Genomic DNA, 121,896 nt, shown 5'->3' on the forward strand with positions numbered 1-121,896 from the left:
GACCCTGGGATAATGACCTGATCGGAAGGCAGAGGCTTAGTTGGCTGAGGCAGCCCAGGTGCCCCAGCTACACTGGATTTAAAAGAAAATAATCAATCAATCAATCAATCAATCAGGGTAGCCTGGGTGGTTCAGTGGTTTACCACAGCCTCCAGCCCAGGGTCTGGTCCCAGAGATCCGGGATCGAGTTCCACGTCAGGCTCCCTACATGGAGCCTGCTTCTCCCTCTGCCTATGTCTCTGCATCTCTCTCTCTCTCTTTCTCTCTCTCTCTCTGTGTCTCTCATGAATAAATAAAAATTTAAAAAAATCGATTAATCAATCCTTCCTGCTGAAGTGCAAGACATATTAAAAACCATAAAACACTGCTGAAGAAAATTAAACAAGACTTAAATAAAATGGAAAGATATTTCATGTTCATTGGTTGAAAGAGTTAATATTGTTAAGCCAGCAATACTTCTCAAATTGATGTACAGCTTCAGTACAACCCCAGTCAAAACTCTATTGGCCTTTTTTACAGAAATGAACAAGCTCATTCTAAAATTCATATGGAAATGCAAGGAACCCAGAATAACCAAAATGATTTTGAAATGGAAAAACAGGGGGCTCCTGGGTGGCTCAGTCTATTGAGTATTGACTCTTGGTTTCAGCTCAGGTCATGATTCCCCAGTAGGGAGACCAAGGCCCACATTAAGTTCTCCACTAATTGGGGTATCTGCTTCCCCTCTGCCCTCCCCTCTGCTTGCCCTCTCTCTTTCTCTTCTCTCAAATAAATAAATAAATCTTAAAAAAAAAGAAAAAAGAAAAAATCAAAGTTGGACAACAAACACTTCATGATTCCAGAACTCCCTACAAAACTAACAATTAGGGATCCCTGGGTGGCTCAGAGGTTTAGCACCTGCCTTCAGCCCAAGGCATGGTCCTGGAGTCCGAGGTTCAAGTCCCACATCGGGTTTCCTGCATGGAGCCTGCTTCTCCCTCTGCCTGTGTCTCTGCCTCTCTCTCTCTCTCTCTGGGTCTCTCATAAATAAATAAATAGATAAATAAATAAATAAATAAATAAATAAATAAATAATTTTAAAAAAAACTAACAATTAAAGCAATGTGGTATTGACAAAGGATAGACAGGTCTATCAATGGAATAGAACTGACAGTCCAGAAATAAACTATATGATCAGTTGATTTTTTAAAAATTTTATTTATTTATTTATTTATTTATTTATTTATTTATTTATTTATTTATGAGAGAGAGAGAGAGAGAATGAGGCAGAGACACAGGCAGAGGGAGAAGCAGGCTCCATGCAGAGAGCCTGACGCGGGACTTGATCCTGGGTTTCCAGGATCATGCCCTGGGTTGAAGGCGGCACTAAATCACTGAGCCACCCGGACTGCCCAGATTAGTTGATTTTCGATAAGGTTGTCAAAACCATTCAATGAGGTAGAAATAGTCTTTACAACAAATGGTGCTGGGACAACTGGATATCCACATGCAAAATAATAAAGTTGAATTTCTATGTCACACTATATTAAAAAGTTAACTCAAACTAGATCAAAGATTTAAATGTAATAGGTAAAATTATAAAACTCTTGGATATAAATGTGACCTTAGATTATGTAGCAGTTTCTTTTTTTAAAGTTTATTAAGAAAGATTTATTTATTTATTGTGTGAGAGACAGAGCAAGTGGGAGGAGGCACAGAAGGAGAGGGAGAGAGAGACTCCCAAGCAGACTCCTCACTGAGTAGGGAACCCAACATGGAGCTTGATCCTATGCCCCTGAAATCATGACCTGAGCTGACAAGAGCCAGAGGCTCAACTGATTGAGCCACCCAAGCACTCCCACATAGTGGTTTCTTAATTATGATACTAAAAACACAAGCAACCAAGGGGGAAAAAATAAATTAGATTATTATGCATCAAAAGATACTATCAAAATAGTGAAATTAGAACCCACAGAATAGGATAAAGCATTTACAAGTCATGTATCTAGGAAAGGCCTACTATCTAGAATATAGAAAAAACACAACTCAACAATAAAAAGACAAACAGTCCAATTTAAATTTAAAAATGGGCAAAGATTTGAATAGATATTTCTCTTTAAAAAGATACAAACATGGTTAATGTCAAAATCATTAAAGAAATGATAAGATATCACATCAATGAAAAATCACAATGAGATATCACTTCACACACACTCCTATGACTATAATAAGAAATGGGAAATAACAAGATGCCTCCTATATTTCTATTGGGAGTATAAAAGGGTGCAGCCATTTTGAAAAGCAGTCTGGCAGTTCCTCAAGAAGTTAAACAGAGTTACCATATGAACTGCCAATTCTACTCCTAGGTATATCTAACCCAAGAGAATTGAAAAGACATGTTCACATGAAACTGGTTATGAATGTTCATAGTGGCATTATTTGTAATAACCAAAAAATGGAAACAACCCGAGCATCCATCAACTGATGAATGGATAAACAAAATGTGGTATATCCATACAATAGAATATCATCCACCAATAAAAATGAATGAACTACTAATACATGATACACATGGATAGACCTTGAAAATATTATGCTAAGTGAAAAAAAAAAACCAGACACAAAAGGCCACAGATCATGTTATTTCATTTCTATAAAATATCAAGAATAAGCTAATACATACAAACTGAAAGTAGAAGTGGTTATACAGAGGATTGGGGGAAGAGGGAATTGGGAAGCATGTGGTTTCTTTTTAGGATAATAAAAATGTTCTGGAATTAGTGGTGATGGTTGCACAATGTTGTGAATGTAGTAAAAACCACTGAATTATAAGCTTTAAAATGGTTAAAATGGTGAGTTTTATGTTACATGGAATTTATCTCAATATAAAAATTGTTTTAAAGTAAATTGATTGAAAAAAATCTTCCCACAAAGAAAACTCCAGGTTCAGGTGGCTTCGGTAGTAAATCCTAATATTTAAGGAAGAAAGAAGTTCAATTCTACACAAACTTCTTCAGGCAATGGGAGAAAAATGTCCACTTTCCAGTTCATATTTTAAGGCCAGTACTAACCTGATATCCAAATCAAACAAAAGATTTATTTAATTTTTTTAAAATTTTTATTTATTTATGATAGTGCATGGTGCATGGAGCCTGCTTCTCTGTAGAGAGAGACAGAGAGAGGCAGAGACATAGGCAGAGGGAGAAGCAGGCTCCATGCACCGGGAGCCCGATGTGGGATTCGATCCCGGGTCTCCAGGATCGCGCCCTGGGCCAAAGGCAGGCGCCAAACCGCTGTGCCACCCAGGGATCCCAAACAAAAGATTTAATTAGAAGATTACAAGAAAAGAAATGAATCCCTAATAAACATAGACCCTTAACAAAATTTACCAAATCAAATCTAACAATAGATAGAAAGGGAAATGAGGCATGTCCAAATCACGTTTATCCCAGGAATAAAATGTTTGTTTACCATTAGAAAATTAATCAATGTAATTCCCCATACTAGCACAATTAAAAAAGAAACTACGTGATCACGTGATCATCTCATTAGAGTCATAAAAAATTTGACAAAATTCAAAAGCCATTCAGTAAAAAAGAAATAGAAGGGAATTCTCTTAACTTGATAAAAACATCCTTTCTTTTCTTTCCCTTTTCTTTTTTCTTTTCAGGTGGGCATGGAGGCCAACACAGCGCTTGAATTTAGCACCCTGAGATGAAGACCTGAGCTTAGATCAAGAGTCAGATGCTCAACAAATTGAGCTACCCAACTGCCCTAATAAAGACATCTTTTAAAACTCTTTAGCTAGGGGTGCCTGGGTGGTTCAGTTGGTTAAGTGTTTGACTCTTGGTTTTGGCTCAAGTCATGAATCTCATGGTCATGATTTCATGGTTATGAGATTGAGACCCACTACCTCCAATATAATGTGAAAAAAAAGTGGTGAAGCAAACATGTTTGCCATTTACCCAATCTTTGGAGAAGAGCATTCAGTCTTTCACCATTAAGTATTATGTTAGCTGAAGATTTTTATTTTTTTTCTTTTCTTTTTGTTTTTAAGAAGATGTATTTGAGAGAGAGTGCAAGTGTGAGTGAGGGAAGGGGCAGAAGGAGAAAAACCTTTAAGTAGACACCCTGCTGGGGGTGTAGCCTGACACAAGGCTCAACTCAGGGCTAGATCCTAGGACCCATGAGATCACAACCTGAGCTGAAACCAAGAGTTGGATGCTCAATTGACTGAGCCATCCAGGTGCCCCTTACTGTGAAATTTTTAAGAACACCCAATAAAATGGACAGATATACCATGTTTATGGATTGCTAGACACAATATTATTAAGATATCAACTCTCCTCAGGACACCTGGGTGGCTCAGTGGCTAAGCATCTGCCTTTGGCTCAGGTTGTGATCCTGGAGTCCTAGGATCAAGTACCGCATCAAGCTCCCATAGGAAGTGTGCTTCTCCCTCTGCCTATGTCTCTGCCTCTCTCTGTGTCTCTCATGAATAAATAAATAAAGTCTTTAAAATATATATATCAATTCTCCTCAAATTAAGCTATTTGTTCAAAGCAATCCCAATAAAAATTTCAGTTGGTTTTGTTTGTTTGGAGAAATTGACAAGGTGACTCTAAAATGTACATGGAAATAGAAAGTATGTAGAATATTCAAAACAGTTTTATGGAAGAAGAACAAATTTAGAGGAGTTGTCACTTGTTACTTCCCTCGGGTGGCAACAACACCAGAACTCTAGCTGGGGACCCAGGAGCCTCCCTGATGTCTACTGGAACACAGCTTGAGTCACAACATGGTACTTTATATATTCGTTAACTTATTTGTCATCTTTCTGTGTCACGATTTCTAGGGAGGCAGGGATCCTCAAAGCAAGCAAGTGACCCCAGTTTTCATGTTATGAGCAATCTCGCAAGCCCCCTTTCTTCCCCTTAACCCTGTGAGTACCCTGGGATTCCTGAGGAGGAAGTCAAAGTGGAGGGCCAGATGCTGAGGCACACAGGTGGTTCAGGCTCTGGGAAAATACTTGAGCAGGGGGTGATTCAGAAGTCTCATCCCACACAGTGAAACTGGAGACTAGGTTGCATATTCTTTTTTCATGTAGCTCTCAGGACTGCAGTATAGGGTAGGCTATTGTTATTTCCCAGATGAGGAAGACCCAGCTCAGAGTTTAGGTAACTTCTCCAAGGTCCCATAGCTAATAGATTGCAAAGCTGCTTCTCTCCTGCACCCAGTGTCTTTCCATGTTCATGCACACCTTCCAGGACACTTGGCAGGCTGAGCTTTAGAATGTGGTTTGTGGCAGTCAGGTTTCTTCAGGACATTGGGGTGGGATGGTCAAGGTGAACTCTGATAGGTGTTCCTGTTAGACACCAGGAATCCTTGGATAGGAGAGGGGCCTGGGTTAGAGCCTGCTACACATGTAGGCAGCCACCTTGCCCTAGAAACACTGCTACTCTGAGGATCACATAAGAGCTGGCCAAAGGCAACAGACACAAGAGCAAATCCAGGCAAATGGAGGGAGGATCTTGTGACAAAGGGAATCATTGGCCAAAGACCTAGCTTGGAGCACCTCTGAACTCATAGGGAGGATGGCACACCTAGTAAGTCATCAAATATAAAGCACTTGGTGTTGCGGCTGACTCATAGTAGGTGCTCAATCTTTGGTTGCTGTTATTATAATAATGACTTAATTTCCTTATGCAAAAATTGAATTGGAAGCTGAATTTCCTTCTGAGCTGAGACCCAGAGAGCTCTTCAGGGCGAGGGCTATGGAAACCAGATAAAATTTGTCCCTAATGGGGGTTCTGTGGAAGCTCAGCAAATAGTTCTATCAAATTAGCAGGCCCAATGGACACAAAGGAACAGATTTCTTCCTGAGCCTGGGCCCTGCTATCCCTCGTCCCTTGGAAATCAGATTATCAGGAGGGCAGGGCCAAGGAGGAATTGAACTAACATAATTATGAGCCCTGGCTTGTCCACCTCAGCCTGGGAATAGGGCAGGGAGGAGGGGATGCAGAGGGGAGACAGAGCCTCTCTCAGAAAGCTGCAAATCCAAGAAAGTAGATAGGATCAGCCTGTTCCTGCTGCAGAGCCCCATCTCCACCATCCCATCTTGGGATTAGTTGTCTCATCACCACGCTGTTCCCATGTATGTCAACAACAGAGGCTTCTGTCCTCCCTTGGAGAGCAGTGTGGTCATTCCTTTTACAACTTTGATACCATCTAGTCTTGGCTTGAATCTCTCTACTGATGGGGTTTTTGTTACCCATTAAGGCCTTCTACTCCACTATTGATTCAAAAGCAGCCAACTCTAGGCAAGACCATTGATATCTGGTCTTATATTTGTCACAAACCAGACACACAAATTTTGGTCCCAATTTTCCCATCTACAAATGAAATATGTGGTTTTGTGGTAGGCATTGTGTTCATGTTCTCAATGTCCTTCCAGCCTCTCCCATTGTGAAGCAAGTTGTGATGTTCTAGGTGAACTCTGACTTATCAAAATACATCAGCCCAGCACCATGCCTTAGGAGTTATTATGGCCATTGTGGTCCAAAGAGAGAAACTGAGACTTACAGAAGTGGCATTTTAAAGTCACACAACTGGGGCACCTGGGTGGCTCAGTCAGTTAAGGGTCTGACTTCAGCTCGGGTTGTGATCCTGGAATCCTGGTATTGAGCCCTGCATTGGGAGTCTGTTTCTCCCTCTGCCCTTCCTCCACCTAATGCTCTGTCCTTCACTTTTCTCTCTCAAATAAATAAATAAAAATAAATAAAGTCACACAACTGGGGTATCTGGCTGGCTCAGTCAGTGAAGAGTGCAACTCTTGATCTCAGGGTTGTAGGTTCAAGCCCAACATTGGGTGTAAAGATTACTTAAAAAAAAAAAATTCTGGGCAGCCCTGGTGGCCCAGAGGTTTAGCACTGCCTTCAGCCCCGGGGTGTGATCCTGGAGACCCGGGATCGAGTCCCACATGAGGCTCCCTGCATGCAGCCTGCTTCTCCCTCAGCCTGTGTCTCTGCCTCTCTCTCTCTGTGAGTCTGTCATGAATAAATAAATAAAATCTTAAAAAAAAAAAAAAAAAAGTCACACAACTATTGCTGGCAAAGCCAGGAAGGAAAAACCTGTCTTCTTAGAATCACACTGTTGACTAATGACAAACTATGTTGGTTAACTGACGTGAAGGCCCTGAATATGTCCCTTCTAACTTCCTTTAAAAAAAAAAAAAAAAAGATTTATTTATTTATCTATTCATGAGAGACACACAAAGAGAAACAGAGACTTAGGCACAGGAAGAAGCAGACCCCCCCCATAGGGAGCCTGACATGGGACTTGATCCCAGGATCATGCCTGAGCCAAAGGCAGATGCTCAATAGCTGAGCCACCCAGGCATCTCCCTTCTAACTTCCATTGTGAGAAAACCCTCCATTTTAGTCTGGCTGTGAGCCGCTTTAGGCAGAGGAGGAAGGCAGTGAAGCCAGTCAGTCCTGCCCTGGAATCAGCTTCAAATCAGATGTAGGGAGCCCTTGGCCAGTGTTGGGTTTTCAGGCCAGAAGGTCAGAGGCATGTGTGCAGCACTTTAGGGCAGTGGCCCTTGGGCAGGGTTAACATAGGTGAACCTCACCCAATTCCAGTATGAAACCAGAAGCACAAAGGGGAAGGACCTAAGGACAACCATGTGACCATATTTTCCCTTCTGTTCTTTCTTTCTTTCTTTTTCTTTCTTTCTTTCTTTCTTTCTTTCTTTCTTTCTTTCTTTCTTTCTTTCTTTCTTTCTTTTTTTTTCTTTCTTTTTTTTTCTTTCCTTCTTTCTTCTTTCTTCTCTTTTTTTAAAGACTTTATTTATTTGAGAGAGAGAGAGAGAGAGAGCTGGGGGAAGGGAAGAAGGAAAGGGACTCCCAAGCAGACTCTGAGCTAAGTGCAGGGTCTAACAGGGAGCTCCATCTCACGACCCTGAGATCATGACCTGTGCTGAAATCAAGAGTCAGGGGCTTCACGGACTGAGCCCTCCAGGTACTCCGTTTTTCTTTTTAAATATCTTTATTGAGGGGTGCCTGGCAGGCTCAGTAGGTGGAGTGTGTAGCTCTTGATCTCCAGGTTAGGTTCAAGCCTGATGTTGGGTGTAGAGATTACTTAAAAATAAAATCTTAGGGCAGCCTAGGTGGCTCAGTGGTTTAGCGCCACCTTCAGTCCAAGGCATGATCCTGGAGACCCAGGATCGAGTCCCACGTTGGGCTCCCTGCGTGGAGCCTGTTTCTCTCTCTGCCTCTCTCTCTCTCTGTCTCTCATGAGTAAATAAATAAAATCTTAAAAAAATAAAATAAAATCTTAAAAAAAACCCTTGAGAAAAAACAAACAAACAAAAAAAACCCTTGAGATAAAATTTGCATACCATGAAACTCACCCATTTAAAGTGTACAATGACTTTTAGTATATTTACTGAGTTGTACTGTCACTACAATCTAAGTTTAGAACATTTTGATCACCCCTAGCCCTAGGTAACCTTAACTCACTTACCTTCTTTAGATTTGTCTATCCTAGATATTTCACATTAATGGAATCATACAATATGTGGGGTCTTTGGTGACAGGCTTCTTTCACTTAGCATGATGTTTTAAAAAATCATCCATGTTGTACGTAGCACGCATTTGTACATCATTCCTGTTTATGGCCAAATAGTACTGAATTTTATAGATATACCACAGTTTATTCATCCATTCACCAGTTGGTGGACATTTGGGTTGTTTTCACTTTCTGGGTATTAGGCATAATTCTGCTATGAACACTCATCTACACATTTTTAAAAAAAATTTTATTTATTTATGATAGTCACACAGAGAGAAAGAGAGGCAGAGACACAGGCAGAGGGAGAAGCAGGCTCCATGCACCGGGAGCCCGACGTGGGACTCGATCCCGGGTCTCCAGGATCGCGCCCTGGGCCAAAGGCAGGCGCCAAACCGCTGTGCCACCCAGGGATCCCCTTTCCAGTGTATTTAATGTGTATCTTTTGTTTTATGTGTTGATGATAAGTGTGTGTTCCTCTTGTGTGCATGCATTTTTAATTTGCACGGTATACTGTTACAGTTCTTATTCTGTTTCACTTTCTTCCCTCAGAGTTGTGTTTTTAGGATCTATGTTGCCATGAGTAGTACAACCTGATCCATTACTGCCAACTACTGTGTGACCCTCAGGCATGGCTGCTACCACATTTTGCAAACCTACTCTCACAGGGACAAGTACTTCCCTGGCACCACACATGAACTCACAATGGACACCCTGATACAGGTGCCCTTCAAGACCTTGGTGAGAATGTCTAGCACATATGTCCAGGAATGGACTGCCAGACATAGAATACACGCATACTTACTTTGAGTAGTGCCAGCAGGGAACAAGATCGGGGACAGAAGGAGGAGACGGAATTACTTTCATCCATTTTTCCAAAGAGAAATAAGAGCCAAGACATACATTTGCCATCCAGCCTTGCAAAACCTCAGGACACCATGTCTACTGAAGGATAGAGATAGACCTTCATTTCTCATATCTTTTTCTTTCATGTCTCAAAGTTTCTAACTCCACTTAAATGTTCTGGTCTCATAAAGCAGGGTTGTTCTTTATCCTCGTGGGTTAAAATTCTGTCAGAAAACTACTATTCTAAAGACTTTTCTTGTGGTACAAAGATCTTTGACCCTATAAAGACATTTTCTCATTTTGTAACTGGGGAGAAGGTGCTGGCAGGGAATCAGGTCCTGAAACCCTGGCCAGCACTCAAGAGCTCCAAGGAACGGGAAGAAAAGGGAGGATCCAGGTGATCCACTGGGAATTTTCAGCTCTGATTTCAGTGACTTCCTAAAGAAAGAGATTAAAATCCTTATGGGCAAGGATGCCTGGGTGGCTCAGGGGTTGAGTGCCTCCCTTCGGCCCAGGGCGTGATCCTGGAGTCCTGGGATTGAGTCCCATATCGGGCCCCTTGCATGGAGCCTGCTTCTCCTTCTGCCTATGTCTCTGCCTCTCTCTGTGTCTCTCATGAATAAATAAAATCTTAAAAAAAAAAAAAAATCCCCATGGACATGGAACCTGAGAAATTCCTTCCATGGGGGAAATTCCTACATTTTGGGACAAACAATCATTCCGGCAAAGTTCAGGGTTAACAGATCACTGACAGTCTACTGAAGAGGAGTGGTTTCTTGGCAAAGTACTCACTCTGAGCTTACCTTACATGCCTGCACCCAAGGGTGCCTCTTTTTACACAGCAGATGGGCGTCATCAAAAGCCTTTTGCAACGAATCCATTTGTATGTAATGTGAATCCCTTTGTCCTCATTTTGGTTTCCTAAGTTTGGATTTCTCCTGATTGGCTTTTCTGAAAGTGAAGGCCATACTCCTGCTGGACAGTCCCAGCAAGCCCCTAGGAGGGCCTGGTAGGCAGCTGGGAAGGGATGTAGTGGCTTTGAGTGCCACTGCTTCCTTGGCCTGCTGCTGCTTCTTTCCCCTCGTGAGCTATTGCCTTTCAAACTCTACCTCTGTGGGGCGGCTTTTGTGGCTGGCTCTACTCGGAAATATTTCAGACAAAAAGAGAACCCAGCATTTCCCAACACTGAGCTTTATCTTCAGTGTTGAGTTCTCATAAATGCCGAGAGGGAATAGATAGAAGGAGGTGACACCTTTGGAGAAGTCACCAGGACTCCCTACTTCTACTTGTCTTCAACATCGTGCTTAACACCAGCGTCATGGACATGGGGTCAATGGTCAGCAGGTCACTGGACTTGAAAGAAGACATGATTATGATGACAAGTAGCTGCTGCCCTTATCCAAAGCCTCCTGCACGCTGGACAAGAGCTTTACGTGTACTTTCACGAGTCCACACGATAGCATTGCAAGGCAGTCCTTAGCTCAACTTTGTTAAGTGACCTGGTCCATGTCACAAAGCAGAGTTTACTGAAGTCTTTCTGTCTTTACTTTCTACTTCCCTGGGCTACCTTGGACCCCCACTTTCTACCCCACCCGGGCCGTCATCTCTTCCTGACTCACTACTTCTGCTATTCTAAAGTGACTGGGCTCTGACTCAGAGCATGAGAGAAGGAGGTTTCTTGGCACCAGGAAGGGACATAGGGCTCAGGAGACAGTTTACAGATGGAATAAAGCTTGTTAGTTCCCTTTCTGCTGGAACTGAGGGGGAGCAACGGCTAGAGAGAAATACCCAGAAGTGGGCAGGGAGGGGCAAAAAAGGGTCTGGTCACAAAAAAGCAGGACTGATACAGAAGCCCTCTGACCCCGCTGCCCCTGCCAAAGCAGGCTCCACTGTGTGCCCTGGAGGGAGGCGGACTGAACAGCAGAAGCAGCCTAGGAAACTGGGCAGCAGAGCCTTTCCTAGGCTTTGAAATCACACCGGGGACCAATAGGAAGAAAGTCACTGTGACTGTGAGGCTCAGCAGGTGTCACAGATTTGTGCTGGGCTCAAGTTTTCCCTCCCGTTCCCCCTTCCACCCCACCCACTAGGGCAATGACATGGGCTCCCAAGCCTGGCTGGCCATGGGGCTGGCTGCCCTATCAGGAAAGGGGAAAGGAAGAAAGACCGGGTAGAGGAATGTGCAAAGCTTCGAGGAGAGAGCCCACAGTGCACTGGGCATGATGGCAGGGAGAGAATAAAGCAGAAGGGAGGGGCTCAGGTGGCTTCCTTTCTGGACCAGGAGCTCCAGCTGATGGAGCCTGCAGGAATGTGGTGTATAGGTGAGAGGTAGTGCCTCCCACAATTCAGGGAGGTATTATTCATGTAGACCACACTGGAGGGCAGCCCTCAGGGATAGGCACACCACAGGCATAGGCAGAAGCATAGGAGGGGTCTTGCCCTCGAGTGCTTAGTGATCATCTTAAGAGGCTTCCCATCATTCCAGATCCTGGGCACCCTGGAGCTTGAGTACCGTCCAGGAATTGAAGAGGTCATCACTTATTGTGAAGTCAGGTGTCTCCAGCAAAGGCCTGGACTGAGAAAGATCCCCTCCCCCCACTTTATTTTTTTTTAAAGAATTTACTTTTAAGTAATCTCTACACTCAACATAGGGCTTGAACCCACAACCCTGAGATCAAGAGTCACATGCTCTACCAATTGAGCCAGCCTGGCGTTCCCAGAGATCCCTTTCCTAACTGCCAAGGCCTTGTCCCTGGCCCACAGGCAACTAAGTCTGATGTCACAGAGTCTTTGATCTATCAGTAATCACAAGAGCCAATCTCAATTAAAAACAAAATCTAAATGATCTTGCTGGACACAAGCAAGCTGACCATCTTGAATGAAGACAGAGTTTGGTCTCTTGGGCCTGCTACCCCAACTGCTCCAGTGTATCTCATAAATACGACTTTTTCTGAAGGACACCCCAGAGGCACATTCACCTTGGTCTTCAGCCTTTTGAGGCTCCCATTTGTCCTCCGGGCTCCCCCTTGCCCCTGTCCAGGGTACCAATATCAGTATCAGACCAGCTAACCCTCGTCTTCCCTCCCTTCCCAGAGGAATCCAAGGATTTACCGCCCTCCACCCCCCTCTGCCCCCCGCCCAGCCCAAGTTCTTCATTTGAAACATTAACATGAGGAATGAAGAGGCAAAAGCAGTGTAGGTGTTTAGCAGGCAGGAGGTCCAAACCCCATTCCTCAGGGCTATCTCTAGCATATCTGCTGGTCTTAGGGGGAAGGAAGGTTGCTGCCTGGACCCTGAACCAGGGCAGGAGGGAGAAGTGAGTGGGTCTGCTGTAGCTGCCGACTAGACTCAATGGGCCTCACAAGCAATACCCTAGTTCAACAGGAGCCATGCTCCTTGGGACATCTCCATGGGTCTCTCCATAGAAGCACAAACTGGGGGAGCTGTAGGATTTGTACACGGCCTGAGCAGGAGTGCATGCTTGCCTTTATGCCATCCCTTGCCCCGCAGTCAGACAGACTTGGAATGAAGCAGAGTCTCCACCAGCCTTCCCCAGGAAGGCTAAGCTTGGGAGCTCCTGTTCAGGAAGTTCCAATCTGCTGTTGAGGAACTAAATGCAGGAATTTCCTTTGGCCAGGAAAGTTTAAAACAGGAATAAAGATAAAGGGATCTGAGCTGTAAGCTGCTTCTCCCAGTTCATTTCGGAAAAGGATCTCACCAGGATCTGACAGGTAATAAGAGCACGGTGATTTGAACCCGTCTTCCTGGGCCTGAAGCTGGACAGACACTATTTAGAATGTGTTCCATCCTCTTTTGGTCCTGGGGTGCTTAAAACTTGAAGGGGTCTGCTTCTATTCTTAAGTCCCTGCATACCTCAGACCTTACCACCTCAGCTCCCACCCTCTGGTTCCTTTTATATTTCCCTCCAGTTACCCAGCAAGTTATTACTTCTCTGTCAAAGTCTTCCAAGGGATTTACTGACATTTCCAGGGGTTGAAACATGAGGGTGGCCATTCAGCAATCTGTAGCTCAGGTGGGGGTGGGGTGGAGGGTGGGGAGGGGTCAAGGATGCTGAATGGTGCCGGGACAGGTGACGTTACTCTGAATCTAAGGGACCTTGTGTTGATTTTCTGGGGGTGAGGGTGGTCTGGGTTAGGCCGACCTGGTTTTTCCTTTGGACAAGGCTTTCCTCTTCTCACTGTGCCTTCTTGCCAGCCATTTTCAATCCCTGCTGGTGCTGCAGAGTATATTATAATGAGTTTGGAGTCACGCTGGGTGAGGGTGAGGAGATCAAGGTAGCTCCTCCACCCAACTAAAAACCACATTAAGAGCAGCAAGATGTCAGGGGAGTCCTAACCTCAGATGCCAGGCCAAGCCATTTTCTCTCTCACATGAGGGGACTGAAATAGATGATGCAGCTAACCACCCTCCTACCTCCTTCAGGACAAGGTCAAAAGTGCTAATTTAGACCTGAACACTTCCAGGCCCTCCCAGTCTCCCCGATCCTTGCTCTGGCTTCTCTTCTGGCAAATGTGTTCATTTTGAAAAGCTTTTTCCCCCAAGTATAATTCCACTGCCTCTTTCCACCAGCAATTCAAAACCCTCCTGTCTCATGTTTCTCTGCTTGTCCTTTCCAAGTGCCACGAGTGTGCTTAGATCCCTATTCCAGATCTGTCCTGGGGCTTTAGTGGGGTGGGGCCCAACTCTGACCCCTTTACCCCTTGGCCTCATCAGACCACTGTGGGCTTTGTTATGGCTTAGCTTCTCCTTGAATCAGATGTTACAGAATATTACACACACACACACACACACACCCCAATCCCGCATGGAAAACTCTGGTCAAAACTTTTCCTTGGCACAAACACTGAGCATTTCCATGGCTTGCCACTTTCCTGATTCTCCAGGGCTGATCCAATACCAGATTGGGGAATTTTAGCTCTGAAGGCCCGAGACAAGTTTGCTGTCCCAGCTCCTGAGGTCTGGGTCATTTCCAGCACCACCATACTAAGACTAGAGTTTAGTGAAATCTGCCACTCCTTCCTATCCCCTGCAGACTTACTGTCGTAAGCAAGGAGATGAGGCCCCAGTCAGCCAGGCCTGTCCCCCACTTCTGCTTTTTTTTAAAAGCTCCCAGCTTACAGGCATAGCCCTTAGATAGCTGGCTTCCCAAATTGGAGGTATGTCCAAGCCCCCTAGACTCCACCTTAGGCAGGTCTATTTTAATGTGGATAATGTATTCTTTTCTTAGTTTCAGATTAATAAACAGTAAATTCTTTCTCTGAGAAACTTACTTTCTATACTCCTTGGCAGACCCCATTTAAGAAAGCCTCTACATGGTGTACACATTGTTAGCAATAAGCAATGAGAGCAAAAAAGAGAAGATGTGTTAATTTTAGCAAACATTTTAGTGCTTTCTATAAATCTGGCACTGTTCTGAGCTATATTTATATATGCTCATTGAATCCTCTATCAATGTGCTCAGACAGCACTCTCCCCATTTTACAGATGAGGAGCTTGTTGAGCAGTTGTACAGCTGCCAAAGATCTTGGTTCACCGACTGTTTCTGGTAGACACTATAGGGATGTCTCAGGAATGAGAACTCCACAGGATGGGACCTAGAGAGCCCATGGAATTGAAGGAATCCAGTTTCAGAGTTGAGAGGGACCTTCATTTCACAGTTCCCAAGAGTTTGAATGACTTGCCCAAGGTTCATGCAGCTACTCTATTGAAGAACTAGTATAGAATCCACTACTTTTGCTAGTTCAATGCCATTTCCAGGCAACGCACAGGTCTCTCTTTGGAGGAAAGGAAAATAAGTTAGCCTTAAGGATTTAAGATAGGGTCCTGGAGAAACTAGAAATGTTAGCAAACATTGACATGAAAAGAAAGTAAGGGATGGCAGTAGGGGTGGGTCCTGAATATCATCACTAACCAGTCTAGGACTAGTCAAGATGTTTGTTATCCTTTGAAAGCCTATGCAATCTCCAAAAGCCACACACTCATCTGGTTTTTGTGCATGCTTAAGTGTGCTGGTGTTCAGATCATTACACTATTTCAAGGAATTTATGCATTCTTGCAGAGAAAATTTCTCTCAAACCAATCCTGCATGTTCTGACCTCCATTTACACTCTTATTTCTTAAGATTTTTAAGTAATCGCTACACCCAACATGGGGCTCAAACTGACAACTCTGAGATCAAGAGCTGCATTCTACCAACTGAGAAAGCCAGGTGCCCCTTGACTTCCATTACAAATTTAGGATTTTACTTGGGGATTTTGGAGAATCTTGGTGACCAAGTGTTTTAGAGGCCAGTCCATGGCATGTTCAGTGCTAGTTCTGTGGATCTGGAAAGCTGCTGAACTCACCTAGAGTTTCATTTCTTCCATCACAGTCTTCTCTCCTAATGTCTTCCCTAGAACCGCTAAAACATCTCTTGAGCCTGAAGATCCTGGGTTGGCATCCAGTTATCTCAGGGGTTTATTGCCTTTCTCCAGCCTTGCTGGGGGGTACTAACAAGACCAGATGAGGGAGACTTGTAAGCTAGCATTCTGTACTTCAACTGGAATATTCCATTAGCTCATGGCTTTGGGTTCCAGAAAGGAGCTCATTTCCCAACTTCAGTAATTTGAAATACTAGCTATCTTATTTCCTTACATGTGACAGTCTTGTCAACAAGCACTGCAGGACCCTTCTGCACAGCTCAAGTAAACTCTGTCGAGTGGAATGGAGTAACTCCTCCTGCTTGTCCCTGGCCATGTTAGTGCTGGCTCCAGGGAAGTCTCCCTTTGCCTCTGAGCCTCTGTTCTGAGATCCATCTTATCACCTTCACCTTCACAATGAAATGCAATTAGTGTGCAAATGGCTCAGATTTCTTTTCATTTTCTTCTGTTGCATGTGAAAAAATTCAAAATTACTTCCAAGCCACTTGAATTCATGTGCTTTCATTCCAGTATGAGCGCTCAAAGCACAAATGAGCACTTCGCCTGAAATATGCCATCTGAGAGAACCGAACACATCATCCACATCCAAAGCCTCTGTGGTAGGCAAGTCTGGACTCACCGAACCTTACTTCACCTTAATGCTTCAACTCTGGCCCATTGCCTTGCTTAGGTCATAAGGGGTAGATGGCCTTCCTTTAGAAGTGTCTATTTTCCTCATGAGAGTCTTGGTTGGCAAGAATTTTTCAGTTAATTGAAAGAGGCAGCTTTACAGGCAGGATAGAGAAGGTCTTTTTTCCTTTCCTTTTATTTTTTTTTTTAGGAAAGCTTTTGCAAAGCATGCTTGGAACAGGGCAAAAAAAGCAACTGGATATTTGGAACCATCAAAAACTGTCTTTGGGGGCTATTTGTAATGTTGCTTCACCGTATCACTCCCTCAGTTCCAACTAATAAAAGGGTCAATTCTAGGGTCTCACTGTGCTGAGTTCACATAAGCCTGGTAAAGGAGACCAGGTAGATACCTTCTCCAACCCTCAGTTTTGTTGTCTATGTGTGACCTTTGTTTCAAACCTAGAAGAGCCAGTGACTACTGGCATGGATATGGAATACCAGTTTGTCTTCAGAGTGGTTTTGAATCAAGTTTCAACTAGGCAAGAATTAAAACAGGAAAGAAATTAAAGATAGGGGGGAGGTGTCTAAGCAACCAAGTCTTCCCTGGAAGAGAAGAGGAAGCCATGAGAAGTGAGTAATAGGTTTATTTGCATATACACAAGAGAAGAGCTAGTGTTGCTGGGAGTAACAAGAGGAGGGGCTTGTGAGGAGATAAGGCTTCAGCAGAGGAAGGCACCTTGACAAACAAGGGACTCCTGGCTTAGTAAATCAAGCACAGTTGCAACCTTCTTTTGCCCCAAGCCAACTACTTATTTAACTCATTTACTGCTGTCCTAGAGACACAGGAGTCACTTACAAAACCAGGCAGAAAATAAAGTGGAGAGAAACAGTTGTACCTATCTGGACCAGCCACTTTAAAATTTATGTACAGGATGCAGGAAAAAAAAAAAAAAAACACAAACAAACCATAAGAGGCACTTTCAAATAGTTCTTAATGTAATCAGTGCCATCTGTCCTGCTAGTAAAAATACCATCACAGAAGAATTGGGGGATCAAACGTGCCTCCAAAGTTGGGGCCTCAATTCACAAGGATTTTGGCAAAGGGACTCTAGAAGTGGTTCTTGCTGCTAGGTTTGCAGGTCCATGATCACAAGACAGGAGATTTCTGGAAATGAGAAAGGAGTGGCTAACACAGACAAACAGTTCTCAGCCTGCTCCAGTGAGTATTTTATGGGCTTATCTCCTGGGAAGTTGAACATGGGGTGCTGGGGAGAGTCTCTTGTTGCTAAAAAATGATCTTTCTTGAACACTAAAATTGAACCAGAATGAACTTTGACTTCTCTTTGGAGTACCCAAATGGGATTAAGGCTTTTAACATGAAAAGACCGAGTTCTGCATTTGGAAACAGTAATCAAGTGGCCAGCTCCCAAGGGAACTTAACTTCTTTTTCTCTAGGAAAAGTGGATTGTCCTTAGAGAAATCAGAAAAGGGTAGCTACTGATTAGATTAAATAAAGCCAGACAGAGATGAGGTAGGCTGACTAGGAGGGGGAAGAGAAACAGACACTGAGTGATTATATCTGTTTTTTTGTATATAAATGATTAAAAAAGTCCAATTTAATAAATTTTGGAAAAGCAAATGTAAAATGACTTGGGCTTATAAAACCAGAATTTACAATTATCTGTGAATAGCCAGAGACAAATCATAGAGCCATTGTGATTACAAATCCAAACTCATTCTAATAGTTACAGAATCACTCTCCCACTCCCCCCTGTGAGATTACAGTTGTTAAATCGTAAGCATCCCCACTGCTACTCACACTCCTTCATCTCTTAAGACAGTGTTTTCACACCCAAGTCACATCAACATACCAGCCACGTCTTTCCTTCCACAAAGCTTAGCCAGATGATGTCTCCTTTTGGCTTAGATCAACAACCTTCCTTTTATAAATAATCCCTCTTCCTCCAGTGCCTAAATTCATCCAAGTCTTCATCCTCCACATGGTCCCAGGCCCAGTAGGACAGGTCCTTCCCTAAAAGGAAGGCTGAGTTGGAGAGGCCACACCATTCACAAATTCGGTTCTCTCTATGCCAATGCTAGCTGCACACCAAGTGGTCTAGCACCTTTGCACACAAGAAAGTTAGTGTGTGCTTCTCTTCTCTCTCTCCCTCTCTTCCTTGTTTCTTGTATTTTGCCTTTTCATGACATCTATGATGATGGGATATCTGGTCACCTCTAGGTCTTCCTGTCTTGTGTAACCCTTCATTCATGACCAAGCGACTCTAACGACCACTGTGATGCTGAAAATCTCTTGGTCTTCCCCCGCTCAGGGAAATAGAGTCTCTTCTAGGAGCCAGAAGTCTTAAACCAGAGACTCCTCTCGGCCTCTTGACACCCCAACTCAACAGGAATCTGTTACTTCAAGATGGCCACCACTCTGCAAAATCTAGTCAGGACACCACAGCCTCTGCTAATTGCAAGTCTGAGGAATGATGCCAGTTCCTTCAATTTTGACCCATAATTTTGGGTTGAATTAAATGAATATAGTACCACATTCTGCTCTTCACTACACTTTTTCATTAACATACCTAGAACATCCACTTAAATAGTTTTGAGCACAAAGCTCTTGAGGGCCATCTTTTCCCCCTCCTTTCATCACATGGGGGCAAAGAGGTGCCCACTGGCCTTTAGAGGGCCTCTCAGGAACTAGCACCTAACTGGTGAAAGGGTGCCCCACAACCAGTCATATTTTATGGCCTCCATAGGCCTCCATGCTGCAGCACAGCTCCATTTGCCATGGGCAAAATTTGTCAGGAACCAGTGTTCTCTGGAATCTGATCTTAGGTGCTAACCTCTTATTGGCATTAAAAACACTTCACTTTTAGTATGTCCACGTTAAATGCTCAATTAAGAAGTACTACTGAGAGAAAACATGGAAGATTTCTTTAAGAAAGAAACCATGCTTTCCCTCCCAGCACAGCCGATGGGCTGAAGGCCTGTTTCATTCTCCCCTTCATTCTTTCAGCACAGCACAGCCGGATTCAGCAGGCACTCACCGTTAACACCTACAGCATGTAAACAAGGTGAGATGGCAAAAGATACCGATCCATAGATCCCTTCTCATGGAGAACGGAAAGAAAAGCCTTGGAGACAATGAGCTCACACGTGCCGGTGAACACACACAAGAACAAGTCAAACGTCTCAACAAGGATTTACTTTAACAAAACGCACAGGTACGCGATGCTCAAGTCTTACTAGAAAGGAGTCACTTGGATCTTTTTTTCCCTTTCCTTACACAGCACAAGCCAACGGCCAGCTAAACATTCAGACCCATTACTGAACAGAAGGGAGCAGCATCAGACACAAAATTTCAGGCCCTGGTTTTATGTGCCTTTAATACTTTTTTTTTCCTTTCCTCTGTGTTCACTAAACAGGATTAAAAAAATTTTTTGTAAAGCTACTTTTCATAGCTTTTTGTTTTCCCTTTGTATTTATCATGTTTTTAATTTCTTCTCTGAGGAGGAATTCTCTGAATCTGTATCTTCCAATTCGACTCGGTGCCTTTTGAGGCCACTATGGCCATGAACAGCCCTGCTGCTGTCTGTGTCTGGGGTGTCAGTGGGGTCCTCTCTTGTTCCAGCATTGGGGGTCTCACAGGCCATTTCAGACCCACAACAATCTTTGTGTAGGAGTGTCCCTGTCAGGGACAAGTTATCATGGTCAGTGTCCGAATGTCCTGGAGAAGAGCAGGCTACTGCCTCCAGCTCTCCAAAGTTCTGCCCATTGTTGTGGGGATGAGGGGGGCGGGGGTGTAAGCGTCCATTGTTGTGGTTGGCACAGATGGTTTCGAGGCTCCTCTCCTCACTGTCATCAGACTGGGTCCTGGGACAGCTGCCAGACCCACTGCTCAGAGTGGAGCCAGATGCCTTGGGGACAGGAGGAGAGGGCGGCTCCTCGGCCCGGCTGCTTAGGGCCTTGCTCAGGGCCTTCCCATTGAGCTTCTTGGTTTCAAAAGAGTGTTCTACAGAGCCACCATTGTTAGTGTCCTGTGAGGGGTCCTCTGGTGCCTCTGCCCAAGGGTGGCTGCTGTGCTCCTGGCCTGGGCCATTGCTGGGATTTCTAGCAGAAGTCCCTTCTTTAAAAGCATCCTTGTTGCGACCTTCAGGGGGCAGGTCCTGGTTCCTCTGGGCTATAGTCATGCTGAGACAGGCTTCCTTACTAGAAGAAGGGGCTGGGTTGTCCTTGTGGCTGGTTCCCGCTCTCCCTTCATCTGCCTCCCCAGACACGAGGGAGCTCTCTCCATCTTTGTTATTTGAGTAGGAGATATAGGAATAGCGGAGCCACTTGTAAGCCTTATAAATCTTTCGCTCCACTGACTCTATGTCGGAAGTTGGAGATGCCCGGTTGGGCTGAATCTCCAGTGTGGAAGTGCTGCGCTCAGGGGAGGAGGGAGAGGAAGAGGAGAGGTCATCCACTTTGATCTGGGGGTAATCATAGTTGTCTTCTCCAATGTAGGTATTGGCGGGCTTGCTTGGGGGGGTGGGCCTCTCTTCTCGGGGGGTCTTCTGCCGTCGCCGCATGGTATTCCGCTGCCGTGTGGCTGCTCGACGCTCATTCAGCTCCTCCTCATCTTCAGAGCTGCTGGAGCTGCTGGAACTGCTGGACTCATCTTCAGGGCTGGGAGATCGTGGTCGGGGGAAAAGATCTGTGTCCAGTTCAACCTCACAGGCGTTCTCTTCGGAATCGGACTCGTTGGAAAGGGCCAGGAGGCGTTTGTCCTGGTAGCGCCGCAGGGCAGATAGGCGCTGCTGGCGAGAGGCTGCATCCTCACACGTGGGCGGTGGTGGTGGTGATGCCACTGTGTTGGCTGTGGTGACCCGTAGGGGCCCCAGGTGGAAGGCGCTGTCGGCATTCTCATCCACTGTGGGTGGAGGGGAGCGGGGCAGAGAGGCCGAAGACTCTGAGTCAGTATAGCCCGAGCGCTCGCTGACCCCTGCGTGCAGCTGGAGGATCGTGCTCTCACTGAGATCGCTGTCTGAGTCAGAGCTCCAGCCCTCGATCTCACGACGTACCAGGGAGTCAAAGAAGGCCATCATCCTGGGGTCTTCCTGCACAGACTGGTTGGCGTAGTCATGTGACAGGCCACTCCCACTGTTCAGCACGAGGCTGATGTACTCTTCGTGGGTATAGAGGCAGCGGGAATCATCCTCAATCCGACCGTCTAGGTCTCCTGTACATCCTGGCTGCTTGTATGGACTCCAGATCTGCACAGAAGGCAAAAACAAAACCAAGGAGGCCTGATTGGAAAGTACTCTAAAGCTAGTGGTGATAAAGAACACTAAGGCAGAGCTTCTCCAGATCCTTCCTGTCATTTAGCCAGGACTTGCTAACCAGCTTTAAAAATACATTCTTTACGAAACTGGATTATGTGGGTCACATAAGCAAACAGAGGCTTCTAGAGTCAGCTGTTGGAAAAAGCATTGTCTAGGACTTAGCATTAGCTTAGTGTCAAGAAATCAAAGTTTTATCTCTTGCCCCAGGATAGTCATATATTATCTCCCCTATGAGCCCTCACCCCTTTAGTGTTCTCTGTTAGTAGCTTGGAAATTACAATAACCCCCTTCGTAATTGTGAAGAATAGGGGATGACTTGAAGATTGGCCAATGTGTTCAAAACTCTCAAAAGACTGAAGCTGTGCACAGAGAGGTACCACTTTTCGAAAGTGAAAACAGACCCAGCAGTCAGTCTTCTGTGGTAGTTAATATTTTAGCCTATAACTCCACTTCTCCCCAACTGCAACATTTCTATTTTTAACTAATGGGAATTGCTTACTGGAGCTTGATAAGAATAGCCAACTGCCTACACTGCAGTTCCTCTTGGACATGCAGGCATCAGTTACCCAGGAAACTGGGTTCTCTTAACCAGGTTGCTGCTGGCCTGCTCCCCAACTCTCCTGTTAGCTGCAGAAATAGGCAAGACACACACCCCCAAGACCGTGGCCCCATCCCTTAACATTCCTTCACTCTATCATCAGACACATGGGCCGATAGCCAAAGGAACTTGGCAGAGCTGGGACTCAAACTCAGGTCTACGTGACTGCAAAGGCCCAACTTTGCGAGTGGAATAAGTTATGCAAAATTCAAGTTCAAGGTAATTAAGCTGTCACTGCAGTTGAGAACAATTAGCTTCACCTGACTACCAGACTGGTCCACAGAGCAGCACACAGAAGCTCAGTTACATCAGCCGGTAGCCATGGCAACTCAGATGAAATTCCAGGCGATTTTCTTGCCTGACAGGCTGGTGTCTATCTTTAGATGGCACCCAACCCAGAAAACAGGGCTCCTCATTCTCTATCCTCTATCAAGACAATGGCTTTGCTTCCCCAAAGCTATCCAAGGACACATTCACCTCCCTGTGAGCACCTTCATGAGGCCCCTTCCCTCCTATGCTCTACTTGCAACTTCTGGAAGGTAGCACCTTTTTGGAGGAGCTCTAGTTCAAAAGGGGCTGGAAAAACCTAGGTTAGCTCTCTTAATCAATTCCCAACTCAGATTCCTTTCTCCTTTGACTCTGTTCCCTACCCACAACTCCTCAGGTGTTCTTCTCTCTCCATCCTCACTACATGACTGGGGGGAGCGGGGGGATTTAGGCAGTGGTTCTCCCACTTGGAGGTGCGCAGGAGTCACCTGAAGAGTCCTAACAGTGCTGACTCCTGAGCCCCACACTTTGAGGTTCAGATTCACTAAGTCACCAGCAGGTACCAGGGCTCTGCGGTTTTCACAAGGGGGAAGAACAACTTTTTAAGAATATAGTTAGAAAATAAAGAGAAAAAAAAAAAAAAGAAAATAAAGAGCAGAAAATAAAGGATTTGTCTGAAGAGATTCTCAAGTTCTTTGTGAGACCCTATGTTTGGGAAGCATTTTATTTTATTTACTTTTTATTTTTATTATCTTTTAAAGATTTTATTTATTTATTCATGAGAGACACAGAAAGAGTGAGAGAGAGGCAGAGACACAGGCAGAGGGAGAAGCAGACTCCATGCAGAGAACCCGATGCGGGACTCGATCCCGGGACTCTAGGATCACGCCCTGGGCCAAAGGCAGGCGCTAAACCGCTGAGCCACCCAGGGATCCCCTGGGAAGCATTTTAGACATGGCCTTAAACAACAGGATCAAGGTACAAATGACTGTCAATTCAAACAAATGTCCAAGTGGATAAAAGTCTGGTGGCTTAGAAAGGAAATTGAGGGGTCCCTCAGGACTTTTTGGGGTCTTATTCTATATTCTGGGCCAGATCTCTTACTTTCCCAGTTTAAAAATGGTAAAACGTTACCAACCATGTTGTCTAATATAAAGATAAATCTCTACATACTTTACAGAAACACAGATTTTGTTAATAGAAGTAAAGAATATTAATGGTGGGATGCTGGTCCAACTATCCAACAAGCCAGTTTCTAGGTTCTAATCTACCATCCAGACCCTTATGTCTTCCCTTCAGGAATGAAAATCATTAACATGGAAAGCCAGCTTTCATTTGGGCTCTGGAATGTATTAAGCGGAGGTAGACTTTCATTCCTGAAGTGTGGAGTAATGGAAAAAATGCTGGATCAGGAGGCAGTGGACTTGAGTATGGGTTCCCACTCAGCTCAGGTTGACCTTGGATAAAGCTCAGCTCCCCAACCTAACAGTGGATTAGATGGGTCTCATCCAATCCTAAGGTTCAGAGCAAAACAAAACCATCATCCCAGACAGCTGGTTTTCAGTCCTCAAGGGATTTGTGGCCCAGAGCTGCTAGAGCAGGCAGAACAGGTAGGAACCCCAGCCCCACTGCCACACGTGGCCCTTGGCAAATGACTTCATTCTCAAATGCGTCTTCTCATCTGTAGAAATGAGATGGATGAAAGGACATAATCTCTACCATAGCACAAAAAAGATGGGGTGCTTTCTCCTTCACTTGGCAACTGAATACCTCTACCAGGAAGTTTTAGACCCATCCTCAGAGACTTCTGAACATCAGAAGTACTGGCCGTCCCTATTATCTTAGTCCTCATCCCTAAAATACCAGTTTTGAAATATTTGTCAAATGTTTATTTCTTTACACTGAAAGCCAACAACTCAGAAATGAAGCAACAAAAACACAACTTCCCATTGCTAACATGTTAAATGCGGCTACACAAGCCTCCTCTTGGCGCAAGGTTCATGAGAAAAGGAGGAGGGACAAACAGATTTCTCTCCAAACCCAGTGAAAAGTTTAGCTCAAGAGGTTGTTGAGGAGGGACGTCTGGGCAGCTTAGTGGTTGGGTGTCACCTTCGGCTCAGGGCGTGATCCTGGAGTCCCAGGATGGAGTCCCACATGGGGCTCCCTGCAGGGAGCCTGCTTCTCCCTCTGCCTATGTCTCTGCCTCTCTGTGTGTCCCTCATGAATAAATAAATAAAATCTTAAAAAAAAAAAGAGGCTTCTGAGGAAAAAGGTGCAGTTCAATTCTTATTCAAGCACTGTTGAAATGGAAGAAATTAAATAGCAAGTGTTCTGATCTATACAGGTAACCATGACATGCTTGAATATAGCAGCTCTAAGCCCTCTCCTTTTTGTGCTATTGTACTAACTTAAGACATGTGACCGTACACTGAGAAAATCTACGCTGATAGGGACCTAACTTGCTATTTAAGGGTTCTCCGCCCTCTCTAATCTGGCTTCCGAGACCTTCTGGGCCAACCTCCTGCCCACATTCCTGCCTTGTATCTTAGTCCTCCCTTCTTGTGCTCTTCCCTTTGGCCAAACATGATCATTTTCTTAACAGGTCTTATGCCTCACTGCTTCTGAGCATTTCTTCATAAGTATGATGCCTGGAACACAGTGGATGATCAATAAATATTTATTGATTGTCTCTACTTAGAATGTTTCTCATATTTTACACCTCCCTTTAGCAGTCTTTATTTTTCAAAGTCTAGTTGAAATATTACCTGCCTGAGATTATTCCAGATGGGAAAAATCTTTCCCTCCCCTAGAGCATTCCGTTTCTATCTCTTGTGTAGCTATTGCATTGTTATCTTTATTTCTTGTCTCTCTTACTGGGGATGACCTGCATTACTTTTTTTTTGCCTTTAAGTTCCCCATAGGGCCTAGCACAAAAGGCACACACAGGTACATCATAAATACCACAAATATCATGAATAAATGAATATTGGTCTTTGAGAAAAAAGGTCTGCATTAGCCCTATCTTGCCTCTATTTATTTGTTTGTTTATTTATTTTTAAATATTTTATTTACTTATCACACACACACACACACACACACACACACAGGCAGAGACAGAGGCAGAGGCAGAGGCAGAGGCAGAGGGAGAAGCAGGCTCCATACAGAGAGTCCGATGTGGGAGTCGATTTCAGGACCCTGGGATCATGCCCTGAGCCAAAGGCAGATGCTCAGCCACTGCGCCACCCAGGTGTCCCACCTCTCCATATTTAACTATAAAACAAATCCCCTCTTTTGCTAAGTATGGACATTCAGGGGGCTAGAGACCTGTTATGGGTGAGAAGAGGGTGGCCCCAACAACCAGGATTCTTTTCCTCTGGGCTAGAACGGCAGCAATAAAGGACAAGGGAGAAGGTGGAACAAAGTGGAGAGGAAAAAAAGGTCTCAGGCTGAGTGAGAACATTATGCTCTTTGAACCACTGATCCTCAGAAATTGCAAGCAGGAAAGTGACTTATTAAAATAGTCAGAAATTGTCAGGCACAGGTAATTCACAAGGCACTTCTGGATGGCAAGTCACTGTTAACATCCTCACTTGACAGATGGGGAACAGACTTAAAGAACTGTTCAAGGGTACCAGCTATACTGACCTAAGGTTTTTTTTCTTTAAAAAAACTTTTTTTTAATTGGAGTTCAATTTGCCAACATTTAGCATAACACCCAGTGCTCATCCCACTGACCTAAGGTTTCAAACGGCTGAATGTGCCTCCTGGTGGGTCCGGGTTCAGACCCCACTGGAACCTGGAAGCAGTGAGCTCCATATTTCAGTCTGGATAATCTCCCAGAGAAAATATTTTCTTCTCTTACTCCTCTGAGAACTTGGTTAGTTTCCAAACTATGACCTTAAGGGTAAGGACTCCAGTTGACTAAACAATAATTGGGGAGACTAAGTACAGAAGCATCCCAGAGTGCACAGCCGAGCAGGAATCTCTCTTCTAAAGGAGATGGCCAAGCAGAGCTCTCTGAGAAAGAGAATGACGTCAACAGGCCTAGAGGACATCCTACCGTGCCAACCCATTACTCATAGGCCAAAGGAGAAGAGAAGGCAATTCAAGGGACAGGGCCAATTTCTCAATTGCCCACTGAAGGATGTTAGAGATGACCACCTTCAGTAGAGGCCTCTGGCTGCCTGCTGCCTTCCCACCAGCATGGGGAGTGTGATAGGCCACTGGGAACAACAAAGAACAAGGCTCTATCCTAACTTTACCACTAATTAGCTGTGTAATTAACCCCAGACGCATAGTTTATAATTGAAATCTCATCATCTTACAAAAAGAAAAAGTCAGTAAAAATGACCTAGAAGTCCTGCTCCAGCTCTGTGGGAAAATGTGTGCAATCATGAAAGTTAGCCCTAATCCACAGAACCAACAAAACTTATATAAAGGCATCTGGAATGAGAACAAATAAATATTGACCCATCCTCCAACATTACATTTCTGATAGCTTCCCTTGCCTCAGATACAACTTGGTTTAATTCTAGATGGTGAAGAAGGAGGAGGAGGGGAAGAGGAAGAAGAGGAAGCAGCAGCAGCAGTAGCAGCAGCAGCAGCAGAAGAAAATAGAAAACCACCAAATCATCACAAACCAATTTTTTACTTTTTTCCTGATACCTCCCCCATCAGGTTTTCAATGTCATTTTGGCGGGGGGGGGGGGGGGGGGGGGGGAAAGAGGACTTTTAACTTTTAGGGGAGATTATCATCTATCCTTACTTAAAAATCAAGTTATCACAGAGTTCCAAAGGATTCATCATTTACCCCAAACCTACCAAATACCCAAACCTTTTTGCAGATGTGGAAAAGGGTTACTAGCAACTAGAATGTGAGTGGCAGGCAGTGGGCCATCCTCCTGTGGACACAGGCCAGGCTGTGTCTCTTCATTGTAGGCTCTAAATACATTCCTTAGCCAGGTTAAGTTCATTCAGTTGATGTACAATTAATGCAAGCGTTTAGCCTCAATCACAACCACATGCAGTGTTTTTTGATATGTTCTGAGACAATTTAGCTATGATTCTGGCAGTCACTTAGTTATGTCTGTGCCACATTAGCACAGCAATTAATGCAAAGTACACACCAAGTAACTGAATAGATGGTGGCTTTCAGATGAAGTTTGGAAAACAGAACTCAGACTCAATATCAAAGGCTTCTGGAAATGTAGTGGCATACAAGTGGTGTCTAGTTTCAAAGCCTAGTGACTATTTTAAAAAGTGGTCTTGAAAGGAGGATTTTAAACCACGCTTTTTAATATCAATTTTTTAATATTTTGTGTTATGTCAAAATAATTGAGAAATTTTTTAAGTAATCTCAATGCCCAATGTGGGGATCAAACTCAGGACCTCAAGATCAAGAGTCTTGCTCTACTGACTGAACCATCCAGGTGCCCCATAATGATTGAGAATTTTGATAGACCTTTAGTATGTTTAGGTATGAGGTCCTATAAATATTGTTCTAGTTTCTTCCAATTATGAATTGTTAACAATTTGTCTAAAGGACATAAGGGGAAGGTACCTCACCTTGATAATCTTTTCTACACCAGAAGAGCAGATCATGTAGGTGTGAGGGTTAAATCGGACCTGGTTAACAATAGACCGATGCCCTTTCAGCACCATGAAGGCTCCGTTGACCACCCTACCAATGCCACCTGGGAAGACAGAAGGAAACAAAAATCAAATGATGAAATGAATAAAAGTAAATAGGTTCCAATAATGGCAGACAAACAGCTCTGAACTGGAGCCAAGATTTTTTATTAACTATGCCACCAGCAGAATGCTTGCTTAATCTTACAGATAAAGTTGCTATGGAAAGAGGGAAGATGAAATATTCTCTCAGCATATGTGCTCTTACCAGGAGCCTTTATTTAGCCTTTAAGCATTGCCCACGCCCACCCACTGCAATTCCATTGTCAATGAAGCCACAGCCACTTAAAACATTTCTCAAGTTTTTGATCCCCAAGATAGAACCCAAGTGTTACCTTAGAAAAGGCCAGTCATGAGCAAAATGAGACTGAACTACTTGGGAACAGTTAGGCATCTGAGCCAGGGACATGCAGAACCAAAAGCATATAATTACTTAAATGCATAAAAAATCTCTGATCCATTTGCCCTTGATTTCTATGATGAAGGTAGCAAAAAACAAAAAACAAAAAAACAAAAAAACAAAAAACCCAAACATACCAAAGCCACTGGGAAAATAATGAAGAAAAATCCTTTTGTTACCCTGATAGCAGAGAGAGCTAGGGATAAAGAAAGGAGATTTGGACCACTTTCTAATAGGGAGAGCTCAAGAACTGAGAATCTGAATTAGAGTAAGGTGCTTAAAGATACCATGTATGAATAACAAGAGGCCGCTAAAAGAAAGCTGTATTTCTTTTTCTTTAAAGACTATTTATTTATTTATTCATGAGAGACACAGAGAGAGGCAGAGACACAGGCAGAGAGAGAAGCAGGCTCCATGCGGGGAGCCTGATGTGGGACTCGATCCTGGGACTCCAGGATCATGCCCTGGGCTGAAGGCAGGCAGGTGCTCAACTGCTGGGCCACCCAGGTATCCCAGGAAGCTATATTTTAAGGACCATTGTGTAGGCTTTCTTCTTCAGTGACTGAGAAAAGCATCAGATGCCTGGAACCTACGATATGATGAAGAGGTCATCATTTATAAACTTGGAATAACCTCAAAGGTTCAACTTCCCTGGTAAGGGCATCACACAGAATATATGCACCCATGTTCTGAACAAGGTCACTTCTGAGCAACCATCTATAGCTCAGTACACATAGGCCAACCTGTGTGCCCAGCCAACTGGTAAAATATGATGCATTCAGACATAAATAAGCGTTCATTTATCTAAGCAGTGAATATCATCTATCAGGAACATGGCAACACTAGGGCACAAAGTATCAGTAGGCAGTTACTGCTCCCTGCACCCCATTGCCAACTCCACTTTGTTCAAACATTCATTCCAGACATTTCTCATTTCATTTTTTTTTAAAGAAATGGACTCTTTTTTTTAAATATTTTATTTATTCATGAGAGACAGTGAGAGAGAGAGGGAGAGGCAGAGACACAGGCAGAGAGAAGCAGGCACCATGCAGGGAGCCCAACGTGGGACTCAACCCGGGTCTCCAGGATCACACCCTGGGCCGAAGGCAGCGTTAAACCGCTGAGCCACCAAATGTCGGGCTGCCCGACATCTCTCATTTCAGTGTCTACAGGACAATGACCAGCACAGTATCCCTTCTCTAGAAATAATCTGGTTCTAGAGAAGGTGTCTTGTGCTTTTGGCCTCCTCACACAACTCCCCTTTTGGACTCAGAATATATCCCTCTTTATTGCCATGTACATGCACATCTCTGCTATGACAGCAAGAGCTTTCAGACTGAATCATATATGGATTTGCCCACTTAGCCAGTACTAAGTACTTACTCTACTTTTGTCACTTGGTCAGTGACAAAAATATTCTTTGCCTAATCTTTCCACCATATTTGACATTTTTCATTTATTTGATAGAGAGAGGGAGAGAGAAAGGAAGAGAAGAGGGAGAGAGACAAGCAGACTCCAGGCTGAGCTCAGAACCTGATGGGGGGGCTCAATCTCACGACCCTGACATCATGATCTGAGCCAAAATCAAGAATCAGCAGGAAGCATAACCAACTGAGCCACTCAGGCACCCCTGACGTTATTAGTATTTGAATTATCCAGGATGAATAATACACTTAGAACTATCCATGTCTCAACTCAACATCATCAAGTTTGCTAATAAACCATAAAGGAGAATGACTAGGCCATAGAATTGATGTGTTCTCATGGATCAGGAAATGTTAGAGACTCCTAGGTAGCTCAGTTAAGTGTCTGAATCATGACTTTGCTCGAGTCATGATCTCAGGATCCTGAGATTTAGTCCTGCATTGGTCTCCACACTGGGCATGGAGACTGCTTAAGAGTCTCTCTCTCCCTCTCTCCCTGCACCACCCCCCACCTCCACTTGTGCTCTCTAATAATAAAAAAAATCTTAAAAAGTAGCATTCCCATTCATGGGTCTCTTCTGAATTCTACATTTCCAACATCCTATTCCTACCTATATCTGTGCTGGAGTAGTCACTAGCAAAGAAACTTTGGGTTAAACCTAGTACCAACCTCTTACTTAATCCTACTGCATCCAAGAAAAGTTAATTTAAGTGACTCAGAGAATTTGAGTGACTTCTTCACAATCATACAGCTAGTAAATGGTAGAGTCAAGATTTGAACCAGTCTGTTTGGCTATCATGCCCAATATCCTTTCCACTGGAACAGTGGCCTTTATGAGATGAAAGGATTTCAATAGGGATGGAGTCTGAAATGCATAAAATATTTTGAAATCTTTCTGGCAGTTAATGAGTTGGTTTTCTTTTTAAGCCCTCAACTCAAAAATGGGAACGGGGGAGACTCTATCCAACGGTGTCCTGAGCACAAGATATAGTATCACCACAGGACATTTCATCACATTGCCAACACTAAATAGTTCATGAGAGTAAAACTGGCTCTCTTGCAACCTAGAACTGGGGGTGCAATGCCTGAACTAAAGTAAGTGTTCAGAGTAAGCACTTTTTGACTGGACAGTGTTTCAGGAGAGGCAATTCTAGAATAAGTACTACCAAAGGAGGACAGATAGAGGGGCTCATGTCTTAGAGAATCAACTATTCACAGAACTAAAGTTTATCAATCAAACTGACTTGTCAAAGGTTATCTGGAATACAATTACAGTAACTTTTGGACCTGAAGAAGGATTGAAGGGTATTAACATCTCTAAAATCAGACCACGGGAAAACGTTCTATTCTTCTTCCAGGCAGTATGACCTCATCTGGTTTCTCATCATGGCAGCAATTTACTTTATCTATTCATTCATTCAAATCATTTCAATAACCTAGTAGTGATTCAAAATGTGGAAAGGAGATTCAAACTTGTTCCCTTAAGAGGGATGCTACCATGATTGCTTCACATAAGCATCATCAAAGGCAATAATGAAACCAGATTCCAAAGAGTAAGGGTGTTAAGAAGGCTTCAAGGCACACAGGTTGAAGAACTTGGTTTTAGAAAGTCTCTGAGGGGTAGCAGAAGAGACATAGAATTTAAGGGACCCTCAGAGAACAGGGTGAGGTTGCTGGGTCTTGAGCACCAAAGTGTTTTTTGATGGTGATTGGGTGTCAAGAGTACATGTCATCTGGGGAGAACCGGGCAGGATGAGCCAAATAGGCCTGTTGTCCTACAGGGTCAAGCTTCTTCAGCATATAGACCTGGTCTCCCTGTTCACTGAGATAATATAGAGAAACACGACCATACCAAAGCCAGAAGCTCCAATTTTGTCTGCACATGGCAGCAGTTTTAATACAGGTCTTTTCTCCTCCTTCCCACTCAAACTGATACCCAGGAAATCCACAGAGCCAAGAGACTTATGGTGAAAACATGTCCAGGGAGAACTGAGGCTGCCATTTGTTTAAGGCATCCCAGGCTGCGTACACAGAATCACAACAGTGAATGGGCTCAGGGAAGTTCTCTGTAGTTTCTCTCTTGGTTTCCGAGTTTCAAATGACTAAATACAGCTGCTATTGTCACTTTAGATACAATTTTTAGAGAATAGATTTTTATCAGTCCTGGAGATTTGTGTAAATCGGACTTCTTCAATCTTAAATGGCTAAAGTCAAGATGCCAGTATCAGTAAAAACTTAGGGTCTCCCCTCTCCATTACCTAGCCAAACTGTGCCCGTCAACAGAAGGATCAAGCTGGCAGGAGTCAGGCAAGGAACACTTTTTCTAAAAACTACATAAGCTACAAAATCTCCCTTCAGGATCATCTCTAAGGCTGTGGTTAGGGGCCTGATGAGGATCAACCTCAATTCATGGTTACCAAGCTGAGTCAAGCCTAATCACTACTAATGGATACCAATGACTAAAATAGCACATACCCGGAAAGAACCACCTTACTTGTTTTTGAGCTGTCATTTGTTTATCCACGTCTGTACAAACCAATGCTCATTTCTCTGAGCCATCTGCTCTGGCTGGCCCACCAGACATGTTGGCAACACTTTGTGGAGTTTTTTTTTTTTTTTTTTGTAAGTCAAGTCCAAAATTCCTGTATCCCCATCTTTACTTTGGTGCAGATGGGATGCTAAGGAGGTGAGGAAGGCTATAAATCCCCTCACCTGTTCTATTGCAAGACCTTAAAAAAGGACTGGGCCATCTCATAAGATTCCAGTGTCAGTGACTGATTCACTACCATCGGGGGATTCTCTACAGTAGATAGGGGGCTAAGTGTAGAGTCCTCATTTCCCTCCCCTTTCTTTCCTATGCTCCTCTTTCCACAATATTCATCCACAATATTCAGCCTTAGGATTCAGAATCCCTAAGGGGACCAATGGCTAGGACACCACTCCCACTTCTTGCCAACTTCAGCTACTTCTGTTCCTTGTCAATTTTATTTACTTCAACAAAATCCTCTAAGAATGACTATGCTTTCACCTCAAAAATTAAAAGCAACCTTGTCAAGATTTCTTGATGTTTTAGTCTAAGCACAACTTATCATATTGGGAGGAGGTCCGCAATGGCACTTGGGACTATAGAAGAGGGCATTTATGTGTTTCATAAGAAAATAAATCCCAGGTCAACCTGGATAAAATGCCAGTATGAATTTTCCAGAGTTTTTGGATTTTTCCCCCCTTTCCATTAATTAATGAGTAGGACAAACACCTTTGTGAGAACGGGACAGGGAAATGGTGGGTGACACTGAGATTAGGGAGGATGAAGTATGAACATGGTAGTGAGGGACCAGCAATAGGTCCCAGATGACTGGAAAAGGCTGATGGAAGACAGATTAAAATGGCAGGAGATAAATTTGCATTTCCAAGCAATAGATATCAGCCTTCACGAAGAGGATAAAGATCCTTAATCTTCCAAGATTTATGCTAACATATCCAAGAAAGTAATAACAAAATTGGGCATATAAGAAGAAGTTAGCAAATGATTGTTAAATTGAAATTAATGGAGAACATCCCTACACCCATTGTGGGGCTCTTGACCCTAGGATCAAGAGTTGCATGCTCTTCCAACTGAGCCAGCCAGATGCCCCTGGAGAACACTGTTAAGAGTGGTGTGTGTGTGTGTGTGTATATATATATATATATATATATATAAACCCTCAACACTCAGGTAAAAATGATAGATTATCGTAAAGGAAATGATTTTAGCATTTCCTCTAGCATTCCTTTTTCATTTAGCATTTATCTGGTAGGCTCTAGGTTGGAATATCAAACTCATGCGGAATGTATTAATAGGGCAAGATGATGAACAAATACATAAAGGTGGAGAGAAATTGAAAAAGCAGGTGACAGTGGTTACTCAACTGATACAATGGAAATCAAATCTCTATAATTATGTAGTCCTTCTCTAAGCAGTAAGACTTGGGCTTCTGATACTCACCAAAGAATTAAATGGTTTAATTCAGTCCTCATCCTATTTATCTGACCTATCAGCAAGATCCAACATAGTTGCCGCCTCTTTCTTCACTGCCTTCCTAGGATCACCCTCTCTTGGTTATCCTGCTACCTCACTGGTCACTCATTTTTGCATTCCTTTTTGGCTGCTCTCTCTGACTTAACACTAGAATGCCTGAGGGAACTGAGGGATGCCTTAGTCTTTGCTTTCCTTCTCTTGATTAGCTATACTTACTTGGTGATCTCATCCAGTCTTGTGGCTTTAAATCCTACCTATATGTGACCGAAACTCAAATTTTTATCTCTAATCCAGAACTTTCTCTTGAACTCCAGAATTGCATACCTCTATATCCAAACTGTTTGTTCAACATCTATCTCTACCTGTTATTTCTTTTTTAAAAGATTTTATTTATTTATTCATGAGAGACACAGAGAGAGAGAGGCAGAGACACAGGCAGAGGGAGAAGCAGGCTCCACACAGGGAGCTCAACGTGGGACTTGATCCGAGACTCCAGGATCATGCCCTGAGCCAAAGGCAGGCACTCAACCACTGAGCCACCCAGGCGTCCCTCTACCTGTATGTTTAAGAGACATCTCAAACTCTATCTGCTCCCTCCCTTTCCCCCAGTCAAATCTATTAGGAAGGGCAGCCCGGGTGGCTCAAGAGGTTTAGCACTGCCTTCAGCCCAGGGCCTGATCCTGGAGACCTGAGATCGAGTCCCAGATTGGGCTCCCTGCATGGAGCCTGCTTCTCCCTCTGCCTGTGTCTCTGCCTCTCTCTCTCTCTCTTTCTCTCTCTGTGTGGTATTTATCTGAATAGATAAATAAAATCTTTAAAAAAAATCTATTAGGAGATCATGATCAGGATTTACCTTCAAAATACATCTAGACTGAAAAAAAATACATCTAGACTGAAACCTCTACCTTCGTTTGACCCACCGTCACTTGTCTGTACTATGGGAGACTCCTATTAGTTAGTTCTCCTCATTCCTATCTTTGGCACCCTACTTCCACCATCTATCCTCAACTCCGCAGCCAGTGTGATGCTGTTAAAATAAGTTTGATCATGTCACTCCTCTGCTCAGAAGTCCCTAATGGCTCCCTCATTTTACCCACAGTTAATAGCCTACAGGGACAACCCTGTGTTCCACTTACCCCTACTATTCCCCCCTTCCTTACTCTGCTTCAACACATTGATTTCCCTGTTTCTCAAACACACTAGGCACACTTTCACTTAAGAACTTTGTACTGGTTCTACCTAAAATTTTCTTCCCCCAGATTTTTGCATCGTTAACTCCCTTACCACTGAGCTTTTGCTCAAATGTGATCTCAAAGAGATCCATACTGAATGATCTAAAAACTTGCATTTCTCTGACCCCCCAATACCATTTCCTATCCTCCTTATTCCACTCTATTTTTTTTCCTATAGTGCTTCTAACCTTTTACATATAATTATTTGTGTCTGTTATTATTATATGCTTCTCTTAATAGAATGTAAGCTCAATGATGGCAGGGGTCTTTTGTTCCTTTGCTATATGTCCCAAGGCTCTAGAATAGTGCCTAGCATGGAGTAAGTTTTCAATAAATGTTTGATAAATGAAAAGATGTGAGAGTATCTAACTATAAAATATAAGCAGACTGGACAAAACCCAATTTCCTTCAGTGAGCTCCATCATCCAATGTGTGGATCATTCAAGTGTTTCTCCATCTTCCTTCTATCAAAATTGGATGTCTCTTTTATAGCATTTTTACTATAATAAGAGCAGAGAAATAAAGGGGCTAAAATCCTACCTACCCTTCACGGTCCTCTGAAATGCTAATTCCATGAAAACTTCACTGATCCCCAAAATCTGTTTAAGCCTTCCTTAATTATCTTTTTTCTATGGGCTCTGGAACAAACTTTTAAATTTAGCATGTGCGCACACACACACATCCTTTTCTCATCTTTCTTAGACTAGAAGTTCTTAGAGAGCAAGAAAATATTGATTCTTTCAGTCACCCATAGGACTTTGTATGTCTTTTGTTAGGATACTAAGTGAACAAATTGAAGTAAATTCCCTCATCATTTTCTCTGGACAAGGCTTGAAAGTGAAGGCGAAAGCTATTATCTACCAAAATGAGATCTGGCAGGTACCTGTTGAAGCAATTAATCTATTTCATTCCTAAAACCACTGGTAGAATTAAGGGGTTACTGCTCTGAGGGACAAGGGACTACTTATTTTCCTTACTATATCTCAAAGAGTTGTCCAAATAAACTCAGTAATTCACTGGACCAAACATTCCCTGGGTCTCTAAGTTTCAAACCGTAAGAATTAAATTAGAGTACTGATAATACAGAGAGCAGTGGCTGCCTCTTGGGGATCACATAACCACCTAAGAGTTAAAAAAAAAAAAAAAAAGTCAGATGGGGATAGCCAATGCTGTCAGTAAAGCTCAAAGAACTCCAAAGACAGCAATGCTTAACTGCACAAAAAAGTCAATTAAATCAGTTCTTCTTTCATCATCTGTACTTCACATGTGTTTGCAACCAACTACTTGTGACCAATTAAAAATAGCTGTCCTTCCAGTTACACAGGAGGACAATGTAGATGCCCAGGCCCAATCCACTGAGAGTGAAGGCATGTCTAGAAAAAGGAGGAGAGATGGAACATGCGTACACATAAGGCCTGTGAAAATGCATTTATAGTTGTTTCCAGCCTACTCCACTGGCCTGCTGGCAGTAGGGGTGGCTACAGTGACTAGGCAGTGAAACTGCATGTTTTTCCCCTCTATTCAGGGAAAAATCTGTCACAAAACTTTCCCCCTTTTAACTACTGATGAGTCAAGAGCAGCCTTCATGCAAGAACAATTCAACCAGCCATTCATGAGGACACCAGAGGAAGACAATGTCTTGGATTCTAAGGAGTTTTTCAGAGAAAAGTTAAAAGGAAGAAAGCTTTCTTCACAAAGAATAACAATTATTGTAGAGAAGCTACTGAATACCCTCAACAACATCCCTAAGAAGGTAGATATTATTAGTATGGTTCTATTGTTTATATTGCTAATGTTCTTGTTTTACAGATGAAGAAATAAGTTTGGCAAGATTAAACAATTTTTCCAAAGCCAAAACTAGAAGACAAATGGATCAGGAGTTTAATGCAGGCCTACCAACTCTATTACATTATGCTTCTTTCCATAAATAGTAAGGTCTTAGCATAGAGGCATATCTCAAGGGAAGCAACTTTATCTGTGAAAACCCTAAGCCCTTTCCAACAAGAATAGAGGAAAGGGAAGAGAAGGCAATATGAAGATTTTCCAGAGACATCCATCTCTACCAAATGCTGCCAAATACATTACTACCATACCTAAGTTCTTAGGGAACAAATGATTGGGAAATTATGGATCTGTGGATGCTGATCTTACTATACATAGCACTAATGTCTTACATTTGAAAACACGGTTTTCAGAAAGCTCCCACAACTGTTAAATCATTTCGTGATATGGGGCGTTGGGAGGGGAAGGATTTTTACAGAAGAAACTAAAGCTCAGACAATTGCTGTTATGTAACCTGCCTAGAATCACTCAATCAGCTAGTTAGTGGCAGAACTGGACTTGAATCCAGGTATGACTTTATGCCTAATGCTCTTTCCAATATACCACTGGCTCTATACATAACTGCTGGTATGTTTATTTTATCTTCAGAAGCACTACATTAAGACAGATGCTCTTCCTACATACTTCAGAGGTATAAAACGTTCTGATGGGCTTTTTCTTTGCCACAGCAAAATTCTCAGTTCAGTTTCTTTAATTTTGAGAGGTTTTCAGAAAATGAGTGATTATTTGGCATCAATTACAAAACTGAGCCTAATCTTGCTAGGTAGCAAATTTTATGGTAGGTAGTAGGTTTCACCTCTCAAAATGATTTCCTCAGCCTACTATGAAGCACTATGCAAATTACTTAGCCGATTTGTTAAGTCCATACTGTTTACAAAATAAATACATTTCATCTCTTTGGAGTTTGGAACTGGAGTTCCCCAGTGATTTTTGGGTCTTTCTGAAAAGGAGTGGAGACAAAAACGATGCCCTTGCTTTTGGCTCACACTTAGGACTGGTCTCCATCTAGTTCTCTCAGCATTTGATATGCACTGTAAAGCACACAGCAGGCATGCAATAAATGCTGATGGCTTGTCATATCATTAAGGCATATAACAGCAAGGCAGCTTCCCCATATTAGCCTGCCTTAGTGGGATCCCTGGGTGGCGCAGCGGTTTGGTGCCTGCCTTTGGCCCAGGGCGCGATCCTGGAGACCCGGGATCGAATCCCACGTCGGGCTCCCGGTGCATGGAGCCTGCTTCTCCCCCTGCCTATGTCTCTGCCTCTCTCTCTCTCTCTGTGTGACTATCATAAATAAATAAAAAAAAATTAAAAAAAAAATAGCCTGCCTTAGTATCTTCTGTTCAACTGGCATGCATAGAAAGAGTGAACTCAAACCTTACTCCATATTTTGTTTAAATAAGAGAGGAATATGTTAGAGTTGGAATTTCCCCTAAAACTTTTCATCATCTAAGCATTCAGAGCTAGAACCCAAGGGTCACCTCTAGTCCTCACGTTTGGCTTGCTAAATATTGCTGAATATTTTTAAAATTATGAATTATTTGCCAATATTTAAATATAGAAAGGTAGGGATCTCTGGGTGGCTCAGTGGTTTAGCGTCTGCCTTCGGCCTGAGGCGTGATTCTGGAGTCCCAGGATGGAGTCCCACATTGGACTCCCTGCATGGAGCCTGCTTCTCCCTCTCCCTGTGCCTCTCTCTACCTCTCTTTCTGTGTCTCTCATGAATAAATAAATAAAATCTTATATATATAGAGGGAGAGAGAGAGAGAGAGAGAGAGAGAGAGAGAGAGAGAGAGAGAGGTGTTACATATAAAAATGAGAAGTGCTAAGTATCCTCGAAGACAGGTTTAAGGGTAGGGCCCTAACCAGGAGGAATTGAAAGCCTGTATAAAGAGTAGTAATGCCATTATACTTCTCTGAACACATATGGCCCATTCTCCATATAGGCAGAAACCTAGGGGTTGCCAGCTGAAGTTGACCTAAAGAGGTTTTGGACTGGAGACACCAGGTGCAGTGGAGAATGGGACTAAACAAAAACTTGTGTACAAATCTGTGAGATTCACAGCTCTATTCCCCTATTTGGCTTTTAGAATCATGGCTCAACTGCCAGGCAAATAGCCTACAGACACTATATCAAAGAGTCCCATTCTGGAAAGGTAGCTGATCTCAAGAGGAGAAAGTCAATAGAGAATGTCCAAAATTGAAAATTCAAAAATATCATGAGTTTCAGGAAGAGAAAGGAATTGTTATATTTTTAAAAACTAAATTTTGCAATACGAATTTGATTTAAAAATTATGTACCTGTTTTATTTTGATAACAAGGAATACTTAATTATAAAAATAGTGAAGGTTATGAAAAAAGAATAAAAGGAACAAAGAAAAAGGAAACATATATGAACAAGGGAAAAGAAAAGAATGTGAGTGGGTTTTCAGAAAAGTGGCAGGAAAAAAAAAAAAGAAAAGTGGCAGGAAGGTTGAACTCCCCAAACAAGCCAAGGTTTATGAAAAATAATCCAAAAAGGTGCTTAGTTACATGCAGAACAAGATGATGATCAAGGGGACAGACTTACTGTGATAGAGTGATGATGCAATGTTGAAGGGTAATACAGAGAAAACAAACCCTTCAATTACCAGTTAGTGAATCCAACAAGAAAGATAATCACAAGGTCCTGTTCTTGTCTTGTGTACAAAGAAACCCAAGCATCAAGTAAAGAATGGGGATCCAGGACCAACCACAGCCCATGTGAAAACCATGGGGCTCCTAGCCAACTTTTAAGTATGAGCAGATCATGGGTTCTGTGGCCTCCAGAAACAGGTTATGTGATCCCGAGTGTATTTCCTGAAACACTTTGTAGCATACTTAATATCAGGGAGCCAAGATTTTCTCTGGTCTAGCCAGACTGTACTATATGTTGAGCTTATTCAGTTAATCCTTAAACAAGGGTAGAACAAACCTGGAGGAGAGAAATCAGTACAGAAAAGAAACTAACATCATTTTGTTTAGGAACTGCTAAACTGACGTGGGGGTGGTGCTATCTCTAGAGAAAAAATCTAAAAGGAGACATGAGAACTACCTTCAAATGAGCAAAAGGCTATGAAGAGGAAGAGGGGCCATTCTCAGTAAGCCAGCACTTAACTACTGGGAAACACAGTAAGACTTATGGAAGAACTTTCTAATCACTGGAGTTACCCTGGAGCAACAAGCACTTTATCATGGTGGACATCCTGGCAGAGGTTTAAGTTATTCCTTAATAAAAGTGTACTTTAGTATATGTAAGTTATAACTCAAGAAAAAAATTATTGTGGGGGTGGGTATGTGAACAGAGAATTCTACAGAACAGTGATCTGGCCAACTACCCATGTAGTATCCCTGGGATGAATGCCAGGATGTCATGTTTTCCTCTTTATTGAGTTGAGAAAATTGTATTCCTATTGTGACGTATTCTTTGACCCATAGTTAGTTATTAATTTTTCTTCTTCATTGAGAAATTTTATTTTATTTTATTTTTGAGAAATTTTAAAAAGATACAGAACTCAGCACAAAAAGTGGAGCTTAAAAATGTTTTATAAGGTGAACACCCTTGTAACTGACATCCAGGTAAAAAAATGGAATTTTTTTCTGGCCATTTTCATGCCCCCTGTGCCTCATTCCAATTTTCCTCCCTCTAAATCAACTATTATATTGATCTCTATATTAATCACCTCTCTGTGTTTTTAATAATCTTATTCATCCAAGTATGCATTCCTAAATAGTTTTGCCTGGTTTTTGTTTTAATAGGTCTTTTGCATCCTAAACAATAGGTTTCCTCTTGTCCATCCTTTCCTTTTCTCATTAGAATATATTTACTGGAGAAAATGGGCTATCTGACAGTCTGGATTTTGTGGACTATATGCTCACATGTAGTACAATATGCTCCTCTGTCCTCAGTGCTTCCTGAAAACTGAAAGCTAGAGCCTGAGGTTTTATTCAGAGTTGTTTTATTTGGCAAGCTTATTAGTAGTATTGTGTTCTTTTCATCAGGAGGTACATAATGTCTAATTGCCTTTTTAAGATGTTGGCACCTGTCACTGCTCAGTATTTAGATGCATTAATTCATTGAGGGCTGCTGAATGATTGCATTAAAATTCTATTAATTTCTTTTTAAAAAGTGTCTTTGTTAAATCTAGGTTTTTGGTAGATATCTCCCCCCGATATAGAATTCTAGGTTGGCAGGTTTTAATTCTCTAAGCACTTTAGAGATATCATTCTATTATATTCTGGTTTCCATAATTTGGCCATCACTCTTATTGTTGCTCATTTATAGGTAATTTGTATGTTTTCTCAGGCTGCTTTTGGGCTTTTTCTTATTATCTTTTGTTTCTCATCATTTGGCTTATGATGTGTCTAAGTGTATTGTATTTATCCTGTTTGTGGTTACTGAGTTTCTTGAATCTGAGAATTAGTCTAGTTCATTTGTTTTAGAAAATTCTTTAGCTGTTATCTCTTCATATATTGCTTTTGCTTCATTTTCTCATCCTTCTGGGACTTCAATTTCATATACACTAGATCATGTGTTAAACTTGACTCACACCATTCTGCTCTTTCCATTCTTTGTTTTTATTGTTCTTTGATATCTTTTATTGACCTGCCTTCTACACACCAAGCTGTTGGCTGTAGGTTAAACCCATCCAGTAAATTCTTAGTTTTAGATACAGTTTTCAGGTTTACTTATTTATTAAAAGATTTTATTTAATTTTTCATGAGAGACATAGAGAGAGCCAGAGATATAGGCAGAGGGAGAAGCAGGCTCCCCAAGGGGAGCCCGATGTGGGACTCGATCCCAGGACCCTAGGATCACTCCCTGAGCCAAAGGCAGAGGTTCAATTGCTGATCCACCCAGGCGTCCCTAGTTTTCAGTTTTAGAATGTCTACATGATTGTTTTCTTTTTTTTTTTTCAATATTTAATTTATTTATTTATTCATGAGAGACACAGAGAGAGAGAGACAGAGGGAAAAGCAGGCTCCATTTTAGGGAGCCTGACGTGGGACTCGATCCCAGGTCTCCAGGATCAGGCCCTGGGCTGAAGGCAGCGCTAAACTGCTGAGCCACCAGGGCTGCCCCATGATTGTTTTCTAAATAGATTCCAATTCCCCACTGAAATTCTCTACATTTTTTTTTCTATTTTCTTTATTATATTTATAATATTTAAAGTCCTTATCTGTTAACTTCAATATATGGATAATATTGTGGGTTGGCTTCTATTGATTATCTTTTCCCCTCTTGATTACTGGCCACAGTTTCATGCTTCATTATATTTTACCATATGCTAGACATGGAGTATAAAAGAACCATAGAGAGACTGCTATGGACTGAATTGTCTCCCTCAAGTACATATGTTGAAGCCCTAATTCCCAATGTGACTATATTTGGAGATAGGGCCTTTAAAGAAGTAATTAAGTTTAAATGAAGTTATAAGGGTAGAACTCTAATCCACTAAGACTGGTATTGTCCTCAGAAGGGACACCAATGATGTGTGTGCACAGAGAAAAGGCCATGTGAGAACACAGTGAGAAGGTGGTCATTTGCAGGCCAAGGATAAAGGCCTTAGGAGAAATCAAACTTGCCAGCACTTTGCTCTTGTCTGTTTAGCCTCCAGAATGTGAGAAAATACATTTTTGTTGTTTAAGTGACCCATTTTGTGGGATTTTGCTATCGCAGCCCTAGCAGACTAACTAACACAGAGACTAATGCTGATTTCCTCCATATGGCATTTACCCATTGTACTCTTGAGAAAATAAGGTAAGGGGTTGATCATCCGCAATCTAATCATGAGGAACTAGGTCAGCACTGGGTTGCTTCGCTAGTAGGAATACACATCTACCTCTGGTTTTAGATGTCTCAAAGGTAAGACCTGAGGGTGGCTTGTTGCATGTGCCTTTCTCTAACTGGGGTTTGGGTCCTAAGCACAAGGAAATGACAGGATAGTTCACTTGGTCTTTCTGGTTCAGCACCATCCTTAAGTGTAAGCCTCCTGAGTTTTTTTTTTTTTTTTTAATTATTCTCTATGTCCAATGTGGGGCTCGAACTCACAACCCCAAGATCAAGAGTTGCGTACTTTACAGACTGAGCCGGCCAGGTGCCCTGTCTCTTAGGCTTTTAATGAAGAGTCTGGCAAGTCTCTGTTGTCCTCTGCTTTGAATGTTCCATCTTTTGGAGATTTTAAGCTCCACTCTATCCTCCTTTCCCTGGGCATGTTCAAAATTTGGCAAAAGATCTGTGGAGCAGGCCCCTCTCATTAAGGGGATTTTGTCTCCAAAACACTGTTTTTAGGTGGGCCTTGCATTCTGCCCCTCCAGCCCAGCACCATAGCTCCCAGGACAACGCCAGCACTCAGCAAATGTCATACCAGGAAGATGGACCATGTCATTGGGGGTATATCTATATTCTTTTTTTTTTCTTTAAGATTTTATTTATTTATTCATGAGAGAGACAGAGAGAGAAAGAGGCAGAGACATAGGCAGAGGGAGGAGCAGGCTCCATGCTGACATGGGACTTGATCCTGGGTCTCTAGGATCATGCCCTGGGCTGAAGGTGGCACTAAACCACTGAGCCACCTGGGCTGCCCGGCTGCCCGTATACCTAGATTCTAATGTCATATCAACTCACACGGCCACTGCAAATTCTGATTTCTTCTGACCCCAGCAGCCTGCCTGTGGCAGCCCTATCTACAGCCTGTGCAGACGCCCCTAGGAAAAACGACAGTCAGCACCTTCCACTGGGCTAGGAAGGCTCTCCCTCAGAACTTGAGCTCTTTTAGCACACTTTGTTGTCGCAGCTCTCTGACACCTTTATGGCTTTTGTGATGTCATTTTTGTAGTTATTGTGGCAGGAGCCACCCACTGCATCCTCTGTGGGATCTGAATTCCTTTTCTAACAGAAATTTTACATTGTTATTTTTTCCTCCTTGAAATAATATTTCCATATTACCTACCCCCTCCCTGGTTTCAGCTTAATATATTTTTGCACCTTGGAGGTTTTTACATCTCACAGCAATGCACCATGTGCTAGGGTTCAAATGGTTAGAAATCTATGGAGTATTTTTGGTTTTCTGGGTTTTTTTTTTTTTTTTTAAGTGAAAGAAGGGTAAAGGGGAACTGGGAAAGGAGAATGGGTACTTCCTTAAGAATACTGATTTTATAAAAGAATATATACAGAATTTGAGAATCTAGAACTTGATTCCTTTAAAGCAGCTTGCCTAAAAAAACTTTGGAAAGTCAAGGTATCCATTTCCCACTTTTAATATTGGAATCCTAAATCAGCTACCAGGTTCCTGCCAACCCAAAGACTGTACAGATAATCATCTATACTTGAAAAGTCAGCCCAATGTGGCCCAAACCTTAAATCAGTACAAAAATGAGCTAGGAAAAAAAGAAAAATGAGCTAGGAGAGGTAAAAAGTCTATAATACTATTGCTAATTTTTCCTTATTCTCTCTTTATACAAACATGAAAAAGATTCCAGAGAATAGCCCCAGGGAAAGAGGGTTATCCACTTACTTTTTTTTTTTTTTCTTTCTTTTATAAGTTTTATTTATTGGGATCCCTGGGTGGCGCAGCGGTTTGGCGCCTGCCTTTGGCCCAGGGCGCGATCCTGGAGACCCGGGATCGAATCCCACGTCAGGCTCCCGGTGCATGGAGCCTGCTTCTCCCTCTGCCTGTATCTCTGCCTCTCTCTCTCTCTCTCTGTGACTATCATAAATAAATAAAAATTAAAAAAAAAAAGTTTTATTTATTTATTCATGAGAGACACACAGAGAGAGGCAGAGACATAGGTAGACAGAGAAGCAGGCGCCCTGCAGGGAGCCTGATGCAGGACTCAATCCCAGGACCCTGGGACCATGACCTGAGCCAAAGGCAGAGGCTCAATCACTGAGCCACCCAGGCACCCTGGGGTTATCCATTTTCTATTTTAAAAGTCACATTGAGGGATCCCTGGGTGGCGCAGCGGTTTGGCGCCTGCCTTTGGCCCAGGGCGCGATCCTGGAGACCCAGGATCGAATCCCACATCAGGCTCCCGGTGCATGGAGCCTGCTTCTCCCTCCGCCTGTGTCTCTGCCTCTCTCTCTCTCTGTGACTATCATAAATAAATAAAAATTAAAAAAAAAAAAGTCACATTGACTTAATAATTAAAGCTTTTTAAGATCAGGTAAAAGAGATCATTAAGCCCAAAGATTATTTCTCAGATAATAAATTTAGAAGATTGGGGGAGTGGGAAAGCTAATACATAACTACCTCTCAGGGATGCCTGGGTGGCTCAGCGGTTGAGCATCTGCCTTTGGCTTAAGGCATAAACCTGGAGTCCAGGGATCAAATCCCACGTCGGCTTCCTGCATGAAGCCTGCTTTTCCCTCTGCCTGTGTCTCTGCCTCTCTCTTTCTTTCTGTGTCCCTCATGAATAAATAAATATAATCTTAAAAAAAAAAAAAAAAGAACTACCTCTCATGCTAGAATACCACTTTTGTTCAGATAGACTGCTGCTGTCCCATCTGGTTGTGCTTCACAGGTAAGCTGATTCACTTAATGCTTTCCAAATTCCAGAAGAGAAAAAAAGGCCTTTTGCAAACTGCTTAGTAACCAGACCACAGTAATAGGATAGTTATGTCAAAAGTGGGCTTCAACAGTTTTGAATATTGTTTGGGAACAATATTGTTAATTCAGTAACAAGCGAGCGAACAATTTCCCTAAACTCTGAGCACTGGGCAAATTTTATGTAATACACTTGGCATAGTCCTCTATTACTTTCCTAATGGACATTTTCCAGTTTGATGCCATGTATCACCTGGAGCAGATGGCTATATTGAGCTGTCCTGAGAATAAAAAATAGACATTTTTCTACCAGTAGGAAGCAACCAATGTAAGATTCAACTGAGCACGTGAGGACACTATTATCAAGAATGAAGAATGAGGGCAGCCCGGATGGCTCAGCGGTTTAGCGCTGCCTTCGGCCCAGGGCATGATCCTGGAGACCCAGGACCAAGTCCCAGGTCAGACTCCCTGCATGGAGCCTGCTCTCCCTCTGCCTCTCTCTCTCTCTCTCTCTCTCTCTCTGTCTCTTCATGAATAAATAAAATCTTAAAAAAAAAAAAAAAAGAATGATCCATGCTGTTTGAAAGCTCAGATGGCCTAGATCCAAATTTATGTAAAATTGCAGACAGTTTTCAGAATATATCTAGAAAAAATGCAGAAATATTTCTTCTAAATTTCTCTGATATCTGGGGTCAGCTAAAACCCAGGGAGTGAACCTGTCCATCAACAAAGTTTCCTTTTAGTTAACATCATCAGGAAGGCCAAAGGAAAGGAAGAGACCCAAAAACTCTTTGTAGAGTAATAAACAAGAATGTGCAAATGGATAAGAAAGGAAAACCAAGATAAAAATATTCTAGGTATGAAATTGGAGAGAGGAAAATGGACATAATAAAGATCTATGAAGTCTAAGAAAAGTTCTTAGGAGAAAAAATCTGAGCATCACAATGTCAATAAGGGTCTGTATGAAGGTTAATAGTGAAATCTGGCTTCTAATTTTTGTTTAAATTTCCCTTGGCCACTTTTCTGATAAACTTACTATATTAAAAGAAATATCCTGGGATCCCTGGGTGGCGCAGCGGTTTGGCGCCTGCCTTTGGCCCAGGGCATGATCCGGGAGACCCGAGATCGAATCCCACGTCAGGCTCCCGGTGCATGGAGCCTGCTTCTCCCTCTGCCTGTGTCTCTGCCTCTCTCTCTCTCTCTCTCTCTCTCTCTGTGACTATCATAAATAAATAAAAAAATTAAAAAAAATAAAAATAAAAGAAATATCCTCTATTGCTACAGATCAGTCCTTTCAGGGCACAGCATGCCAAAGGTCAATAGAGCCAACATTAGCTGTAAGTTCATAGTAGGGATATACTCACCTGCTTCTGGATCTGCAGGAATTCTCCACATGTACAGGTTAAAGTCATCAGAGCCTGAAAGGATATACTGTTGGGATAAGAAAAAAAAAAAAAAACACACACACACATTATTTATGTCTTGATTTATATATAAAGTATCTACATCTATCTACCTATCCATCTAGAGAAAGATTTTTTTTAAAAAAGATTTTGTTTCTTTATTCATGAGAGACACAGAGAGGCAGAGACATAGGCAGAGGGAGAAGCAGGCTCCCTGCAGTGAGCCTGATACAGGACTTGATCCCAGGATCCCAGGATCCGACCTGAGCCAAATGCAGATGCTCAACCAACTGAATCACCCAGGCGTCCCAGATTTTTTAAAAATAAATGAGACAAATGGGCATATATATATATTCATAAGGTACCACAAAGCAAATACCTTTTTAAAAGTATTTGCCAATTAAAAGGCTCATTGGCGGGCAGCCCTGGTGGCTCAGCGGTTTAGCGCCGCCTTCAGTCCAGGGTGTGATCCTGGAGACCTGGGATGGAGTCCCACATCAGGCTCCCTGCATGGAGCCTGCTTCTCCCTCTGCCTGTGTCTCTGCCTCTTTCTCTCTCTGTGTCTCTCATGAATAAATAAATAAAATCTTAAAAATAGTTTTTTAATAAAAAGCTTGTTGGCTAAACTTCAGCAACAAAAACCCAAAGAACCTAATTCAAAAATGTTAGGTAAAGGACTTGAACAGATATTTCTCCAAAGAAAATATATAAATGCTTAATAAGCACATGTAGAGATGCCCAGCATCACTAATTATTAGGTAAATGAAAATCAAAATCACAATGAAATACCACTTCACAGTCACTGGGATGGCTAATACCAAAAAACCCCCAACCATCCAACCAAACAAAAAAAACCCCCAGATAATAAGTATTGGCAAGGATGTGGTGAAATTGAATCCCTGTGCATTGCTGGTGGGAATTTATAATGGTGCAACCACTAGGAACACATTATGGAGGCTCCTCAAAAAGTTAAACACAGAAATACCATATGATCCAGCAATTCCACCCCTAGGTATATATGACAAAGAACTGAAAGCAGGAACTTGAGCTATCTATAAACTGATATTCATAGAAGAATACTTAGAATAGCCAAAACGTGGAAATAACCCAAATGTCCATCAGTGGATGAACAGATAAATAAAAATGTAGTATGTACATACAATGGACTATTATTCAGCCTCAAAAAGGAAATTTGATACATACTACAATATGGATGAATCTTGAATACATTATGCTAAGTGAAATAAGCTAGATACAAAAAGACAAATATCATATGGTTCAATTTATATGAGATGCCTAGTCAAATTCATAGAGACAGAAAGTAGAATGGTGTTTGCCAAGAACTAGGGAGAGGAAGGATTGGGAGCTGCTATTTAATGGGTATGGAGTTTCGGTTTGGGAGGATGAAAAAGTTCTGAAATTGGATGGTGGTGTTGGCCATACAACAATTTAAATGTAGTTAATGCCACAGAACAACACACTTAAAAATTATTATAATGTGAAGTTTTGTTATGTGTGTGTATATATGTGTATATATATTTAAGATTTTTATTACTGAAGCATAGTTGACATACAATGCTATATTAGTTTCAGGTGTACAACATAATGATTTAACAATTCTACAGATTACTCAGTGCTCACCGTAAGTGTAGTTACCATCTGTCACCATATACCATGACATTATTTTTGACTATATTCCCTATGCTATACTTTGCATCTCTCTGTGACTTATTTATAACCAGAAGTTTGTGCCTTTTAATCCCCCTCACCAGGCAGCCCTGGTGGCTCAGCAGTTTAGCGCCTGCCTTTGGCCCAGGAAGTAATCCTGGAGTCCTGGGATCGAGTCCCACATCAGGCTCCCTGCATGGCGTCTGCTCCTCCCTCTGCCTGTGTCTCTGCCTCTACTTTCCCAGTCTCTCAAGAAAAAGTAAATAAAATCTTAAAAAAAAAAAATCCCCCTCACTTATTTTACCCATCTCCTCAGTCCCCTTCCCTCTGGCAACCACCAGTTTGTTCTCTGTATTTATGAGTTCGTATCTGATTTTGGTTTTGGTTTTTAGATTACACATATAAGTGAAACCTTATGATATTTGTCTTTCTCTATCTGACTTATTTCACTTAACCTAATACCCTGTAGGTTCACGCACACTGCTGCAAATGGCAAGATCTCATTCACTTGTATGGCTGAGCAATATTCCATCTTATATATATATTACATACACCACATATATGCCACATCTTCTTAACCCATTCACCTATTGATGCACACCTGGGTTACTTCTATAGCTTGGCTACTGTAAATAATGCTGCAAAAAACACAGGGGTGCATATATCTTTTCAAATTAGTATTTTCATTTTCTTTGGGCAAATACCCAGTAGTGGAATTACTGGATCATATGGCAATTCTATTTTTAATTTTTTGAGGAGCCTCCATACAATCTCCACAGTGATTGCTATGTTATGTATATTTTATTACAATTTTTCAAAAAAACATCTAATGCAGAACAAAAAATTAGGAGCTTCCCAGAGGTCTTTTTTTAGCAAGTATAAGCATCCTTGCTGTCAACTGACATCTTTGCACAAGAAACCATCACCTACCTAGCCATGAGTTAGTGCCAAGAGCATAAGCAATCCCCTTTTATGTGGCAGCTTCGAACTACTTGATCTCAGATTTGACACTGAGCCAAACTGATTCTAATTAGGACTTATAAAAGCATCGTCTAACATTGTCTAACAGCAACAAGTCAGTAACCCTGACAGCTCATTTATTTGCAAAGATTAACAAAAGTGTACTTTAAGTTGAAGTCAGCACTACTTCCTGCCTTTTGGTGTCATCTTATTTCCCTAGAAAAAGAAAGGCCTACAGTTTTCTTTTCCCTTTTAAAAATTTTTATTTAAGAGAGGCGAGGGGACGAGGGAAAGAGAGAGAATCTTAAGTAGACTGCACACACATGTGGCTGGATCTCACAACCCTGAGATCATGGCCTAAGCCAAAATCAAGAGTCAGATGCTTAACTGACTGAGCCACCCAGGCACATCAGGGCCTACAATTTTCTAGAGAAAATAAGTAATTTTCTCTAGAAATTTTTTTTCTTAAAAATGAATTTTCTCTAGAAATTTTTTTTCTTAAAAATGACACTGTGAACAATTCCAAAAACTGTTAAGTTCAACATACACACAACTTCATACCTAATGTAAATACTTTACAATAATTAGAAATCAATTCACCAGTCTTCAAAATACTTGTAGGAACATGAGAAAGGAGCAAAGAAAGGTATGTTTAAAAGATAAAGAAAATGCTATCCACAGAGTTAGGTGATTTAGCCCAGGGCACAGTGAGAAAAGAAATGGGTCCAATTTCCTCATCTGGTTGCTCTGCTCACTGTTATTGTCTGAATGCTTATGTTCCCCACCAAATACACATGTTGAAATTCTAATGTTCAGTGATGGTATCAGGAGGTGGGGCCTTTGGAGGGTGATTAGGTCCATGAACAGAATTAGTGCTTTTTTTTTTTAAATATTTAATTTATTTATTCATGAGCGAGAGAGAGAGGCAGGCAGAGACACAGGCAGAGGGAGAGGCAGGCTCCATGCAGGGAGCCCGACCTGGGACTCGATCCTGGGTCTCCAGGATCACACCCTGGGCTAAAGGCAGGCGCTAAACCCCTGAGCCACCCGAGTGTCCCAGAATTAGTGCTCTTAAAGAAAGACCCAGCAGAGGTCCCAGATGCCTTCCACTATGTGAGGACACAGAGAGAAGTCTGCAGTCTGCAACCCGGAAGAGGGTCTTCACCAGAACCCAACCATGCTGGTACCCTCAATTTGGACTTCCAGCTTCCAGAACTGTGAGAAAGAAATTATTATATTTATAAGACACCAATCCATGCTATTTTGTTCTAGCAGCCATAATAGACTAAGACATTCTCTGAAGCTCACTTAATTCTAAGATACCATGCTTACTCTCTGAAGGAAGGGTGGAAATCAGATCAGAGCTAAAAGTATTTAAGCTGCTGGCTCATGGTTACCTGACAAATCACTACATAAATACCCTCAAGATAAGGAAACCCAAAGACAAATCCCACAGGACTTCAATTTAAAAATTTCCTTAACAACATCAAAAGCACAACTTGATTTTAGGGACGCCTGGGTGGCTCAGTGGTTGAGTGTCTGCCTTTGGCTCAGGGCATAATCCTGGGGTCCTGGGAAAATCCCACATCAGGATCTCCACAGGGACGCTGCTTCTCCCTCTGCCTATGTCTCTGCCTCTCGGCCTCTCATGAATAAATAAATTTTTAAAAACAAAAAAACCCATTTGATTTTAAAAATGGGCAAAGGACTTGAATAGACATTTCTCCAACGAAAAAAATATACAATGGTCATATACAAATGGCCAATAAACATATGAAAAGATGCTCAACATCACTAATCATTAGGGAAATGCGTATCAGAACCGCAATAAGATACTATCTCATGCTCATTAGGGTGGCTCATCCCTAAAACACCAGGAAGTAGTTCCTCAAAAAATTAATAAAGGTACCATATTATTCAGCAATTCCACTTCTAGGTAAATATTCAAAAGAACTGAAAAGAGGATCTGTATGAGATATGTGTACATCTATGTTCATAGCAGCATTATTACACTAGCCAAGAGGTGGAAGCAACACAAGTATACATAAACAGATGAATGGATTTTAAAAATGTGGTGTATACATGTAATGGAACATCATTCAGCCTTAGAAGGAAGGAAAATTCTGACCTGTCCTACAACATGGATGAATCTTGAACATTAAGTGAAATAAGCCAAGCACAAAAAGACAAATACTCTATGATTCCACTTATATGGTACCTAGAGTAGCCACATTCACAAAGACATAAAGTCGAATAGTAGTTGCCAAGGACTGAGGGGAAGAAGGAATGGGGAGCTGCTGTTTAATGGGTGTGGAGTTTCAGTCTGGGAAAATGAAAAACTTCTGGTGAAGGATGGTGGAGATGGTTTACACTATGTTGTGAATATACTTACTACAACTAAAGTATACACTTTTAAAGCTTCCTTGCTGCCCTGACTTTAGGATTCAGCTAGTAACTCCCTGTAGTTTATGACACTTTCCTCATTTTATGTTAGGAAGCTGGAATTTAGGAGCCCAAGGGCTTTCCTCTCAAACCTGTTTACAAAACCACCTACTAGTTAGGGGGCAAAATTCATTGATTGCATACTAACTGGGCACTATGTGCCACATACTCTGGGACTTATGAAGACATGTAAGGTAATACCTGGGTTTCCAAGGAACTTAAGGTAGAAAATATACATGTAGGTACACAACTACCATGCCAGGAAGTAGAAATCACTAGGTGCCATTATGACAAATAAGATGCCTGGTGATTTAAAAAAAGGCAAAGCAGAATAGATTTGCACATTGAGCTGACCTTGGGTAAAGACATGAAAAAGTGGGCACCTGGGTGGCTCAGTGGTTGAGCATATGCCTTTGGCTCAGGGCATAGTCCCAGGGTCCTGGGATCAAGTCCCACATCAGGTTTCCCATGGAAAGCCTGCTTCTCCCTCTATGTCTCTGCCTCTCTGTGTCTCTCATGAATAAATAAATACAATCTTAAAAAAAAAAAAAGATGAAGATGATGTGAAAAAGGTGAAAGGAAGGGGCAGAGAGAAAGCAATGGGTGTCGTTTCAGCAGAAAACAGGAAGCATGGCACAGCTCAGTCCTTGAGACCCCGCTCATATCCCTGGAGTATGTAAGAAGCCTTACTGCTTCATATATGCTACCTGATTTCCAACTGCCAGTATCTAAATCAAGGCCTAGGAGACCGCAGGCTGCTCTGATGAACAAACACTTCTTGGAAGCACCACCAACCAATGACTGATGGAAGTGGGTGTGTCGATATTCTAGCTTCCTTGTTCCCAGGTGGATAACTCTTGATGTGTGTGTGTTGAATATTCTCTCCTCTCAGGATCAAACTCCAGTTGCCCACAGTTGTTGCTGGCTCACTAGATCACCCTTCCTTTCCCTATCTTATTTCCTCACTCTTCTAGTATTTCTTGCACTTCTAAATTAACTGTGTGCATCTGAAACTTGAACCCAAAATAAGACACATGGGGAGACAAAACATAGGAGAACTATCCACTGATTATTTGTATATATGATACGTACCTTATTTATTATACTCAGCATCTCATTTCATGCTCTATGTTTAAATGAGGCTTAAGACTTTGTACAGAAGTCCTGCTACCCTGGCCCCCACCCAATACCTTTCTCAAACTAAAACAAAAAATAAGTATTAAAAAAAAAGTGGGGAAAAAAAAGTGAAACAAGGCTAGGTTTATCAGAGGTTTACTATTTTATAGTAAGGATCAGTGCTTTCCATTTGCTCAGCTATTCAGCAGAGAAAGTCATGAAAAGGTAAAAGGGGACTCCCAGACAGAATGCTGACTCAGAAGACTGCCTTAGAAGGAAGTAAACTCCCACAGAGTTAAGGCCTCTGGGATTTAATAGGACAGCTCCTAAAATATGTAGAAAATGCATACAATGTACAGGCTTCCCCTCAGGGATAAGGGCAACTCCTGACCCTCTCTTCCTCTTGGAACCATCACAAGGGAACAGCTTGGGATGCTTTCCAAGGCCGGGGTCTTGACCCACTGCCGTCTAGTCAGACCGTTTAAGTGTTCACACACACTGGAATCACAAAACTGCCCTGGAATTCATTTATGGCATGTCATGGTTGTCTGCTGGGTCCTTTCCAGCATTAAAAGTTGGCTGCCTGGGATACTGCTGACTGTGGGAGACTGAAATAAAAATGAGTTCATCCTTTATTCATTAAACAAATATTTATCCAATGTCTACTATGTGTTGGGCACTGCTCCAAGGAAAGAAATATAGAATTGTTCAAAAAAAGATGCTGTCCCTGCCCTCATGAAGCTTCTTACATTTTATTGGGTGAGGAGAGAAAGAAATTACGCGCACATGTAATGTGAGAAGAGAGTGGGGAGAGGGGAAAAAAAGTTAAGAATACGCACCCCGATGTGGACAGCAGCAATGTCCACAATAGCCAAACTGTGGAAGGAGCCTCGGTGTCCATCAAAAGATGAATGGATAAAGAAAATGTGGTTTATGTATACAATGGAATATTACTTAGCCATTAGAAACGACAAATACCCACCATTTGCTTTGACGGGGATGGAACTGGAGGGTATTATGCTGAGTGAAGTAAGTCAGTTGAGAAGGAAAAACATTATATGGTCTCATTCATTTGGGGAATATAAAAAATAGTGAAAGGGAATAAAGGAGAAAGGAGAAAAAATGAATGGGATATATCAGAAAGGGAGACAGAACATGAAAGACTCCTAACCCTGGGAAAACGAACTAGGGGTGGTGGAAGGGGAGGTGGGCGGGGTGTGGGGGTGACTGGGTGTGGGGGTGACTGGGTGACGGGCACTGAGGTGGGCACTTGACGGGATGAGCACTGGGTGTTATTCTATATGTTGGCAAATTGAACAACAATAAAAAATAAATTTATAAAAATTAAAAAAAAAGAATACGTATTTGTGTCTGATGGTAATAAGAGTTATAAAGGAAAATTAAACTTAAGAGGTCAGGACGTACAGAAAGTGCTGGGGGTTGGTTATTTCTGTTTTATATAGACTGGTCACAGAAGGTCTCTCTGATAACATGGCATTTTTGAGAAGAACTTAAATGAGAGAACAAGTTGTATGAGTATCTGGAAGAAGAGTCCTCCAGGAGAGGGGACAGAGTTCTGGGCTAATTTAAAATACACAGTAGCCAAAAGAGCTCTTTTGCCTTTTTTTTTTTTTTTTATAAGCTTTGCAAAAATACAGATTATTTCAGGCAGGCTGAATGCACAGTATGTTTAACATCATTAGAGCTGTTGAAAATGCTCCCCTCTTCTAAGGCTGTGTTGGAAGGGCCAATCTTCTCCCAGGCCCTGCTAATAGATAGTGTTCAAGAGGGCAATTTGGGGCACTGCTAGTCTTGATTGGCCTTCTCACAGATATTTAAATATTTGCTGTGGGATACAAGGAAAAATGAGCAAGAAAACAAAGAACAAGTAGTGTCAACACCAATCACTACCAAAAGAAACCCAAAGTGCATAATTATATTCAAATTTAGAAACACTATAATTATTTGAATTAACCAGAAAATTGAACTTCACCTCAAGTGGTGAATTGAAGGTACAGGGTTTTCTCCCTCTTTTCCTTTTCATCTTGATAGCTAATTTCAAATAGTCTCTGCATATTCTTACCCAGAGAATCTGGTGTTGAATCTGAGCTGACCTGGAGTAAAGGCTTCTGGCCTAGATAACAGAATGGTTCAGCAACAGATAACCCTTTAAAAATAGGTAAACCACAGAAACATAATAGAAAAAATGATTGCACCAAATTCTCACACTTAATATTTATGCTCCCTTTTGTGATAGAAGACTTCACAAGCAAAGTTCACATTATTTTTTTTTTAAGATTTTATCTGAGAGAGAGGGAGAGAAAGAGAGAGTACGAGGAGGGGGAGGGGCAGGTTCCCTGCTGAGCTGGGAGTCTGATGTGGGGTTTGATCCCAGGACCCTGGGATCTTGGGATCATGATCTGAGTCGAAGGCAGATGCTTAACCAACTGAGCCACACAGGCTCCATTTAAAACACTACCATGAAAAAACTTTAAGATTGTTCAATTTTTAAAAAGCAAAAACTAAAGAGGTGATATTAAGTTTATGGCCAAGTGAGGACATGAATATAAAGAATTACTTTCTCTCTTAGTTCTTTTCTTTGACTTTATTCTAAACAGTGAGGGGGTAAATGACAAATTAAAAACTCACTTCATATGAATCTTTTACTTTATATCCTAACTGAGATGAATAGGGCAGGGCTCCAAAGAAGGAGAAAAAATATTTTAGATAGTCTATTACCTAGGCAATTAAAGGTCCATTTCCCAAAATACTCTAGATTGCAGGGGGGAGGTGGGAGATCCACATGCTATTTCAGCTCAGAGAGGGGGAGATAAAGTTAATTTTAATTTGGTTTCGTAAGACGGGTGTCACCAATATAAAAATGAGCGTTAAGTTGTACGGGTTCATATCATCCATAATCCTTCCCAGCTGCCCACAAAGGTTAAAGGTTGCCTACATTCTGACCTATCTCACTGTTCATTTATTTTGTAGTCCAAAAGGACAGCCTGTTTACTGATCTTGAGGCAGCCTAGTTCTAAACAGAGCTAACCTGAGGCCAGTGCATTTTACCTAATCCTTTTATCTAATCCACTATCTCTATGGAATATTAACTTGGTCAAACAGAGGGATACAATAACTGTTCTTCTCAACAGATTTCAAGAAGAAACCACCATCAACATGAAAGAAAGATTACTGCATTAGCACTCTGTCACTGTCTCATTTGCCCACATATCCTTGTCAATCCATTAACCATTATAGAAAACAGCCATTTACCTAACACTTCCCCTCTCTAGTAGGCTGCTGCAATGTCCAGTGTCCCCTCCAGAAACTCCTGATGCTTTCATCTCTTAGCATTCTCAAATTACACAAGCTTCGAGAAAGATCTTTTTCTATTTGCAAAGGCATTTTGTTAACTGAATACCCAAAGAAGCCCATGCGCCTAAATACAGAGACCGCCTTTAGAGAGTCACCAAGTCACAGGAAATTTTAAATAACCTAAACGTTCAGAGAGGGATCTAAGCATGGCCTGACCTGTCACAGCAAACTTCTTACTAAATAGAAGCTTCTTCAAAAAAAAAAAAAAAAAAAAAAAATCGAGGAGGGGGATCCCTGGTAGTCAACAGTTTAGCATCTCCCTTTGGCCCAGGGCGTGATCCTGGAGACCGGGATCAAGTCCCATATCAGGCTTCCTGCATGGAGCCTGCTTCTCCCTCTGCCCCCACCCCCTGTCTCTCATGAATAAATAAATAAAATCTTTTAAAAAATCGAAGAAAAACAAAAGAAAACCCAAATCTATTAGTTATCTTCTAGCAAAGCAACTATTTTTTTTCACCCTAATGCTTTTATTTAAACATGTTACAGATAACCCTATTAACAGTATTCTAAGGCCTCACTGGGTTTAGAAACATAAACAAAAACTGTTCCCTCCCTCCCAGCGAAAATCCACATAAAAACAAGAAAAGGTTCTACATGGCAGGACGGATAGGCCATAACCTGATGTGCTCCAAGAATAACCCATTAATGTCTTAACAGGTCTTTTGGTAACAGAAATCTCTTTCAGCTTCGTATCTCTCTAAGTGTATGTATATGTATGTGTAAGTGTGTGCTTGTGTGTTTGCACAGCATGTAATATTCCCAAACATCTGTTGATAAAGAAAGGAACATATCAATCAGTTACCTCTCACTGAATAGTGATCAACTCACAGTTCTCTCCAAAGCTCCTCCCATAGTAATTGATTAATTATTCTCCAGTAAATGGCATGCCTGTCTAATTAACCGTATTGGATAGAAAAACCAGATGGTTCTCTCTAGCCTAGATTAGTAACAGTAGAGAAACTGCTATTTAAATCAAACACAACTCTTACTTCTCCTTGACCTTTTGCCAGAAAGGGAAAAAAAAGTGAACAAATTTTGTGATGTGCTGCTTTCTAGAAGACTATTTCCAGAAACAGGTTTGCAATTAGTATATAATATTTGTATCATTTATACCCAGTACCTGCCACAAATGCCATCCAAAGCAATCCAGGCAATTTTGCTTTGGAAATGGCCAAAGCCACAGGCTTATTTTATTTGTGGTTGGAGAAGTAGAATTCCATTGGCTCCCCAAAAAATAATACAAATATGCATACCCATAAGACTACCACTATTTTTTGCATGTAAAGTTACATGACTCTTGCTTCTTTGGACCACTTGCCATTTCAGCTCCATTAGGCTCCTGGAATTCTTTGGTTTATTAAAATAACTAACTCTTATGGGTTCTAAGTAGGATAAATTCTATTAATAAAGAAATGTTCCATAAAGAGAGCCAATAATAGTCAAATAATCAGTAGGGAAGAAATGTAAAAATGCTCTAAATCTCCAACAGCTGCTTATAACAAAGTAGTTTGCCTTACTTAAAGATGGATTTTTATTTGGCAAAACTCTTTTGGAAAACTAAGCAAGATGACAGGCAATCAACTCAATGGCCTTCAGCACTGATCTCTCCTCTGTGGCCCTCAGTTGTTATATTTGGGGCCTGAGCAGTGTAGAGATAGCATCACTTATTTCAGTCCACATTTATCACTCATTTCAGCCTGCATATGAGTATTCATACTCTTCATTCAAGCAGGGGTCTCCAAATATTCACAGGAAGAAACATTACTTTCCTTTTTCTCCAAAGTTTGAAAATACTTGAAAAAGAGGCAAAGGTACTGAAAGTAAAATCTCTAAGGAGGATAGGGCAGGTAGAGCAGGCAATATTATACTATGTTCTCTTCATGAATATCTACCAGCAATTTCCAAGTACAGCCCAGCCTCCAAGGCAGGAACTATACATTAAAAGAGAACTGTCATATGTTGTGTCACCAGATCACATCAATTCCTTTTGTTCCTAAGAAGAAATCAGCTCACCTGTGTTCCTTCTCAGCTAAACATTTATAAACTAGATCATATGTAGCAGACCTGCTATACTCCAAAACCTTTTTAGGCTTTGCAAGCTCTAAAACTGCATCAGTAAATGGACTAAAAGATCTAATCCATGGGTTAAAATCTTAGTCCAGGATTGCTAACACCCAAAACCTCTAGGTTTCAGGAATTCCCTAAACTCTTTAATTTCATATACAAAATGAGGTGCGTATGTACATTTTTCTGAAATAAGTGTTCATAGCTTTTAGATTTTCAAAGAGGCTCGGGATTTAAAAAGGGTTATACACATGGCTGATTTAATAAGTTATTTTCTTTTTTCCCCAAGATTAAATGATAATTTAAAAAAAGCGCACCACACAGTATAGAAATCAACATTCTCTCCCATAATTCTGTGCATCTGGGACTATAGAAATGTCACTGTCCCTGCCCCACATCTTCAAATTAACATTCTCAGGTCACAACAATAAGTCTTCCCAGGCAGTGTGGAGGTCGTTGGTGTCACCTGCCAGCCGCCGGCTCCTGCGCCTGCTCTTCGGCTCCCTGCCCGCTCCAACCAACCATGCTCTCCGCCCTCGCCCGCCCTGCCGGCGCCGCTCTCCGCCGCAGCTTCAGCACCTCGGCCCAGAACAATGCTAAAGTAGCTGTGCTTGGGGCTTCCGGAGGAATTGGGCAGCCCCTTGCGCTGCTTCTCAAGAACAGCCCCTTAGTGAGCCGCCTGACCCTCTACGATATTGCTCATACACCCGGAGTGGCCGCAGATCTGAGCCACATCGAGACCAGAGCAACCGTGAAAGGCTACCTCGGACCTGAGCAGCTGCCGGATTGCCTCAAAGGCTGCGATGTGGTGGTTATTCCAGCCGGAGTCCCAAGAAAACCAGGCATGACACGGGATGACCTGTTCAACACCAATGCCTCAATTGTGGCCACCCTGACTGCTGCCTGCGCCCAGCATTGCCCTGAGGCCATGATCTGCATCATTTCAAATCCGGTCAACTCCACCATCCCAATTGCAACGGAGGTTTTCAAGAAACACGGAGCTTATGACCCCAATAAAATCTTCGGGGTGACGACCCTGGACATTGTCAGGGCCAACACTTTCATTGCAGAACTAAAGGGTTTGGATCCCGCGCGAGTCAATGTTCCTGTCATTGGCGGTCATGCTGGGAAGACCATCATCCCCCTGATCTCTCAGTGCACTCCCAAGGTGGACCTTCCCCAGGACCAGCTGACAGCCATCACTGGGCGGATTCAGGAGGCCGGCACGGAGGTGGTGAAGGCCAAAGCTGGAGCAGGCTCTGCCACCCTGTCCATGGCATACGCTGGAGCTCGGTTTGTCTTCTCCCTTGTGGATGCAATGAATGGGAAGGAAGGAGTTGTCGAATGTTCCTTTGTTAAATCCCAGGAAGCAGACTGTGCCTATTTCTCCACACCATTACTGCTGGGGAAAAAGGGCATCGAGAAGAATCTAGGCATTGGCAAGATCTCCCCTTTTGAAGAGAAGATGATAGCAGAAGCCATCCCCGAGCTGAAGGCCTCCATCAAAAAGGGAGAGGAGTTTGTGAAGAACATGAAATGAAAGGGCAGTCAGCTAGCAATCCGTTTCCCTAACTTATGAAGGCATCATGTCCCTGCAAAGCCATCTCCTGCCCTCATGTTTCCGTTGCGTTAACCACCAGTGTCATGTTAACGTCACCGCCCCTTCCAATCGCAAGTCTGTCAATGTGTGCATCAATAAAAGCAGGCTTCCGTTTTCTTTTTCAAAAAAAAAAAAAAAAAATATAAGTCTTCCCAAAAGGGACCTTCCAGAAAAACAAGCTATTTCCTCAGCTCATATTTCCCTCTTTTTCTAGCATGCACCAGCAATCTATCCAAGAAGTATACACTGGGGAGTAAGAAGGGGATCCACCAGCACGCCCACAGTTGTTGACAGCCATAATATTAGAGACAAGCACAAAGGGATAATAGGTCAATATACTGGCAAAAAATCCTGTGACAGCTTGGGAATAACTCATTTCATTCATGGTAGAAACCCCACTGTCCAGTGCATACGTATTGACGAGGTAGGCCAGTGAGTTACAGAGCCACAAAGAAATGATCTCACCTAGGGGGCAAGGAATAAGACCTGCAAAAAATCCTAGGATGCCCTCTTCACGATAGATGGTTACTATGGAGTCATAAAGTCCACAATACTTGGATTCTCTGCCAATGAATTGTACCATAGATCTCAGTGTGATCACTGCAGAAGAGAGAAAAGATTTTTAAAACTACGTTGAGATATATTTTGATTGTCCGTAGAAGGGATGTGTGATGAGGGTAGCAGCAGAACTGGCCATCATTTTTCAAGTTGTCTCCTTGATAACTTGGTCGAAGGAAGCTGTGACTTCTTTCTGTACATTTCCAGAGCCTAAATCCTCAAACTTGTCACATTCCTGGTAATGCTATAAAACTTTACCATGGACCACAGTTCCAAGGACAACTGAACACAGTCTTGGGAGTTAAGCCTGTGAACAACCCATGCTTCCCATCGATGCTTGCAATGTGCTGAGCATAACAAAACGACCAGGAAGCTGACATACTTGCCACCCAAAAATATATATATATATTTTTAAGATTTTATTTATTTATTCATGAGAGACACACAGAGAGAGAAAGGTAGAGATAGAGGCAGAGGGAGAAGCAGGCTCCATCCAGGAAGCCCGACGTGGGACTTGATCCCAGGTCTCCAGGATCATGCCCTGAGCCAAAGGCAGACGCTCAACCACTGAGCCACCCAGGTGTACCACACCCAAAAAATATTTCGTCCTATTGTTGGAGGAAGAGGCTCATATCCCACCTGGATGAGCACCTTCACAAACATGAGCGGCTGGGATAGGATGCTGAGGCCGGAGCCCAGGAGCACCTGACTGGCTGCGTCCGCCATGATGGCGGACGGACAGACAGACCGAGCCACCAAGCGACCACGGACGGACAGACAGACCGAGCCACCAAGCGACCGAGCCGCTCCCAGATCACGTGCCAGGGCCGTCGGCTTCACTGGCCCTACCGCAGCACCCGCACTCGCACGCAGCGGTGGGCACCTCCCCGCCCAGGCCCTGCCCACCACCCCTAATAAGTTATTTTCATACTAACTTCTCTCTATAAAGTAAGTCTTCTAAATAATTCACCTAAGTAACATATACAACAAGGAATTTCTTTTCCTCCTTAACCCATGGAAGATGCTACTAAAACTTGCTCTGTAGGACGCAGGTGGCAGCATGTCTATGAGGAAGAGAAGAGAGTGTGATCACAGGCAAGAGACTGAGTCTCATTCTCCTTCTGTGACTGATGATATCTGCTGTTTCAAACACTCTAGGCCTCAGCTTCTCATGGGAGTGAAGTCTGTCACTGGGAGGATTCAACATGAAATGAAAGTGCTTCAGAAGCTAAAAGGCTAAAAATATACAAGATACAAAAGAAAGACGAAGAGAAGAAAATATTGCCTCAAGTCACAAAGCAAGTCAAAGGATAGACCCCAAGTGTGTACCTTTATTTCAGATAAAGAAGAACATATGGCATGCCACACCCCCAGTGAGCTTAATCAAGGCTGCACGGAGTTATAAAAAGAGCAAAGTTAGAACTTTATAGGGTGCTTCACTGGCCCAGAGCACACTTACTGGTGAATGCCTGCACCTCTGCTATACCCATATAATGTCAACACAGAAAGTTGAGTGATGATGTAATGTCTGAGGCCAGGCCACATATTCAAGGCCATTTTGTTGGACTCACAGGTTACAAGTCAGCTCTTCTCTCCAGGGGATGAGTTAGGATGATTTCGTTCTCATGATTTTGGGGACCTTGCCATCTATCAAGTTTAAAAGAAAGACCTGTGTAAGTGATCCCAGTGCTCAGACCCTCCAATGCTCAGCTCTTTCGAGAAAACTTTTTCATACTTTCCCTTTCCTTCCGCATCCCATTTTCAGCAAAAGACAGGAATTATAAGGCCAAGCCTTAGGTAAGACCAAAGCAAAAGGAGATTTAAAAATTACCACACTGTCCATTTCCAGGCCACATATACCTGTTAGCCTGAAAGACTTACTTCCTAGAAGCCTGAGCTCTGCTGGACTTTCACAATCTAGGGCAAGAACCATATAAGGAATCGTGAAAGAAAGGGAACAAAAGCCGAGTGCTGCCTTACAAGTGTGTGCCAGAAGAGCTAGCAGGTGGAAAATTGGCCTTCTTTTTTAACCCTGTTAAGAGATTGGCTCACTGAGTATGCAGAGGGGAGTTGGAAACTGGAGAGACAGAATGTACCCAGTCAGCCTTCAGGGAGACAAGGAAAAACAAAAAATCCAAGTATGATGGTGATAGCAATGAGGAGACCCCTTGGGTTCAGGCGGCCTCCAGAGGAAAGAGGGCTATTTTATTTATTTATTTTTTTAAAGATTTTATTTATTTATTCACGAGAGACACAGAGAAAGAGAGAGGCAGAGACACAGACACAGGGAAAAGCAGGCTCCATGCAGGGAGCCCAATGCGGGACTTGATCCCAGTACTCCAGGATCACACCCGGGCCGAAGACAGATGCTCAACCACTGAGCCACCCAGGCGTCCCAAGAGTGCTATCTTACTGCAAGATTCCTCAGCATACTTTAAGACTATAAGGTGGGCTGGTTTAAAAAAAAAAAATTAGCTATATTTGGGCTAATTGTTTCTGTTGATGCTCAGCCAATCTGATGTCACTTAAGCCACTTTATCTGATGACAGAAATTATTAAACTTGAATAATAAAAAGATTATACTAGAAATAAACAAACTGTATTTTTGCCCAAAAGTAGGGAAGAGAGATTGTATAGGGCTTTATATATTTTTAAGATTTTGTTTACTTATTAGAGAGAGAACACAAGCTGGGGGGGAGACAGAGGGAGAGAGAGAAGCAGACTCCCCACTGGACATAGAGCCAGACTGGATGTGGGGCTGGATCCCAGGACCCTGAAATCATGACCTGAGTCAAAGGCAGATGCTTAACCAACTGAGCCACCCAGGGACCCCATATATAGGACTTTAAATGAAAATCCTGGGGCCTCTGGCTGGCTCATTCAGAAGGATGTGTGACTCTTGATCTCAGAGTTAGGAGTTTGAACCCCACGTTGGGTATAGGGATAAATAAATTTTAAAAAATTAAATTTATTATTATTAAATTTATTTTTAAAAATAAAATTTAAAATTATTTATTATTAAATTTATTTTAAATAAATTTTAAAAATTTTTAAATAAAATTTTAAAAAAGAACTTAAAAAAAACTCAAAGAGGTTATTATCTGGCGGTCATATGTCTACCATAGCATCTGACACACAGCAGATGCTCAGTAAATATCTATTTTCTTAATTTAAAAGATAGGGGGAGGAGGAGGCATGACATAAGGGTTCAGCAGGAGACAGGAAAAAGGAACTTGTCTCCACTCACCTATGAATTAGTGACAGACCAAGAAACTAAACATGAGAGAAAAATATTATGCGGAAGCCAGTCTCTACTGCTTCTCAGTTGTCTCTACTGACAACTCAAAAATCTGGGTTCTAGTCTTGGCTCAGCTACAAACATGTATATGTCTTATGTCCCCAGTGTCTCTGAGTCTCAGTTTTCTTTCTTGTCTATAAAAGGAGGGTTATACAAAATGATCTCCAATAGCTCCATGATTAGAATTCATCTACAATGAAAAAAAAAAAAAAAAGAATTCATCTTTTTTCATCAATGACAGCGGTGAGCACAGGGGAGACACAAAGTAGGCTCAGCCTATTTCACACACTATATTCCCAGAGTCCAATTTTCTGAAATGTCAATTTCATTTTGAGGCTGAAGAAGTACCTAGTGAACCTAGGCTAGTCTAAAAGGAAGTATATGCTCTCTGGCACAGTTTCTGGGTCCATTTGTGTAGAAAGACTAATCTCACTGTAATTAAAAGCCAGAAGACTGTCTTAGTGTCTTTCTTGACCATGTTCATTCCTATTATGGAAATTCTCACATTCCTCTCTGGGATGGTTACCCAGCCTATGACTAAATGAAGAGTTCCAGAGCACAGAGCCTCCAGCTGTGGCCGTACTCTAAGTATACAAGAACAAGTGCAAATATAAAGACCAATATAAGGTAAGAGTAGGCTTTGGAATTTGAAAGCCGCAAAAAAGATCCTGTCTGGACTAGTCAAAGAATATACACGTCAGTCCTGCAGATCATACTGTAACAGTGGCAGCTGCTGCTTTAGCTCTGAGTGTGGAAAGTCAGAGCCTATAAATCATTCTGAGAGACATGTTCCAGCAATGAGACTGTAAGTTTGGCCTCCTGTGCAGCACTTAGACAGTATAAGCTCAGTAGATTAGTCTCATTGAAAATCTATTACTTAATTCATCCTTATAAAGCCCCTAGAAGTTGAGCAGGAAAAAATGGTACTTATTGATTCTGATTTATAGTTAGAGAAGCCTTAGGCCCAAAAAGCTAAAAACCACACATTGACCAAAGTATTCAAGATCTGCTTCAACAAATATTTATCGTACTCTCACTGTATGCCAGGTATTGGAGACAAGACAATGATGAATTAGCCATATTTCATTTCTTAGTCCTCAAGGAATGAACAAATAGCCTAACGTAAATCTCTGCACTTCCTGTTCCCTAGGTTATATACTTTTGATAATCTATATGGGGACTATGAACAGACTTGAAAGATTCCACTTTTGAAATGGATCCAAAGTTAGATTCAATAACTTTGCATTCTCTGTCACAGGAAACTACATAAAAAAACAAAAACAAAAAAACTATCTAGTTTATAAGAGAAGTTATAGTATCCATGGACTTCTCCCATAGGATAAAAATCACACATAAGAGGCGTCTGAATGGTTCAGTTGGAAGAGTATACCACTCTTGACGTTGGAGTCATAAGTTTGAGCCCCGTGTAGAGATTAGTTAGGATGTAGAGATTACTTACATAATTTTTTTGTAAAAACACACAATAAATTAGTCAAGTCTGAATAGAAAAATTCAAAAGCCAGCCAATGTTTTTACCATTATATATAACCTTAAAGGCAAAAATAACTACCTGATTGTACAACAGGACAACCTTCTCTGGTTCTGCCTATGGCAATACCTGTCCTAGTGTATCTGGGCAAAATGGGTTATTGTAATCTAGGACAGAGGTTCTCAATCAGGGGAAATTTCCCCCCAGAAGACACTTGACAATGTCTGGAGACATTTGTGGTGGTCTAGGGGATGACTGGGGGAAGACATTATTGGCATCTAGGGGGACAGGCCAGGGATGCTACTAACTATCCTATAATGCACAAGAAAGCCCCACAAAACATATAATTATTCAACCAAAATGTCGATAGTGCAGACGTTAAGAAACCATGGTCTGGGTGTTCTATACATTGGCTAGAGGCCTATACTCTGGGTCTTTTAAGGGCTCCATGCAGACAGGTTTTGGCTGCTAATACAGCAACTGAAAGAAAATTAACATCTATTTTCCTTTACATCTTTCACATTTCTCTCAGCCCCCATAATTCTGGTAATAAAGCCTAATAAACCATTACATTTAGAGCCTGCTTTTTATTGGTTATTGAAATAAGAATCACATGCATTAAGAGACTGACAGAAGATAGAAAATCCATGTAAAAGCAAGGAAGAAAGGCAAGAAGGAAGAAAGGAAGGGAGAAAGGGAGGGAGAGGCTTGGTTGTCATTTCCACAGCTAAATGAAACTAAATCAACCAATCTAAAGAGTAGACAATGATCTGTTCTGTTGTGAATCTGATCATGTCTAGAAACTGCTTCTTCCCACCCAAGAAAACAAACAGCCTATAAAAATTAAGTCATTCAAGCATTATGGCTTCTTTAAGGAGACATCACTTATATAACTGAGGCCACCTAGTGGTTTCCATTGTGGATCACAACTAAGTGGGCCTTAGGATTCTGCCTTCAACGTAAATTCTGATTTAGATATATATTCTCTATTTACAAAAGGGACATCCCTAGTCTAGACAACTTAAAAGATATTTTCAGTTTCTTTAACATTTAACTCAGTGCAACAAGCGTTTATTATGCTCCTATTGCATATATTAGTCTAAGCTCTGATATTGGGGAGCATATAACAATTCCAGTTGAGGAAGAAAAATCTTAGCTTCTGCCTTCAAAGAGCAGGGTCTTCACAAGTTGCCCAAGAACTGTTTTTTTAACGTCCCTCACCCACAAAAAAACTCTAAAGAGGTGAGTACAGCATGTGAGAATTACATCACAGATGATGATGAGCCTAAAGAGGACACTAAGCATCAGCAAGAGACTAAGTTCTCTCTTTCCAATCTAGATGTGAAATAGCATAAGATTTGTTCTGTTTGAAGAGAAAAAAAATCTATTTTTTTATTTGTTCAATGCTTTCTATGTTTGTCTTTACTCAGTTTGATTATTGAGACCAGTCTAACTGGTCCACTCACTGACACCCACTTCAGAACTTCTATGGCCAAGACAGACAGGTGCAAGAATGCCAAGCATGTTTTTATACTGCCAGCTCTAAGTCAACATCAGTATCTCAATTCCCAGTGAGACTGTGAAAAGACTGGAAACATAGCTGGGTTCTCCTTCCCAGTTGTGATGCTGGCAATAAAAAGAAAAAGAGTCCGCATCTGGCTTCCTCTCAAACAAAGCTGCTCAACCCATCTAATCCAAGAGAAAGATGCCATCCCAAGGGGCCATTCAGGATATATATCTCTTGGATGATACTTAGGGTGTTTCATTCATCATTGTGTTTTACTGATACACACAAAAAGTCTCTATTCTTTTGGCAGGCTGATTTTCCATGGACTCCCTCCTTTCTTTTGAAATGACACATTCTTAGAACCTTAAAGTCTATTCACAAACCTGGAAAAGTGAGGTTACTCAGAACTATACTGTGGCCAACCTTGGTTCATGGTATGTGCCTCATATTAACCAATGGCCAATAAAGTGCTAATAAAGAAACTCACTATTATGCTAGAGTGTCTAGAGACACTGTGTGCCTCAATTGTTTCTACCTGACACAATGCTAAAGAGAAATACAGAACCACATAGAAAGAGCAATCTGAAGAAAGCATGAATGTGGGATGCAGGAGACAGAGGGCACCTACCTGGTCACGATCCCCTGCAAAGCAGCAACTTTTCATGGTGCAAGAGTTGAAGTAACCCTGATTGTCAAACTGGAACACGGGCAGGCGGGAGTGGATGTCATAGAGCACAGGGGGCAGGCGACGCCTCAGGGCCAGGAGCTGGGTGCCGTTGCTGTTGAATCGCACGCTCATAGCACTCTGGAGGGATAGATTGCCACCATAGCGCAGAAGAGAACTGGAAGGCAGGAAGCATAGGGATTGGGCATGAGGCAGGCAGGACAAGTCTACAAAATGACATTTACTTCTTCCCAAAATGTGTCCAGAATCTCCTGTCAGGCTTGTACATCTGAATTTCAGCAGAGAGGTCCTAATACTATACTGTTTATTCTGGATATTTTTAAAAACAATAATCATTTTATTACTGGGGCACCTGGATGGCTCATTCGGTTAAGTGTCTGACTCCAGCTCAGGTCATGAACTTGGGGTCCTGGGATCGAGCCCTGCATCAGGGTTCCTGCTCAGTGGGGAGTCTACTTGTCTCTCTGCCCCCCCCACCCCTTCCTCATGCTTTCTCTTTCTCTCAAAATATTTTTAAAAAATCATTTTAGGGGATCCCTGGGTGGCTCAGCAGTTTGGTGCCTGCCCTCAGCCCAGGGAGGGATCCTGGGGTCGAGGATCGAGTCCCATGTCGGGCTCCCTGTGTGGGGCCTGCTTCTCCTTTGTCTGTGTCTCTGCCTCTCTCTGTGTGTGTGTGTGTGTCTCTCATGAGTAAATAAATAAAATCTTTTAAAAATAAAAAATAAAAAAATAAAAAAATCATTTTATTACTTAAGCATTTATTTTTGAATTTTTAATCTGTTCACAGGAACTTTTTATATTCTATAGAACTAGATGGTAAATATTTAAAAATTCCAATTTAAATGCAGAGCAAGTAGTATAACAATTAGAAAAGCAAGATGAAAATAAATAAATAAATAAATAAATAAATTTAAAAAAAAAAAGAAAAGCAAGATGACTTGTTTTCTTATATAATTCCCAACAAACATATGTATTTGGTTAATATATTTGGTTACTATATTTATCTAGCTTCACTAGGGAGAGTGATATGCCCTGGTTCACCTACCATTCTTCTGTAGTCTCATAATATTCCTAACCCCCCCTCCCCCACCCCCACACACAAAACTCACACGGTATGGTTCCAAATAATTTCTTTTGAGGACTCAGAAGATACTTTCAAGTTTATAGTGAACCAGGATGGCCATGAACATTAACAATTATACAGTACTAAGTAAAAAAGGCCATGTATCTGTGTGTGTATTTTATCTTTCAGTATCCTTGATTGGCTAGACTTTATTTTATTATTATGAAGGAATGAACAACTTACTGACCATATCATAACCAACTTCTTTTGTATTCTGGGCTCAATTCTTGCGAGAACTGAATTGCTGACAGTGAAGTGAGGTTAAGTATATATTGAGGGTGGTATAGAAATTCGTGTGACATGAAGACTACGAACTCATTTTGCCTCACACAGACATTGTTGTCCTGGAAAGAAAATAATCCTAGAAGTTTTAGGTAAAAACAGTTTAGAAATTCTAGGGAATCACAGAGCTGGAAAGGGCCTTGAGAGACCTAAATTAGAGCCTGGCAGATTTAACTGAACATTTTTAAGGAAGAAGTTTTAATAGCATTTTACCAAGTGAAAACTTAAAGAGCTGTATGCTACCAGAAGAGATTTAATATTGAATGAAGACAACACATTTTCTTTTTCTTTTTTTGGCATGACAGTGATGGGCAAGATGAAGGGGACAGGAAAGGAGATACCCCATGGGAAAAGGAGCCCCTGGAACCACGTGCAAAGGCAGCTGCCAACCTGGCCTAGTCATAAACACTAGCGCGGGTCAGTCCTATGTCTCCCAGAGCAGTCTTCTCACCAGAGGGAGGCATGCTCTGATACTGCAGCTCTGTGCAGAAACAGGGTTTGGGGCAAAACAGGCTTTAATCCTTTTGGATTAGAATGAACAAAAATAGAAGACTTAGGAAACAGACCCTAGTACTCCAAACATCAAGGAGAAGGCTGGTACCTCTATATGCCCCAAGTAATAATCTCCACAGAGGAATGTTCTTATAATGGTCCTAAACAGAGGCTAGCTACACTCACTCACATACAGAGAATGAATGACAGGGCTGTTACAGTCCAGGGATTTCCTTTACAGGGTGCCCTAGCTGCTGCAGGCATGTGGTGTTATCTAAACACTGAGTTCAAAAACAATGAGAGGCTTTCAATCCAAGATCAGCATGGAGTGTACAAATAAACCACCATCTGCAGGACTGAAGAGGAGTTGGGGGTGGAAACAAGACTCAACAAAAAGAAACTTGGCCAGCCCCACCCACAATAGCAGCACGGGTTTGCATCAGTTCAGGCCTCCCTGACAGGAAAGCTGGGGCCTCTGGAAAACGCCCTTTCCATGGGTTATACCCAGAATTTCCTCTGCTGATTCTAGTCAGACCTGTAGAAGTCTGCCCAAGACAGGCATCACGCCCAGCCCACCCCCATCCAAGCTTCTTGACCTATCTTTGCAATCCAGCTACTCTACAGAGGCCTGTTTGTGGGCCCCAGGAGAATCACTAACTTCTCTTGCCTGTGCTTCTGGGTAGGGAACTCCTCTCTCACACATAGGGTAGGTATGTAGGACTTGCTCCTAGAGCTAAAGAGCAGCAACTGCTAAAACTGAATACTTCATGTTTGGGCACAAAATTAAATTCCCTCCAAAGGGCAGGATGATACCTGAAATCTAGAAAGTGAGTTGTGTTAGCTATAATTTCTCAGCAGGGGTTCTATAGCTGGCTCCTTCTGATGAGAATGGTAAGAACGATAAGAAGAAAAAGCTTAGAAACAGTTTGCCCTCAGAGTCAAGATATAAAGATAATGTCAAAGATGCTGTAGTTTAAGGTTCCAAGTATAATGTACATGAGAAATCATCTAAACTTTTACAAATGTGGATTCTCTGGACCCACCCCCAAACATTCTAATTCAATCTGGGAAGTGGGCCTGGGAATCTGAATTTAACAACTCACAATTAATTCTGATGCATGTGACTTTCAAACCACCTTGAGAAACATGGTTCCGTTTTGGAATTCTGGGGGAGATGAAGCAGGAAGAGAAGAGGGAGTGGGGGCCAGGGGGAAAAGAAGGTGGAGAAAAGGCAGATTCCCAGAGGTTTAACAAAAAGCCAATCACACAATATGGCACTTTTTACAGCCCCATGTCTTTCTGCACGAAAGACTCTAATTCCTTTTTTTTTTTTTTTTAATTTTTATTTATTTATGATAGTCACAGAGAGAGAGAGAGAGAGGCAGAGACACACAGGCAGAGGGAGAAGCAGGCTCCATGCATCAGGAACCCAATGTGGGATTCGATCCCGGGTCTCCAGGATCGTGCCCTGGGCCAAAGGCAGGCGCTAAACCGCTGAGCCACCCAGGGATCCCTCTAATTTCTTTTAAAAATCAGAGTTCTTCTCTACCAACAATCAATGCCTGAAATGCCTTTTTCCTGTCATCAACACATTCTCCAAAGGAGAAGTTTCTCACTTCCTCTTGGAGAACTAAGGATAGACCGCCTCAATCTTGATTTGCTTTCTGAACTCTGATCTTGATAATGGAGATGCCACTATCCCCACTCTTCAGAGAAATGGCCACCACTACGTACCTAAACAAGATGAGCAGTATCTTGAAAAGACAAGCAGTAAGTTAAAATGAGTTCAACTCAAAATATCCCCATTTAGAAAAATAAAAGCAATAAATCTATTCCCAACCTATCTCCAGCCAATGATTTGTCATAAAATGCAACAAGACTGGGGTAAGAGGTAATCCAAGGGTCAGCATGCAAAAGATCCAGGACAAAAAGCAAGAGAACCACAGAACAACAAGAAAATATTTCTCATTAGTGTGGTCTCCTGGATTTTTCTTTTTTTGCTCCCTCTCATTCCCAGTATTCAAATGGACTTCTTTATTGTTCTGGCAGAGTAAAAAGAACATTTTTTAAGGTACTTGGCCAAGGGCCTTGGAATAGAAGAGAAATAGGCTAAGGTTGTTTCCAAGGAAAGTAACTGGGAGTATCATGTTCAATATAAAACAGGGCATTGATAAAGTTTCCAAGATTAGACACCATGAACCTGGACTTCCATTAATTCAGGACTAAGTAATTCACCTGATGGTACCAACAACATGATTTACCAAGGCCCACCAGCATGAATTTCCTTATGGTTTCTAAGTGAAAGCTTCAATAACACCTGTGAAATGCACTGTTATTCCAAATCACAGACATCAGATGGTATTGCACAACCAGAGTGGCAAAAATCAAGGTCCTTGATGGGGGGGGGGGGGGGGGGTTGATACCTCCCCCTCCCTTCTGGTTTCTGCTTTAGGAAGGGATGACCTATAAGGAATAAAGGACATTTTGTACTTGCACAACCCATAAAATATGACAAATCCAAGAGGACACTGGAATTAGATAGAAAGCAAACAAGTTCAGGGAGTCGTCACAGCCCACACCAATCCTATTAAAGTCTGTTCAGGGTCCCAATAACCCTTAACCATTTCTTTTATGTGATTTGGCAGGAGAACCTGGGCTTTCTCGTTTGTTTTTTTCTAACACAATCCTCAATTCCAAGACTGAGACTTCTCTAGAGGAAGCCAGAACTGTTAGACAACTAATATGAGAAGATACATTGTGATCTCTGTCTAAAACAAACTCACTTTCCTCAGAACATGATTCACTGCCAAACGTCTCTGGCTTGAAATATATAGATTCAATGTACCTGCTAAAATTTCCTTCCCTTCTTGAACCTCCAGAAATTTAAGTTTGACTGAAGTTGGCAGAAGGGTTTGATACATTTCTGATAGGGAGATTTTTAGATAGGGGCATCTGGCTGGCTCAGTCAGTAGAGCATGCAACCCTTGATCTCATGGTTGTGGATTCTAGTCTCAAGCTGGGTGTAGAGATTACTTTAAAAAAATCTTTTTAGGGGTACCTGCATGGCTCAGTGGTTGAGAGTCTGCCTTTGGCTTAGGTCGTGATCCTGGGGTCCTGGGACTGAGTCCCGCATCAGGCTCTCCCCATAGGGAGCCTGCTTCTCCCTCTGCCTATGTCTCTGCCTCTCTGTGTGTGTGTCTCTCATGAATAAATAAATAAAATCCTACTAAAACAAATCTTTTTAAAAAGAAGAGAGATCTTTAGATGATCAAATGGCATATCCAATCCCTACATGAAGCAAATGTGGATGGCAGGCATTGCTGTGTTTTTAATCATCATCTTCCAGAATAGGATCCACAAAGATAAAGTGATCTGGAACCTAAATTTTTGTGTTTGACCCAGAGATCTCAAAAGCCATGCAGAACTGAACAAGATCTCAAAATAAATTAAGAGGTACTGCCATAACAGATTTGTTCTAGGACACACATGAATTTCCCATAGAACTAAGGACTCAACATTTAGTCATCTCAGTTCATCAGATGGCCTGGCTTATCAGATACCCCTTCACCCCAAACTGCAGAAAATAGAGAGGAGTTTTCTGAGCAGCAATTTAATATTCACCTTACAACTAACTACTCCTGGTCCTACCTTCTGACAGATATTACATTAGCATCAGCCCTGACCTTACAGTATATAAAACTGGAAAGGGAGAGTTTAATGAACGGTGCTTGGTAAGAGGGAGAAAAAAAAACAAGAGAAGAGGGAGGTTGGGATGACAGTTGCTAAAACAACAGTAACAGTGCTGCAAGAGGGGTTGGGAATATATCCAGGTAAACAGGCAGTCCCTGATGGCAGGAGAGGAAACTGGGGTGGGTGCACTGGCTATTAGGGTGGAAGGCCACGAAGCTGAAGGAATGTGAAAGAGGAAAGAGGTAAAGTTTGGAAAAAATCCTAAGCAGAAAAGGGTCTGAAAACAAAAATCAGAATTTGTCACTGTCTATGAAGAACTCCTATGCAAACAGTTGAAAACAAGAGACAGAGGAATGCAAAGGAAAAGGAGAGAAGGCCAAACTGCTGACTGATGAGACACAACTACAGGAAGCCAGTCTGTTTCTCTAGGAGCAGCTCACTGAGAATGTATCCAAACACCAAAGTCCCCTCTAGTTGGCAGTAACAGAAGTGTCTTAGAATAATGGCTTTGAAACTTTGATAGCAACCCTTGGTAAAGTACATTTTATACTGCATCCTCGTACATCCACGTTTTTTTTTTTCCAGCATAAATTCATTAAACAGTACTTACCACTTACCATAATGCTACGCCCTGATTTTGTATTCTATATTTTTTTATTTAATAAACACTTGTGACCATCTAAGTTGATTTCATGGCCCACAGAATTATTGAAAGAGCTTTCTACCTTGGCTTCCTTGCTTCTACTCTTAGCCTATGCTTCATTTATCCTGAATAACACAGTCAGAGGGATGCTGAACCAAGAGTCAGAAACATCATTCCTTTGCTAAAGATCTTTCAGTGGCTCCCCATTTACACCAGAGTAAAAACCAAATTCTTTATGAGACCAATGAAACCCTAGACAACCACCTCCCGATCCCTGTATCTCTACCTCCTAGCACTCTTCTTACCTTACTCTACTTTAACCATATGATGCCTCCTTACTGATCCTAGAACAAGTCAAGCATGCTTCTGCTTAAGGGTCTTTACATTTGCAGATCCTGCTGTCCAGAATGTTCTCCAGATATGTCCATAGTTCATTCACTTACCTCTTTATTCAAATACCCTCCTCAATCAGGCCCTTTCTGATATCCTGTATAAAAGTTCAAGTTCCCCAATACTCTGTCTCCCTTGCATGCTTTATTTTTCCAGGTACATGAATTGCCATCCTACATACCATATATTTTTATGTATTTATTTTGTTTCTTATTTGTCCTTTCCCACTAGACTACTAACTTTTATATCCTTTCCCTATATATCCCAGTGCCAGGCATGTAATAGTCACTCAATAAATAGCCATTGAATGAATGATCTAATGGATCATGAAGCAGCAGTTTCAAAAACCCTGACTTTAAACATTAAAAAGAAAAATGGGCTCTGCCAAAGTTCACATGGGTCCTGACATTTGTCTACACGTGAAACCCAATCTGAGAGACAAGAAGCAAAGCAGCATAAAACTGGAGAAATATTAAGAGGCTTGGAGATCATCTGAGTCCAAGTCCTCTTGAACAGGCAAAGAACCAGCCCCATTTGCCAATGACCACTCAGGCAATCCCCCATCTTTGTGTGACACTACCACACATCCTTAAAATAAGTTAAATACGTCTACCTGCTAATAAGTGGCCAACAAGAAGGAAGAGATTAGCAGGTAGGCAGGTGTCTTAATTATATCTTGTATTTTTTATTTTTATTTTATTTATTTATTTATTTTTTAAAATTTATTTATGATAGTCACACACAGAGAGAGAGACAGAGAGAGGCAGAGACATAGGCAGAGGGAGAAGCAGGCTCCATGCACCGGGAGCCCGACGTGGGATTCCATCCCGCGTCTCCAGGATCACGCCCTGGGCCAAAGGCAGGTGCCAAACAGCTGTGCCACCCAGGGATCCCTATATCTTGTATTTTTTAAAGTGAGTTTTTAATACATGCAAAACAAAAATTCAAAAGGAAAATTAATAATTACATTTGGGGAAATGAAGTTTAAAAAAAAAGAAAATTCATCTGTTAGATATCAGAAAGGGGTAAATTCTACAGATTTTGAACCTATGTCCTATCCAGTGATATTTATGAATGGATAAACACTCAGATTGATGGATGTATAAAGACCAACAAGAAGATATATAAATGAGACTATAGGATTTAGGTAATTTTTACTTTTTGTGCCTTTCTGTTTTATTTTTCCAAGTTTTTCTACAATGAACATGATTTTTTTTCCTGTAATCAGAAGAAAATATGTTATTTTAAAAATACCATCTCATATACAGATACTTTTTAACTAGGGGACACAGAAAATAGCTTTGAAAAAAATATGAGAGTAGGGAATTTAAAGACCCTCTTAATGAAAACTTCAAATAATATGCTGCCCCATAGGATTCTGGTATAGATGTTAAATCTGAAATTAAATCATTACTTTAAATTCATATAATGATAGTCAAACAACTATCTGAAAACAGTGTCTCTTACCATCTTTCTCAATGAGAGCAAATAATATCCCTCCTTTGGTAGGTTTTCAAGTACTAAACAGGCCTATGTTGGTTAGTATTGAACACAGTCATCAAGTTAGGTCTAAAACTAACTCAGTTTGATTTCTTTCTGCAGATCCACCACCCTACTTCCAAAGCACCCATAAATAAATGGCAAGGTCATATTACTGGAATAAAAAATAGATTTAAGGGATCCCTGGGTGGCGCAGCGGTTTGGCGCCTGCCTTTGGCCCAGGGCACCATCCTGGAGACCCCGGATCGAATCCCACGTCGGGCTCCCTGTGCATGGAGCCTGCTTCTCCCTCTGCCTCTCTCTCTCTCTGTATGACTATCATAAATAAATAAAAATTAAAAAAAAAAAGATTTAAAATATAAAGTATTTTATGCAGAACCCAGAAACATTGGCAATGTTTTTGGAAAGTCTTCCATACATAGGTAAATTCATGAGTAAATGAAGCCAAAATGAGTAGAGTATACCCAGAAATCCCTATCTAAAATATGTGACTCACAACAGATAAAATAGAAGTGGTCATCTGTTATCACAACGTAAAAAGTTTAAACTATGAGGAATTCACTGAAGGAATAACATCACAATAGATACTCTTGAAGGAGCAAGAAGTTCATTAAATTTAGTTTACAAAATGTTTGTGTGTACACTGTATCATCTAATCTTTTTTTTTTTAATTTATTCATGAGAAACACACACAGAGAGAGAGAGAGAGAGAGAGAGAGGCAGAGACACAGGCAGAGAGAGAAGCAGACTCCATGTAAGGAGCCTGATGTGGGCCTCGATCCCAGGTCTCCAGGATCAGGCCCAGGGCTGCAGGCGGCGCTAAACCGCTGCACCACCGGGGCTGCCCTGTATCATCTAATCTTTACAATAATTCCCCTATAAGGTAGACAGTGGGGATGATATTATTCTCATTTCATACTAGAGGGAACCAAAGTCCTGAGCAGTTACATGATTTGGTCCTGAGCACACAATAGATAAGCACCAGATATAGGACCAGCAAGTTTTTTCTGCTTCTTGGCTCAACAAGGTTTCACAGAAGGGTCCCTGGGTGGTGGAAATGGTTAAGCATCCGGCTCTTGGTTTCGGCTCAGATCATGATCTCAGGGCAGTGAGATTAAGCCCTGTGTGGGGCTCCGTGCTCAGTGCAGTCTGCTTGAATATGTCTCTCCCTCTCCCTCTGCCTTCCCCCAACCCGATAAAAAAATAAATCTTAAAAATTAAAAATAAATAAAACAAATTACAAAAAAAAAAACAAAACAAAAAGAAAACAAGATTTCACAGGACACATGGTGGAAATGGGTTATTCCACTCAGCAAAGAGAGTAGTATCAGATGACAATGCATCAGGGCCAGAAGGATTTATCTAAGTTGTTCACTTCACACCCTTCTTGTAGTTTAATTAACTCATTTACTCATGCATGCATTTACTGAATAAACATTTATTGAATACCTGCTAACTATTATAGATACTGCACTAGGCCCATGGATTCAAAAATGAAATAAGATGAAGGAGACACCCTCGAGAACCAATTAGTGACAAGGAAACCAAGAGTTTCCTTCTATAGCATGAATAGTGTTGGAATAAGGGGAACATGTGTACTGAGAGACATAGGAAGAACATCTACCCTCTACCTGGGAGACAGGGGTGGGAGTGGTCACAAAAGATTTCCTAGAAGAAAAACTCAAGCTGACTCAACAGAAAGAGAGTTGACTCAAATTCTCAAGTGGCAAAAGACATGAGATAAATTCAGGTATGTTAATATATGGGTAAATTCCCAACACATACTGATGAGTAAAAGGTCAAGTTGTAAAATAATTGTACAGTGGTACATCATTTTGTGTGGAAAACACACATATGTACAGAGACAACACCGTATGTTTCCTGTGGGTACATATATAAGCACATAAAAGCAAAAAAACAAAAAGTTCTGGAAGCATATGCTATGAACTCCTATTCATTACCCCCCAAGAGAGGGGGGGCAGGGGACCTGGACTGAAAGAGGTAGTCAGAAGGGACTTCAGCTTTAATTAAAGTTTTAAAAGGAGAATGTTATTAACACAGAATTCATGTTTTTTTAACTTTTAATTGTGAAGTAATTACACATTCAGAGGAAGTTGCAAATAAATATACGAAGGTCCTTTATACCCTTTATCCAGCCTCTCCCAGTGTTACCATCTCACATAACTATAATATACTATTTGAAACCAGGAAATTTACAGTGGTACAATCTACAGAGCTTATTTTGATTTTTGTCAGTTATACATGCTCTCATATGTGTGGTATGTGTGTTTGTAGCTCTATGTAATTATATCACATCTACAGCTTCATGTAACCACCACAATTAAGATACTTATGTGTACCATCATCACAAGACTCCCTCATGCTACCCTGGTATAGCCACATTCATCCCTACTCTATCCCCATTGCTAACACCTGGCAACCACTAATCTGTTCTCCATCTCTTCACATATATTAGTTTGTGAATATCATATATATGGAAGTATGCAGTATACACCCTTTGAGATTGACTTCACACAACATATGGTAAGTTCGTTGTTAATTTTTAAAGGAACTACCAAACTATGTTCCAGAGTGGCTGTACTATTATACATTCCCACTGGTAATGTAGGAGTGATCCAGTTTCTCCACATCTTCATCAGCACTACTTGTATTTCAAAAAGCTAAACTAAGAAGTTGGTCATTATATTTTAAAACAAAAGGAAAGATAAAACTATATAATTTTAGCTTCCTTATGGATATACCTAACACCATCTATGAAATATTTTTGTAACAACAACAAAAAACCCAAAAACTAAAACTACCCACCCACAAAACTGTTCAAGTCCCTAAATCTAAAACCAATGTATAGGAAAAACTGGGGTCAGAAGGAATATGCTAAATGACAGTATAAATATGCAATCACTATATTAAAAATGTGAGAAATTCCACAAGATAATCTATTTATTAAAGAAATAATTATTATTATTTCTTTAATAAATAGATAATAATTATTATTATTATTATTTCTTTAATAAATAGATGGCAAGGAAAAAAGGGGAGAGGCAGGAATACTTGTAGATTAAAAGAGACTCAGCAGCCCTATTAACTAACTGCTTTGTATGAACCCTATATAAATCCTGATTCATTAAAAACCAATTGTAGCATTCATAGACAATTAAGGAAATTTTCTTTTTTAAGATTTTAAGTAATATCCATACTCAATGTGGGGCTCAAACCCATAACCCCGAGATCGAGAGTTACACTCTCTACCAACTAAGCCAGCCAGGTGCCTCGACAATTAAGGAAATTTAAACACTAATCAAATATATGCAATGATATTAAGAAGTTATTAAGTATGATAATGTTGGGGTTATACTTTTTTTAAAGATTTTATTTATCCATTCATGAGGGACACAGAGAGAGAGAGAGAGGCAGAGACAGAGGCAGAGGGAGAAGCAGGCTCCACGCAGGGAGCCCGATGTGGGACTCGATCCCGGGACTCCAGGAACACGCCCTGGGCCAAAGGCAGGCGCCAAACCACTGAGCCACCCAGGGATTCCCTGGGGTTATACTTTTTAAAAGAATTATCTTTTTATGGAAAGTACTCTGGCAGTTCCTCAAAAAGTTTAACATAGGATTACCATATGATCCAGCAATTCCACTCCTAGGTATATACTTGAAAAAACGGAAAACAGGTACTCAAACGCATATTCACGAATGTTAATAGTAGTGGTATTCATAATACCAAAGAGTGTAAACAATTCAAATGCACATCAATGGATGAATAAACAAAATGTTGTATATCCATACAATAGAGTATTATCCAGCCATAAAAAGGAATGAAGTAATGATACATGCTACAATGTAGATGAATCTCAAAAACATAAGTAAAAGAAGCCAGACCAAAGGTCACATAATGTATGAAATATCTGGAACAGATAAATCCATAGAGAGAAAAAGCAGATCAATTGTTAACCAGAAGCTAGCAAGAAAAAAGTACTTTGGGGAGTCATGGCATAAAGTGTGTGAGTTTTATTTTAGGATGATGAAAATGTTTTGGAACAGATAGAGGTGGTAGTTGTAAATCATTATGAATGTGGGGCGGCTCCGGTGGCTCAGCGGTTTAGCGCCACCTTCGGTCCAGGGCATGATCCTGGAGACCGAGGATCAAGTCCCACATCAGGCTCCCCGCATGGAGTCTGCTTCTCCCTCTGCCTGTGTCTCTGCCTCTCTCTCTCTCTGTGTCTCTCATGAATAAATAAATAAAATCTTTAAAAAAAAAAATCATTATGAATGTGCTAGATGATAAATTTTTCACTTTAAAATAGTTAATTTATGTTATGTGAATTTTACCTCAATTTAAAAAAATTATCTTTCAGTGATATATATTAAAATATTTAAAGAGAAATGATATGTTACATGGAAATCGATTCAAAATAATTAGGGAGGGAAGTCACAGATGAGGAATAAATGAAACAAGATTGTCCATGGATTAATTACTGAAGCTGGGTGATAGGTATGTTAGAATTTATTTTACTATTGTACTTTTATTTACATCTAAAATTTTTTTACCATAAAAAGTTTTTAAAAAGAGAAAAATCAAGATTTGATTTTAAAATAAAAAATCCACTTGATTTATTAGGGATTTGACAGTAACTCTGAATAACAATACTTGAGGAGTATTAAAGGAAGGATATAGATTGGTACATGCTTCTAGAACTTTCATCCATTCATGAAACATTCCCCAGATATTCTGGTCTCAAGTCTCTTGTTATAAAAGCCACACTTGTTGTGCTTTGTGCAAAGGAATGGACATGGGGAAGCTCTGACCCAAAGTCCAAAGACCCTAGTCAGAATGAATACAGTACTCAACACAGACCTTTTAATAACCATAGCTCCCATCTTGCAGGTTACGCAAAGTTGCTGAATTACCTGGAATATCTGTTTCAAATGGCAGATTCACAGGTCCTGCCTCAGGTCTCAACAATTCAATCTCTGGATCTGTCCTTCAGGAAGGAGTATTTTAACAAGATTTCCAGGTGATTCTGATGCCCTCTAATGCTTGAGAACCACTAGGTTAGGACAGCGGGGGCCTTAATGTCTTCCAATGGACAAACCTGATTCTAGAGCTCCACCACGTGGCCTAAAAACTAGACAGCAGCTTCAGGAGAATCCCTGGCTTCCCCACGTAACCCTAACTGAAAGGCAGTCAAAACCCAGCAAGAACTCTTACAACCTTCCCTAAGGATTTATCCCATAAAGACATGTTTTGATCCATGCCATTACACTCAAGCAATTAACAGGCCCAGAAAACATTACAGAAAGCTTGCTTTGAAAATACAGACTATTTGGAGGTAAGTATAAAACTGCATTCATTCAATATTTACTGAAGGTACATAATATTCTAAGTACTATGCTAGGCTCAAGAGATCAGAGATAAAACAAGGTCCTGTCCTTAAAAATCCATAGGAAAACATGACAAGTAATAGCACAGATTCAGACAAACACTTCTTTTCTGAGAAGCAAATCCTGGGCACTGGGAAGGAAATAAAATAATCTAATACTGATCTAGTTGGAGATAAACACTCATATTAAAAGATCATTAATGATGGCAAAAGCAGCAAATGAACCAAGCAATATGCATGCCACAGACCATAAGTACTTTACAGAGACTCTGACTAGAGAGCTCTCTTCCTGTAGAAGAGAAGGCTTCATTCATTCAGCATATATTCTGTGTCCAAACTGTGCTAGGTGTTGGGGACACACTGAGTAAAGGAAGTTTTAAGACTATGGGAGCAAGGATGCTTTTCCTGATGGGCTATCAATTTGACTGTGGACCCTGAAAGGTAACTAAAACTTGAATTGACAAAGAAAAGCAAAAAAAAAAAAAAAAAAAAAAAAAAGAGAAATTCTCCTCTATGTGTGTTGGTATACAGAAGAGAGTACAAGGGGAGAGAGAAGGAGCAGACTGTTTGCTGAAGGAGTTTTTATTTTATCCAGTAAAGTAAGTCATACATTCATTCCAAAAAACATTTTCTTAGAGCATCCCACATATAGGTTCTAGGGATAGGGCCATGCACAAAGATGACAAGAATCCACTAAAGCTCCCACGTAGGGGAAGAGCAAGAGTGATATTTAAGGATATGCGCTCTATGGCAGAAGCCAGAGGCCAAGTTAAGAAGCCGGTGTAGTCCCTTTCAGAAATAGTCTTGTGGGCCTGATAAGGAGCCGGAGCTTTGAGAACTGAAAATAATGGCCAGGCACTAACACAGAGCAAGGCTGGTTATGGCAGAGGGTCAGAGAGAAAGAAGAGAAAAATGGGACTCTGGGATTTTGGCCAGGATGATTGTGGGAGTGATGGTGACATTGATAAAAACAAACAAAAAAGCAATACAATTCTAGGAAGAAAGCAAGTGTTCATTACAGATTTCAGCATATTTCAGCTTGCTTGTATATGTGTGTAAAGATGACTGAGTGGGGGAAGAAAGAAAGGAGAGCCTAACCAGAAGCCATGTCCCCCAATTACAGCTAATCATTCTGACAACTAAACTCCAATGATCTCCAGCTTTTCTCTTGCAGTTTTTTCTACAACACCATCCAAACTGCTGGGTCTTCCTGACTCTCCTCTCTTCCTTTTTTGTCTGTTCAAATCATTCCCTAAAGCGCTGGTGATATTACTACAACCACTGGAATCACAGGGAAGGCAAATACCTATGTGAATATAATAGGGACCTTAGCCTTTTAGAATGTACTTTAAATACATTAAATATACTTTAAATACAGTAAAATGCATTAATTCTAAGTAATCTAAGTATATAGCTCAATAATTCCTTTACTAAAGTATATACCCATGAAACTACTACCCAGATATGAAACCCTGGAAGCTTCCCTCATGCCTCCCTAAGTCATCAATAAATACCCTTCCCAGAGGTCACTACTACTCTGACTTCTATGGCCTGCCTGTTCTTGAACACCATACATTTTTATATCTGTCTGGCTGCTTTCATTAAACATTATGGCTGTGAGATCCATCCATGTCAAAATGTGTATCAATAGTTCTTTCTTTTTAGTCTATGTGATACTCCATTATATGGCTATTCTGCAGTTTATTTATCCATTCTCCTTCAATGGATATTTGGGTTGTTTCTAGCCTTTGGCTATTATGAATAAAGCATCTGTGAATATTACTGTACACATCTTTGATGGAAGTCTGCACTAATTTCTCTTAGATATACCTAAGGGTGAGATTACTGGGTCATGGAGTCACATGCTGAGTTTTAACAGATGTTGACAGAGTTTTCACAAGTGGTTGTACCAATTTACTCTAACCTAAAATGTATGAGAGTTTCAGTTGCTCCATACCCTTGTCAACACTTGGTACTATTAGTCTCTTTAATTTTAACCATTCAGGATATACAGTGATACCTTATTGTGGTTTTAATTTGCACCGCCCTCAGGAGTAATGAAGCTGAATATTTTTCAAATGTTTATTGGCTATTTGGTATATCTTCTTTTGTGAAGCACCTATCCAACATGTCTGCTCATTTCAAAAATTGAGTTTTCTCTTACTTACTGATTTATAGTTCTATTACATTCTAGATAGGAATTCTTGTTCAATACATGTATTATGAGTAATTTTTTCCCAGATCACGGCTTATCTTTTGGCTCATCTTTTCACTTAAACAGTGTCTCTGATAAACAAAAGTTCTTAATTTATCATCATTTTTCTTTCATGTAGAGTGCTTTTTGGGTTGTGTTTAAGAAATCTTTGTCTAGGGAGGATGCCTGGGTGGCTCAGTGGTTGAGTGTTTGTCTTTGGCTCAGGTAGTGATCCCAGGGTCCTGGGACTGAGTTCTGCATCAGGCTTTCCCCACAGGGAGCCTGCTTCTCCCTCTACCTATGTCTCTGCCTCTCTCTCTGTGGCTCTCATGAATAAATAAATAAAATATTTTTTTTTTTAAAGAAATTTTTGTCTACCCTAATGGCCTTGCATTATGGTCTAGACAGCCCCATTCTTTAAAGTTTCAACAAACATTAGAGCATAAGTACCTTTTCCAGCCTCTGAAATTGTACCCTGAGCTCTACTTTCCCATGATAGTACAAGCAACCCTCAAAATGCAACGTGGCAGTGTCTGGTTTGCTCAGAAGGCAAAGAGTTATGCTTAATTTGGCCTCTACAGAAGCAGGATTGATAGAGGCCCCACAAAACAGACATTTAACTTTGAGGCCCTCAAAGCCAGGTCAGGTCTTAAGAGCAATTTCTTTTCAATAGTAGGAATTTGCACTCATTGCCCATTTTCAGATGTGTCATTTACACACCACGTGAAAGCACCATGTTATAAGGTTAAGTCTTTACAGGAATTCCTGGCTTGCCCTAGTTTTATTATTGAGTGGGAAAGAATCACTCTCTTTATTATCCTTGTCAAAGCAAGACATTATTACCTGTCACAGAGCTAAGAGTTTCTGACAGGAAGTGACAGAAATTAAAGATATGAGAAGGGAGAGAGGTGGTGAGTGAGCAGTCAGGTGAAACGGAATGAAAAGGATGAGACAAGCAGAGTAGTATCAGGGGAATCTTTAGTTCTCCTGAACTATCTTGAAGTTAGAGGATCACAGATCTGAAACTTGTTCAGAGGCCACTGCACCAGTCCAAGTAAGACATAACTGGGATGTTGGCAGTGACCAAGGACAGGGTAGTTGTAAAAAGACATCTCCAGAAGTAATCCAAATGAAAGGAATAACACCTAGTCCAAACATGCAATGTATATTTGTGTATGTGAAGTTTTCTCCCCTACCCATTCACCCTATGGCCCACTCATTATTACTACACTCCCTAAAGCAGACCTTTCCAACTCCAATGTCTATAGGGCCAGGCAAGTAATGTAAATGAAGGAAGCACCCCTGGATAAGACATCAAGGAGTGGTAGAACACATCTACAAGGTTTGAAGAGGAACTCATGACAGCTTTGGCAGACTGTTGCCACAGGAGAATAAATACCCAATGATACCGGATCTTTTCGCTTTTTCAAGAGGCATTAGAAATTATGATTTTTCTGTGTAACGTCCCAAACACCATTAATGATGTAGGCCAAACAAAATATCTCTGTGGGTGGAATTTGACCTATGGGCAGCTAATTTACAACCTCTGTTCTAAAGCTTTGCAGCAAACTAAATAGCATGTGCAGGTCTTCAGGATTAAAAGAGCAAGGAACTTGGAAAACCAGCACGTAGACAGGGGCTGAGACAGTGCAAAGGGCTTAACTTTCAGAGGCAGAAATGTCTAAAGGCCTCGGACTTTAGAATAGGACATATCTGTATTGGAAAAACTGGGGAGGAATTCTGAGAGTTCTACTGTAAGGAAGCATAGATGAAAGAAGACTAGAATGTATAGGGGCCTTGTTTGCTTTAAAAGAGGGGGTGGATATGATACCCTCATATACACAAGCTATTTCAACTCTCTGTGCCTTGATTTTCTTACCATTAAAATAGCAATAAGAGAACCTACTTCATAGGGCTGTCATAAGGACTAAATTAGGAATTATTTATGTAATTGTCATAATCCCTTGCAAGTAATGCTTGATAAATATTAGCTATTATTTATTATGAGCCACTGAGAGATGAAGTAACTTACTCAAGACCACATGGTTATTAAGGTATACTATCTGGATGTGAAACCAGTATAATGGCTTTAGATTCTACACTCTAAACCGCCAAGCTCTTCTGCCTCCCCTTAGCTTGCTGGGATAGTTTCTTCATCTGTGTAATGAGGAAGTCAGATCAGATGTAACTAAAGTTCCCTTTAGAGATGACATTTTATTCAACCAGCCAGCCCTCTAATTAACTTATTTCAGGACAAGAGGGGGACACACATGACCTTGCTCACATTCCTACAGACTACCAACCTAAAGGAGAGAGATACAGCTTAGGCTTGGGGTAGACCTGAGAAACCATTTCAACGTGGAACAATCTATAGGTTAAGCCAGGAAGAAAAAAAGTGTTCACTGTGAGGCCCCTTTATTACTCTATGAAGATTATATTTGTTTCTAGGAGGCCAGTAGGCTTCCTGAGTAGGCCCAGAATTCACTCACATGCCCAAGCTATTATAGGCTGAAAACTGCTTATAAGCCCGCTAAGTTCCACAGTAGGGTCTAAATCTGGAATCGTTAGAATGCTGAGCAACTTCAACCTTTTCTTCTTGGGAGTCAAAGGTCTGTATGAGAACCTAGTAAAATTGTCCCAATCCCTAGAAAAAAAATGACATGTGTGCTCAGTTGAATATACAAGTACATATAATTTTGCCTGCAATTTTAAGGGGTTCACGAATTCCCTAAAATCTTTCTGTAGACATTAAATATCCCTTGGAATAGATCTACCTTGCTTCAGGGCTGTCCTCCCAGGGGATTCAGAACTGCCTCAAGATCTAGGCTGAGGTTTCTAGACAGCCGTGTTCAGGAAACAAATCATCTACTACAACTCAGCATAATCAATCCTTCATAGAAAAGACAAAGGGCCCTCTCTTCCTCTCCCACAGCAATTTGTACTGAGAGAAATCAAACAGATAAGATCTATAATTTAATCCCAAAATACCAGCAGATGAAGACTGGGACCCCAAGATTATTTCACGCACCTTGTCTGCCTCACTCCCACAGAACCACACAGAACCTTAGAAGAGTTCAAAGAAATGGGTAAAAACATCCTAGACCATCCTTTTATTCTAAGAAAGGAATCAGTCAAGATTACCAATTAGCCTTATTAGAGGACTTTTCTCCCAGATGGGCTTTGAAAACTACAAGTTACCAAAGAAACCATATAACCTCACCCATAATGAAAGAAGTAATCAAAACAAGAAGATAATATTCCCCCCCATAAGGGAGTGTAAGTGTTGGCAAGGGTCTGGACAAATGTGTAGCCTCATGCACAATTGGTAGGCTTGTACATTAGTGCAGCCTTTGGCGGTAACAGGACAATGTGACAATTTTTATCAAGTTGATAAAAGTATACACCTTTTGATGCAGCAATTTCCTACAGATATGTTTGCAAAGATAGGCCAAAATAGATGTGCAACTGGGCTCAGTGTAGCACTGTTTATAATGGCCCAAACAGGAAATAAGAAGTCCTGGCTGTTGGACACATCATATAAATGGAATACCATATAGCCATTAAAGAATGTGCTAGGGGAGGCGCCAGGCTGGCTCAGTCAGTAGGGCATATGACTCTTGATCTCGGTGTTGTGAGTTCGAGGCCCATGGTGGGTGGCTGGATTACTTAAAAATGAGATCTTAAAAAAAAGAAAAAAGAATGTGCTGTCTCTGTAAGTGCTGATAGGAATAAAGTTCCAATGCATATTATTAATTGAAAAAAGAAGTTGAAAATAGTGGGTTATTAATACATGGTTCCTTTAGCCCAAAGTTTGTTTGTTTATGAGAGACACAGAGAGAGAGGCAGAGACACAGGCAGAGGGAGAAGCAGGCTCCATGTAGGCAGAGGGAGAAGCAGGCTCCATTGTTTGTTTGTTTGTATTTATTTATTTATTTATGAGAGACACAGAGAGAGAGGCAGAGACACAGGCAAAGGGAGAAGCAGGCTCCATGCAGGCAGAGGGAGAAACAGGCTCCATTCAGGAAGCCTGACAAGGGACTCGATTGCAGATCTCCAGGATCACACCCCGGGCTGAAGGTGGCGCTAAACCGCTAAGCCACCAGGGCTGCCCTAGCCCAAAGTTTTTAAAGTATAGATATACAGGCTAGTATGTGCATTAAATTATGTTCTGGAAAGATACATAAGTATTCATTATAGTCACTTTTGGAGAGAATGACTAGAAACCAAAAAGGAGAACCATACTGATGTACAAATATGTAGAAAATGTACCTAACAGAGATAATCTGGAGATGAAATTTTTTTTCCTTTTTTTTTTGGGGGGGGGGTTGCTTTATTATATTTCTCTGGATATAAACCTTAAATCTAAAAAAATGTTACCTTAAAAATGAAACAATCTCACTTAGATTAAAAAAAAAAAGAAAGAAAAGAAGTCATGTTTAGTGAGGAGACAAGTAGAAAAGGGAGGAAAGCCCAAATACAACACAGAGTAGGCAACTGCTAGGGGGAAATTAGGAGAATTAAAACATTCAACCTCTCCTCTACTCTCAAGACAGTGCTCATGCCATGCACTACTGAAGCTTTCCACTGGGGATGAATAGTTTAGGGCCCCACTCCAGTCGCTAGCTATTCATTACAATAGTAGGTATGGGAGGTAGAAGGTTCGGAGAAGGCTGGCATAGTTAGTCCAATTCCTGTCCTTTGTAATATGGATGAGGCCAAGCAGTTGTTCTTAAAAGACTCTCAAGCAGCAGAGAATGTTAGAGCTGAACACAGGGAAATATAGGCAGTGAATGAACCTCTCTAAGTGCACAGTGTGAAGGCACAATAAGGGTCTTGCCACTGTATGCATTTCAGTAGGGAGGAAAGGCAAGAGCTGGGGAAATCTCTGCTGCCCTGCGGAGCCTCAGGGAGCCCTGCTCAACACCAGGAGCACCCCTCTGGCCTATACCGATCTGCTGCAATAGTTCTAGATCCCTCTGACTGCCCCATGGAGAAAATTTGCTAGAACTAAAAATCACCAAGGGAGATGATCCTCTGTATTTAATTGTCCCTTTCATCTGAGGCCCGTGAAATAAATCATAACCTCACTACCTTTCCATGATATTCTTCTGCAATATTGCTTTACAAAGTAGGAAGTTACCCCCAGGCAGAATTTTCAGAAGATGCATGTAAGTCTTTTATAAAGCAAGGCTAGCTTCAAGTACAGGTGCCATAAAAAGTTGTCCCTCCACCACAGAATATAAAGAACATAAAAGAGTCTCCTACTCGCCCCTATGCACACATTTCCCTTAACGATGCCTGAAATTCTCCCATTAGTCATGTGTAGCATCAGTTGAAGATTGTCCTAAGTGTACTCTTTTAATCACGTAAACAGAAGGGAAAATAAATTAGGTGCTTAACACTATATGTGATGGCTCTTATCCTTTATTGTCTTAGCCACTGTTCCCTTTGAAAAACTGAAAAAAGCAAATAAACTCCCTTTGCAGAAAAATATACTTAGATGGATACATAATATAATTTCCACACAATTTGGGGATTCACAGTTCTCCTGAAGCCTGTGTAGTAAAACCCCTTGTGCCTGGAGTTAAGAATCCCTGGTTCAGTTGCCACAAGTTTGATAAATTCTCCACATCTATCACCCCTGCAAGAGCTCCCAGGCATCTGGAGAACCCTGGGCCTAAAGAGAGAAGGCACTACTGAAGGGAAGCTATCCTCTATTTGCCTAGAATTGATGTATGGCTCCCTCGGCAAGGAGTATGCATTTCTCACACCGTCTATCCCTTGGGGCCAGGGCTCCCTGGCTTCACAGGCACCAGTGTATGTTAGGAGATGGCCAACTGAGATCAATGACCAAAGAGGCTCTCAAAACCCTTGCCGGCTGATCACATTACCTGAGAGTTGAGGCAGGGGAAAGTTTTAACACCATATGAATAAAGGGGGCTCACCTCTGAGGTTTTCGAATATCCCAGAGTCCCACTCCTTCCTTTGAATTGGCTGTGGCCAATAACCTGGGCTCCACAGGGTTAAACATGACACTGTGAAAGGCTGACGGATAATTTGCCAGGCAGAAGGGCTCTGTGAATAGAGAAATGACAATCAGCCCCATAGCTCTTGTTGGGTGCCTCTGGGCCAGAGGCAGGCAAAGCAGGAATGTGACCCTGTAGTAACTGTTGTAGTTGCTGGAGCCCCAAAGCACTCCGTCACCCCAGGGGTCACCCCTGCCCACAAGGACTAGCACACACATCTCTGCAAACATGAACTCTAACACATATAAGCAAACTCGAAGCTATGATACTCAGCAACGCGGAGCATTCTACCTCTAGATCCTGTGACAAACGGAAACGGTCACGGTAACTGGGAAGGTAGGCTGTTTTACAATAAGATTGAATTCCACGTGAGCTGAAAAAATTTATGACCAATTACTGGTAGAATTATTGTACCTTAATCCAAATGTATTAGTTTTAGAAATTAAAAGTTTTAAAACTACACAAAGATTTAATGAAGACAAAGCAAAACAATGAGAAAACTGAAGGCAAGGAAAAACAATAGCACAGTCTTCGCTTCTCTCTAAATTGTTCCCTAAACTGAAGAGAAAATAGTCTCAGTCTAGAATTTTATGATTTCATTCCCAGTATTGGAATATTACAAAAAAAAAAAAAAAAAAAAAGGCACCTAACAAACTCTTGCATCCAGCCAGCTCCCAATCAACTTCACTTAGAAACCCTGCAGCCCTCTGCCTATATTCATGGGCCCCAGGTGAGGAAGGAATCTCTCTGCCACCCAGAAGAACATATTCCTCTGGAGACTGTTTAGAAGCAATAGACAGAAAGCACTCCCCACTCTAGGATTTCCACATGGGACACTGCACGGGCCTCTGGGCAGTCCAGACAGAGGAGAATCTCCCTGACCCAACACATGGTGACTCAACCACAGCTGCTCCTTGCAGCTACCTTATCTGGTTGCCTCTAAGAACAAGCTTCTCGTATAGCCTGAATCTCCATAATGAGACACAGCCCAGCATGTTAAAATGCTCTGAATATAGAATAATACAGAGGATCTAGATCCTGTTAGACAAGACAAGCAGGAAAGTAACTCTGTGTACACAGGTATGATCATGACAAAGATGTACTAAAGGTGGGGGCAGCGGTGACACTGAGGGTAATGCTGGAAGAAAGAGTCTTTGAAGACAGGCAGATGTATAGAGTGAACTCTCTATTCAGGAAACGAGCTGAAAAGATGCATTTCCTCAAAAACTTCAGAGAAATTCAACGAAACAATTCTTCATTTTCTATTTCAGAAGCTCCAAAAGCACATCTAGAGAAGGAACTCACCTGGACAACTGCCCTAAACAGAGGGCATTTGCCATCATTTTCAGTTTCTATATACATGTCTGAAAAGAGGACGCAAGTGCAGAATAGCCCCATTCTCTATAAATAACCAAGAATCTGTGCATGTCAGAATCACACAGAGCTAGCCTCTGGTAGCTACCTCTACAATGAAATGCTCATCTTCTATTCTTTGGGGCCACTAAACACCAAAGTATTGTGGTGTTTATGACAGGTACAGGGTTTGTGGAGGCTCACAAGTGGCTAGAGAAGGCCTGAGAAAGGCACCTCCCTTCTGGTTTAGGCATAGGATGGGACATCTAGTGACACATATCTGTGTCCCACCATGAGAGTTGCTTCTCCCTTTCTCTCTCTCCCACTCAGGTTACTCAGGACATAAACTCCCTCTGAAATGAACTTGGCATCAAACTCTTCAACACAATCCAACAGCCTTTAGACCCTACCTCCATGGGGAGACTCCCGGATATCCCAGATGAGAACCCGGCCATCATCCGAGGAGCTGGCAAAAATGTTGTCATTCACTGGGCTCACTGACAAGCCATATACCGCATCTTCATGAGCAAACACATCCAAGGTCTCGCTGCTAAGAGATAGAGAGCAGAGAGAGGCAAACAGGCACACACATGCACACAAAGTCCCAGCCCTAGAGTTCCTCATGTAGGATTCTCCCTCATTTCCAGTAGAAAGTCAATCCAGCGAAACCCAAAGAATATTGTATTTCCTTAAAAAGTAGATATTCAACTTTCAGGTAAAAAATAAAAGTTCTATTAGAAAAACTTTTTATAGATTTCATGGTGAGTTTGTTTTTTGCACTAAAATAAACATAGTTGAAAGTGACTCAACAGGTGAGCTTAGTTTTTCACTTCCTGCAGAATGCATCTGCTTCTATACAGATATGGGGGTGGTGCTTGATTTCCAAAAACAAGGGAGCACTTTAAAGCAGCCAGCTATTAGCAGGAGTAGCAGAGAGTCGATCTGGCAGTCTGGCATGTGAGCAACAGCGTGGCCCTAAGGCCAGGCAGCCTAAGTTCAGATCCTAGCACCACCTGACCTTAAATTACCTAACATCCCTACACCTTAGCTTCTTCATCCACAATGAGACCAGAATAGTATCACTTCATGAAATCATTGTGAGGGTGAAACTAATGAATACATGCAGAGCACTTAGAATAGTACCTGGCACGTAAAGATTAGCTATTACTATGTTGTTTCCTTCTCTTCCAACCTCTCCCTTTAAATTTTCACTAAAAAGTATAAGCTCATTCCAACTTTACAAATCCTTTTTTTTAATCAAAATTTTATTTCAAAATTATTACAGAAATCTGTTTCAGAAAAGGACAGCTGGCTTCATGTTATTTCCTTCAAAAAACAACAACTATTTTGGTCTAAAGAGATATTTGCCTCTCTTCATATGAAAACCAGAGTCAATCACATTCACATACCAATAATCTATTTACCTTTCGACATCGTGGAGGATAACTTGTTCATCATTTCCTGTAAAGGAGAAAAGCAGACATTTGGTAATTCCTACAAAATGCTCCCTGTCTATATTATAATATGAAATTTTAAAGTTTTCAGGAAGCATATGAACAAAGTCAATGTTAATATAAATTAGGAATATTAGTTAGAAAATAAGTTTTATAAAAATAATTTCAGAAGGGTATAAAGAATTTTTGAAAGCCCAGTAGCAACTAGGTATAAGTTTCCCAAATGAATTATTCAATGGATTATATACACATATATATGTAAAAACTACAACGAAAAACCTGTGGCCATTAAGAAAAAGAATAAAAAGAATAAATGACCATGGGCAAATTAAATTCATCCAACTTAGCTTTTTTTCCGTAAGCAAAACCTTCAACTGTGAGACTCAGAATACAGATAATCTATGCCCCAGTGTTTAATCTATAAATAGGAATAAGAATTGTACCTACTTCATAGGGTTATTGTGAGGATAAGAGTACATTTGTAAAACCATTCAGAATGGGGCTGAGTGCTTAGTAAGCCCCCAATAAATGTCTGTTCATATTCATATTGTTATCATCTCATAGCATTAAAATCCTATGACTGTGTGATTATAAATGATGGGAAAGTTTTTATCCACAATTTTTTTCTCTTGCATTTTTCTTTATTCCTTCAAGGAATCTAAAAATACTATATTCACAATATGTGTAGTCCTGCCTTCAAAGTGTTTATATAACCAAACATAAAAACCTGAATATGGAAAGACAGAAGTAAAAAAATTCCCACTCTACACTGAAAAGTACACCAAGAGTCACTTAAATAGAAAGTAATAGTAGCAGTAGAGATGTGGCCCAGGTCATCTTAAGTCCCTGGCTATAAACTCTATTGTGGGTGCATACCAAGTAAATTAAACCCATACTAACGCTTTCTACGTAACAGGCAAAGCCAAGGTGCTAGGATACAAGAAAAGTAGGATTCTGTCCAGCCCTTGAGAAACTCCCAGTCCAGCTACACAAACAACTAATAATGATGAAATGGGTTATCTTGTTGTAGTGATGTTCTCTATAATGGGGACACAGATAAAGAAGTAATTTGTTTCCTTCAGGAGCAGGCTGAAAGTACATGGCAGAAGAGAAGAATGTTTTTATGGGGAAGGAGGCATTTGAACAGAAACTCCAACAACTCAAAGCTCTTATCAACAGAAGACTTAGGAGAATTGTTGGGGACTGGACAATTAATCATGACTCATGAAGGAATAATAAGAGCAAACGATACAAGGGCACCTAAGATGGAAAGTGGTTTAGTGGGCCAGATAGAGTACAAGATGCAGGGGAGGGAGATGAGGCTAGAGAGGTAGACTGAAGTTTAGACTTTGTCCTGTGGACACTGTAGGGTCAAAGGTTCACAGGGTTAAACTTTCTTTTTAAAAGAAAACTTGTGATGAATTAGGAGGGTTAGAGACTGGTTGCAGAAATCACAAAAGCCACTGTAAAAGTCCAGATCAAAGGTAAGTACCTTAACCAGGGCAGTACGTATAGAAAGAGAGCAGAAACTAAAGGATGAATATGAGAGGCTTTCAAGTCTGTTGGTGAGTGGCAAGATATGTAACTTAAAGAAAAGAAGGTTTGAAGATGACTTTAAGATTTCTATTAGGCTGTACCATACGGAACTGTCATTTTTATAGATTTAAAAATGCTTTTGTATTAGCAGTTTCTTAAAGTTAAGGCTTATAGCTAAAATCATTATATGAATGTTGACAATAACTGAGAAAAGGAATCCAGGGAACAAGAGGAAATATTTGTGCAGGATAGGAGGACTAATAATTTTGGTTTTAGATCTGCTGCACTTATATTGCTTTTAGAACACACAGGTAGATATTCCATGGGAAAATCTGCAGTGTAGCAGATAGGTCAGGGCTAGAAATGTGGTCAGAAAGGAGTATAGTTGATGGAACACATCACTAAGAGGCCAGCTTGAGCACAAACCATCCCAATTATACCCTAATACAATGTTTTTCAAACAGGAGCCATCCACAGATTATGACATCAACATGAATCACAACCTTTAAGATCTTTAAAAATGAAATAGAATTTTTAAAAAATCAGAATGTCCCACACAGTACAGTTAAGTACTATTTTAAATATGTATGTGTGTTTCTGTATGCCAGATTGCAATGTAAAAAGTTTTCTAGGGCAGCCCAGGTGGCTCAATGGTTTAGCGCTGTCTTCAGTCCAGGGTGTGATCCTGGAGACCTGGGATTGAGTCCCATGTCAGGCTCCCTGCATGGAGCCTGCTTCTCCCTCTGCCTGTGTCTCTGCCTCTCTCTCTCTCTGTAACTGTCTAAACTGCTATAATGCAGAGAAGACAAGCTATGGGAAACCGGTAATTCTACAGCTTGGTGAAATAAAGGAAGAAAAACAAGGAGTTACTTTATCACTCCTTTATCTAAAATCTCAGCTACAGTGAACCAACCAAGGTGGAAATCGCCCTTCTTCTCACCTCCAGAGAATACTTTGGTGTTCCCACTGTTGAAAGCCAGGCAAAAAATGTTGGAATGGTGCTCTCCTTTCAGCTGTATGGGCTTGACTCTAGAGTGGATAGCTTGCTCCATGTGCCATAGCAGAACCCGACGGTCATCTCCTCCTTGAGAGGGGAATAAGAATAGAGGGTTAATATGGCTGACACTTCAAGACTGACTCTCAGTTTTGCCAGCTTTGAATCCCATCCTTCCCAAAACTGCATTTCCTTAACTCTGTAAGATGCTGATGAAGCACATAAACCCAGGACTCCACCCCACTTCATCAGTAGAGATATGGTCTCTAGGCCACACACTTTTCCTCAGGAAAATGAACAGACATATAGAAATGGAATGGGATAAACACTGATATTGAAACCCTCAAAGCCACCCTATTCCTGACTTTCCAGAGACTTGGTTGTTTAAACATTTCACTTGCTACCTAAAATCCTTCTATAATGCCCCCTCCTCACCATTTTTTGTCTAACAGAAGCTGAGTTGGTTTCTAATGCTTGCAACCAAAGAACTTAGTTGTGATACTTCTAGCATACCAGTTTTCAAAGCACTCTCCTTGATGTGATCTCACTAACAGGATGGCATACAAATAACAACTAAGAAGCTGCCTGTCATAGCACAATCTAGAAGAGCCTAGCTCTCAATGAAGCCCAGTCCAGCTCTTTCCTCTGCATAACTCACAAGAGTCTTAATTAAATGATCAGTAGTGTACTGCATGAGCCAGCTCCTAAAGAATGAGACTATGTATGTTCTAAGTATCTTTTTGTATTTGCAGATGCATTAAAAATGTCTGGAAGGATAAATAACTTCTAAGTGCTAACAGTGATTTAACAGTGGTTACTATTTTCAGGGAATAGGATTAAAAGAGAGGGAAGAACAGATTGGAGGTTTTTTACCTTCATTTGATATATTTGGCACTGACTTTTTATAACAAGCCTATATTATTCTCCTAAGAAAATTTTAAGTTACAAGGGGGCAAACTCAAGCAGCAAACCACAGCAATCTCTATACCTCTTCTCCCCTCCTCCATTCTGTACAACAGCCACAAATTATATCCATATAAGGACATAGCATGCAGCTATGAAATCAGTAAATCTATAAGAACTAATTTGGAAAGATGTCCAAAGGTCTTTGTTAAGGGAAAATGTAGGGTGTAAAACAGTTTGTGTACCAAAATACATTTTGTATAAAACAAATTTATAAAAAGCTTCATGACTGAAGGAACCTTGTCAATTTTGTACACTGTGGAGTACCCAGCACCTAAATGAGTGCCCCTAAAGAGTAGATTTTGAACTCATATGCTCATACTTGCATATCTATGCTTATATTTGCCTGTCTATATGGCTATAAAAGAAATGGTTTATAGTGGACACCACCTCCAGGCTAGAGTTGGGAAACTTTAGTGTGGCAAAATACATATAACATGAAAATTTACCAATTCTAACCATTTTTAAGTATACAATTCTGTGGCATTCACTGTATTTGCACTGTTGTGCACCGATTGCCACTGCCATCCCCAGAATCTTTACATCATTCCAAACTGAAACTCTGTACCCAAAAAACAATAACTTCGCCCATCCCCAGTAACCACCACTCTACTTTCTGCCTCTATGAATATAACTGTTCTAGGTAATTCATGTAAGTAGAACCATACAATCAACAGTTGTCTTTTTTCTTCTGCCTTATTCATTTTGCATAGTATCTTAAGTTCATCCATATTGTAGCAAGTATCAGAATTCCATTCTCTTTTAAGGCTAAACAATATTCCTTTATACATTCACACCATATTTTGTTTATCCATTCATCCACTGATGGACATCTGGGTTGTTTCCACTTTTTAGCTATTGTGAATAATGTTGCTAACAATATTGGGTGTACAGATATCTGCTCAAGTCCCTGCTTTTAATTTGTTTGAGTTTATACTATTGGGAAACTTTTATATTTTAACATTTACTTTATACCTTCATGTAGTACTTGACTTTTTGCCATAAACATATTACCTTTTATAATAATTTAAAAAAAAATCAATAGAAGATACAGTGGCCAAGTCAAATTTATTTTCCCTCCCCTAGAAAGAAGTTACCTTTGCTCCTTCAGTTTCTTCTTTCTTTCATTGTTGGTCAAAATCAAATTCTGCGTCCTCCTCCAAAGTGTTTCATTGTCTACCAAACTGATCCCTTACGTGTGGCCCAGTCTCCTTTGTTTGTGATTTCCCTATTTCAATTGCATTCTCTGGCCTGGGATGGTTATCTAAATTCTACATTTTGGGGCACCTGACTGGTTCAGTCAGTGGAACATGTGACTCTTGATTTCAGGGTTGTAAGTTTGAGCCCACGTTGAGTGTAGAAATTATTTAAAAATAAAATCTTAAAAAAAAAAATTCTATGTCTCTTTTAAGTTAGAGTCATAAAAATAAAGGCTTGGGTTTTTATTGTTTCATTTTAATGAATAGTGACACATAGGAGTTTTTTTACCCTGTGTATCTATTACTACAGAATTATTTCTTTGACCCATGTCTCATCAAAAGTGTAAAATTAAAAAATAAAGAGGCCCAACATTTCTTCTACTTATCCATGTTTCTAATCTAATCTAATCTTCCTGAGCTTGAGTTTCATTAAATATAAAATGGGGATCATAACAGCTCTACCCTCAGGGTTTTACAGATTATAAAGCCAAGCACAAGATGATTAAGTAATTTACCATGGTCATAGAGTAAGTAAAGTGGTTGAGCTAAGATTTAAAAACAAAAAGTTAAGACTCTATAGCCCCCATTCTTAACCACTACTCTAGGTTGCCTGCCTTAAAAAACCAAAAATAAACCATAAATGACAATGTAGTTCATCTAATGGACAATTGAAAGGATTCACCACCTCGGTAACATACCTCAAAAATGTGTCGGTTAGAATAAAACAAGGAAGCATAGGAGTAAAAATAGAAGCTGACTGAACTGGAATAAACTGACAGACCAGGAACAGGGAGGGAGCAGGAAAAGATGGCCTGATTCAAGCAATATACAAAACTGACAATGGTTTAGTATCCAAAATATACAAAGAATTCCTACAAATCGGGCAGCCCAGGTGGCTCAACAGTTTAGCGCCACCTTCTGCCCAGGGCCTGATTCTGGAGTCCCGGGATCGAGTAACTGCTTCTCCCTCTGCCTGTGTCTGGCCTCTCTGTGTGTGTCTCTCATGAATAAATAAATAAAATCTTTAAAAAAAAAAAAAAAAAGAATTACTACAAATCAATTTTAAAACCATTAAGAAAATAAATAAATAAATAAATAAATAAATAAATAAATAAATAAAACCATTCAGAAAAGAGGCAAATATGATAATTCACAGAAGAGGAAATCCAAATAGCCAAAAAATATTACAGGCTCTCAATCTCTATAGTAATCAGGGGCATTTAAATACATTCTTTAAAAGTGGCACAAGGAAATGTACAAGAATGAATGTTCTTGTAGAATGAAGAAGTGAAGAATGTTCACTGCATCGCTGTTTATCATAGCAAAAAGCAAACCTGTAGACAACATAAATATTCATAAATATAGTACTTAATAAGTTCTACTGGAATACAAATACAAATTAAATCTAAACCAAATAGAATACCATACAGTATTAAAATGAACGAGAGATATGTGTACCAACATGAATAAATCTTAACCCAATGGTAAGTAATAGTTTCAGAAGGATATGTAAAAGATAACATTATGTATATATTTTTAAATATACAAAATAATACCATATATTGTTTGTAGATAAACACATCTAGTAATACAGGACTTCACTTATATCTGAAAAGTTTTGTTTCTTAAAAAAAAAATACAAGCAAATTTAACAAATTGTCAACATTTTGTCAAATCCAATTACTTTTTTTTCTTTTTTAATTTCAAAATAATTAACATACAGTATTATATTAGTTTCAGGTGTGTAATATAGTGATTCAACAATTCCATACATACTCAGTGCTCATCTCTCTACTTTTATGTTTATGATATTAAGGAAGTATTGTTATGTCCCTCTTATTTTAAATAAGCCCCACGCCCAACTTGGGGCCTGAATTCATGACCCTGAAATCAAGAGTCACAGGCTTTACTGGCTGAGTCAGCCAGGCGCACCAGTATTGTTACATCTCTTAAGTATAATAATGGCATTGTGGTGCTATTAAAAGAGAAAAAAAGGCTTATCAATTAATTAGAGATGCAGACTGAAATAGGTGAAATAGTATGTCTGGAATTTCCTTTAAAATATTCTAGAAAAAAAAAGGTAGGCAGTTATAGGTGATTACTAAAATGTTGGTAATTATTATAGATGAGTATACTATACATTTGTGAATGCTTGAACATTTCCATAAAACAAAACATTTTGGATTTTTAAAAGGTTCATGATAGAGGGGCGCTTGGCTGGCTCAGACAGAAAAGCATGTGACTCTTGATCTGGGGGGTTGTGAGTTTAAGCCCCACATTAGGTACACTGGATGTAGAGATTAATTAAGCAAAAAAAAAAAATTTTTTTTAAAGTTCATGATAAAAAAAAAATGAAAATAAGACTCCCCAGGATGGGCTGGAATACTCATGGCAAAGAAAGAGAACAGATGCCTCTTTATTGATTCACTCAGATCTATGGCAGGCAGCACAACCTCTCTTGAATTGGACCAGCTTTAAAAAAAAAGTTTAATAAAAAGGAAAATAATATCTACACCTATCCACTTAAAAACACAACCATTCTTACCTAAGGGTCTTCCCCCATCATCTAGACAGCATTATCTTTTAGTGTTCATTCTAGATATTCATAGGATGATTTAGTTTTGCCAAATAAAAGCTTAGTAATATAAAATGCATGGTTATTTGTAGAACGCCTTGGGATCATTTAAAATGATGTGTCCTCAGCATCTAACACAATGATGACAGCCCATGTCCATAGGAGATTGGAATCACTGAGGTAGAAATTATGGCCATGGCAGGGCCTCCTTCTTCTACTTTGCCTTAGAGGTTAGTGTCAGAAGATGCACCGTGCACCCCCTCCTACACACACGTTTCCTTAGGCAAGGTATTGAGTTCTGTGCAAAGATAACACCTTTCAACCATGTGTTGGCAAAAACCACAGTGGGTGCAAACTAGGGCATCACCCGAAATTGCTGGGCTGCTTTTAAGCCAGTAGAGAGAGCATAACAGCTATGGCCAAATCTCTGACCCCACAAAGCAAAGGTGGGCTGGTGAAACCAGGATAAATCAGTTCAGAACCCGAAAAAAACTTGATAGTTCTCTTTCTGTGAATCATCTAGTCAAATTCAAAAAAGCAGAGATGCATTATATGCTTCCATGCAGAGAGGCTGTCAGACCTGCAAATAATACAAGTGAAGAGTTTGATCCTTTAAGCTAACTCTGTGAGCCTGGCAGTTGGGTGCTTCCAGGGGGCTGGCCCCAGTCTCTCTAGGGCTTCTCCGGAGGAGCACAGGGACCTCGAAGGAAGGCAAGGCCTTTGTGCGTGGCACCATGATGAGGCAAGTGACAATCAGAGAACAGGGCTTCTAAGTCTGGTTTCCTCATGATTAACTGCTTAGCTCCAACTCATCTGAGAATCCCAAAGGAACATAGCTACTCTGATGCTGATCATTTTGGGTTGATTTAATTCTGCACTAAACTCACCGACTCATCCCAAAATGTACTATAATCACACTGTGGCAGCAGTTTTGTAGTTACAAAAAAATCTTGATATTTAAAGAGTACTCTTTCAGGGTGCCTAGGTAGCTTAGTCGTTTAAGCATCTGACTCTATCTTGGGTCAGGTCTTGATCTCAGGATCATGAGTTCAAGCCCTGTGTTGGGCTCCACACCGGGTGTGGGGCCTAATTATAAATAAGTAAATAAGTAAGTAAAGAGTACTCTTTCTCAAAGGGTACTGAGCTATAAGCAGAAACTATAAAAGTCCTCATACCATACTATAACAAAAGTAATTTAAAATCCCTCTTATTTTATACCCCCAGAAAAGCTGAGGTTCAGAAGACAAAGAATTTGTTTTGGGCTTCCTCAGAAAGTCAGCCAAGCAGAGGATGAGACTGAGAGAGCATTCCGAAACTCAGGATCAAATACTCCTGTAGCACATTATTTGAAGAGCAAGAGACTAAACCATTTAAAAGTCCATCAATGGAAGTCTGGTTAAAATGACTGTTCAGTGAAATAAACCAAACACAAAAGGACAAATACTGTATGAATCTATTTATATGAGGCAACTAGAGTAGTCAAATTCATAGTGACATAAAAGTAGATGGTGGTTGCCAGGGGTTTGTGGGGGAAGAGGGCAATGGGAAGTTGCTGTTTCATGAGAACAGTTCTTGCAAGATGAAAAAGTCAGGGGGAATGGAGAATAATCCTCACCTCTCTGAAAAAGTCCTGGAAATGGATGGTGATGATGGTTACATAACAATGTGAATGTACTTTATGCAACTGAACTATACAACTAAAAATGGTAAATTTTGTGTTATGTATATTTTACCACAATAAAAATGCAAAAAAGTTTATTGTTCATGTATGTACTATGTGTTATGATACCAAAAAAAAGGGAGGGGCATGAGGCAGTTCTGTCTCACTGACATAGAATAATCACTAAGACAAAAAAGTGGGGGGAAAAAAGGTTTTAGTTGCTGCATTAACTATTCAAAACTCTATTTTCTTTTTAAAAATGGCAGAATGATTTAGATCCAGGATTTTGGGTCTCAGCAAAAGTGGTACAATAGAAGGGCACAGGAAACACAAGCACAAGAATAAAAGTGCCTGGATGCACCATTCATGTGTCCTTGGACAAGTTATTCTACTTCTCTAACTTCAGATTTATGACTGTAAAATGAAGAAAATGCCAACTATCTCACAGGATTGTTGTGTGTATTGATATAATATATATATGTAAAAACACTTACCCAGTGTGTCATGTATTAGTTATGCATATCCCTTAAAAAGCTCTAGTTTCTTGTACTATCATTCATAAATTTGTCCTAATCTTTCCAAGTCTTGTTTTAGGTAGCATAAGAATTTAAATAGCATGACACATTTTTTTAAAGATTTATTTTAAGGGGCGCCTGGGTGGCTCAGTTGGTTAAACATCTGCCTTTGGCTCAGGTCATGATCCCAGGGTCCTAGAATCGAGCCCCACACTGGGTTCCCTGCTCTGCAGAGTGACTGCTTCTCCCCTCTCCCTCTTCCTCTCTCTCTCTCCCTTCCCCTACTCTGCCCCCACCCTCTGTGTGCGTGCCACATACCACACACACATACACACACTCTCTCTCTCTCAAATAAAATCTTTAAAAATAAAAAAAAGATTTTATTTTTAAGTAATCTCTATACCCAATGTGGGTCTCAAACTCACAACCCCAAGATCAAGAGTCACATGTTCTCCTGACTAAGCCAGCTGGCACCCTGATACATTTTAATTTAAAAAAAAAATGCAAATTCACAAATTTGTACATGAAAAGGCAGATACAAACTTGGCTAATAGAGGTCACCCCTTGGGAATAACAATTTTAGTTAATACTTTTATATTGCTGCAGGTTTTTTTTTTTTAACTTACAAAGACTAAAGAAAAATTATTCAGCCTGGCTTTCTTTTCAGCCTATTTACTCCTTTCCAGTATATATACTTGCTACTTCGTAAAGCCAAACTTATTGTGTGGACCATACCTCTCATGAGTTCTAAGAGGCAGCATCAAGATACAGAGGCAGAGGGGCAGCCCAGTGGCTCAGCGGTTTAGTGCCCCCTCAGCACAGGGCCTAATCCTGGAGACACCCAAGATCGAGTCCCACATCGGGCTCCTTGCATGGAGCCTGCTTCACCCTCTCTGCCTTTGTCTCTCTCTCTCTCTCTCTCTCTGTCTCTTGTGAATAAATAAATAAGATCTTTAAAAAAATAAAAATCAATAAAAATAAAAAAAGATACAGAGGCAGAGATGTGTGCCACACAGCCCAGCCACTTCAATGAATGGGAAATAAAGCCTGTTTTGCTATTTTTCCGAAGATGAAAATAATTAGCATTTGTACAGATATTTATTCACATACATCTTTGCTTGTAAGGTAAGGATTATATAACTTTTTCCAGATGAGGATCAGAAAGACATAATAACTTGCTAATAATCCAAGGAGTTAGGTATAGAGCCTAAAACCAAGCTGTATCCCTCCTACCAAAGCACAGAGGCCAGAACACTACTTAGAATTTTAAGTGAGTCTGTCCTACCACATGCACAGGAAAGAAAAGCATTTTTTAAATTTTTTAATTTATTTATGATAGGCACACAGTGAGAGAGAGAGAGGCAGAGACACAGGCAGAGAGAGAAGCAGGCTCCATGCACCGGGAGCCCGACGTGGGATTCGATCCCAGATCTCCAGGATCGCGTCCTGGGCCAAAGGCAGGCGCTAAACTGCTGTGCCACCCAGGGATCCCAAGAAAAGCATTTTTCATTTTGTTTCCATTTCTTTTCCTAGAGATGCCTACCTAGCATTTTGCTGGCTTTTTTTTTCTTAAGCCATTTCTAAGTGTAAAGTTTTATGGAATGAAATACATTCATTATTTTCACATTGTTCTGCAACCATTACCACCACCCATTTCCAGAACTTTTTCATCTTCCCAAACTGAAATTTGTTACCCACTAAATAATAATTCTCCATTCCTGCCTCCTCCCTGCCCTTGGCACCACAATTCTAACTCTAGAGACCCTATTTCTGTCTCTAGGAGTTCAACTACTCTATGTATCTTATATAAATGGACTCATACAAAATTTGTCCTTTTGGGGAATCCCTGGGTGGCTCGGTGGTTTGGCGCCTGCCTTTGGCCCAGGGTGCCATCCTGGAGTCCCGGGATCGAGTCCCACGTCGGGCTCCCAGCATGGAGCCTGCTTCTCCCTCTTCCTGTGTCTCTGCCTCTCTCTCTCTCTCTCTCTCTCTCTCTCTCTATGTCTATCATAAATAAATAAATCTTTAAAAAGATTTAAAAAAAACAAAATTTGTCCTTTTATGATTAGCTTATTTCATCATAATGTCTTCAAGTTTCATCCATATTGTGGCATGTGTTAGGAATTCTTTTTTAAGGCTGAATAATACTCTATTTTATGTATATGTCACCTTTTGTTTATCCATTCATCTGTTGATGGCACTTAGCTTGCTCCTACCCTTTGGCTATAGTGAGTAATGCTATTAAGAATATGAGTGTACAAATATCTGCTCAATTCCCTGCTTTCAGTTCTTTGGGGGTTTATACCCAGAAATAAGATTCCTGGATCATATGGTAATTCTGTGCTTATTCTTCTGAGGAACTGCCAAATTGTTTTCCACAGAGGCTGTGCCATTTTACATTCCCACTAACCCTGCACAAGACGTCCAATTTCTCCACATCCTCACTAACATCTGTTATTTTCTATTTTGTCTTATCTTGTTTTGTTTTTAAGTAATACCTATTCTAATGGTTTGAAATGTTTGCTGGCCTTTTTGACCTTCAAATAACAGACTAAAATGACTCTCAAGTACTTACTGAATATCTAGAAACATATCATACAGTCTGTTATTTTTCATTTATTTTTTTATTTTATATTTATCTACTCTGAAAGTCAGTAGTCAGGGGCACCTGGGTGGGCTCAGGCAGTTAAGCATTCAGCTCTTGATTTCAGTTCAGGTCCTGATCTCGGCTCAGGTCCTGATCTCAGGGGTCGTGAGCCTGAGCCTTAGTTGGGCTCTGCTGGGTGTGGAGCCTGCTTGAGAGTCTCTCTCTTTCTCTCTCTCCCTCAGCCCCTCCCTTCCCATGCTCTTACACTAAAACAAAACAAAGCAAAACAAACAAAAAAAACAATGAAAGTTCTGGTCACTCACTCCACCCAAAGAGAGTTGCCAACAGTTTATCCTTATTGGTTTGGTGTTTTACTACCAGAAGGAAATGATGTCATATATAAATTTAAGACATTTATATGCATACTCTCCTGAAATACTTACAAAAACATTAAGGGCACTAATCACCATTTATCCAAGCCTGCCATTTCTGTAATTAGGCCTATTTTAGAGGTAGATGTAGTGTGAGGTAGCACAGCATTCAAAACCACAGGCTTAGAATACAAGTGCATAGGTTCAACTCTCAATGTTGCTACCACTTACTAAGCTGGGTGTCTTCGGGCAGGTTACTTAACCTCTCCCAACTGTATCTTCTCATTTGCAAAATTGAGAAAATAACTCTACCTGTTTTATAGTGTTATGTTAGGATTAATGAAAGATCTGTGTGGAGGGCTTGGCCCATTGCCTGATACATACAGTATGAGCTACAAAAATGTTAGCCAATGATCTATTGTTTGAGCTCCAACAATAGCTAATTTAGCTAAATTTACTCTGGGCCAGGGGCTATCCTAAAGGCTTTACATTTAGTGACTCCTCTAATCCTTTTAATAATTGTATGAAGTAGGTATTGTTGCTATCCTTATTATCTAGATAAAACTACAGAAAAGCTAAATATCCTGAAGGTAGACAGCAATCAAGAGTGGGCGCTGGGATCTGAATCAGGTAATCTGGCTCCAGACTGTGTTCCTTACCATGATACAATTCAGCCTCTCAAATAAAACAGAGGCCAGGAGGCAAAGCAAATGAGTGAAACCTCCCAGAGTAAAGGGCAGACTGGAAAATATACAACCTTTTTTAAAGAACAGGCCACTACTCAGCTCTAGCCAGGTATTGCCATAGAGGAATGCAGGCTCAAGGTTGCATCATCTTTGACTTTTTCAAGAAAAGCCAGCAACCTAAGGGAAAGGCTTTAAAAAAAAAAAAAAAAAAAAGATTTTCTTTATTTTAGAAAGAGTGTGCCTGTGTGTACACAGGGGCGGGGAGGAGCAGAGGGTGAAGGAGAATCTCAAGCAAACTCCCCTTACTTGGGGCTTGATCTCATGACCCAAGCCTCAACCAGGAGCCTTAACCAACAGCCCATCCAGGCATGCTACAGACTAATGGATTTTAATGTAACAGATTATTAAAAGTTCTCTGATATGGTTTCAGATTCTACATTGCAACTAATCTTTAAGAAACTTCCACTTGTTGAATTTTAATACCATCTCAAAGAATATGCAGTTATCTGATAAGGCATTAAAATACCCTCCCCTTTTCTTTTTTTAAAGATCTTATTTATTTATTCACAAGAGACAGAGAGAGAGAAAGAAAGAGAGAGAGAGAGAGGCAGAGGGAGAAGCAGGCTCCATGCAGGGAGCCCAACATGGGATTCGATCCCAGGTTTCCAGGATCACACCCTGGGCTGAAGGCGCCGATAAACCGCTGAGCCACCCGGGCTGCCCTACTCTCCCCTTTTCTAATTACATACCTGTATAAGGCTGAATTTTCTTCATATATGTCACCTAAACCATTATTTCACAACAGATTAAATGTAAATGCCTTCAGTATGTCTTTTGTGACATTACAGAGTTGGAAAGAGGTAATAATGTTACTCCACTATTTTTTTATTTTGGAAAATAATTATTTCTCATTAAAATACTATTATGTTAATATAAGGCTTATTATATTTTTTAAAGCTATGTCTTTTTTTTTTTTTAAGATTTTATTTATTCATGATAGTAACACAGAGAGACAGAGAGGCAGAGACACAGGCAGAGACACAGGCAGAGGGAGAAGCAGGCCCCATGCAGGGAGCCCGACGTGGGAGTCGATCCCAGGTCTCCAGGATCGGGCCCTGGGCCAAAGGCAGGCGCCAAACCACTGCGCCACCCAGGGATCCCTCTTTTTTTTTTTTTTTTTAAGATTTTATTTATTTATTCATGAGACACACACAGAGAGAGGCAGAGACACAGGCAAAGAGAGAACCAAGCTCCATGCAGGGAGCCTGATGTGGGACTGGATCCTGAGACTCCAGGATCACGCCCTGAGCCAAAGGCAGGTGCTCAACTGCCAAGTCACCCAGGTGTCCCTTATTATTCTATTCTTAAATGTTTTTTAAATTTATCAGTTTTAAATTCTAATACAATAAAAACTGATAAAAATGACCTACATAAACTGGAGTTCTTTGAGGTTTTTTTTTTTTAAGATTTTTATTTATTTAGTCTTGAGAGACACAGAAAGAGAGGCAGAGACATAGTTGGAGGGAGAAGTAGACTCCATGCAGGGAGCCCGATGCAGGACTCTATCCCAAGACCCCAGGATCACGACCTGAGCCAAAGGCAGATGCCCAACCACTGAGCCACCCAGGTTCCCCAAGTTCTTTGAGGTCTTAAATGACTTTTAAGAATATAAAGAGGTCCTGAGACCAAAGAGTCTAAGAATTTTTTATTTAGACAGTGGTTCTCAACCAGGGTGATCTCCTGCCTGGACCATTTAGCAATGTCTGGAGACATTTCTGGTCATCACAATGGGGAAGGTGCTAGGCATATACTGGATAGAGGCCATGGATGCTACTAAACATGCTACAATGCACAGGACAGCCCCCATAACAAAGAATGACCCAGCCCCAAATATCAATACTGTTGAGGCTGAGAAATTCTGCTTTTGAGGAATATTCAATGACATACCAAAATAATGTTAACATTAAGTAAGAAAAAAGTTAAAAAGCAGCAGAGATGATGTAATTCCAATTAAAAAAAATTTTTTTTAAAGATTTATTTGAGAGAGAGAATGCAAGAGCACAAGCAGGAGGAGGGGTCAAGGGACAGAGAGATTGGAGGGTGGTGGGGATCTCAAGCAGACTCCCTGATGAGCAGGCCCAAGACTCCATCCCAAAACCCTGAGATTATGACCTGAGCTGAAATCAAGAGTTAGACACTTAACCAATGAGCCACCCAGGCTCCCCCACCCCCCAATTTTATTTTTAAAATATGTACATATGCATACAAAAAAGTCTAAAATATGTCCCATGTGTCAAACATGGGTCATCCTGAGTAGGTGGTATATTTCCTTTCTTTAAATATCCTTTTATTTTCTGAATTAATACATGATATTAAAAAAATTATGAATAAGTGAGAAGCCTGTCTTCTAAGTGCCCTATTCTATTGACTTGCATGATTCAACAGGAAATTCTCAATAGTAAAGTATGGAATTAGTGAAATGTCAAAGAACAAAAGCTCCTCAAATAGAGCTAGGAGAACACTAAAAAAGATTCTTGGATCTCAACATAGTAAGGATTTACAAGGAAGCTATTAAGATAGTACAATGCGTTATATAAGGTATATATACCTTATATACCAGATTATGTCCACAGATTATGTCCAGTCTCAATTCTTCTACTATACAGAACTAACCTGGACACTATGCTCTCCTGATTCTATCACAGACACCCTCTTCATTTATTTATTCTGAGTGCTTTCTGATATTTTGTTTTTTTAAAATGGAACACTACCTGCCTGACTTTTGCAAAATTCCTTGCATAAACAACATTAACAACATAATAAAGCTCTCTTTTCTCTTCTTGAGCAATTCTAAAAGGTTGAACCAATGCAGGCCAGATGCTTTTTAGTCCTTTTAGGAAGGCACACGATACCCACCCACAAGCAGGTGTAAACAGAAATGTCAACCCTGAGACTCAAGGGCTGCTTAAAGCAAGTTGCCAAACATGTAAATTTCAGTTGTTTCTTGCCAATATATGGAAGGCAAAAACACATGCCTCGGACATCTATGGCAGCTAATATCTGCACTAAACCATCAAGCATAGTTAAAACACCTAAAAAAAAAAAAAAGAAAAGAAACAACAATCCTCAGAGGCTCCAATTAGTCACTTGGCCTTAAGTAGTAACACAAAAGATAAAATTGAAATTTAGATACAAGACTTAAATGGAAATTCAGAATGAGAGAAGTTGTATAACAAGATTTTGACAGGCATCTAGATTTGCAGAAACTTCTTCCTCCTGAATAATGTTCTTGGAAAGAAACAGACTTTCCAAAGCAAGGGAAGTATAGGCAGGCTAAGAATTAAAACTGGAGACTCAGCCAGAGAGACAGTCTGCCTCTAACCTGGAAAATCTCTACTGACTCATCTCTAAAATATTGGGCACTGTCAACTTAATCAAAACAACCATGTCTAGGGACAATAAAACTACAGATAGAATGTAGTGGCAGAGGGGCATCTGGTAACTTAGTAGGTTAAGTGTCCGACTCTTGATTTCCGCTCAGGTCATGATCTCAGGATCCTGGGATCAAGCCCTGTGTTGGGCTCTACACTGAGCAGGGAGTCTGCTTGAGGATTCTCTCTCCCTCACCCTCGGTCCTTCCCCCTGCTTGCCCACACTCTCTCCTTCTAAAATAATAATAACAATAATAAAGAATTAGTGGCAGAGGAAGCCAACAAAAGAGTTGAACACTTTACCTGAGTAAAGTCCTTCAGAAACACTGAAGCTCGTGACTTCCCCTACTGAGAGACCAGATCAGAAGACCCAGATTCAGATTTTAATCCTGACTATACTACTTACTAATCGTAAACTACTGGGCAAATCACTACTTCTTTGCTTGTCTGTGTTCTTATATGTAAAATTAAAGGCTTCAATTAGATGACCATTAGTCCTTTCCAGCAATAAAATTCTATGATTCCACAGAGACAGAATGTTAGCAGTATAAGATCACAGTGACAATGGTGAAATCAGGACTCTAACCCAGATCTCTTAAATTTCTTTACTGATGTCATTTTACAACATCAAAGACGTTCTAGAGCCAACTGGCCATATACCTGAAAAACTGCAACTCCTGAAAACCCTTCCCAGGGCCAATCTATATATTTGAAGGGCCAACTTTTCCTTCAAATATATTCTGGTGCTGGACAGATAGATACTCCATAAAACTAAGCCTGTAACATGGTTTTAATATCAATATCACACCCACTTTTGGGGGAAAAAAAAAAAAAAACATACCTCAGGAAAAAAATCCCAACTCAGTAGGGAATCATTTGTCAAAACAGATTTCCTTAAAATCAACTGCAAATAATAACCCACAGGAAGACTTTTTAAAAGGGAGGGAGGAAGAATATACAAGTGAACAGTAGATGGGTAACTATAAGAGGAGGTATATACAAAGAAAGAGGTAACTTACTGGGCTCTGGACATAGCATTTTCTTAATGATTATAGCTTCCTCTCCTCCTTTCTAATAAGAAGAGTGAGGGGGACAAATGACTAACCAATCATTCTGCCTCTCAGGCTCAATCCAGTACCTTAAAAGTGGCAGCTGAAAGACCTGACAGGAGAACGGAGGCTTAATGGCTTTCTCACCAGAGGCATTCAATGGTGAATAGGAAGAGCTAAGAGAACAGGGCTTTGATTTTCCTGAGTACCAGGCAACTCAGAGGATTAAGAGTAGGGGGCCAAATAACTTATCAAACTAGGACTTTAAGAATGAAAGGAGTGCTAATAATTGTACTAGGACAATGGGGGAATTGGGATGGCCCCCCAAAAAACAGGATATATGGTCACCTTGTTATAAAGGACCCCAGCAGGCGGCAAGGTAGGCAGGGAACCTACAGAGTTACCTTGTCAACCATGTAAGATAATTTTACCTTGCTTTATCAAGGGGTATAAGCCCAGCAGAGGCAAAAACGGAAGATGGGAATCAGTCTTTCTACCAACATCTCTACCAAAATCTGTTATAAGCCTGTCAATTTCCTCAGATCCCATTTTCTCATTGATTCCTACTTGCCCCAGCCTTGCAGAATATAACTTCCATTTTCAAATTGGCCCTAATAAGAAAATAATACTCAGAGCACATGGACTTGATCTCCAATGCATATCAACTCTGCATCCTGAGAGGTATGTGATAGAATCTTGGGTATTAACACTGCAAAGTGCAATGACTGAGTAAGGTAGCAAGGAAAAGTGTGACCGTGAAGGCATGGAAGAGCAGATAACAAAAGTGACAAACTGCTGTTGTCAAGTCTTTCCCTGATTCCCTGTCTTAGGATAACTGATGTGAAGAGCAAGTGGAATCTAACCCTCCTTGTTAACCCAATCTGTGAATAATCTTGGAAATGGAATACCTTCTTTTTCACACAGAAGCAGAATGAAGTTGCTGGTGAAAGAAGTAAATTTTATTTGCAAGAATGCTATAGTTCAAGCTCATTAAGGATTAAACAGGCTTATCACCTGTCTAGGAGTCATACCTTCCTTTATGATATTTTATCTGTGGCAAAGTACTTCCAAATGACTTACCAGTGCTCTCTGGGCAAATAATCCCATGTTATATTGTTTAAACCTTCTTCCAAAAAACACTATCATTATCCATCTATGTCCTTATGAGGAGGCATCTATTTCTTTTGGCTGAAATCAGCAAATGTACTCAATCAGCATACTTTCAGCAGGTATCAAACTCAAATTACAGGCTCAATAAATACATGTATGTTGTTTGCACTTTTGGTTGGGCTAATAGAGAAGAGGAACCAAATTGGCAACCAGAATACACCCTATACCCACTCCTAAGTATATCTTACTAAAGCAGGTGAGTTTAACCCAGTGTGAAGTTATATGGTTTATGTAAGCAAGTGTGGAACACGCAAAATTTAAGGAAGAAGGAGACTTTAAATGACTGCCAAGACCAAAATCCAGGTGAAGTGATTTCTAGCACCAAAAAAAATCTGCTGGAGAAGTGAGTATGGTAGCTGTGACCAGAACTGTGTTTATTGGCTCAAAGCCTACTGATCCATCCCCACAGCTATAACCTCCTCCCTTCATTTACAAAGGGGGAAAAAAAGCAGTTAGTAAAGTATCAAGAGGGATAGCACCAAGAGAAGAAAATGTAGGGGAAGATCCTACAGAACAGTCTAAAAATTTCAGAGCAGTTAGCAGCGTATCTCTCTGCTGTTCCAGCAGACTGAGGCTGCAAATCCAGCTCCACCGCAAACTACAAAAGCCTTCACCGTCACTTAACTTCTCTAAGTTTTATGTAAAATAAGGATAATAACACTAACCCTACCTTAGAAAAGGTTCTTTTAAGTATTAAATGTGGTCATATATATAAATGGGCCTAACATATGAAATACCCCAAATAATACTTGATAAATGAATGACATGCTAAAAAATTAGCTATTTTTATTGTTAAACATTTATCTTTGTGAACAGCAATGTCTCAGTTGAACGTCGGGTGAGGCATTCTTAATATGGTGGGCACTGGGGAGCACTGTGGATTTTTGAGGGATCAGCAGATGTGAGACCATGAGAGTTAATAAGTTTTAGGAAGCTTATGTTGGGGGATCCCTGGGTGGCTCAGCGGTTTAGTGCCTGCCTTCAGCCCAGGGTGTGATCCTGGAGTCCGGGGATCGAGTCCCTCATCGGGCATGGAGCCTGCTTCTCCCTCTGCCTGTGTTTCTGCCTCTCTCTCTCTCTCTGTCTCTCATAAATAAATAAATAAAATCTTTAAAAAAAAAAAAAAGGAAGTTTATATAGGCAGTAGTAGCTAATAAGTATTAAAGCTGAAAAGAACTAAAATTTGGGAAGCAGCTAACAAAGTCCAAGATAAAAGACCAATGTAATAAAAATCTTTTTTCATCCCTCAAATTATATTTCACTTCATTTTAACCAGAAACAATGAATCCCAAAATCTACTCTTCCACTAATGCCCTACCAGTTCTCTGCATTACAGAACCCTCAGCAGTCATTGATCAATGTCCTTTCTTGATTCTTTAGCACTTAGTTATGACGATTAATACAAAACCTTCAAACACCGGTCTTTCTAGACTATAGGTAACACTGGCTATTTTCCAAGTGGCAAATAAGACATATGAAGTGCTTATTAGCAGAGAGCCTGGCACACATTATAAGCTAAAATGCATGTTAAAAAAAAAATCCTGTAATTATTAAGATTCAAGAGGCACACATAGTATGTTACCATTAAATATTTTTAGTGAATAAATAAACATAAGATACCTGTGTGGAACAAGTTAACTTCATTTACAGCAAAACTTATCATCTAAGAGGAGCAACCAGAGTTGCATATGTGCTCAGAAACTGCTAATTTTTCAGCTTTCAATTTTTAGAAGAGATCCAGAAAAAGTGAATTAGCCTATAAGAAAAAAAAAAAGAAAGAGGGGATCCCTGGGTGGCTCAGCGGTTTAGCGCCTGCCTTTGGCCCAGGGCGCGATCCTGGAGTCCCCGGATGGAGTCACGCGTCGGGCTCAGGGCATGGAGCCTGCCTCTTCCCTCTGCCTGTGACTCTGCCTCTCTCTCTCTCTCTCTCTCTCTCTCTCTCTCTCTCTATGTCTATCATAAATAAATTTAAAAAATCTTAAAAAAAAAAAAAAAGAAAGAAAGAAAGAAAGGGATCCCTGGGTGGCACAGCGGTTCAGCGCCTGCCTTTGGCCCAGGGCGCGATCCTGGAGACCCGGGATCGAATCCCACGTCGGGCTTCCGGTGCATGGAGCCTGCTTCTCCCTCTGCCTGTGTCTCTGCCTCTCTCTCTCTCTCTCTCTCTCATTAAAAAAAAAAAAAAAAGAAAGAAAGAAAGAAAAAATATAAAAAGGCAACTTAGAAACAGCATGTGCCTGGGAGCAACTGACCCTACTTGGCCAGCTGACTGCCAAAGACTAACAAGGCAGCTCTGGGCAAGTCATCTTTTGGCTTGCTCCACTCCCTTTTCCATAAAATGAAGATCTTTCCTTCTCTCTAAATCAATGAGGAAGAAAGAAAGATACAAAAAAGACTACCTAGTGCAATATTTCCCAAGCTTTAGTCAATCTTGATCAACTTTTCATTTTTGTCATATCCATGTAACACATTCACCATTATTTTTCTTTAAATGGACTTTTAAAAATTTTAATCTCACCTTAAGCAATAAATTCATTAAAAATACTTTACACGTGCTAGTTAACTTTTCCATATATAAAAATAAATGTACTATTAAAATTTAAATAGTTATTTACATATCCACAGGCAAATAGTAACCTAACACTTATAACTTAAAATCAAAATTTTATGCCACCTGTGTGGCTCAGAGGTTGAGCATCTGCCTTCGGCTCAGGTCATGATCCTGGCTCAGGTTGTGATCCCGGGATCCCACATAGGGCGCCCTGCAGGGAGCCTGCTTCTCCCTCTGCCTATGTCTCTGCCTCTCCCATGAATAAATAAATAAAATCTTTAAAAATAAATAAATAAAATCAAAATTTTAAAGAAAACAGAGAATCAAGTAAAAAAGAAATTCAATTTCACATTCACAAAGTCATCTAAGGTTAATCCTAACTGATAAATATTCAGTTCTTTTTTTTTTTTTTAGATTTTCTTTATTTACTCATGAGAGACAGAGAAAGACAGAGACATAGGTAGAGGGAGAAGCAGGCTCCCTATGGGGAGCCCAATGAGGAACTCGATCCCAGGACCCCAGGATCACAACCTGAGCCAAAAAAGCAGATGCTCAACCATTGAGCCACCCAGGTGCCCCAATATTCAGTTCTTTAATTTTAAGAGACAATACTTATAATGTAGGGGACCAAAAATTGAAAACAGAATAAATTCTTTCTTAACCTACGTAATCTTCATTTGAATTAGGACCTAGTTCCTTTAAATTTAAAAGGCTTTAATTCTACCCTTGAGTATCTAAATTCAGACTAAAACAATAAAAAGCAATTGCTTCTTTCTTGAAACCATAAAAAAGAAAAAAATTAAAATTAAGTGCTGTTTATTAACAATGGAAGTGCTCTTCGCCTGGCTCAGTGCATGAGAAGATAAATGCATCTACTTCTTAACTCATAATTCAGAAGGCAGCATCCATCTGTGTTTCAAGTCTTACTGGTCAATAAAGTTTCCCTGATCTAAATGATTCTAACTGTATTTTACAACCAAATCTATCAATAATCAGTGAATGAGTACACACTTGTGGTCCCCAGGATACATGAATGAGGGCTACTGCTCCTCTTAGGAACTCTCTGTAATTAAAAATACATTGGCATAAGTTAAGTCAGAGATGATCCTTTGAACAATACAGAACACCAATACAACTTTTTGCTGTGCTAATAATGTTTAATAAGACTGGTGGTCATCAGTTCAACCTCACTAGTTTATCTTAAAGTAAAAGCAACAAGCCTGGACATAATTCTAAATTTGCCGATCTTTGATAGGTATCAATTAGCTGACTGAAGAACATGTGGGAAAAATAATATGCATCTATAAATATCCATGTTACCTTATCCTTTTATGACACGATCTCTGTAATTTATCACAGCAATGTCCTCCAAGGGCATCCCTATGAGCCTTCTTTCTTTCCCACTAAAACTCATAAGCAAGAAGATTATTTGCTAAAGTAGAACTGCAAACCAGAAAAAAATCAAGTATCTGCAAGCCAGAGAAAAATCAAGTATCTATTAAAGTATCATAAAGCAGAGGGGGAAAATTTTTAAAAGGACCATGCACTGTTACAAATGATAAGTAAATGTTCCTAAAATACAAGCTTGAGAGCATGGTTTATACCAGATTCATCATTTCTGTTCTAATCGCTTCTGCTTTATAAACTATGCACTCAGAAACTATTTGTTGAACCAATTAATAGACCAAAGGATAAAATTCAATACCTTCACAGCAATGGATTATCAGTAAATAGAAAAGCCCAGAAGAAAATCCAACAATTGACTCCCTAATCATCTTATTGAAATGTATGTACTATGAAAGCTTTTTCAAGTCAGAAATCTGCCCTACCACTGGCCATATTTTTCCTGATAAACTAACCACTGGACCAACAAATCCATTCTACATAAACACATGGGAAGTTCTAGTAAGTTAGACTTTATTCCACTGGCTAAAGCCAAACACTCTACCTGTAGATAGATTAATTTATTTACAAATCAATTGATTCCATAAAATTGATAGAACTGGTGAATGGGAAACAGGAAATGATCACTAATTAATAGGTTCAAATTGAGCATATGGTTACTATCACAGCCAGAATTTGATGCTTAAAAATATACTTTGATGACAATACTGGGGTTAAGCTTATTTACAAAGCCAACTTTAACAGTCATCTCATTAAGATCTTTCTCAATTTTTCACATTGCACTGTGCTATGTGCAAATAAGTGTTAGATACTGAACATGTCAATCTCCTAAAACCTTTGGTGAAGTTCAAGCTAAATAACAATACTAAGGGTTGCAGCAGAGGCATGGCAAACAGAGCAAAACCACAAGGTAGGCCCTGATGCTATGAACTTTACAAGTGTTATTTCATGCAGTCCTCATCACAACCCTGTGGGGTATTACTGCCCTTATATAGCTGAGAGTGAGTGACTTAGCAGAGGTAACCCAGTTAGCAAGTAGTTGAGTTGATACTCATCCCCAGGCAGCCTGACTCAAGAATTCATGCTATTAATTTCTATCTAACTTATGATAATAAAGTCAGAGACCCATATGAAATAGAAATCAGACTACATGGTTATCTCAGTTATAAATAGTATGACCAAGTAAGTATAGTTAAATGCTTCTCCCCATTCACAACTCCTATTAGCTAACACTCCAAAACAGTAGTTACTGATGCTACTTGAAAAGCTTCTAAAGGTGCTTTTCCTACATTTAGTCATAAGCATCAAGAAAGAGATCATAATCTCTCACTGAAACCCAAAACTTCATACTAATGGGCTATTAATCTGCTAGCTCTACAAGTTCTAATATCAATTAGTCTTAAATATCAATTCAGGGAAAATAATATTATTAGATGCATTAGATGCAAGACTTAAAGGGTAAAACTAGGATATCCCTCAAATAACATGTTCTAGCATAAATTCCTTGATGTTGGTAGGATCTCTTATGAGTAGCACTTTAACATATATTGTGCCTTCTCATTCCACATGAAAAAGTCACAAAACTATCCTGTCTGCCCTATTTGCATAGGTCTGTTACCAAAACTGTAAGAACAAGTGTCAGCTAATAATAATATCACAAGTTAAAAGCACAAAAGGGAAAGAAAACAAGCTCAGCACTTTCTCTGGGAGATTTGGCACTCAGTTCAGCATACAACCTAAACTACCTAATGTAGTTCTCATAAGAGCCCTTCAGGTAAGTGCTGGTACATCTGGAAACAGACTCAGAGGCTTAGCAACTTGACTAAAAGGTCACACATTAAACACAGCAGTGATTTCAACCATTTGTATTCCATACCACACTGCCTTATAGGATATCACAGTAATGCCCTTTTCTGATCAACAATAAAGAAAAATGCTTTTTAAGTTAAAATATTTTTATGTTCTAAATATGAGAAAACCATCCTCCCACTTGTTGCTATCTCAGTCTCACTGCCCATTAGAACACCTTTTCTCCTTCCTGATTTTCTCTGGTTTACTCTTAATATCTGCTGGCCTCATTGAGCCCTGGGAAAGGGGCTAGCTGTTAGAACAAAACAGCAATGATGTATTCTTAGCAAATCGCATTTTATAAGGCCACAGGAACCACCCAAATATCTCTGCCCTAGGTCTAATTTAATTTTATCAAATAGTTATGTGTCAGTTACAAGAAATGTGAGCCTGCCCAAACAATTAGGAAATGAAAACAGTGAACAAACCATGAATACACTATCATTTTAATCACCACTTTTTTTTTCCTTTTTTTTTTTTTTAAGAATTTATTCATTTATTCATGAGAGACAGAGAGAGAGAAGGAGAGGGGCAGAGACACAGGCAGAGGAAGAAGCAGGCTCCATGCAGGGAGCCTAATGTGGGACTCAATCCCAGGACTCCAGGATCACACCCTGGGCAGAAAGGCAGATGCCAAACCGCTGAGCCACCCAGGGATCTCCCAAACACCACTTCTAAAGTCTTTAACCAATCTAGACAAGATATAAGAACAACAACAAAATGATAAAAGTAATCTTGTTACCATCCCAGAGTCTGGCCTCCCACCACATTATTGTGAAATATTAGGGATGGATAGCATTAGGCTCAAAACATTAAGAGCCTCTCCCCTCAGGTGTTAACTGCTAAAGAAAACGATAGATAAGAAAAAATGTAAACCTGACACTTTAAATAGTTTTAAATTGGGTAAGATTATTGAAGGACTTCTCAGAACAATATTTAATTAACTTTAACAAGTTAAGGTGTATTTGACTCCCAGAGGGGGCTTCCTTATCTGAAGCAAACAGGAGGAACTTTCTGTTAGCATAAGTTGTACTGATAATGGAAGGTGAATAGCTAAAAAGGCTTTTAACCAAAAGTCTATGATCAGGAAATAAATAAGAAAAGCTAAGTGTATCTGAGCTAAACTTGAGGGGGGGGGGGGTTGGTAGCAGGAGCCTGCTACATGGACTAGGAGGAGTAGATAGGAAACAGGAAGGACCGAGGTAGAGGAAGTGGGAGGGGAAGAAGGGGGAGTAAGGAGCAAAGAAGACTGAAACCCAGAAAGTAATGATGGAGATGGGCAACTCAGGCTTAGAAAAATAAGGGAATAGATGCCTAAAATGGGGTTTCCCGGAGCCTGCCCTGTGGAAAGGACTCTCCTTTTCTACAGACTACAATTAAGATAAAGGAAATTAACTGGCCAAGACTAGACAAAATGGGGTTCATTTGAGAGACAGGGGAAGATCCTGCACAAGGATAACTTATTGAGAAGGGAGGACACATTATGGTGTCTTTTAGAAAGTGTTAACTTAAAATGGGTGAATTGTACGGCAGGTGAATGATTATCTTAAATAAATCTTGTTATTTTTTTTTTTAAAGTGTTAAGCTGGGCAACGCACCACTGTACTTAACGATTTAATTCCCATGATTAGTTCAGCCTATTAAATGAGTAACCCCCCCAATCCCCTCACCCAGGAGGGAGAGTTTACTTGTGTCTGGGGACATCTCTGTTGGAAACAGATCCGTCGGAAAGGAGACTAGAATATAAAGAATACAGAAGGGGGGGGGGGACGGGACCGTGAGCTCTTTAAAGAGATCTTCCCCCATTTTTCCCTTTGGAATTTTCGGCAGTGTCGGGGAAAGAGGCTTTTGTTTGGGGGTGGTATGCCTTGAAGTAGAATATCAGGTTTCTTCAGGGGGGATGATCTCCGGCCAAAATCTACCTAAGTCAAAGAGAAAATGATCTAGGGTAGAAAAGGGCAAGCCGGGTCTGGAGAAACCCCAGGAGGCTGATTCGTGAAACGATCACACCCGTCTCCTCTCCGCTACCCCTCAACCGGACTGCTCGCCCGTGCCACTTCCGACTGCTAACTCGCGAGGAACACCGAGGCTGTGCCGTGATCCCAGAAGTTTCTGGCCAGCCGCCCACTGACGTAAATTAGGAAACCATTCGGGGGCTGGCCGGGGTGAAGCGGAGCGCCACGTTCAGCGCGGGGCTCCCGCTTCCCTCCCTCTCAATGCAGGAAAAGGGACCCGCGCAGGGTGGGAGGCGAGCGGGAACGCCAGATCGGCCGGCGGCGCCCTCCTCCCCTCCGCCCGCCTTCGCCGAGCCGCCCCCAGCGGACCGCATCCCCGCCGGGGCCCCGAGACCCCCGGGGGGGGGGGAGGAGGAGGAGGGCGGCGGCAGCGAGCGCCCCCACCCGCGGCAGGCGCACCTCCCCCGGGGCAGCTGTCGCCGCGGCCCGCCCGCCCGCCCGGCCCGGGCCTCCCCGGGAGCAATAGGCTATCGATTCAGCGGCCTGTCGCTAGGAGCCCCGGGAGAGCGAGGCCTACACCGCCCGGCCGGAGCCCCGGCCTCGATTTCGCCACTTTCCCCACACCAGAGGGGGAGCCCGGGGGCAGCCGAGCCCAGCTGGGCGGGAGGAAGGAGGCGCGGAGCCCACCTGCCACGGCAGCGGCCGGCCAAGGGGGCGCAGCCAACAAGTCCCCCGAGGGTCGCCCACCCCCCGCCTCCCAAGTTGCGCATTCGAGTTCAGGCCGGTGCCCCTTTGCCTCCTGAGCCCTCGGCGCTGCCCACAGCGTGAGGAAAACACGACGCGGAAGAGGCCACCACAGCGAAGGGAGATGGAGCAGGGCCCCTCAGGGCGCCGAGGGGGCGGCCCGCAGCGGCTCCGCTCCTCGCCCACCTCAGCCAGGCCGCCGACCCCGCGGCGACCCGCCCTGTCACCGCCCGGCCCCGGCCCCAAGGCCCCCTCCTCCCGGACGCCGGCGCCAGGGACTCGGGCGCGCCTCGGCCGCGGCCTCCTCCTCCTCCTCCTCCCCGCTCCAAGCCCCAAAATGCCCCCCGCACCTTTTAAAGTACACGGAGGAAGAGTTTCCCATCAAACTTTGTCGGGCGGTAATCTCGCCCCCACCCCCCTCCCCGACCCACACTTCCAGGGCCGTCATCCCGGAGGGATCACTCTGCACTTGGGATAAAGCGAACTGAGGACCTGTCAACCATTTTAGGTTTTTTTTTTTTTTCTTACCAGAAGACATCCTCTCCCCCAACCCCTCCCTCCCCCCTGCAAGGGCTTGAATTTGACACCGAACCTTCCCACCGCGGAAGGGGGGGGACTGAGGAGGGACGGGGTGGGGACGGAGGGCAGCAGGAGGGTGGCGAGGGGGAGAGCGAGAGGGGAGGCTGGAAGGGGACCCGGAGGCGCGGCGCGGCGCGGCGCGGGGGAAGGGGGTTGATTTACCTGAGACCAGCCACTGGCCTCCATTGTTGGAGAATTCAATGGCATTGACACAGCCGAAGTGGCCGAGGAGGTCCTTCTTGTAGAGGTTTCTGCAGCCCCGCAGGCGTCTCCTCTGAAAGTCCTGAGTGAGCAGGGGGTCCCCATGCAAGCCCCGCTGGGACAAGAAGCCCACCACTGACCTCATGCTGCCCCCCAGGCCAGCTCTCCTCTTCATGCTGGAACCGCCGCCGCCGCCGCTCGCGCCGCCGCCCCTCCCTCGGCCTCACGCGCGGCCGCCGCTCCCCCCCCCCCGGCCCTCCCCCCGCGCTGCGATCCGGATGGTTCTTTAACCAGCCATGGCAGACGGAGCGAGGTGTGCAGACGCTCGGTGGCGTTCGCGGCTTCCTGAGGGTCCGCTCCCTCCCTTCCCCCCCGCCAGGCTCCTCCCTCTCCTTCTCCGCCTCCTCCAGCAGCTGATCCTCAGCTGCGGCCGCGCTTCCGCGACGCGCGGCCCTTCCGCCGGCCGCCGGTGCCGGGCGAACGCGGGCGGCGGCTGCCCCTCCCCCGCCGCGGGCTGCTGCCGGCCGGAAGACCGCGGGCGGCTGGCCTGGAGACCGCGGGCGGCGGCGCGGCTCCCCCGCCCCGCGCTCGGGGAAGTTGAGGGCGCGTAACCACCGGAGCGGCGGCGGGCTGCGGGCTCGCCCTCCTCCCGCGGCCGCCGGCGCCCTCCGCGCCTCCCGCGGGCCCGCCGCCGGGACGAGGCCGCTCCCCGCTCCTGCTCTATGTCTTTTTTTTTTTAATTAATTAATTATTTTATTTAATTTATTTATGTATGTATGTATGTATGTATGTATTTACCGGTGGGGAGGATGCAGCCCGGGGTGGCGGAGGGTGGACGGACAGGCTCTGGTCGCCCTCCCCCAGTTCGTCTCATCCTGGGGCCGCCCGAGCCCCGTCCAAGGGAAGGGAGCCGGGACTTAGGACGGGCCCCGGGGTAAGGCCGCCGGGAGGGTTGGTGAGTGCACCCGCCCCCCCCCCCCCTTCAGGTCTCCCTTCCTGCAGCCATCCAGTCAAAGGGCTAAAACTGTTCCGTCTGGTAGGTAATAAGCGTGGTGTATGGGGAAGGCGCGGGGGTGCGGGTGGGGCGTGGGGGTCTTAATAAGTAGGGAGACTTTTTCCCAAACTGAGCTGAGAAAGCTCAGAGCAACAAAGTACCTCTGGCCCACAGGTCCAGGTACGTTCGCCAAGGCGCGAGAAGCTGTATCCGAAAATAGCAATATCCGTTATTTAATTGGGTGCAATGAGCTGCTCTTCAAGGCCTTGAGTGTGCAGCTCTGAGGCTGTACAGCTGTTACCCAGCAGCTGCGCTCCAGGCCAGAAGTAGCTGGGGAGCCTCCGTGTTGACCCCAGTGACAGG

At 41.4% G+C, this 121,896-nt stretch overlaps 2 protein-coding genes and 2 pseudogenes across 4 annotated transcripts; 1 reads left to right on the plus strand and 3 right to left on the minus strand.

Annotated features, from left to right (window-relative positions):
• Positions 1-19,634: 19,634 nt before the first annotated feature.
• DCAF5 (DDB1 and CUL4 associated factor 5) lies at positions 19,635-120,932 on the minus strand. Of its 3 annotated transcripts, none has more exons than XM_026008462.2 (9): positions 120,501-120,932; positions 95,001-95,144; positions 92,495-92,531; positions 91,481-91,620; positions 89,637-89,766; positions 67,916-68,129; positions 47,172-47,238; positions 28,203-28,330; positions 19,635-21,703 (listed from the first exon to the last, which is right to left on the minus strand). In XM_026008462.2, the coding sequence occupies exons 1-9, from the start codon at positions 120,712-120,714 to the stop codon at positions 19,934-19,936; spliced, it is 2,844 nt and encodes a 947-aa protein (XP_025864247.1). In that variant the 5' UTR covers positions 120,715-120,932; the 3' UTR covers positions 19,635-19,933. The 3 variants fall into 3 exon arrangements, with proteins under 3 accessions (XP_025864247.1, XP_025864248.1, XP_025864249.1); XM_026008463.2 differs by having other exon boundaries at positions 120,680-120,811; XM_026008464.2 differs by lacking the exon at positions 120,501-120,932 and adding an exon at positions 97,115-98,267.
• On the minus strand, positions 31,734-32,140 carry LOC140599388 (H/ACA ribonucleoprotein complex subunit 3 pseudogene; annotated as a pseudogene).
• Positions 55,024-60,552, plus strand: LOC112927205 (malate dehydrogenase, mitochondrial). Its single transcript, XM_026008465.2, has one exon. The coding sequence runs from the start codon at positions 59,359-59,361 to the stop codon at positions 60,373-60,375; it is 1,017 nt and encodes a 338-aa protein (XP_025864250.2). The 5' UTR covers positions 55,024-59,358; the 3' UTR covers positions 60,376-60,552.
• On the minus strand, positions 59,126-61,750 carry LOC112927206 (mitochondrial carrier homolog 2-like; annotated as a pseudogene).
• Positions 120,933-121,896: the final 964 nt, after the last annotated feature.

The sequence above is a fragment of the Vulpes vulpes genome, chromosome 6 (genome assembly GCF_048418805.1).
Source record: "Vulpes vulpes isolate BD-2025 chromosome 6, VulVul3, whole genome shotgun sequence".
Classification (NCBI taxonomy): Eukaryota; Metazoa; Chordata; class Mammalia; order Carnivora; family Canidae; genus Vulpes; species Vulpes vulpes.

Bases quoted from the DNA above. Each gene is read 5' to 3' on its own strand.
- LOC112927205 (XM_026008465.2), top strand. From the start codon at position 59,359: ATGCTCTCCGCCCTCGCCCGCCCTGCCGGCGCCGCTCTCCGCCGCAGC.
- DCAF5 (XM_026008462.2), bottom strand. From the start codon at position 120,714: ATGAAGAGGAGAGCTGGCCTGGGGGGCAGCATGAGGTCAGTGGTGGGC. The intron at 95,145-120,500 runs GTAAATCAACCC...TCCCCTCTCAAG, and splicing joins AGGCCAGTGGCTGGTCTCAG to GAGGAGATGACCGTCGGGTT. The intron at 92,532-95,000 runs GTGAGAAGAAGG...TCTCCTTTACAG, and splicing joins CACCAAAGTATTCTCTGGAG to GAAATGATGAACAAGTTATC.